The sequence below is a fragment of the Pavona decussata genome, unplaced genomic scaffold (assembly GCF_977016875.1).
Source record: "Pavona decussata unplaced genomic scaffold, jaPavDecu1.1 SCAFFOLD_28, whole genome shotgun sequence".
NCBI classification, from domain to species: Eukaryota; Metazoa; Cnidaria; class Anthozoa; order Scleractinia; family Agariciidae; genus Pavona; species Pavona decussata.
The window spans coordinates 1869275-1980460 of NW_028145451.1; the positions used below are offsets into that span (position 1 = coordinate 1869275).

General features: G+C 39.7%; 6 protein-coding genes and 1 non-coding gene across 12 annotated transcripts in view; 4 read left to right on the plus strand and 3 right to left on the minus strand.

Moving 5' to 3' along the window:
• The window catches only part of LOC146485048 (uncharacterized), a 21709-nt gene extending 7989 nt beyond the window's left edge, over positions 1-13720 (minus strand). The window contains exons 1-8 of the mRNA XM_085104002.1: positions 13620-13720; positions 13069-13368; positions 10272-10838; positions 6204-6449; positions 5449-5862; positions 5037-5210; positions 3949-4270; positions 312-536 (exon numbers count right to left, since the gene is read on the minus strand). Coding sequence (XP_084960128.1) covers positions 312-536; positions 3949-4270; positions 5037-5210; positions 5449-5862; positions 6204-6449; positions 10272-10838; positions 13069-13368; positions 13620-13704 — 2333 coding nt within the window. The 5' untranslated portion in view covers positions 13705-13720. The remainder of the gene's footprint in view (positions 1-311; positions 537-3948; positions 4271-5036; positions 5211-5448; positions 5863-6203; positions 6450-10271; positions 10839-13068; positions 13369-13619) is intronic.
• Positions 3322-3403, plus strand: Trnas-gcu (transfer RNA serine (anticodon GCU)). The gene has a single exon. It is a non-coding gene; the product is annotated as a tRNA-Ser (tRNA).
• A 2706-nt stretch (positions 13721-16426) lies between the features above and the next one.
• On the plus strand, positions 16427-18328 carry LOC146485050 (uncharacterized). Of its 2 annotated transcripts, XR_014863492.1 has the most exons (3): positions 16427-16566; positions 16660-17151; positions 17199-18328. XR_014863492.1 is itself a non-coding variant. In XM_085104019.1 (2 exons), the coding sequence occupies exons 1-2, from the start codon at positions 16506-16508 to the stop codon at positions 16959-16961; spliced, it is 363 nt and encodes a 120-aa protein (XP_084960145.1). In that variant the 5' UTR covers positions 16427-16505; the 3' UTR covers positions 16962-18328. The 2 variants fall into 2 exon arrangements, 1 of the variants encoding a protein (XP_084960145.1); XM_085104019.1 differs by having other exon boundaries at positions 16660-18328.
• A 1021-nt stretch (positions 18329-19349) lies between these two features.
• On the minus strand, positions 19350-83423 carry LOC146485051 (voltage-dependent calcium channel type A subunit alpha-1-like). 4 transcript variants are annotated; one of them, XM_085104010.1, is made up of 45 exons: positions 83241-83423; positions 71801-72037; positions 71142-71247; positions 70705-70844; positions 63222-63337; positions 61591-61743; positions 61125-61336; positions 59748-59860; positions 58765-58880; positions 57676-57723; positions 57185-57293; positions 56085-56257; positions 54866-54978; positions 54456-54565; positions 47137-47268; positions 46156-46228; positions 45389-45512; positions 44776-45043; positions 43998-44031; positions 43739-43853; positions 43005-43134; positions 42369-42498; positions 41515-41574; positions 40903-41009; positions 40100-40205; positions 39617-39724; positions 39141-39193; positions 38533-38593; positions 38090-38190; positions 36951-37152; positions 33707-33871; positions 33247-33354; positions 33012-33092; positions 31797-31922; positions 30590-30655; positions 29595-29692; positions 28880-29024; positions 27882-28009; positions 27091-27187; positions 26029-26233; positions 25783-25886; positions 25361-25509; positions 24490-24634; positions 23384-23506; positions 19350-20819 (listed from the first exon to the last, which is right to left on the minus strand). In XM_085104010.1, the coding sequence occupies exons 2-45, from the start codon at positions 72004-72006 to the stop codon at positions 20412-20414; spliced, it is 5667 nt and encodes a 1888-aa protein (XP_084960136.1). In that variant the 5' UTR covers positions 72007-72037; positions 83241-83423; the 3' UTR covers positions 19350-20411. The 4 variants fall into 4 exon arrangements, with proteins under 4 accessions (XP_084960136.1, XP_084960137.1, XP_084960138.1 ...); XM_085104011.1 differs by having other exon boundaries at positions 83231-83423; XM_085104012.1 differs by lacking the exon at positions 83241-83423 and adding an exon at positions 77341-77492.
• Positions 47539-52407, plus strand: LOC146485052 (uncharacterized). Of its 2 annotated transcripts, none has more exons than XM_085104014.1 (2): positions 47539-47850; positions 50201-52407. In XM_085104014.1, the coding sequence occupies exons 1-2, from the start codon at positions 47653-47655 to the stop codon at positions 52403-52405; spliced, it is 2403 nt and encodes an 800-aa protein (XP_084960140.1). In that variant the 5' UTR covers positions 47539-47652; the 3' UTR covers positions 52406-52407. The 2 variants fall into 2 exon arrangements, with proteins under 2 accessions (XP_084960140.1, XP_084960141.1); XM_085104015.1 differs by having other exon boundaries at positions 47722-47850; positions 49420-52407.
• Positions 83424-86731: 3308 nt separating the features above from the next.
• On the minus strand, positions 86732-109251 carry LOC146485053 (uncharacterized). Its single transcript, XM_085104004.1, has 14 exons — positions 108835-109251; positions 106836-107144; positions 103313-105310; positions 102853-102998; positions 101631-101898; positions 99734-100117; positions 95406-95628; positions 93953-94260; positions 92307-92819; positions 91370-91474; positions 90531-90686; positions 89235-89789; positions 88465-88836; positions 86732-87722 (listed from the first exon to the last, which is right to left on the minus strand). The coding sequence occupies exons 1-14, from the start codon at positions 108890-108892 to the stop codon at positions 87589-87591; spliced, it is 5529 nt and encodes a 1842-aa protein (XP_084960130.1). The 5' UTR covers positions 108893-109251; the 3' UTR covers positions 86732-87588.
• Positions 96654-99264, plus strand: LOC146485054 (high-affinity lysophosphatidic acid receptor-like). Its single transcript, XM_085103758.1, has one exon. It carries the CDS (start codon positions 96767-96769, stop codon positions 97847-97849), a length of 1083 nt encoding a protein of 360 aa, XP_084959884.1. The 5' UTR covers positions 96654-96766; the 3' UTR covers positions 97850-99264.
• Positions 109252-111186: the final 1935 nt, after the last annotated feature.

Sequence of the window (111186 nt, forward strand, 5' to 3'; positions counted from 1 at the left end):
TCCCTCCAGGTAACCTACCTCCACACAAAAAATGAAGGGGGGGGTTAAAATCTTCATTTCCAACTTTGCTTCACTTTCCTGGAGAATTGCTCTTAAACACTAAACTAATGTCGATCGACTCTTGCTCTCTTTTCATCTCGATCCGCGGCTTGATAGCATGCGCTGCAGATGGGCTATAACCCCCGGTAATTATCGGCGGTTATAGTTCGTCGGTGGCACAGGCTACAGCTTAGCCGCGTTAGTAAAATCCTCGGTGTTCGTTTTATTGTTTTGCAAGTTTTCCATTATTGAAGTGGGGGAATGAGTATTACCTGCCGTCAGCTACCCGGAAACCACTCCTCCAAAAACTCAGGCTGTTCACAAGATGATCTTGAAGCCACTCAGGGAGGGAGGACTGGATAGCGTGCTCCTTTGGGGGAGAGGAGACGGGCTTTGGTGGCGCGATATTTGAATGCCAGGAAATAATGTCTTTCAAGTTTGCGATGAGGTTATCACGCACATGATTGGCCACATCCATACTGGAATTAAACAGCTTGCTGAAATGAAACAGGAAAGTTAAGCTGTGAGTTGAGAATCGAATGAGCAGTATGTTAATAAGAATCTGCGTAGCAGGCGGGAAAATAATAATTCACCCAGTGCCGCGAGCCGCGAGCTGGCAAATCTTTGCTCTCACGTAAAAAATTGCGCCTGCAACAATAATATCATCAATAAAAAATGTCCAGGCATGACCCAAACTCGTTTCCAGGGTCTCTCCTCTTCCCCTAACCTGGTTGTTGCCCGACTACCCATATTGGCCAAGCCTCTCTACTGCGCATGTTTCACGTTCCGCGCGCGACTACGCTGTATTCTTCAGGGGCCAAAGTCAGCACTTAGTTTCTTGACAATAGCCTATTGTCAATCAAACAGTAGCTACTGTTAAGAAACAATCTTTAGGATACGTCTTAAGCCGCCGTTACACGTTGAAACTTTTAGCTGAAACTTGGGCGCAACGGCGAACGAGACCAGTTTCACAAAGCGGTGTTACACGGTGAAACTCTTGTTTTTTCACCACTGCGACCGTTGCGAGCCGTTGCAGAAGTAGAAAGCGGTTCTACTTTTCGTGAAACTTGTCTCGCAACGGAAGTTTGAAAAAGTTTCACGAAACCGACCATGTTACACGGTGCAACGCCTGCTGAAACTTGTTTCGCAGCGCCGTTGCACACAAGTTTCAGCTAAAAGTTTCAACGTGTAACGGCGGCTTTAAGATAGGAAGGTTTTGTGATTCTGGTCTCAGGATCGATAATCTAGGGACCCTTAATCAGTCGTCAGAACCAACGGGCCAGACTGGTCGGTTTGTAAATATAGCACGTGCCATTTTGAAAGACTGATCAGGCCAATTCTTCTGTAAATCTGAATGACACGTGAAACAAGTACTTCAATTTACAGATTACAAGGATGACAAGTAGTTCCCCGTTTGAATCATTTCTTTTAGGGCCAGTAAAGTTGATAATTCCGTGCAGGAGAGAAAAAAGTTCTCCTGCGATTAGTTCGCTTTCAGGCTCGCGGCAGGGAATTTTAATTTCGCGCGCTCAAGTGTTTGGGTACTCGAAGCCCATTGCAGTTACTTATGAATTGACTCGTCCAGCCTGGTCAACTTTAAGCGTCTCCGGTTTGCGCGCCTCGTGCTGCGTTTTTTAAATGACTACCGGTCTTTGAAGAATTCCTGTGAACTTCCGAATATAAGATTTCCGAAATACAAGCTAGGTACATTGCCCTTCCCAGAAATTCCCAAAATTAGAAACCTTTTTGTGGCGCTAAGTTAAATTCATCCAACAATAAGCTCCCCCAAAATACGTGCAATAAAAAGATCAATTATATGCTCGGCGGCTTATACTCGAATTTTAAAAATGATCATGCTGGTATTATTAATTGTTCAAATACGTTGTAAGCGTTTTCCCTCCAGCCAATTCTTTACAAAAAATTTCGAATGGGTTAGATGCTTCTTTTATAAATTCCACAAATCGGTTAATTATAAAGCATAACAATGAAGAAACCTTTTTCTAATTTTCTCTTGATCAACGACTGTGTTTTATTCATGTTCTGTTCAAGGTTTTTCTTTTAAAAACAATTTGGTTGAAATTTGCATACATTTGCATTTGCTCTAAAAACTGCACGGTGTAAGGAATCGAACGGAATCGAAAGGAATTTCAACCAAACTCATTCGAACTTAATCCATGGATTGAATTCGATTGAGTATCGGTATAAATTGAACGCAATCGAACTCGCCAAAAAAAAAAAAGTAATAATAATAATGCTTGGTAGGCGAACGCAATCGCAAGTTGTGTCGACGTCACACGCTCAGGAGGTGTTTAATATGAGCGGGGATTTTGTTTTGGGAAGCGGGAACAAAAGTAAAGTAAAGTGAAAACCTTTCTTTAACTTTGATTTGCAGGTAGCAAACAATTATGCTATGATCTTCGAAGATATAAAAGATAAAAGTAAGATTAGACGATTATGTACAAAAATAAGATATTAATAAAAATGTTTAGGCTAAATTACAAAAAGAACAACAATCACGATTAAATTCGATTTGGTTCACTTCTAGTTTAGAAGCATATTACTTCGGATTAGGTTATATAGGGTGCCAGTTTCAAGCGGACTAGAACGAACAATTCAATGTTTTGAAAAAGAAAAATTTAGGTGAGAAAGGGCTATGAATGAGGTCAGTCGGGTCACCTTCAACGTGAACTGGTTGCTACGGGGTTGCTACTTCCTAGTATTAGCGCATATCATATTGTTGAAACTTTTCTTAATTTTTGCATCCTTTTATATCTTATATCTAGTATGTCTGTAATTTTTGAAATTCTCATTGATGATGATCAACAAAAAATAATATTTGTAGCGGAAGAAAGATCGTTTCCGACGGTATTTCTTGAGTTCACACACAACACAACTGGACAGGTCGAACTCATGCCAGGGACTCAGCGGCGCTCGATTCAGTTCGGTTTCCGAACACCATCCGACTGAGTTCACCAGAATGAGTTTGACTGAGTACGATTTCCACGATTGAATTCGATTGCGTTCGACAGGTTCGGTGAGCGTTCGGTCGTTGTTCGGTTGAATCGATTAACGAATTAGTGAACCAGGAAACTAAGGAATTGGTTAAAATCCGATAGTACCGTTCTATTTGATGAGATAGACAGTTGAAATGTAACGAGAAGGGCAAAATTAATAAAGAGTAAGGTTTTCGCCGATTTCTACAAGGTGATAATTCACCATCGCAAACGCCACTTGAAAGTTTATTATAATAATTAATTAAATTTCGCCCTTCTTGTTTCAACTGACGAGGTGGCCGAGTGGTTAAGGCGTTGGACTGCTAATCCAATGTGCTCTGCACGCGTGGGTTCGAATCCCATCCTCGTCGATAGCTTTTTTTTTTTTTCTGGATTCCTTTTCTTCTTTTTTTTCTTCTTCAGGACCTATTTTTTTCAGCGAAATATATCAGTTTAACCTTATTTTTGACATTTCATTTGTAATTATACAACGTTTTAAAAGTATAAACAAAATTTCATTGAATCTCAACACATCGATATTACACAGATTGCCTATAATTAAATTCCGTTCTCTGTACTCCCCAAAAAATGCTTTCTTTTATTTGTTGTTACAGTATTATTCGAAGTGCTCGCTAAACATAAATTTGGGCGATTTTCGCTGCGATACCTTGTGATATGTTTCCGTGTGACACAAGGAAGGAAACCACTTTGAAGTTTTAAGCGGATTATGAATACTGTTTTTATTGTAGATTCTGCTATTTGATTTTGTGACTGACCTAGCGGCCAGCGGGAAAATATCTTTAAATAATCCAGTCGGAAAATTTTAAAATTTATACTGATTTATACGATAACAACGGACTGAATATATACACACTTCGATCATCGCGGCAGAACAGGTTGAATAGAAACACTTTACCTGTAATACTGCCCAACTTTTTCGCCCGCATGATCTCTGTGAGGATAATACCAAGCCAAGATGAGAGTCAAAGTTTCACTAATGCCAGCTGCTAACCTTGCACTGACAGAAATCGTTCCGTGAAAGCCAGAATCTTCGACCCTCTTTCTCAATCTTCCACTTGATTCGAATGCGTCCCACACAGACCGGAAGTCATCCGTGACGGCGAAGGATGGCTTGTTCGAGTTGATTGACATCATGGTAGTACTTCCGCTGTTTGGAAAGTGTCCGGGTCTTTTGCAAGTCAACATTTCTCCGTGTATTTTCCATCTCCCTTTCACGCCTGTGAAATTATTTAGATAAAAATCGATTTATTTTCAAAGTTACAGATCGCGTTCGTAATCGGGGCGCGAGCAACCACAGTAAAATGTGACCGGTTACTCAGATTTTGAAAATTACCAAAAAAAGACAACAGGCATGGCAAAGTAACTATCTTTAGATTGTGGCCGGTTGCTTTTATTGTATTTGTAGAGCCGACTTATGACGTTCCTGATCATAGCATAAAATAAAAATAGTTTGTGTGGATTGCGTTACATCACTTAAAAATCACGCAACACAATTTGCTCAACCAGCTACCGTAAAATCCGGGTTAAAAGCCATGGGTTTCGGGAACTTCTTCAGGGGTTTTGGAAGGGGTTATACCGGGGTTTACATACGGGTGGGGGCTTATAACCGAAATAAACAAAAACAGTCTCGAAACAAGCTGATAACAAAACGTACCTTACTTCGCTACAAGACCAAATTCGAAACTCTAACTTTAGCTGTAACCGGAACATACCAAAACAAGATGAGACTTTATTCTCAGATAGTAAAAGATCATTGCTCTGTGCTTTACTTGTTCTTACTGTCCTGTGAATGTGATTTTATTTGGCAACTTGTCAAAGAAGGGGTGGGGGGCGGGGCTTATGAGTGGGGATACTTCTAAAGGAATACCATACCTTTTTTTAGTGGTGAGGGGTGTTTTCATAAAGATGGGCCTATATGCGGAAGGGAGGGGCTTATGAATACATGGTCCTATAACCGAGGGGGCTTATAAGCGGGCAGCTCACCAGAAGTGACGTCAGCCTGGTAAGCATGACGTGGCATGGCGTCCTTCAGATGACAGGTTTTCTTCTTGTAACTCCACGCCATGCAGTCATCATCCTCATTACACATGGCAGCACATTTGGCTGACGACTCTACATCGTCTACAGTGTCCATATTATGGCCGTTTCTTGACGTGTCTGCGGATTATGAAAGAACAAACATTGCAGACATGGTCCTTTAAGCGCATTTGATGCTTTCCGAGTCCGGTTTTTTGGAACCATAAATTTTTTTTCTATTTTTCTATTTTCCTTCCGGTTCGCGCAAAACAGATGTAGTCTGTGATAAGCAAAAAAGAAGCAAAGATAAAAAAACAACAACAAAAACACAAAACAAAAACACTAACATTAAAACTTGTAGTTTATGTGATGAAAGTACCTGGTTGTTCCCCAAGAGGCATGTTTAACAAGAACGACACGTTCATTGTCTTCCGGGTAGGATTTTTAACGCTTAGAGTAAACGCCACACCAGGAACAAACGATGAATCTGTTTTTCTTGGGTGAAGCATTCCATACGCAAATAAGTCCATTTCCGCTCCAAAGAATCTCTTATCTCTCACACTGAGTCTTGACACCGGAAATAATCCTGAGTACGACAAACCTTCCACACCAGGGTACCCATGGGGAGGGTGTGTTCGCAACAGGGCAGCTTTTGTCCCCAATGATGAAGTGATTCGTACACCGAGGACAGCCTTATCCAATGCACCTGGGCCGAGTTTGACCGAGCCACCTGGGGACTGGTTCTCAAGGGTCCATTCGTGGAATGATCCGTCCGCCCGGAGCTCTAAGGATCCTATAACGGAAAGAAGTGAATATAAGCCTTAAGGGTCCAGTTACCTATCTCGTTGCTAAGTTACACAGTTGCTGCACAAGTGCATTTTGTCTTCCGGTTTTCCGCAACTGACGAGCTCTCTAGGAAAGTTTGAAGTTTTGGTTGCTCATTTGCTGATCTACTCACACCTTTGATTCTTAGTTTATTCTTATTTCTATAGCCGAAACACATTGCTTTGAATTGGATTTGTTTTCGAAATTCCATGCTGAAAGAAAAAGAGTATTAAAGACAAAATCGGAAAAGAAATTTTGTGAAAAATTCGTCCAGTTGAAAACGTCGGTCGGGTGTGCATGTTTTCATACCTGTGCCCATTCCCCCAAGAGGCACGGCCGATCGCATACCAAGTGGCGGAGGAGTTCCATCTGGAGCCTGATACAGATATTTGAACGGCGTATATCGAGGCGTCGCCCAGCCATACCCAATCTTGGTGAAATTTTCCGGCTCTACGTACAGAGCACACTGTCGAAGGAAAATAAACTTCATGTCTGATGTAACGTTGGACTGGCCATTCAAAAACTGGATTGAATCAAGAATGTCGCCGATGTTACCTGAAACAAAAGCAGAAAATTTTCAGTAAAATGTACTCCTGGAGAAGAGAGAGAGATACGTGGGTCGCCAGCGTTTTGATACAGTGAAAGTAATATAAGTGCGGAGAATATTTACTTTATCTGTCAGTGACGCAGGCATAATTGGAGAAAAAAACCGAGTTCTCCCAAAAGGGGTCGAAGCTATGACCTTCGTTTTGCTAGTTCGGATGCTCCACCACTGAGCTGTGGGAGACTTTCGGAGCTAGGCCGTTGAACTAAGGTTAAGATGTATCAGTTATCACTACGGGACACTGACATACCCGGAAAAAATCGCAAATACCATGTGATAATTCATAATGAACTCACAGCCTTCACTGATACCACCGCAGTGTGCTATGTACATTATTCACTCACTGAATCATACATCATTCTCATTCATTCACCAGGCTTAACATATACTATCACGCTTTTTCCACTGCGCATATGCCACACATTGACATTCCAATCCTAGCAGTATGCAGGATGTTTGTCCCATGAACCTAGTTTGATGTCCTTAGCTCCCACGAGTCTCCTGCAGCTCAGTGGTTGAGCGTCCGAATTAGTAATCGGAAGGTCTTATGTTCGACTCCTGATAGGAGCACTCGGATATCCTTTTTCCGAGTATGCCTGTGTCCGGCATGAACTTTTTGACGAATTTGAGGAATAGAAAAAAAATTAAATTATTTCCCAATTTTTGCCTATTTTCGCGAATTTGAGTCCAAAAAGAGTGAACTAGTTGATCGATTATTGGCTATTTTTACGAGTTTGAGACCCAAACGGAATGCAATTATCTCTCGATTCTTGGGTATTTTCTAGAATTTCACTCCAGAAAGGCATTGCTTGATTTTTGGCTGTATTTACGAATTTGAGACCTTAAAGCAATGAACTTCTTGCTCGCCGGATTTTTAACTATTCTCATGGATTTTAGATCAGAAAGGAGTGAACTTTTTGACCGATTCTTGTCTAGTTTCACGAACTTGAGACCAAAAAGGGATGAATTTATGGCTTGATTTTTGGCCATTTTCACGACTTTGAGAACAGAGAGAAATGACCATGTTTCTAGATCTTTTACCATTTTGGCTATTTTCACGAATTTGAAGGCAGAAAGGAGTGAACTTATCGCTCGACTTTTTTCTATTTCCACAAAATTTAGAGCAGAAGGGAATTTACTTGTTCGATTTTTGGCCATTTTCAAGGATTTTAGACCAGAAAGGGATAAAGTTATTTTTCAATTTTTGGCTATTTTTACGAATTTGAGACCAGAGAGGAATGAACGTATCTCTCCATTTTTTCGCAATTTTCACGATTTTGAGACCACAAAGAATAGAACTGTCTTTAGTTTTGTCTATTTTGCCGAATTTGAGATAGAAAGAATTGAACTAATTGCTCCATTTTTAGCTATTTTAACGAATTTGGTCCAATAGAAGGGAACTTTTTTTCCGATCTTTGGCCATTTTCACGAATTTGAGAACAGATTGAAAGGAATCATCTTGATTCTCGATTTTTGCAATTTTAGACCAGAAAGCATGATGATCTTATTGCTCAATTTTAAACCATTTCCACGAATTTGAGAACAGAAACGAATCAACCTTTTTCTCGATTTTTGGCAATTTTCACGCAATTTACATCAGCAAGGAATGAATTTATTTCCCGATTTTAAACTATTTTTAGGAATTTTGAGACAAGAAAGGAATAAACTTATTGCTCGATTTTTTTTGCTATTTTCTTGAATTTGATACCACAAAGGAGTGCATTTATTGCTCGGTTCTGGCCTATTGCCACGAATTTGAGTCCAGAAATTGTCGCGCGCAAGCTAGTAGCAGTACGGTTATACCGTTACAGAAATCATCACCATACGATCCTTTGAGCTTTGCACGGGAATCGAACGGAAAATTTTGTACTTTTGAAGGGATCAACTGAAGCGCAGTTGAGGTTTACTCAACAAAATGACTTTACAGCAAACGAACACAGCTGATTTGCAATTACGTCAACACACCAACGATCCGAGTTCGCCAAGAAACCAAATTACGAAGACTGAAGCAAAGGTTGTCTCAGGTCGATTTATCAGACTCGGAATCCGTGATTGAATACTTGTCTTCCAATAGCTCAATACATTTGAAATATCTTACGCGAATCTCTTTCTATTCTTATCTAGCGGCAGAGTTTACAAAACGCGAATATTTACGACATTATTGCTGGTCTGTCTACATTCTCTTTCTTTGCGTTTAGTCACTTATGTTAATCCATTTTTATCATGTCAAGTTCTTTGCATTAATTATTCTATTGCTTCTTTTCTTTTCCTGTTGGTTAATGCGTCATGACGCCACTCGCCTCTGATTGGTTTGCCATCAAGCTATTGTTATTTGCCTATATAAGTGCGACACCACCCGGATGGTTTGGGCGGAATCAGTAAACCTAACGCACAGTATACAAAATGAACCCTCCTCATTCATAGAACCCATTGATTTCCATGATACACTACAATTCAGTACGCAATACATTATCTTTCCATCCAGTCACCCTTCAATAAAACAAAACTAAACACAAGATAACAGTAGACAAGGACAACACAATAGGACACAAGATAACACTAGACAAAACACAAGATAACACTAGACAAGGACAACACAATAGGACACAATCACAATGAAATGATAAAACATACCTACTGAACACAACACAACAAACACAAAACAAAGAAAACATACCTGCTTAACAAAACACTACACAACAACAGAGAAATACATAAATATGCAACACAGTACAACACAACACAACACAACACAACACGCTACGATACGGTACGATGCGATGCGAAGCCATACTCAATTTTAAAGACGAACACTGCTTTTCGAAATGTTTTGGATATGAAATGTTTCTTGAAAATTTCGAAACAATTTTTGTTTTCTCACAGCAATTTGTTTCCAAAAGAAGTATTTCCTTTTCACGAAGTCGAGACCAGAAAGCAACGAACTTATTGCCCGATTGTTAGCTTTTTTCAGGAATGAAGTTATTGCTCGATTTTTGGCTATTTTCATGAGTTGAAGACCGGAAAGGAATGAATTTGGGATCGAAAAGAATAACTTATTGCTCTACTTATGACTTTTTTCCAGAATTTGAGAATAGAAAAAATAACTTATTGCCCGATTTTTGCCCGTTTTCACGATTCTGAGAGCAGAAAAATAAATGAACCCATTGCATGATTTTTGGCTATTTTCACCAACTTGAGACCAGAAAGGAGCGAACTTATCTCTCGACATTTGACTATTTTCACGAAACAAGACCACAATGGAAATGAACTTATTTCTCGATTTCTGGCTATTTTCATGAATTTGAGACCAAACAGCAGTGAACTTATTGCCCGATTTCTGGCTATTTTCAATTTGAGAGCTAACCGACTCACTGAAAAATGCATAATTCGTATTATTCTTCTGTTGTTTGTTTGTTTCACCCGACACGTTACAAAAAAGCAAAATAAGAGTAACAATCTTAATGAAGAGAACAAGACTTTTAAATTTGAAAGACATGTTTCGGCAACTCCTTTGCCATCGTCAGTTTACGGATGGAATAACATTGATGAAATAAGAGTACAAAAAACATATATTACAGAGAAAGTGGTGAGGAAGCCTTAGGGCTTATAGAATAAGGCTTCCTCGTTACGGAGTTGTTACATATAATGTTTGAAGACTGTGAGACGGTTGATAAAATTATAGTTGAAACGAATAAACGGGAAACGATCAATAAACATTTCAGAAAAAATGGCATGCAAGGTCAAAAATAGAGATAAAGATTAGTAATCATTACCTTCTTTTGGATTGGGAACGTTGGTTTTCTTGTTTCGTTTTTCATGCTCGGCCACTTCAAGTCGCGAGCTCCTATTTTTACAATTTTGCCAGTGATTGTCCACATACGCAACCACGACATCGGAGAATTCCACCTTCCTGGATTCGCAGTCTTTCGCGCTAAAACACCGCCCAGTGTAACAACGACCATTCATGATAACAGCAATATTGCACAGTCGGTCCTGACAACAGAATTCTGCGCATCTTGTAATGTTGTTTGATTTTCCGTGCATTTTAAATTTTCCCGCGTCCATACTCGAGTGTAATGTGACGTTTCTTGCAATTTCCTTGATGTTGCAATCTTTGACTTTGCGCAAGCTTTTCCATGGATTCGATCTTGCCTGTTTAGTTTTACTCCTGACTTCCCGCGACGCTTTATTCTCAAGGAAGTTCTCTTGCTTCCCGTTTTTGTCTTTTTGAATCTTTGCGTTACCGTTAATAATTTGGAAACCGCATGGTTCTTTGACGTGCTTGTTAGATGGCGGTGTTGTAGTTTGCAAACTATCCTCATTGTTTTGGATATTTTTTTCTGCCGGTAAGAAAATTTGAAAACTTTGAAAATTTGAAAGCTTTTCAACTCTCAGACACAAATGACATCCTTGGGAAAATAAGCGCTCCCGGGTCTAAACCTATCGACAGCAAGGGTAAGTTGTTTTAGGCTCTATACAGTCAACCCTCGCCTTGCGGACACCTCACTATTACGGACAACCCGATAATACGGACAGCAGCTAAATCTCCAGCAAAAAGAAATTCCCACTATTACGGACTCTCCCTATTAAGGACACTAACTTGCGGTCCCGAGGTTGCCCGCAATAAAGGGAATGACTGTACTGGGTTAGTCAATTTCAAGCTCTCTATTTTTATTGCATTGTTAGCTTGGACTGACACTGAATTTTACTAGGGAACGGGGTTAGCAGAGCTCACTGCTTGCAAGAGGTATCGCCAGCACTTAGGATCTTGATTAAATCTAAATCGAAATATCATTATGTCGGCAAAATCGTATGGGACATCACCCCAACTCTTGAATAATAATAAATCAAACTACACCAAAATATACAAAATAACAATAAAAGTTAACCTACCGATAAGAATTAAATTAAATTAGTTTACTTTTAAAAATACAGAGAGATTGGCTGGAAACAGTTTCTTCTGGAAGTTTGTTCCATTCAGTTATCATCCTGGGAAAGAAAGAAAATCTAAAAATATCTTTATGTCCTTTCGGTACAATAAATTTAAAATCATGGCTTCCCCGAGTCCTCCTTTCCCTGCTTGTTATCAAATAATCCCCCCAGTCCCCATTTAGAAGGCCGTGGCACATCTTGATTATAGTATCGCCACAACAACAACAACAACAACAACAAGCCGTAGATCACTCCTGGCATTATAAATATATTTCTGCCCGAAGACTAAGTTCTTTCTTTTAATTTAACAATATAATTGCTACTTTATGGGTTCTCATTCCGGAAATTACTTAAAGATGAGATATTGTTTAAGGCCGGTGCGTACTAATACTGAAGTATTTTTGCGCGGCTTATGACTATGCGGGAAAAGCAGATTTTAACGAGGGTTATTGGAATCCAAAAGAAAATTGGGGGTAACCACGCATTTGTCAGAGATAATTAAACAACAATAATTCAAAACAACAATAAACACAAAGCACTGTATGGCGTTTTTTCCATTTTGAAGCTTTACTGTCTCTGAAAAATGTATGGTTACCCCCAATTTTCTGTTTGGTTTCCAATAGCCCTTGCTAAGTTCTGCTTTCTCCGCATAGTTTTAAACCGCGCAAAAATTTCCCTGCTTTAGTAGGCACGACCCATTGGAAACCCGAGTATCTCGAGATGCGCAGAACGTATGCGCAGTAACAAAAGAAGGCACCGTCCTTAAATGAATGTTAACTCACAACGTATGGTGTGAATTATGATACCCAGAACAATAGAGAACACAGTATGTGACTCAGTGAAACTTATAAGTAATAATTTAGTAAGCGTTTGTTAGCGGTAGTTAGCTTTACTGGAGGAGTAGGAAAAGAAGTAGATTTGAAAGCTGTGAAGAACTTACCAGAGCTAGGGTTAATTAATTTTAGCACCAATAAGCGCTGATCTAATATCGTTGTTAGTTTAAAGTTACAGAGTCGACTAGAAGAACAGGTGAAAGGCAGGTGAGAGTTATTCCCCGAGTTAACCAAGATAGTATAACGGGCAAATGAAAAAAAAAAAAAAAAAATGAGAATGAGTCACAAATAATATCCACTGGAATCCGTTTAACAACATATGTTTATGTTAGGGAAATTGACAAGAATTGTTCTGTCACCGAATTGTGGGAAACGATGAGTTTTCGCGCGAAAAATAAAAAGCCTGTGTGCGCTGCTGCAACCTGGAACCACTCGCAGTGCTTTTGTGCGCTACCTCTCTTTCTCTCTCTAGAATCTTTAAATGCCTGAAAGACATCGTTATGACTATACGCGTAAGGATAGCGAGCTTATGCAAGTCCCACAGGTTCAAGTCCCTAACTCGGTATCACATGTGTTGAGTTTGTCGTTCAAGATTCTCGCTTAGGTCTTGATCCGAGGGCCGTGGCTGTGGTGGTGACGCAGCGCGAGAGATCTTCGAATTCCCTGGGATACACCGGTTTCCTTTCAAATCCTCCCTCACACAGCTCTTACAGATTCTAAATTCTCGTAGATAGATGAGACTCAATCTAAAACCTTCCACTTTTTCGGAGCGCCTTAACTTTGCCCTGTGAATATCATGACTTACCTTCAAACACATTATTCAGGAAGACAGCCTTAAACGACCTCTGTCCTTCTACGGCGGGTTGAAAATGGCAGACATTTTCCGTTGAGCAGTACACACCATAACATAAGACGCCGTCAAACAGCACGAGGTCGCAGTTTTCCATGCGACAACAGTCTAACACGCACGAGTCCATGTTCTTGTAACACCCCAGTAAGGATTTTGCCAGTGTATCATTTTGAGAGCTCGAAATCACAGTGTTGCCGAGCGTAGCAACCGGGAGACAACCCTTCGCTGGGAAACGGCGGCTACCAGCAACGAAACCTTTGGTATTTGTACAAGAGATAAATATATTAGTGTCAGGTTGATATTATCGCGAAGACCGATGGGTCCTAACCAGCCGAAATGAAGAGACTTTCTCCTCGACGCCATTTAACCCTTTTTTGCTGGAAGCAAGAGGAAAGTGGGACACTTTCTTGTTCCATTTCAGTTTGGGTTTTCGTATAGGCAGAAAAAAAATTTATCTGGTCTAGTATGCCCTTATCGAAGTAGAGACTGATTCCATGTTTACTTACCTATGTGGAAGAGCAGGTTGACAAGAGCTAATGCGCATTGTATAGTTGAACAAAGACAAACAGATCTGAAGGAATTTCGGAGCATTTTTACAGGAAACGAATGTGCTCCTTACATAGCAGAACCACCGCTGAAACGAGTCAACAAATTTCTTTGAAATTACTAGGGCGTGACAAGAAGAATTCAAAGCTTTGATTTTTGAAGAAAGCACCGTGTCAACACAAACAGGTGCTTTTGTGATGCATGGGGAGTCAATGAATACCAATCAACTGATGAAACTAGCCAAGTGAATCAAGTGTCGTGACTCCATTAGAATACGGACATTCTTCACCTTATTTAGTCTAGGTGGTAAAATACACCCACAGACAAAAAAAAAAACAACGAAACAAAAAAAAAAAAAAAAAAAAAAAACAACGAAACAAATAAATAAAATTCACAAACCTCAACTCCGGCTCTCAAAGTTAATTTTTTCTTTTTTGCTCGAGGTAGGTTGATATTGTTCTTTATTTTATTCAAGATTCGGTCTGCCTGAAGGGTTTACGCTCGAAACATCAGCACTCGATTCTTTTTACGGTAGACAAATTACCTCATCAACTGAATTGATAAAGCCAAATATTCGTCTCCACTCCCCCACCGACACAGCCCCAGTTTCAAAAACAAATTGATTAGGGAAAAGAAGACTTTTTACAAAACCTTTATTTGCATGCAGATCTGAGAAAAAGGAAGAAATTCAGATGCTGCTATTCTTCAATTTTTGCGGATCGGCAGAAAGACCAACTCTGGCCTGGACTACATGGAATGATCCGAATTCTGCCTCGTATTGAAGACGTATATGGTCAATATACAGAGTCATTTATGGAAAATATAATGGAGGTAACAAGGTGTATAAGGAGCCGTATAAGGATCAATATCCGCCAGGATATGCAATTGAAATGTATAATCTCATACTCTTGATCAGGATCCATACACACAAGTATGAGGAATCAGAATGGTCAATACACAGTCCTTATACATCAGCGTCCTTATTGGTCAGTACATATCTCTCACCGCATACGTTGTGTATACACACTCACTATTCCACTTTTTATTGTTCAGCACATCATAACATTGCCCAGATATGGTCATGGTGCAGTGAATATTCATCGTCCGTAGTCAACAGATATCCTGCGATATACGTAATTTTGCGTGTTGGGGGTTTGAAAATGGCAAAATAAAGATCGCCTCCATCTTTTCTTGCGATAAATTAAAACTGTGCTTTCTTATCAATGCATTGAATAATAAAGCAATTATCCTTCTCAATTCTGTGATTTCGCAGGATAATCGTTTAAATATTTGTTATTTCATGTAGTGTGAGGGAAGTTGATGACATACCTCGTATGGAAAGGGAAGCGAAACACAGTCCCAAACATTGAAACCCTCTCGATTACCTCACGGACACTGGTGCAAGCTAAGACTGCACGGGTCGTCCAGACTGTTGCATGGTATTAAATGTCATTAACTACTTATATTTAGTGCTCAGACAAGTGTGATAAGCAAACCGTTTGTCCCCTTTCGCGTATGTCGCACCTTGTAAGAGACCCAATGTCATCTTGTCGGCCTACATGTCATAGGCAAATCGGAAATATAGAAATGTAAAAACAAAAATAAAAAATAATAAATAAATAAATAAACAAACAAATAAATGTCAGCTGTGGATCAGCTGCAGACTTCGTCTGAGTTGTCAAATCCGCTATCTTCACTGAGCTCATATGATTTGTGTGCACCATCACCTCTCCTTCCACCTTCTGGACATACCATATAATTCTCTTACTAACAATTTCCTAAGGTGGCATAAAATTTAACGGTTGTTATTAAATCTCGATTGTGACGACCTTGACCCCCAAATCGGGAAATTAACGATCTCAAGCATAACCTCACTCCTTGCGAAGGACGATACGATTGAGTTCATTTTGCAGTCTGCACTGAAAACTGCAAGTCAAAGACTTTTTGCTCTGAAATTTGTGCCAAAAAATTACCTTATCATGGCTCTTCACGTTTATCCGTTATAATTAAGAAATTTTGACTCATACACGCTACATATTTAAGTTAATTAGGTACAGGGCCTCTCTGAATTCTAGCCATTAAACTGAATGGGACACCCTGCCTTACCATTCAGGCCCCAGTTGTTCAAAGGCCGGATAACTTTATCCAGCGGATAAGTCACAATCCGACAGTTTCAATCTGTGCAAAGATTTCAGTATCTCCTCGTGCAAAAGCGAATATGCACACTCTGACCACAGCTTAATTGGGAGTGTACGAAAACCTTGGACAACATTTAACGTGAAGTATATTTTTGACGCTGAAGAGTGCCTTATCCAGCGGATAAAGTTATCCAGCCTTTGAACAACTGGGGCCAGATAAATACGACAATAGCTATCCGCCGAACGGTATCGACGGTATAACGCTACCAAATTCGAAAGTTACTAGCGTCATTTTTCTCGAAGCTCTACTGTATGTGCATGTCAGTGTATAGCTTCAGTTCCGCGCTGGCTCCAGACACGGCCTGTGCTTGTTGGAACTGTGCGATTTCAACGAAGCATCAATCCATTCTGACCTTTTATCTCAAGTCTTCATGACACCGATTAAGGAGACCAGCGAACTTTTGATTTCGTTTGTTAAGGGGTCAGAGACACGCCAATAGGAAAGCAGCTAAGTGAATATTTGTGCCAAGATGTTTTGTTACCGCAATAAAGTCTGGTACCGGCATTTGAAGAAGGCGACCAATCATATACACTGTTTAAATGATTACAGGTCACAGCGGTTTTACGCACCCGCCCAGGTCAAAAGAATCAGTTCGCTTGAACAGCTCTGGGAGTTTTGTGTCAATGAACTGAGGAGTGTATGAAGAAATGAGAAATGATATGCTAACCTTCGTTAATCTTACCTTGACTTTTGTGGTCTTTTTCCAAGGTAAGTTGAGTTCTTGATCTATTGTTCAGTGCTGTATTCAATGTTTGCGCCCTGACCAATGACTTGTTTAGTTTCAACTTATTTCCCGCGCAGTGATTTTCGTGGTTGACTGCAACTCGGTGCCCGAGCACAAGTGCACACAGCCTACGTCTTCGATAAAACAACCATTGGATGGTACACTCAAGCCCGATCACTTTAAACGGCTTGGCAAAGTCCAGGACATGAAGGAATGTATCGAAAAATGCTGCGATGTTGAACAATGTGATCTGGCGATGATGTCGCACGGAGGACAGAACTGTTATGGTGTGGCATGTTTTAGTGAGAATCTTTGCCAAATGCTTCCGTCTTACCCCACGAGAATAAGCTTTGATGTCGCACATGTGGCCAGGAGATAAAGATCGTAAAGGACTGAACTATAGCCACTTCAGGAATTGTCCGAAAGATTCTTTCATCGTTACAAATAATCGCTTGAAGCGGCATTTTAAGCTTTGGTACACTTAGGGATTTGTGTAGTAAGCGACAGTGACACACTCTTTGATCCTGGAAACCTGAGATAGTGAGAGCAAAGCAAAATAGTAAGCTCTTGTATTTCGCTTTTTTATTTGACCCGGTTTAATATCAGAACATTACAGAAAAAAATCCGTGAATATGCAAAACAAAAGGAGCAACAACAATTTCATAGTTCATTGTTTCTTTATCCGCCTCCTCCACGATAATCGATACCTTTAGATTCTAGTACGACTACAAGCTTTTCCAATAGACAAAGAAGACGCTGAGTGAACCAGTGTCATTTTGGCGGGAAAATAAGAGAGTCATCGTCATTTTACGAAGAGTTTTTGTGAGAACGTCAAAGTGGTGAAAACAAGTCCTCGAAAGTTATGTGATCGCGCCTTTTTGAAATCACAAAAGGGCTAGCTAACATAATTAAAAATAGCTTCGTCAAGTTTGTCGCTCACAAAGAGTAAAATGAAGCTTCCTAGAAGATATCTTTCCTCTTACTGACTTCGCTAAAAAGTGGAATCTCGTATTCGTCTATCTCGAAATTCCTAGCAGAGAACCGGTGCGCGTTCATGGCAACCAATGAAATCACTTTTGATGAAGTTTACTTGATTGACCACGCACAATATAATTACAGACCTAGATCCTTTCATGCACTGTTAATATTTGTCGCGGGGACAAGACGACATCTTCGTTACGCTTCGCGAAACAAGGACAAGTTAACGAAGCGTTAAGATACCACAAATATCAAAGCGATACACTCTTCAGGCGAGAAAGTTGGATTTCATTTTTTGCCACGAGGCAATTCTACGATGTTGAAGGCCATTGGTTTTAAACTTTGTAATCTATTTGCTAGAGCAGTTTGGCTAACTTAAATATAGCCTCGGCATTTATGCGAGGATGGAACTACAAAAGTCTAAGAAATCGTCTGGTAAAGTTGTAAATGTGTTTACATGGCTTCAAGGTAAAACACTTACCTACCACGATTTGGCGGGTAAGGTTTCCGGCGTTTCAGGACCCATAGGCGAAAGCATAAATTAATCAACATCGAAGGTAATCCTTGAAAAATCATAAACATTTTTTCTGAAAAATCATAGAAATCGTAAATAAACCAGTAGCTAGGTGGCAAGACAATTCTGTTCACAAACAGTTTTCTTCACTGCAGTATTCAGTCAGGAATTGATTTTCTTTGCCTCTGTAAACAAAGGAAATACGCCATTTTTAATATTAATAAATTTTCTTTGATATCTTATGACCTATGTAATTTTAAGAGTGCTTCCGGCGTCTTTAACTTATCAATACGGGGTGACGCTCACAAACGTGGATTATTAACGCCTCACTAGTGCGTGAAACAACATCTATTTAATGTTTTACCGACATGTCGAGGTCGTTTTTGCCATGAAATAAATATGGAACATTTCATATGGCGGGTACGCGCGCAAGGTATTTAATTTCGCAAGTATTGGTGAAGTATCAGTAATTGGAAGGGTGAGCACAGCGAAAGAGTGAGATTTTTGATACAAGGCAACGCAGACTGTGTTAATACTGTGCAGAGCACTTTCCATGCAGTATCATGATTATCATTAAAAACTGGATCATTGTATACTGCAATTCCATAGTTTTTGATTGGCTTAACTGTCGTGGTACATTTAACAATTATTCCACGAGCGCGCGTTGGATATGAGATGATAGTGATAGAGATAGTGGATTAGCTGTTTTATTAAAAGCAATCAAGAATTATTGCTAGATCTTGCTGATTCCGCTTTGAAAGAACAAGCAGAAGACAATTTAATGGTCGCCATTTCTCGGGCATGGTACTATGGCTCATATACCATGGTCGCTAAGCCAATCAAAGCTCTGAAATTACATTATACAATGATGGCCAATATACCATGCCCGATAAAAAGCGGCCATTATAAAATCATCTTCTGGTCGTCCTCGCGAAATAAAATAAGCTGCAACTAGGAACATTTCTTGGTTGTTTTTAATAAAACAATTATTCCACTCGTGCTCAGTGTTGGATATGAGATGATTATAGCAAACGCGTCGTTGTGCTCTCGTGTTAAACGTCCACTCGTGATACTGCATGGAAAGTGATTTGTAGAGTATTTATCCTAGGTGGGCTGTATATTAACTAAGTTCTGACTTTAACTTGTTTCAGGAGCTTCGAGTTTGTGTGTTTTAAGTTTAATCCAAGTTTTATCAGACGAAGTTGGTGCTTTACGACATACTCACCTTCGCATTCATGATCCGTCAGTTTTGGGATCAAAATAATTCAGAGACTGTTATTGAATAAAAATGTCCAACTTTATTATCCATGGATTTTACAAAACAACTTCAGTACGATAATATGTACATAGAATAGTGCAAATGTCGCACATTACCAGCATGGGACAATAATTGAAGTAAATTCAATTAAAACGAATTATTTTGCATCATAAAAATTTATACTTTCATTCAATTTGCACCTTTGAATAAGGAGCTTAAGAAAAAGTCAAAGCTAAATTAAGAAAGTGTAAGGCCGTATCTGTTTAAATCCTGAAAGAAGTAAAATTTAAGCAGGAAAGCACAGTCAGAACCTAATTTAAAAAGTTACATAGTGAAGCGAATATCTGCGCATGCATTCATAATGGTAAATACGCTACAAAAATTCCAGTTTTAATGTTTTTGACCTCTTTATCAATTCTTTGTAAACTTTTTCAGCGTGAGTGTTGTGTTTTTTTATTTCTTGCTCATTTAATTTATATTATTAAAAACCAAATTATGAAAAAAACAACCAAATAAAATAAACTTGCTTCCCAAAAATATGTTTTCGACCCTTTTATAAGGATTTCATTTAAGTTTTTATTAAACTAGTTTTTTGTTCAAAGGAAAGATTTACTTCAGCCAGTTCGTGAATAACGTTAAAATTTTCACAAAAAGATGCAAACGGGCACATCCAGGCGACGATTTGGGTCCGTAATACGAGGAGTCCACTGTAAGGGAACCTTATTCAGTAATCCTTCTTCGATGGGGCTACGATTTTTGTCCTTACTGAAAGGGTGTCCGTAATAGCGAGGTTCTCGTAAGGTGCACTAAAGATGCACCCGCTTAAACGTTAATGTGCACCTCCGAGGCGACGATTTGGGGTCCGTAATACGAGGAGTCCATATTAAGGGATCTTATTCAGTAATCCTTCTTCGATGGGGCTACACCTTGAGTCCCTGTTCCCGTTATAGCGAAGTGCCCGTAAGGTAAGACCGTAAGTTGACTGTACCTCCTGGTAGCTGCCCACCTGGGTAGATCATAACTTCCTTTTTTTTGCTCTTCTCGCAGAGAAACGTTTGAGCCCACGCGCTCGTTGAATTTTAGCACCAGGTCTCCTCATCATTGTCCATTATTCCGTAAATAAAATATGGACTTTGTCCTCGGTTTATAGCTTGTGCCACTTCGGCGTTTATCTGATTAATTATCTCTCTAGTTCTCCTCTCGTCTAACGTTCTACCGTGCGCCTCGTAAAACTCGGTCAGCGGTATTAGCGAATGTCGTGGACTGCTCTCCGCTGATTTGATAACATCCGGAAAATCAAGAACCATTAGCGACCTGTCCCTGTCCGCTGCAAATCGTGCAGGGGGCTCCTCTATATGGCCCTGGGCCTCAGATGGCTGCGGTGATGCTACTTCTATTCGCACCATGGGTAGGGAGAGTGGGGAAGACAGTCCCGTTGAGGACCGGGAACGGCTTTCAGAACTGGTTTCCATCTCGTCTTCCAGAGCCTGGAATAAAATAAAGAAGTTAGGTAAGCTACTTTTCAGTCTAAGGAAACAAGACGACAGCAGGCACTAGGCGAAACAACGCCATTGGAAGGGACGTGAATATCGACATTCCTTGGTGTTGAAGGAGAAGTTAGATGTTGATCGCTCTTGGGGTAGCTTCTTAGTCAGAAGTTGCGAAGGTTTGGTTTGCGAAGCCATCAAGAAGAAAACAAAGAACACCAGAGCGGCCTCTGAATTGCAATTGATATTAATTATCGAAACGGAGCTTTTTACAGTTAGCAGTCTTAATGGAAGTGTTAAAATAAAGAATTCCTGGTGCAGCCTAACCACGCACTTCAAGTTCGACAAGACACGTTAAACAACCGAATATTTCAAGACTTCCAGCAGTCTAAAAGATCTTAATCACCAAACATCAAGCATAACCACAAGCTTTATTAAATTTGAAAGTGACCGCTGCTTAAAACCGCTGACTATTTTCAGCTCTGTCCGTGTTATGCAATAAAATTTTTACGTTACATTCTTACTGCCCATTTACATAATTATCCAATTCCATTCCACGCTCAACATAAGCTTATGGCATTTTTAAACTTTTTTGTTAAAAGGTTTTAATGGTACATTGCATGATTTACTGAAGGTTTAATTGTTAAGTCGTTAAGTTAAATCAGTTTAGCGTAAGTTGGACGTCGTACAGCGTTGCGTTAGTAAAACTGAACCTTGACTGTCTTGAAAACGTTCCGGTAAATAACTGGTGATATTTTCACGGGGTGGACCGACAAGATATCGTAGGCTGATGTCCAGATCAAATAAATGCCAGTATTTACTAACTAACCGTTGGGAAGCATGCAGTCCATTTCGATCTTCTGTCTGTTTGGCTGAAACGCACCGGGGCAAATGAAAAAAGAGAAAATTCTTTGTTATTGTTATTCTTTTGGTTTTGTTTATTAATCTACGTCATGGGGAGATTTTTGCAAATTCTTAATTCTTAATTTTTGTTTTGCCCATTAGAATGTTTCAAAAGCAGCCAAAATTGTTCTCTCTTGAGCGCACTGGCTCATAGAGGGTAAATTCTAATGTGGAAATGTTTTTGGTTTGTTTACTGATAACAGGGTTAATAGTTAACTTGCAAATTAGGATAAAAGTTAGAGAAAAATTAAGATAGTACCTCAAACTTCCAATGAAATCCAAATGCATGTTGAGCTTTTGCATTTACTCTTAAGATATAACTGCGGGATGACTATTTTTTATTTTCAGCGTTATAGCCTTCCTCGAGATAGAGAGATTAACCAAGGCAAGTTTTAAAGAAAAGAGTAAGAGCCGTAAAGATAAAAGGACAGGATGGATTTCCCAGCTTGTTCCTGGGATAAAATCTGACAAAAAATTCTCCCTTTGTCTATCCTTTGCGATACTCATTAACATCTCAGTTCTCCTTTCAACAACGACTTAAGGTGAAGTTATCAGGTCAGAAAAATAATCTTAAAAGTATTATTCAATCCTTAGAGAAGTTTTCTCTGGACCGTCCGAAGTAAATACAAGTTTGGTTTCCTTTCGAGTTTCTCTGCTCTGTAATTACTTTGACAAATTAAAGGGCATTTGACATTCTTCTGCGCATGTGCGGCGATTTGATTTCTGATCCGACGGAACAGTTTTCAAAGTAGGCATCTGCGAGGAAAATCTTTTTCCATCCACCTTGTGAGGCTTGTAGAAGTGAAAATAACGATATCGAGGAACTGTTTGGTCGTTTGTGAGGGATTGAAATCGCATATTTTGTATTTTTATTTGAATATCATCGAGAAAATCAATGTCCTCGAGAGGAGGTATTCGAACCGGCTCTGGACGAAAGCTCCTGTCGCCTCGTAGCCGCCTTGTTTCAAAAGAAAAGAAGAAAAAAAAAAAAAAACGAAGAAAAGATGGGAGGACGAGCATGGAAGGACGAGCAAATGTTTTCCCTCACCTGTACCTCTTCATCGTCTACACTGTCTAAAGTACTACTTGCCATTGTAAAACATAAATATCTTACAAATACAAAAGGTTAAAGGGCAAACAAAGAGGTTTTAGAACGCACGTGAAAACTTCAGACTGCCTGCGGTTAGCGCTGCCGCGCAGTGTTGATTATTACGATTTCCTATTGGTTAAAAAAATTGTTGTCAATCAAGATCGCACATGCGCGTTATCGTGACAAAGGCCCTTTAATGCAACGTACTATAACATTTAGGTAAAATATGCCATTTGTTTTAGCCATTTGAGAAACAAGATAAACTTATCAAGACTTGGTCATCGTGTATTCTCTTGCACTTAAAACTTGCTTAATGTTCTTTATGTGAGATTAGTCAGTTTAGAACAGTGTAAGACAATCATTAGAAAACCACTCTAGTATTGATTCTGTAGCACTGCTCCTCAAAAACAAACAAACAAACAAACAAACAAACAAACAAACAAACAAACAAACAAACAAACAAACAAGAAGCAAATCAACCAAACAACCAACAAAGAAAAAGACAAACAAACAGACAACAAAATCCAACAAAAACAACAACAAAAATTAGTGCTCTTGGAAGCCACCTTACCACTGGATTTTTGAAACTCATCTTCCTTTTCAGTTTGTGACACGCGCCGTCTGCATGGTCCTCGTCTTCAGTGTCAGTACTGATAATCGTTGGGTTGATATCTGTCAGGTCCATGGGGGCGTCCTGTGCCACAATGATAACAAAAACCAGTCTGTTATTACCTTGTAGCCTAAAGGGCAGCTGCATGCTATACCCAACCCAGAATAAAAACGGGTGTGTACGGCTACACGAGGGCTAATTTACTGGATCATTTTGGAATCCTAGGCTTTACTTAGATTAATGGGTGTTATTGACTTGAAGTAATAGAGACCTTTGCATTGTAAAAACTGAGTGCGTATGTTTCCCTCTCTACGTACTGGCAAACATCGTACAAATCACACCGCTGAATCTTGTTGGCGTTATTATGAATTGATTGCTGTTTCCAAAACACTGAGAATTGATTTTAAGTTTTTATTTATTTTAGTTATGTTTTAATTTTTAATTTTTAAGGCAATTTTGATTGAAGCGCTGGTGGACTTCTTAGGAATAAGCGCTATAGAAATAAATTATTATTATTATTATTTTTCTTCCGCCGTTTAATATGTTGAAAGTTATTGAAAGGAATAGGGCCTTAGTGGCTTTATTCCGTTCAAAAACTGTCAGCATTTGAATTTTTATTACAACGTTACGAAAAGTATGTTACACGGTTCACCATTGTTTGACAGCAGCTCCCATTAAACATAATTAAGCTCGAGGTTGATTGACCGACTAATTGCTTGACTTGGAAAAAAAAAAACGTTAAATATGATGCGAATGTCATGCATCATTTTAAACCTTTCTCGACTCATACCGGTCAGCAGTTTTTCCCGGCCAAAACATTGTTCTTTTCGACAAATAATTTTGTCCATTTCGTCGGTGGAGCAGTGGTACATATCACTGTGATGAGTTCTTGATGAAACATGAATGAAAATTCTCTGGTTTCAATTTACTCGATTTCAGGAGATGCCGATACGCAGTTCAAATTCGTGTTTAACATTTGTTGCTCAACAGATGTTGAACAATTTTGGACCTGTTCGGCGCCATGATAAATTACAGTCCGATAGCTCAGTGATCATTCGCAGCTTTACCTTAAAATGAACTGACTTGTTAGGTGCTCTCCCATCTTCATCTTCACTGTAGCTGTCTGATCGCCCAAATGGCCGTCTGCTGAAGAACTTCAACGAACGGTGCATGTGTCGCTTGGAGTTTAGCACTTCTTCTTTCTCTTTACTCCTAAAAAATTGAAAAGAAAACGTCATTAACATTCAGATCGGAGGTTTGAGCTGGAACGTAAAAGGTAAAAGATTTTAAAAGTTCGTAGCCCAAATGTACTCTTACCTTATGTGAAGTTCATTGCAAAAATTTTAGAAATAAAATTAGAGTACTGGCTGCCTGGAATAACCATAGGGGATAGGAGAGCCAGACAGCCAGTTGACATCAGCATTAAATGAAAATAACATTAAACCGAGTATCAGTCCTTCCCAAGGGAAGGAGGAAGGGGGAGAGAGAAAGGGAAGCATTGTTTCCCCCCGTTTCGTTCCCCCCGAAAGCCTGATTGTCAGGGTACTCATACATACATAGACTTTATTTAATTACAGCGTTGCCTATTGAATTAATATCATCGATATATCTCATTTATACACCAAATGCAAGTCAATCGGGTTTTTTCAGCGTTTTATAGTCCATTTTGGCATGATATAGAATATCTCGCCAACTGACCTCGAAAGAGCATTAGTTTCTTTGCGGCCGATTTGGCCCAATAAAGATAAAGTAAGTTACAGCGGTTAAGATGGTCTAAAATATAGAAACAGGGGAACAACAATAACAACAACAACAACAACAACAACAACAACACCAACAAAATCACTCGTCTTGTATTGAAATAGGTTTTGATCTCTATCTCAAAAACCGATCTAAACTTCTGAGGGGAAATCCTTAAGGAATTTAGACCCTACTTACATCATTGATGGTAGAGCAGTGAATGTCTTTGATCGTCTCCTTGTCGTTAGGTACTCGGGAGGAGTATCGATGTCCGCTTCTTCGTCGTCGGAGTTCGAGTTACCGCTCCGAAGGGCTCCGACGAGTCGACGAAACAGCGAAGGTCTCCGCTGCAAATCAAAATAGAAGTTAAGGCAACCTTACACCGATGACATCACCTGAAAAACGTGAACTGATTCTGAGTTTTAATAGCGCAACCCTATGGCGGGCACGGAATGCTGGGAAACAATTCAGGATATTGTATAAAAAGTTTGGTAATACATAAGTAAAAATCAACGATAAAATTGAACGACGTTCAGTAAGAAAATTAATAATTCCCTTAAGACCAATAAATTAAGTTTAAAAACGTCAGACTATTTGGTGCCAGCAGCATTAACAGTCACCTTTTTTTTCTTTTCAAGGCGCTTCTTCTTCATGTGTTTGTAGTTCTCATAAATCAGTTTTGCGCAATAGATCTTGCCGATGGTCATTTGTTGGGAACTCAAGACTACAAAGAAAACAAGTGAAATATTACTGACATGTCCTTTTAGAGAGGGAGATTTAACTGTTCAAAATAAGGCTGCCAAAACCGTCCGTAACAATTTATAGAAACCGCAACCAGACGTAAGACTTCCTTTTCGCATTCTAACCTGACTGAAGAGGTATCATTTTGTCCAAGATCTTCTTGGACGTTTTTGGCCAAAGTTTTTTAATCGTTCTTCTAAGTTCACTGTCGGCATATGCTGGGTCCCCTGTGCTAAATATCCCAAGAGCTGTTCTGATGAGCGCGAACAAGGTGGAGGTGAAGAGGACTGTGTTGTCTCCCATGATTGGCATGTTCATCTTAATCAGGCGCTGTAAAAAATAAGTGAATTTTTGAGTATTTTAAATCAAGTATCGAAGATTGTTATTGCTCGTGACAGTCACAACAGACACAATCAACCCGATGAAACAATCAGAGCAAATACTAGTGTTAGACGCAGGAAAACAGGCTTGACTAGAACACTGTTGATTTTGGCTTTAATTTTAATTGGTTAAGCGCGAGTATATTTTTTTTTAACAAATCTCAACACTTATGAATTAAAGCAAAACCAAGGCAAACTTAAATTACGTTCGGCCTTCAATAAATAAACCCCTCAATCCCTCAGGAAACGCAAAGTAATGTCGGAAAAGCCGCGTTTCTACTGCCCCTTTGTTTAAAACAAGGTAAGGAAAATTTTCCACAAGGGTTTTTTTCTTAGGGAAATAGAAAGAGTGTTCGCGCCCGCCTTTCCATAAAATTAACAGAAACAGTGGTCACGTGAGGCGTGTTTGACTGGTTTGGGAGGTCCAAACAGCATCAGAATTTAGAATTTGGTTTTTAGTCCCTTTTATCTTTGTAAAGCCCATTTGATAATGTTCATGTAATCTGCGCTATATAACTTTTAATTACTATTAATTATTATAAACAATCATCATCTGGGCTCAGTTTATTTCCCCAAAAGTGTCTTGTTGTGCCATACTTCTAAACGTTTTCTAGAAACACGGAAGTTTATTATCAACGTCAGAAAATAAATTAATAGAAACAGAAAAATAATTCCGCAGGATCCGCTTCAGCTTCACCTGTCATTTGCACTCATTTAGAGTCGGAGCTCTACAACGTATCATGCTGCTTGGTTTCACATTAATGTAAAAAATGACAAGTCTTGTGTGGACTTAATTTACATATTAACCTTATAAGCGATGAATTTGGGGCACTTCCTTCCAAAACCAACAGGAGGTGACATGTCACACATGAGACGGTAAACCTCTGTGTGCGGGATCCGTCCTCTGAAGAAATCAAGAAAATAGTTTTGTCTTTGTAAATTAGTGCAAATAACTCGGAAGGTTTTCTTGTGTTCATTGAGTGAAACAACAGCTACAAATGACGCCTGATCTCGCAGGTTAATTACTACAGTTGAACCTTCGTCCAAATATACTTGTCCTTTCCGGGGTTCAAATGGAAACTGGGAACGAGTTTTACGTTTTTGTTTAGTCAGAAATTGGATTCCAACATAAGAAAGATCCCATTCAAATTAGTCAGTTTACCAATTTTGAGATTCTGTCGTTAGATTGCAACCAGGTAGAAGGCTTTCACAAATCGGAAAAAATTAGGGACTGTATGGATTTAGGGGACATCATCGTAGAATTAGAGATGTTTGTATGGGACTTGGCGACCTTTGAGAGGTCACGGTCTGGTAACTACGCAATGAAACATAACCAAACTTGGCAAACGTACTAAATGTTGTGTGATCTTTCTGGCGATGGGTTTCATTACTTCAGACGACGCAATTTGAAAAATGTGTTAGCTAGGGCCCAGTGCCTTTATAAACTTCGGAACGGGCAATCCAGGTGAAAAACTCAAGTTCAATGTAAAATGACGCACTTGCCTCGTTTGTTTGTCAAACCATTCATAACTGTAATGACAGCTATTGTTAACATAACAGGCAACTTTTAAAAATGAAGTAAAACCCTTTTTTCTTACGTTGCACCCGGATCGTACTCGCTCCAGACCCTCACAAACTCATCCAAGTGGTGTGGACCGAGGATGGACTCGTCACGAGTCAGGTATTCAAAATTGTCCATAATGACAGCAACAAACAGGTTTAACATCTAAAATGAACAAAATGCGGAAGTTACTTGACCGAGGGGCTGTTTACATGGAGGGAGGAAGAACCTAGCACTAGGAAAATCATAGAACGCGGATCATCATAACACCATGTACTAAAATACCCTCGCTCGGGAGATCCTAGTACGAGGGACAAGAAAAGCAAACATGGCGGCGGACGGGTGGGGCGTTCTGCTGCTAAAGCCGACAACTTCGTCTTACTTTCCTTTTCTACTTGATAAATACTCCGACCGAAATTTTTACGAAAAGTTGTTTCGCCTTCTAGGATCTTCCTTCCATGAAGCGAACAATCTGTTTTGACGGAGATGAAAAATCGTCCACATCTCAGACGGTATCTTCATCATACCACAAAGTGATTTGACTTAATACTATTTCCTTACATGATACTGGTCCAGATCTAATATCAATGCGAGTCATACAAGTGCAAGGTTACTCGATAGCTGCACCAGATCAAGATTCTGAGGTTTGTTTCAAACGGCGTCCTAATCTGGCTCGACTTCAGCACGAATTTTGCGCGACTTCATTTCAGATTTCGAGTTTACTTCTTCGAAAAAAAGAAAAAAGAAAAAAGAAAACTGACAAGCGGTTGTACGAATAAATGAGAGATGGCCAAGTTACTGACCAAATTTTATAATATAGTTGCATGGTATTCATAATATATGATTTGAGTTCGGCACGGCAGTAACACAACGTTTGAAATCAAGTCATGCTATTGGCATGTAGCGCGACAGAGCTTGCTTTGCTACACGGCATGGCCGCATTACTTAGCTCAAATGTCGTGCTACTCAAGGGTGGTGCGGGGAAACAAGTTGTTGTATTGAAAATTCAAAAACAGCGTGTTTTTATATACTTACCAAGAATGTACAGAAAAAGTAGAAGGTACAGAAGTAAATGATTGAAGCAACAGTATTGCCACAAGTCTTATCCTCGTCGCCATCGCATTTCGCATCGTCAAAACAGTGGAGCATTATCTTATGCCAGTTCTCGCCTGTGGATGCTCTGCATTAGGAAAGGAACGGACTCAGTTAGGTCCAGACAATGGTCCTATCCTTTTCATTGCGCTTCTATTAGAGACAGATCTAACGGCCTTTCAGTTTCAGCATCAGTTTATCAGTGCCTAAATTAGCTAGCCTTATCCGGGGACGGCTGCTGATCCGCTTTTTGAAGGTGACAAAACTGGTGGAACAACCTCGAAATGAGCTAAAGTCTCATCTAAGGGTTTTATTAATCCTTCTTTTCTGAACTAAAAGTTGAAGTAAAGTTGAAGTTTTGCTTGATTTGAGCAATTCAGATGTTATCGGCCGCGGGGACACTGGGGCATAATAGTTTCCAGGGGCTTATGTGCTAATGAGGCTGACCATGTAAACAAAGATCCTCCTATTGATAATTTGCATCTGACGTCATGGCAGCCATGTTGGTGGTTAGGAACAATAAGATTTTTACCTCTGGGGGTTAACTTCTATATTTATGCAAACTATTTGAGCACATTTTCTTTTGTTTTGTACACCAACATGGCGGCAATGCAAACCACCTATTGGCTTCTGATAAAACCTCAAACAATTCATGTACCTGAATAGGACTTGAAGTGCCATGAAGAAATTTCTGAAATTGTTATGGTGGTTTATCTCCTTGCTCCAGTTCTCACTGAGATGAATCCTGCCGAACAACTAGAAAATTCATGGATTCATTACAATGAGATATTCATGAAGATGAAATGAAATGATTATGGTGATAATGACGATGATACGAACGATGATGACGTTGATAATATTAATGATGTAAAAAGGGTAAGGTTGCACTTCGAGTCTAAGTATATTGCTGCTACGCCCTGGATTGTCCATCGCAGGGTTACCCCCAGCAGTATGTCGCTGGATCCCATTTGTACTCCTTGATAAAGAGAGACAATGTCGGATAAAGTTTATAACGGCAACAAGAACATTTTTTGTCTAAGGATACAACAAACCAAGTTATGCAGATATTAACTTAGCCTCCAACCATCGCCCATCCGATCTTCGGGACCGAAGGTCCGACGTGTTGACCACTACAGTACCACCCCTCAACTTGACAATGATAATAACGATGATGATGATAATGACGAAAATAATGATGATAATGGTGGTGGTAATGATGAGAATAATGATGATGATGATTCTGGTGGTGATTTCAGCCCGGGGGACTCTCATAAGAAAGGTGCGGGGATGCTTGTCGTCTCGCTTAGGGGTCTAAATTTCGGATTTTGGTCACACTTAGGGTGTTCTGGGAAAAACGCCATTATATTTGATTTAGCCGTGAAGGTTTCGTTTAGGGTTGCACGCGAAAAGTCACTGTATTTTTTATTTGTCTGTGTTTTAAAATGGTCTCCTAGTCTTTTAGTGGTCGAAAAAAAGCTTGGGCCACGCCGAGATTGGCCTACTTTAGGGGTTTAATTCAAAACTTCCGACGAACATTCCCCTACACTTCCATATGAGGGTCCCCCACCGGGGATTTCAGTAAAAGTGACCTGTCTATTTCTTGAAATAAGGCACACTGCCGCCACTAACACTAGGTCGAGCATGGACTCTTACCTGCATCCCGATGACGGCGTATACGAAGAACAACATGCCAATTAGGATCACAACATATGGCAGAGCCTACAAACAAGAAATTAGAACTGAGGTCAGGGGCAAGATTCACGAAGCCTCAAATATAGACTATTATTGGACTAACAACAGGCTATTTGAAGAAACAATTAACAATTATTCACCACCGAAGTGGGGGTGAATAGTGATGGATATTTACCGAGCCGCGAAGAGGCGAGGTAAATATCCATCACTTTCACCGACACTGAGGTGAATAATTGTTTTAGTATATACCACACAAGCTGAATAACTAGTGGACCAAAAAATTATTTTATTTCTGACAATATACCGACAAATGGTATGAAATTTTAAAATCTCGCGCGCCTCGCGGTAAGCGATTTCTTATTGTAGAAAGTTCCGTCTCGCTTTCTTGCAGACAAATAAAACTTTTGGAGACACTTGTATAGTTCCTTAAGTGTCATTTCTTCAATTTTCTGTGAAATTCGTCTTGCTGTTGAAACCATGCTGAAAAATATTAGATGTTTCATTGTTTTCATTGTAATTTAAGTGCTTGGCAGTTTTCGTAAACAAAGGATTGTATTTTCACTTTTCGCCTTAGAATACGAGGTTGAAAAGATTAAATAACTTACCATTTAATGCTGTCAAACCAAAGTTTGTTGCCATTTACGTATTTTTTTTTTAACAGCCGTCTCGTTTATCGAAATAATTTCCTCTTAAGTAAGCGTGGCGAAACGGGAAGCCATCTTGTTTCTCTTCGGCTGCTCGGAGGTGAATAGTACTTGGCTAATCACCACCGAGCTAGCCAAGTAGCGCGCGCGAAAAGTACTATTCACTTGTGTGGTGTATACTAATACATAGAATACATTTTACATTGGAAAGACTTTGTGAATCCGGCTCTGGTCAGGGAATTGATCATAGCCTTAAGATTTTTTTTAGCCAAAAGGAAAGTCACGAATTTATTAACTTCATAATAGTTTTCATGGTAATGTTATGCAAACGTGACCCCAACTAATTAGAAATGCTATTCATGGGTATAGTCTAGTCCGTAATTTATTAGTGACCTATAGATTGGAGTTTAGGGTACGAAGTCTTAAACCAGTGACGTTTCCAGGGTCCTCGCTCGTAGGTTAGAAAGGAAGTCTGGCTTCTGTTTTTTTATCTTTTATTTACACACTTCCCTGTTAACACTTACCTTGAAAGACTGGAGGAAAGTCCAAAGTAAGATACGTATTGTGTAGCCTTGCCTCAGGAGTTTCACCAGCCGCGCAGCACGAAAGAGTCGGAAGAAACTTGGAGCTATTTGAAGGGCGTCGCTTTTCTAAAGAGGAAACCACAGATGAAACTCTAGTCAGATAAATTAAGTTAAATTATGTTTTTTAATATATTTAGAAATAGATTTTCGACTAAATGAAACAGACGGTTTTGCAAAAACAAAGACTTCCCAGTTACTGTTCAACTATAGATGTTTTTAATAAGTATATCCAATACCGTGGCGAAACCAAGTCGATGAAGCACTATTGTTATTGAAGCCTGATTTGGTTATTTCCAGATTCGCTTTACAACGGACGGCGGCAGTACATTTTACCACAATACCTTGCGAACTTAACACAGCCAATATTTTTCTTCACAGCCATTTTTTATTTTTTTGCAAAATTCGTCCTATACAATAATAATAATAATAATAATAATAATAATAATAATAATAATAATAATAATAATAATAATAATAATAATAATAATAAGTATCTTTATTGTGCTTTTTTCAGTGTACATAGTTGATCTTTACAATCTTGTAGAGGTAATACATAGAATTTGATTAATTATTAGTTAAAATGATGTGCAAGCAAGGAAGCTAAATGAACCATTTGGTTATCTTGTTAGCTCCCTGGCTAATTTAGGTTCTTCTATTTACTTTATTATTTATTATTTATCTGTGCGTTTTATGAACGCTTTTTGGGATTTCGCACGCTTAGAATTATGGGTATTTTCGATAGGGTGGATTGTGCGTTGCTTTGTAAATAATGTGGCTATGAATTGAATGGGTCCACCAAGAATCAGGTTGCACACATTCTTAACCCTTTAACCCCTAATATCAAAGAACAAATTCTCCTATCTTGTCCCCATACTTTTCTTATAAAAGTACTGTGGAAATGTTATTAAAATATCAAGAAAATTCACATTGGGTGATCATATCCTTAATTCTCATGACCTAAGAGATTGAATAAGCGTTGTTATTACAAGGAGAAATTTGATGCTGGTCACTGTTAGGGCTTTGAGGGTTAAGCAAACGCAAACCAAGGCCTTAGTAAACTGATAGGGACAGCCGAAATCATGGTAAAACATCTAGGTTACGAAATAATCGGCGAGGCACTTAACGTCACATAAGTAAATCACGAGAATCTCTTACATTTAATTCTAGGATAACACCGACCAACGTGGTGATCACAATGATGAAGTCAAACACATTCCAGAAATCACGGAAGTAATTCTGCAAAAAAAAAAAAGAAAAAAAAAAAGACGAAGAAATAGAAAATTCATTATTAAGACGTAGTACCAAAGAATCGTTGTCAAGTGCGGGCATTCATCTGTAGCAATTATGATCTTTTCTCAATCCGTTTTCTAAAAATAAATAGTCAGCTTACCTGTCTAAATGCGATCAGCTTTAAAATGGCTTCTGATAGGAATACGAAGGTGAAAGCGGTGTTTAGATTACTCAGGATTTTGTTATATTCGGGGGTAGCACCATCGTACTGCAGCAGGAAAAAAGTGAAGGAAAAGATTAATCATTTGCAGTTTCCAAGGGTCCAGAGGATTAGAATATAATTTATTTCGTAGATACTGACACCTAAAAAATGCGTCTTTATCAGTTCCAAAAATTGCCTGTGGATATCATTGAATGCTTCATATGAGAAGGTTATTATGTTATTTTCAATTGTAGATTAAATAAACCGATGAACCTTTTTTTTTAAGTCAAGAAAAGTGAAGGATATTCACTTCATCAACGACAAAGTTTAGTGGAACCAACCATTGTACAGAGCGGCTGGTGAAGGGGGTGATTTGCACACTTCAGAATTACATTACATTCTTACTAAGAATTCTTACCGAGACCATGAGAACTATCGCGTTGAGGACAATTGTGGTCATGATGAAGATTTCGAATGGCTTGGAATCCACGATCCTCCAGACTTTATAAAAGCATGTGTTTTTGTTCTCAGGCATGTAGCGCTGTCTTGGTTTGGCTGTCATCGCGAATTGAATACAGTCTCGCTGGAACAAGTAATGAAGACATCAGGCTGTGTACAATTGATTTGCACGTACACTCTAAATAAAGCAAGTAATCTAGTCGTACAAGCGTATATTGAAAGCTCCTCTCTTGGGTTTTAGCAATCACTTAAACCTTTCGGTTTTCTCATTATTTAAGAATCCCCCAAAACCTTGTGACACCCAATGATCGTACTCTCGCTAGCCTTTTAATATTTGTCAGTAGCAAACTTACTTGAATCTAGCATCGCGTAGAATGGCTATTGTTCTTGTGACATTTACTTCCAGTTATATAGGTCTGCCATGACGCTTGTTATTATTCATAGAGGCCCAAAAGGAGCTTATTCATTGGTTGTTATGAACGCGCGGTAATGCTCATTTGTCTGATGGAGGCAGCGAACAAAACAATGCAACCAGTGCACTATTGTTACCCTTTGTTTCGATTACCACAAACCGCTTTGAATAAACTCAGCCCACTTTTGTTTTCTAATTTGTTCCGCGACTGATTCGCACACCGATGTATAATTATAAGTTTTCCCTTTCGTTACGTCGAAAGTGAACTTAAGACCCCAACACTAGGAACAAAGCGTATTTTATGGTGCTGTAAATAAATTCGTTATTTTGCTGTATGCAGTTTGCGCGCGCGGAAGCGACCAAGAAGTATAAAGAACTCTTTCGATTCTGTTTTCGGATCTTTGTGACTTTCGTGTTACCAAAACAGCGGGTAATTTAACGACAGTTGCCATATGCACGAACGCACAATCGCTGGGAACATTATAATTTGTCAGCTAACGTAGCGATCGTTATCCTGATAGTCGATTTGATCTCGGCGAATCCAATCGAATTGTTTAGTAATCGAACCCAAGCAAACACCAATCTTTCCGGTACCGAACGGTCTATTATCAAGCTCAACGTTGGAGTTAATCTCTTAAACTGTGTTTTATACACCCAATTTTAATATTTTGTTCAATCTAACTTCAACCACTCATAAAATAAAGTAGTCACTTCTGTCTCATTCACCAACCAGTGTTCCCGCCAAAACAACTTGAGCCAGCCAGCACCAAATTAGACTATGATCATGCGCATTTTTGCTAAACAAGATGGCGAAGCATTGAAGACCATATTTACTGTAATGTTCGTTCGCTTTTCTTTTAAAAGTAGTGGATACGTGTTTGCAATCGATCGAGTTATGAAAATGTCTGAAAAGAGCTCCCGATCACTGACGTTTTCCATGTGTGTATTTATTGCGCGATCTGATCGGCTGTTTGAATGAACAAGCTGGTAAACTCGGTTTTAAAATGCGCGGCAATTGTAAATGATTTTCCGACTGAATGGTTTTATGAATAAGTAATTATTTAGTCTTGGCAACCATTGTTATTCAGTCGAAGGCTTAAAACAATAGCTCACTCGCTCAAGACGCGCCATTTTCAAACGAGAATCCAACCAGCAGTTTTCAAACTTAAAAGGACAGTGGTTCCCGATGACCAATTTGTAAACTTTTAACAGATTCTTGTCAAGAGAAGATCAATTTTCCATAAACCGTGCGTAGGTTTTCTAAAATCAGTATACTTTTTTAGAAATTTGCTTTTGAAAACGGCCTCCATACAAAAGAAGGCCAATTTTCCCTTATTTTCAAGTGCAAAAGGACAGCCCTTCCACTTAATCAATCTTCTTTATTTTAGTCTTAAAATATAGTTACAACATTCCTCTTCAAAATGCCGCGCGTAGGTTTTTAGGTTAATCGTTTTAGAAAGCATGAAAGCGAGTTTTATCAACGCTACCAGGCCAATTTTCGCTCTTTCTTCTCATATTCGGGGCTTTTCAGAGCGCGTATTTCCGCTTCGATGATCATGAATAGTTAATGAATGTCACAGCATTCTGCCCTATGGTATTGAAATCCTGCAGCAAAATTATTTTTCTGGATCAAGAAGAGTTTACTCATAGCAAGGAACCGTCACCATCATCATCATCAACATCATCATCATCATCATCATCATCGTCGTCATCACTGTCATTTCCATTGCACGTTGCCATGGCGAATTGCTTACCATTACCACCAACGCTGCCATTGTCATTGGCGTTATTATTGCAACTAGCATTGCTATTACTACTGTAAATTTGCCCTTTTCCATTGCATTACTATTTCCTACCATCATTGCCACCACTATTACTGTTATCATTGCCACTGTCATTGTTACGGTCATTGCCATTATTATTACCACCATCGTACCCGTCAGGGAACTTAAGCACAGACGTTTTTGGGCCACGGACGGCAACCGGAGATTGCATTTTTCCCTTTTTTGATCGTTTTTACGCCATCGCGTTGGCACCGTCAAGCCACAGTCATCAACAAGAGCTTTTCCTGTCCGTGGTAAGAAGCAAAACCACGTCATAAAACGAAACATTCGACTTCCGGTTGCCGTCCGTGGCCACCATGATCATTAGAGAACTTAAGCACAGACGTTTTTGAGCCACGGACGGCAACCGGTGCGTTTTCGTGCCATCTCGGTGGTAACGTCAAGCCACATTGCAGTCATCAACAAGAGCTTTTCCTGTCTGGGTAAGGAGCAAAACCACGCGAACCTCACGAACGTCTGTGCTTAAACTCCCACCGCCATCGTCATTGCCCAGCCATGACTATCACCATCACTATTTTGTTATTCATGAAAAGTTTCCCTCCCAAACATGAATTTCCCATATTCGAAGGTGGTAACTTTAAAATTATGCTGTCGGAATTCGACTTAAATAAAATACATTAAGGACGGTGCCTACTACTACCGAAGTATTTTGTGCGGTTTATGACTATGCAACAATATCTCTAAAAAAGCGCTAAAATATATATCAATGTATGGGATTTTTTCCTAAATTGAACTTTAATTATCTCTGAAAAATGTATGGTTACCCCCAATTTTCTTTTGAGATACCAAGAGCATTTGGTAAGTTCTGCTTTCTCCGCATAGATTTAAACCGCGCAAAAATATCCCTGTATTAGTAGGCACCACCCATAGGAAACCCGAGTATCTCGAGATGCGCAGAACGTATGCGCAGTAACAATAGTAGGCACCGTCCTTAAACTCCTGATTACCTGGTTTCTATCGAGTTCACATCCGTCCATCTCTTTTTCTCCTTGTTCTTGAAACGTGACAATGATGAGAGCCACAAACATATTCAGGAAGAAGAAAGAAAACACTACAACGAAACAGACGTAGTAAAGAGACATCTGTATCTGGTTGTCCCTAATAGGTCCCATGTCCTCTTGAGTCGCGTCAACCGTGTGATGCATACCTCTAAAATGGAAAAAAGAGAGGGAGAAAAACAAACATGCCTGCTATGAGCGTCAACTCAATGAAACAAGCCCTTTGCTCAAATTGAAAACATTTACCAATCATGATCCAAAATTAATTATTTTGCAACGAACAAGCTTTCGATTCTTGTCACGGAATCTTTATCAATTAATAGGGGTTGTTTTGTCACGTGACTTTAAGCGGTAAGAGGCACGTGACAAAATGTAAAGGTAGATCTCAGGAAGTTCCCACCTAAATCGAGAAAACGAAATCATACTTCCAGCGATCTACCGTGACACGTTTGTCATATGGCTCCCACAACCTCACCTGAGTCACGCGACAAAACAAAACACATCACTCCGTGAGGGTACCGAAAGCTTGTACGTTGCAAAAATCCGTTCTGGATCCCTATTGGGTAACAGGGAGTGTTTTGAATTCGATCAACATCATGACAGTATCAAATAGCAACATTTTTGATAATGAGCCCTCTATTCCATTCAATCTGGATTTTTCTTTTTAATGTTAAGTCACTCCGCCGTTCGTCTATCCAGTTCCACGTTAAAGTTAATTGACCCTAATTCAGATCTGAAGACTTGGATACGTCACATCTGATTATGGCATTTTGTAAACAAAATAATCGGAAATTGTGCCTTTTTCATTTGTTTCACCAGCTTTCAACTCCAGTAGACTTGCACGTTTCAAAAGCCCTATTTTTACTGGACGATAACCTGCAGCTGCATTTTTTTTAATGGTTGGAGACATTGTTCTGTTGTTCGTTCTTTTGTTCTCTGGACCAACCATGTAAGACGTTGCAAACGGTGCATGTCGCCCTTCAAGTCCCCCAACCTAATGCAACAACGTAACGCGCAGTGAAGAGACACAAAATAGAACTTACGGATTAATTTACAGTAAATTTGAGCGGAATAACTGTTTGACTTACTGTGGCCACCCTTCTCCAGTAGAGGAAGAAAATAAAGCCAAAAAAGCGTTAGGCACATTATCAAAGTTAAACTTGTGTTTGTCCCACTTTCGAGGCATAACCTACGGACATAAAAAAAAAAATAGAAATTGACGAATCTAATAACTAAGAAGAAGAAAGACAAAAGGAAATCAGTAACAACATACAAAACAATATCAAGGAATTGAAAGAGAAATGAGCTCGTGTATTGTTGTTTCATAAACGAATATGATTAATTTATAGAAGTTTGGTGATTTATTCTCTAACGGGGAATAGAGCAATTAAAAGATACTTCAATGAAATTAGTTTTTAACAATAGATAGTTCATAGATTCATGAAAGGAATTCTCCTTAATAATAAATCCGCCACTTCCTTATCTATTTTTATTGTAACATTTCTAATTTTCTTGAATCATTAATGTTTACCTTAAAGTTATCCAAACTTATTTTACTGTTGATGCCAACATTGTACTTGAAATACTCTCCCCTGTGTTGGAAAAAACGAGAATAATTCGTTTATTGGTTATTATCTCTTGCGATGTATGAAAGATGTTATTTTTTCTGTATAAGGCATAAAGAGTTGAGTTGACGTCAAGTATCTCTTATATGCTAGTAAAGAGAAAGATGTTTGCTGCGGAGCTCTGTTATGTCTTAAATAGCATCTCAAGTTAATGTTTATTGTATTTGATGTTTCACAGTTCTGTAGTAGGGTAAACGAAATAGAAATTGGTGGGCTGATGGTCCCTTCATCTTAAATCAAGTAACGAAAGGGGCATGGTCTCTGGCTTGCATTAGTACTAATGATGTATGCAATAGATCATTCGAAAGACTAACAATAAAAATAGCGAAAGATAAACCCTAAAAACATACAACAAACAAGAGCATTGCGTGGACAAGAGGACTGCATGGTGTTAGGTGTGTGTTGTCGATTTCTTCCGCCCCTTTGTCGATTTGCGCACCTCTTTTCCGAGAAATGTTACGTACATGATAAGTTGTTACACGGGTGTTGACTTAATAGATTCTAAACTACTTACTGGCAGGTTTCAATTGTCATCTTTGATTGATCAGTGCAGAACCAAAATTTCCCCTACAAGTAACAACAAAATTGATAAATTATTCAGTGACACAGGAAAGCGCTCTTTCGATCGAGTCCGGATGTTGCAGCAGAAATGATTGGAAAACTCTTAACACAACTGAGTTAATCCGTGTATGATTTTCCCAGAGTGGATCGCCCATTACTCTGTTTAATCGAGATGCACTTTTTAAAAACCGTTAATCTCTAACAGTGATCAGCATCAAATTCATTCTCCTTGCAATACAAAGGCAATGGTTATTCAACCCCTGAGGTCATGAGAATTAAGGATATGATCACCCAAGGTAAATTTTCTTGATATTTGTCATGATACTTTTATAAGAAAAGTATGGCACAAGATAGGAGAATTTGTTGTTTTATATTAGGGATTAAAGGGTTCAAAAAGAGACATAAATTGAGTGTCAGTGAAAATCTTACCTTAAAAAGTTGTACCCCAACTACGGCGAAGATAAAGTAGAACAACAACGTGATGAGCAGAATGTTGCGGACATTCTTTAGTGAGTATAACATGCACTCGAACACAGCCTGAAATTTAAATTTAAAAAAATTATTTAGCATTATCCTGGTAACCACCACCCAAATAAATAGTTATGCATGTTGGACAAAGAGAAAGAGAAACTGGGTATGCAGGCAGAAAGAGAGAGAGAGAGGGCTGTCAGACTAAAAAAATAGGTAAACAAAGAAACCACTCTGATAAGCAAAGGTTTAAAGCAAAAAGAAGGAAAATGACGAGAAAAAGATCAATCAATCAATCAATCAATCAATCAATCAATCAATCAATCAATCAATCAATCAATCAATCAATCAATCAATCAATCAATCAATCAATCAATCAATCAATCAATCAATTCAAACGTACTACAGGCTCACCAAGACATCAAAATGCTACTCGACACTAACCTTGAGTTTCTTCGACTTATTGATGGCCTTCAAAGGTCTGAGTACCCTTAAAACACGAAAAGATTTGATGGCATCCTTCCCTAAGGAGTGGTTGCTGTCGCCTATGCTGAGAATAACACAACAAAAACGCATCAAAATTGAATGTGCTTCATAAATTAAAGAAAATGGCGGCGTTGATGTCCACACTGCAATGATGAATCAGATGAATTAGTATTACAGAGACAACAACGAGAGCGTACACACACAAAACAAAATTTTAATGAGCAAAGCAATGGTTCTGCAAGTGGGATAATTATACATCATGTTCAATTCTAATAAGACGTCTGCTAAACAGAAACTAGAAATGACAATGTTTCATGTTTTATTGAGAACGTGAACACACCACACGGTGAATTGATTATTACTATTATTATTATTATTATTATTATTATTTATTTAATTTTTTTCTGTCTGAATCTGAACGCCATCACTTTGGGTTCAGTTCACCATGTTACATCAACCAAACAAGTTGGAATAATCAAAAGGTAATTTGCACAACGCGAATTAATTTTTTAAGTATGTAGATTAACTCTGATGAAGTTGCCTTGTTGTGAAAGAAATGTGATGCTATGTTTTAAGCCTCGTGAATAAAGAATAGAGGTATTATTTTGAGTCCAGTCAGCGACACAGGCATACTCGAAAAAATACCTCTATCATTTGTTTTGCTGTGCTGTAAACTGTGGTGAAATTGTGTATTGTGCCGATAAGAGGGCTGCAGGAAATAAAATCGAAGTCGTTTAATATGTAGATCGCGTAACACTTACTCTAAAAGCAATGCAGCGATATTGCAGCTCACGACAAAGGCGTCGATGATATTCCATCCGCTTCTTAAATATGATCCCTTGTGAAGGATAACACCTAGATCAATCATCTTTTCGGGAAAAGAAAGAAAGGAAAAAAGAAGAACTTTTGAGTGCTGTTCTATACGTAAAACTTCGAAACCTAAACACGACCTATTTTTATTCGTATAGTTTGAGGAAGATAGACTCAGCCGATATGTGGCGCCTTGTATGATGTACTTCAAGTACTTTTAAGGAGGAATCTGTATAGGCAGCCAAGTGAAGTTAAAGAAAACTAAAAATGAAACAATGCTTCAAAAATTAAAAGTACTTAAGTAAATTGAGGCAGTAATTGTTCAATTTTGAACCTACAACATAGTTTTGTTTTGTCGTTTTGTTCTGTAGCTAGTTCTGAGTTTACGTTTGTTCCTACGGCAGTAATATTCCATTGTGCAAATTAGCCGTGGCTTCCATTAGAATTATTTGAACATGTACTACTAGCTGAGGAGGTCGATCTGAAGTCGAAGGCATGGTCAGTAAACGTTGGAGAGCCTTAATATAAGGTTTATTACAAGGGTAAAGGTGTATACCACTAACCTTCACTAAAACCTCTAAGGCAAAGATGCCTGTGATTCCATAGTCAAAATAACGGATAACCTGCAAAAATATAAAAAAAAGGAATAGAATAAGAATGACGTAAAATAACTTTATTAAATATGGAAGCTATGACAATGAAACTTAGAGAGTAAATAGTACGTCCAAAATATTTTTTCTTTGAGGTCAACAACATTAGTTTATGACTTCACATGATTTGGGACTGATTACGTCATGATTTCCAAAAGGCGGCCATCTTGAATACTACTAAGTTCTTGGTTTTCTTGATCTTTCATGATCAAGAACTACCTAAGGCCACTAGTATTGACCACAAAGTGATAAAAGCCAATACGAGAATACCAAGATGATACAGAAATCGTAAAGTTGCTGCAATAAAGTTATCTTAAAGCAAACTTCAAATTTTGAGGTACACGCCTAAATGTTACACCAAATTGTTCTTTGGTTAAAAATGTCAGAAGCATTCTTGCGGGCAGATTCCTCCCTCCACCAAGCATCCTCGGAGACCCAGGGGTAGTAAGTCGGGTAGAAAGAATTTCCAGAAAATTTTTTTTCTGGCCAATCAAAAGCGGGGAATTCAAATGCTTCTGGAACTGGTTGGGTAAGAGTAATTGCCCAGGGGCCCTTCCGTTCTTACAATAAACTTTCGCCCACGAAAATCTCTTCCACCCGAATAACTGCCTCTGGGTCTCCGAGGATGTCCTCCAAGGTGATCAAGACAGGGTTCAAATAGTCTTGGAAATGACAAAAAGTGCAGATGGACCTGATAAAAAACGATCAAATTTGAAACGCTTTGTTTCTTGAATGAAGTCTTTTTGAGTAAGGTCACCTTGGCATACCTTGTTTCTCGGAGCGTCTGGATCGACTGGATCCTCTACTGCTAACAATACACTACTGATTAAAATGACAGCCAAGATGAAGTCATCAAAATACCGAAGATTTACAACCCAGTGACAAGCTTGGCGTATACTGCATAAAAGAAAACAGAGAAAAAAATGATGAAAGAACTAATCTTACTAAAGTAGACCCACGGTGAAATAGTCCCTTATATACAGGGCTCCTTCGTCATCGCTCTCACTAATAATAACAACTTTAATTTAAGTGTCGAAGTGTTTAGCCCTGCAGTGTTAAATGGGGAAACTATAAATTTGTGAAACAAATATACAAACTGAACATCACATTGGCTAAAAACCCCAGCTGGTGGGAGGCAAACCAGTTGGCTATTTACAAAGCCTGGCCTTGGATTTGAAAACGGGGCCACCGTGAAACAAATACAAGTGGTTTGAGCGGGACTTGAACCCGGGACATCTGGATTACAAGACCGGCGCCCTAACCACTAGGCCACCCCGCCTCCCTAAAGTCGCCTACCATAAAGAAACGGAACAGGATATGCAACCGACAGCGAGCACTCAGAACTTTCTATACACTAGTAACTTAAAAATATGTCTGTATGGCGCTTTGTAGGATGTACTTACGGATTGTCAGATCCGAATATGAACATGGAACTCTTTCTTATGATTGGCACATTCCTATGTATGTTTCGCCTGCGTATGATCCGTCCCGCATCACGCAAACTGAGCAGAGTTCTACGAGGAACTGTGGTCTCTGCAAAGGTCACAGAAACATAAAATTCGGAATGTTTGGTTAAAGTCGTGTTATGCCGCAAGCCCTAGCCTTGAGATGCGACAACCTTTATTCTTTAAGAGACAGCGTTCTTTGGGCGAGGAGGGGGATGTTGCTACTGACCGATATTTCCAGGCCGAACGGGGAATTCTAGTTTAATCTAACATTGCCTGTCAATGTTATTTTCCATACGTTCGATCGTCAACGATTACCTGATCGCTAAAAAGGGAAAAAAATTGAAGCGATGATATGAAGACTCTGCAGACATTAGTACATAACATCCTCGGCTTCAATATTATCGCTAACGCATGTTCAGTTTTGGTTAAAACAACTATTACAGCATAACTGTTGATTGGTCATCATAATAATATGGGAACAGCTCAGTTAACATCTGGAGAGCAGTGCGACTGTTGGCACTGATTCAAAACTGAGCAAGAGAAGATAAAGGAGTCTGTGGATTTTATATAGCCTCTGGATGATTTGTAAAGCATTTTATCATCGATTGGGACAGACACGGGAAGAAACGTTCCTTTACTTTATTTGACGTGTTTTGAACTCACCCCTCCATGGTGAGGGTTTTGCTTACCCGTATCCTCGCCTTCCTCTTCCCTATCGGGATTTCCACTTGCTTGTGATTTCCCGTTGGAAATTTTTCCATTTGTTGTTGACTGGCGAGAATTTTCATCTTGAGAAATTTTCACCTGTAAGCAACCAAACACAGAGACACAAAAATATTTAAGTAATTAAATAATTAAATAGACAAATATTTAAGTAGGTAAAGGGATAAAAAGATTAATAAATAAATAGAATACTAGTCAAACGTGAATATAAAGTAAACAACTTACCCTTAATGCCGACTTCTTGCTCCATCTTGCTCCCCTGAAACAAAGTCGGAGAGGGATAACGTAGGTTACTCTTTTGAAAATCAGAAGTCGCAACTGAGGCAACTAAGAATATTTCTACTCCTTACCCTTAGCATGCGCAGTATATCATCGTTACCGGTACCCGCTTATACACGTGGAAATGGATGGAGAGATGGAATGTGGATAACTACTGTCTTGAGAATGATGTATTATTCTAGAAAGTGACACAGGCATACTCAGAAAAAAGAAATCCGAGTGCTCCTATCAGGAGTCGAACCTAAGACCTTCCGATTACTAGTTAGGATGCTCTACCACTGAGCTACAGGTGACTCGTTGGAACTAAGGCCATTGAACTAGGTTCATGGGACAAACATCCTGCATACTGCTATGAACCTAGTTTAATGGCCTTAGCTCCTACTAGTCTCCTGTAGCTCAGTGGTAGAGCATCCGAACTAGTAATCGGAAGGTCTTAGGTTCAACTCCTGATAGGAGCACTCGGATTTCTTTTTTCTGAGTATGCCTGTGTCACTTTCTAGAAGAATACATCATTTTCATTCATTCACCAGGCTAGAAATATACCATCACATTTATTTCATTCAACAACTTTCTTGTCTAACGAAACAAAATGACAAAATGATCACTCCAACCTTCCTACAGAAAGCTAGAGTGACCGAACGTGCGACGAGTTTTTATCACTACATATACACCCCTGCATTTCCATACATGTTTGGACCCGTCATATACACGACACGAAACGTACCTCGGAGACACGTGGTCCACGGAAGGGTAAACCGGCTTCATGTTGCGAAATGGATTTTCATGGTCATTTTTATTATGATTAATATTTTTTATTGCCATGATAACAGGAATCTGGCGAACTTTGGCCCAGCCAGGAGACGTTCTTTTTTCCATTCTTTTCCTCCTCATTGCTTCTATTATTCTCTGTTCTTCCTTTTCGTCTTGTGTCACTGCTTGAGCGTTTGCTAAGTTGTCAACTGCGATGGCTAAAAATACGTTCAGCAGCGTGTCTGAGTGAGCGATCGTTAAGGAATGTTTTACAATCTCTGTTAAAATTGCCGCGCGCTGATTGGCTCGTAGATATTGTCTGTAAGAGTACAGACCATAAAAATGACGTCAGATGTAAAGCGCGCGCTTTCTCGACAGCAATTAGAGCCAATTCAAGCTAATTCCTGCCTTATTTTTTAATGTCATTGGCAGTGAAACTTGAGGTTTGAACATTTTATGACGTCCTGCTATGGTTTATCAGAGTGTAGACCATAGAAAACTGGTTGCCAAAATCTGTTGCCAGAATGATATATGGTCAAAACATTATTATTAAACATTAAGTTTATCACTAATTGTCTCAAGGATACAGTTTCCTAAAATCACAAGAGAAACGAAATACAGGGAGGACAATATTCCTGTTATCGTGTGTGGTCCTCCAGACGCAACGATCCCATCATACATTACGGCATTCCAATCCTCTCCCGTCATAATCTGAAAAACAAAAGAACAACAGGTAAGCAATAAAAAATTATAACAGTCATAAATTTATTTGATGGTACAGTAATGTGTTTAAGCTCAAGGTAACTGTCACAATATTTTTAAGTCTAGCCTTACACCGCCAAAACCGGTACCCCTGACATTCAACTATCTTAGCCTTTAACTTTAGAAACGTTCGAGCCTTATTTGCAAGATCGTCTTACCCATCATGGCAATTTTGATCAGCGCCTTTCATTTTCCTACCGTTTCCCTCCTTTGTCCCTCCCTTCCTCAACTACGCCTTCGCCTGGCTAATTTTTGGAGAGGGGCAGCTATCAAATTTGCATGAAATCGGCATGTTTAACTTAGTTATGCATGGCATAAAAGCCCAGTCAGCGAAGTCAAGTTGTTGGAGACGGTGTACTTGGAATCTGGAAGTCCTGGGGCTAGGTTCTGCTTTTTGATCACTTAGTGGATTACATCGAAGCCCCCAATCCTCCTTTATATAAAGCCGGCTAATTCAGCCTCCTGCCCGAGAAAAGTGTTTGCAAACATACTGTGCGGCTATGTGCACATCCGCTATAAACAGCCTATTTAACTTAAATATGACTGGGAACAGAGAGGAAGACAGCAGCGAGAGAAATTAAACTTTCCTCACCTGAAAAACTGCTAACATTGCTTTGAGAAAATTATCAAAGTTTGTTTGAGGAGCGTCATGGCGTTCACTGAACCTGTCAATCATAAATTGATAAATAAGCCATCGGTATAAGTTATGGTTAATGCAATTATAAGTAAATTCCCCTCATTTTGAATTAGATACATTTTATCACTCCAATAACACAAAGGTTTGAGATGGGATTATTAATAGCCTAAGAGGTTCTCTCACGTTTTAAAATATAACTCAAAGCCTAGTAAATATATTTTTTGCTTAACTAGAACCAGAATCAGCTTCTCCACCCTCAATACTTAATTTTATAAAACCATGTTTCATACTTTCATTTAGACGAAGAAAGGTGTTGTCCTGACTGTTCGAGGTTTTAAGATTCAATTGATAGTAAGTAAATAACAAGCATGTCATGGAGAACAGTTTTTATTTTCCTTGTCCGCTGAAACGTGTAGATAAAACGAATCGTGCAATCTGATTGGTTCCAGGAGCGGTCTTACTAACCAAGCTTGTTTGGTCCTGAATGTATAGAACGATATTTACAACAGCCTTGACTTCCTGTTGGTTTGGGCCAAATGTGAACAATAAAAATAATATTTCGCGATAATCTTTAATGCACCACAGCGCTGGGAAAACGTTTTACGCCACGTTTTGTTGCAGAAACGTTTTGCAAATTTTTGGACACTGATGCAACGGGATGCGGCAACTAATTGCTTTATTGAAAATTGTCTGCGCACTATGTTGCTTTTATCCTTGTTACATCATTTTTAGTCATTGGAAACAGTCACAGTTTTAATTTTAGTAATGTTGAATAGGCCATTTAAGACTTGCTTTGAACCTCATTGTAAAAGCGAGGATAAGTGCAAAGCTTTTTTTATGAAAATTGCAAACATATGAAGGGATCTGCACTTAGCCTCGCTTTCATGATGAGGTTCACAGCCGAAATCGAAGATGGCCTATTGTCCCCGTACTCACTTTCCTCCAAAGAGCTGCATTCCAAGGAGAGCAAAGATAAAGATGAAAAGGAGAAGAAGGAAAATCAGGCTGAGGATGGAACGCATGCTGTTTAGTAGTGACGTCACAAAATTACGCAGCGACGCCCAAAACCTACAAACGGGGAAAAAATGAATAGAAAAGTTAAGTGACACTTGCGTTCTAGGCAGCCCATGTAATCGGAACTGAACTTCGGTTTCTTTAGCGTGAAGCATGTTGAAGTATTACTACTCCCCCCACAGCGGTATGTCTCCCCTCTGGAGGGAAAGCTATTTCATCACCAGGAAACCCTGCATGTGTCTAAGAATATTACTAGTCTCTCTTGGCTGGAATGCCACCCCATCACAGGATACCCATCCTGGGGTGATTAGGAGTATTACTGTCCCGAGTCATGCGCACTGTAAAAGATATTATCTTACCTCGAGATATCGTCTTTTACTCAACACACCGTGCTCGCCGGACGTGTTCCTTCGCGCTCTGCAAATTACCGCCATTAGCATGAGTCAGACTCCTCAAGCACCAGGAGCGAGCGTCGCCACCATTTTGGCCGCAAACCCTACACCCCCTCCTGGGTCAGCCACCACCACCACAACGCCTGCAGCGTCGACAACTGCAACAGTGTCGGCCCAACAAACTGATCAAGGAGCCGCGGGCCCTTCAGCTCCGTCGGTGAGCCCTTCAAAAGCCTCTTATCAGGTTAGCCTGCCTTCTTTTACAGCACGCACAGTAGTTAGTGGTTTTGCAATTATAATGGCCTTTCGGTCCATTTATATGTTTTTCCGCCCCGAATCACTAGGGCAGGTCTCTTTACTGTGCCACCCTTTCTCTGTGGGATACAATTTGGGTGTTAATTCAGTCAGCTACTGTGTGGTTTCGTTTCTCGCCCTACTATGTCCCATTGCACAGTTTTCCCTTGGTTACACCCATTATCTCATTGTGCCGCGTTCGGTTTTTTAGTTGCGTGCAGCCATGCCTTGCTGCCCTAGCTTAGTTTCTTATCAGTACGTGCTTATCATGCCTGGATATCTATACCCCAGTCCATATGGTTTACTAAGCATCTATTGACAAGTTCGTGTCTTATTTTTTCTATGTCGACCGGCATCATCTAATATGATATTCCCAGTCTTTTGGCCTCTGCAGTTTAGTAGGGTTGTACACAAATTCATGTTATCATTTTCTGAGAGCTGTCAATTTGGGTTTTGTTGTTTATCACCCGCCTTATTTTTTTACGCGGGTTGGACGGCACGCTAGCGTGTGATGATAGCTGCTATACAATCGTGCAAACAACGCCGAACTGTCATGTGATAACGGAGAAAGAGGCAGTTCAGTATCGTGTGACTAGATAGACCATCGCGTGCGATAACGGGTCAAGATAGTATTGCTATTGTGCGACCAACACAGAAAACTGGCGTGGGGTCAACATGTTTTTTGATAGCTGAGCTATTCCGTGACTCGGATTGTGCGACCATCACAGAAAATTGGCATGTGATGTATTGTGCGACCAACACAGAAAACTGGCGTGTTATACGTGCAGTGATACAGTCAATATCGTGTGACTAAGATAGACCACCGCGTGTGGTAACGTGTCGTAATAGTATCGCTATTGTGTGACCAACACAGAACACTGGCGTGGGGTCCACATGTTTTTGATATCTAAGCTATTCCGTGACTCGGATTGTGCGACCATCACAGAAAACTGGCGTGTGATGTATTGTGCCACCAACACAGAAAACTGGCGTGTGACGTATTGTGCGACCAACACAGAAAACTGGCGTGTTATAAAACGTGCATGTGATACAGTTAGTGTCGTGTGACTAAGATAGACCACCGCGTGTGGTAACGTGTCATGATTGTGTCCCCTATCGTGCGACCAATGCAAACTGGCGTGGATCGCTGCACAGTTTAATACAGTGCTCAAAATGTAGCTACCACACAGAGAGCCGCCATGCATCGTGCTATAAAGGTTACACTATTGTGCGACCGAGATAGCGAAGTCTGGTTTGCACCTACCCCACTGACAGGGACATTGCCGAGGCGGATTTATTGAAACCGTTTGTTTCTCGCAAGCTATTTTGCGGGTATTCCCTTGCTTACCTGGAAAAATCGAGCACATCAATTCGTGAAGCGTGATATCGCTAGATTTAAGAGCACCTCCGATAGGAAGGAATTTCCTGTTAGCGTGTTCCGTGCGATAAAGTGATGTCTTACACATCTGTTTGATTTGTTATCTGTTTTCTTATTTCCTGTCATTCCCTTTGCACTCAGGAACTTGTCGGCCTGGTAAAAGAGCTGAAAGGGGAGATTAGTTCTCTGAAAGGGACCGACCACACAAGGAGGTTCAGCCGTATGCGTGACGAACTTAAAGTCTATTGTCACGCCATCGATTTCAACGAGACAGTTGCCCTAAACAAACTAAGGGCCACTTTAGACGAGGCACGCTTGTCAAAGGCGGACGACACAGCCCAACTGTCAGCTCTATGGGACAGACTCGCCTTTGCTAAACAAGCTGGGCGCCAGGTCGACCTACGTGCCACCATCTTTGCCTGTTTGGCATCGGAAGCTGAGCGAGAAGCCGACAAACTTGTCCGTCGATACGAACAGCGATCCACCTCCAGGCAACCAGCGCAGTTTCGTGGGGAACGCTATCGAAGCTCCCAAGGTTTCAGACGCGACCTGACTGACCGCCGCAGGGGTGCATCTAGCGACAAATGTTTTGCTTGTGGCGAAGCTGGCCACTTCGCCCGTGATTGCCGTAAACGGCGCGAGCAACCACCCCCCAAAAAGCCGCGCACAGATTGAATAAAAAAGCTTGGTTATGTATTCAGTTAATTACCTGTGTACTTCTCTCTACGTTGTCCTAGTTTCCATGACACACGCTGTCTTACATTATCTTTCGTCTGTTCAAGTTCAGTTGACCGATTCATCCGGGGTTAGATCTACTGTCTGGTAATCAAACCTTCAGCTGCTTGTATTCAAGTGGCGGGATGAGTCGGTCCTCCCTTTCCTAGGAGCTTTTTGTCACGCGTTCTTTGTCCTTTTTCTTTAGAACCCGGCCATCCCCAAATGGGAACTGGATTGCGATTTTCGTCCCTTAGAGGCTGAACGACGTTTTCAGCAGCGCGAACTACGTTTTACGAAATGGCCCTTTGGGAAGGGAGGACCGAGCTACTCATCCGCCGAGCCATCGATTGATGCGGTAGTAAGCGGCGCCATAAATGCCTCCGCTGCAGATGTCTGGGTACGGGACCCTGAAGTGTTTATGGCAGGGGAACCCCATCGTCACCTTGCCATTTGGGATCGGTTAACCCAGGATCATCCCCAGAGGGACTTGATCCTTGGATGGTTAAAAAATGGTATCTCAGTTAAACAGTTCATTATCCCCTTCAAAGGGAATTACCGTCAAGAACAATTCAATCACTGTTTCCCCCCCAACAAGTACTATTCGAACAATAAAAAGTGCAAATTTTATCGCGATATAATCTCGAGAGAGATTGAACAAAAGATAGCCATGGGGGCTATAAAAGTGTGGGGCAGAGTAGGAGAGAGCCCTCCGCCAGCTGTTGTCATGCCTCTCAGTATTGAGCCTTCCAAGCCTCGTTTAGTTCATGATCAACAGTATCTTAATTGTTTTATGCGTCATTGCCCTTTCTCCCTGGACCAAGTGGTTAATTTACCACGCTATTTGTCTCGTGACTCCTATCACACCAAACTAGACGACAAATCGGGCTTCGACCATTTTCTCCTATCCCCGGATAGCTTGCCCTACATGGGTGCCGAGTGGGGAGGCTGGTGGCTCGTGTGGCGAACGCTTCCCCAGGGATGGAAAGAAAGTCCCTATATTTACCAAACATTGGGTCAGGTGGCAACGCATGCGTTGAGAAATTATGGCATCCCATGCTCTCAGTACATCGACGATCGTCACCTTGGCGAGTTATGGGGGTCAAAGTGTAGGCGAGCTTCAAGTTTCGAGGCAGCGAACTGTGCCTTCTTCGTGGCTGCAACCCTTTTAACCCAGCTAGGATACTTCTTACACATCTCCAAATGTGTTCATATCCCTACGCAGCGGTTAATATTCCTGGGGCACCTAGTTGACACTATACGTCAAACGTTCTCTATTCCAGAGGATAAAAAGGAGAAGTTCATCGCCCTGCGGGAAGAAATCTTGTCCCTTGAGCGGGTCGCTCTAAACATGTTGCAACGTTTTCAGGGAAAATGCATATCTCTTACCCTCATGGTTCCCGCAGCACAGCTGTATACTCGGGTGGTCGCCCGCGCGATTTCACGTTGTCAAAGGCTAGGGGTGCCAATAAAACTCGAGGGAGATTTACGCGCAGAAATTCTTCACTGGCGTTTTCTGGACTCATGGACGGGATGTGTCCCTTGGCGCGCCGAAGAACACAAAGTTGTAAAACTCCTAGCGTCCGACGCCTCACAGTCTCGCTGGGGTGCAACTTTATCTCTTCCTGGAGGGGTAGAGACTACTGGCGACTATTTCAGTGAAGATCTAGGACACAAAGATATTGCTGTTAAAGAAGCCTTCGCCTTGCTCAGTGCCCTTCAAGCCTTTTCCTCGAACTTAGAGAACGCACGGGTGGACGTGTTGGTTGACAATAAAGTACTCTATCATGCATGGCTCCGAGAGGGCTGTAGAAACCAAGGCGTAAACTCCGTTCTAAAGCAAATCTTTGAGACCACCCTCCGCCTTAACATAGCTCTTCACCTAGAGTGGGTACCGAGTGCCTTAAACCCCGCAGATCAACCCTCGAGGGAGTGGTCAGACGCTGACGTCATGCTGGCTCCAAATTTCTGGGAACGCGTGGAAGCTCTCGCTGGCCCCCACTCTATTGACCTCATGGCCCTGGACTCTAACAGTCAGTGTCTTCGCCACTACACCCCTCACCCCACCCCTTTGTCCACCGGGGTAAATTTCTTTGCACACAACCCACGCCTTGATGAGCAGGGAAGGGAGGAAAACGGTTACTTATTCCCTCCTATATATCTTATTGGCTCTGCAATTCAACACCTGTTATCCTCAAAGGCGAAGGCAACCATTCTCGTCTCAGATATCATTCCCAGACCATATTGGTGGCCCGTACTCTATCGGTGCGCGAACGAGCGGCACTTATTAGGCAAAAAGGGGAACCACGAGGTTCTGCTCTGGCCATCTAAGCAACACGGGTTTCATCAACCACGCCAACTCCCGTTGCCATGGGATTTGTGGCTTTTTCTTATAAGAGGAGATATCCAATAACCAATTTGGCCTTTCTTTCCTTCAGCCTGAACTCCAGACATACATGCTCTGGAAACCTGTTATCCAAACGGAATGTTCTCGCTGCTTTACGCCAAACGACCTACATTACCTCTTCTGTCAACAATGTGGCACACCACGACAGCCAGTTACCCCTCCCAACAAGGACAACCAGATGTCTGTTATTGACCAGTGTCCCCTTGCGGCACGCTGGGAGACCTTAGAACACAACCTTGCATCCTCTAAGTATAGACGGAAGCGCAGTGCCCTGGAGATTGAATTTACCTCTTTCCTTAGGAGGTCATCTCCGCCAAAATCCCTCGACAGCATATCTCCAAGAGACATTATATATTTTTTGATTTGGAAGGACAAGGATTCAAAGACTAAAGTTCACCGGGAGAGTTGCCCCTTTCAAGGGAGGGCCTCAAAAACCACGTCTTCCTGCAGCTGCCCTCGTCGTCTTGCTTTTAAAACGGTTGACTCCTACATAGGTCAGTTGCGGGCCATCCTACGTGATCATCTGGAGACCACCGGCACCACCATTTCAGATACCATCACGCCTAACCCCGCAGCACACCCCGCGGTGAAACGCTACCTCAAAGCGGTGACGGAAGAACAATTACGTGCGCGGGCCACCCCGAAACAAGCCGAACCACTTTTTATTGGTGACTTAGTAGCCCTTTGCAAAGTGATCAACGGAAAACTGCATACAGCCAGTACTGACCCTATCCACCTCTACATTCTTGCAAGAGACTTAGCCTATTTCAAGCTACATTTCTTTTCTGGTGACCGCCCTTCAGATCTCGCCAACATCAAGGCAGCCGAAATTTTACGATTCCCCAACGACAAGGGGATACTGTTTAATCATGTTTTCGGGAAAACTCTCCGGTCCGGCGATTCCAGGGTTTTTGCCGTGGCGAGGCATCCAAACCCTGCCATTTGCCCTGTTAAGGCGTTGGACGACTACATTTCTATATGTACGGCGATTAAGGTCTCTGTTCATAGCGGCCCTCTGTTCCGTGCCACGCGTGGCAACGCCGTTCTCATCGACCCTTTCTCTACGGATGCTGCTGAAGCCCGTTTAAAGAGCTACCTAGAAGCAGCGGGTCTCTCCAACAAGACCCTCTATAGTTTTCGCTGCGGGGGGGGCATTACCATGGCTCTTACGGGGTGTGCCTTGGACGACATCGTAGAGCATGTGGGATGGAAATCTCACCGCATGGCTAAATATTACCTGCAGCTTCACAAGTCGCTCCAAACCGACTCAGTTGCGGCACGGATGTCCCTGGCTACCCCAGACACATCCTCACGTTATGACGAGCTCAATCAGCTTCACGGTTTCGAACCTGCCTTCCCCCCTCATCTGTCCAGCGCGGCCTCTCCGCCACTACGCAAGTCACCCAGAAAGCGGAACATTGAGCATGTAATCTGAGTAACCTCATTAAACACAATTGTTACATCTACTCCCACCTCGTGGTTATTTCCCGGGATCTTCGAGGGTTGGGAATGGGATTGGGTTTGGCATAGGACCTAGTTAGGAGGGAGTGCGAATCCAGTAGTACCTGCTTACGGGTTTTCGCCCTATCTTTTACTGTAAGCATGGGTTGGGATATAGTACTGTCCCGAGTCATGCGCACTGTAAAAGATATTATCTTACCTCGAGATATCGTCTTTTACTCAACACATTGGTAGCAGCCGAAGGTGTACTTGAGCTTTCGAAGCTTCGCTGGGCTATGGGGCATAACCTGGGCTTACGAACCCCACCCGCCCATCCCTATGTCACGACCTTTGTCTTACTCACCTTTTGCCCTTCTACGGGTTTTCGCCCTATCTTTTACTGTAAGCATGGGTTGGGATATAGTACTATTCCTGCTGCAAAAATAATCCATCACAGGGTACCCGACATAAAGTGACTAGAAGCATTGCTACTCCCGCTGGATGGGATGCTAGTTCATCGCGGGATCCCCCCTCCCCCAGGTATATTATTAGGTCTCTCCTGACGATTTGATGATACCCGACGTGGAAAGACATCACTGGTTTAATTTAAACTTACCTTGTAAATTTAAAAACCCTTAGAAGACGAAGACTTCGAAGAACACTTATACCAAAGCTATATTCTGTATAATATTGTACAACTATCTCAATAACTCCTCCAAGGACAACCTGGGAAGCAAAAATTAAAAAAAAAAAAGAATTAAAAAGGAAGACCGACACCTAGCATCTGACTGCAAACCTGCGGCGCCATTGGCAAAACAAAAGTCCGTAAGGTGTGCAGAATCATATTACTGTCTTCTACTAGATAGGCCCACAAGGCGTGCAGAATCATTGATCTCATTTTCTTGTTCCTAGTATTTCTCTTATGTTATACTGGAAAACGTTTATGGTGCAGCAACACTTACAAAACGAACCTTCATCGCTTTAAACCTTTTAATAATCGCATTCTTATTACAAGTGTAGGCTTACCGCACAATCAAATCTGTTGAACGCCGACTTGAAGTATACTTTTGGGCCCAGCCCATACATTTTTAACAACATCTCGGCTATAAATATGCTTAGAAAAACGTACTCGGAAATTTCTGCAAAAGAAATGAAAAATGAAAACATAAAATAACAATACTAATGCATTGCTAAACAAAGCTAACGAGGCCAAAGAATACAGAAACTCAGAAATAATGGGGCCACATTATCTTGACACCTGCTAACAATTTTAAGAATTTAAAAACTGCTTCTAAACGAAATTAATTTCATTACTGGATAGGAGTTATGGATAGGAGACATAGTATACGACTCCGTTTAACATTCACATTTCAGTTCCCTTTATGGTGACATTATTGGGACTTTCGAATTTACAGCTCCTGTTGGTATACACTACCAGCATTAACATTACTCCAATTAGACGATTGACCTTTGATAACCTCGCGCTGCTCATGGTAAGCGCTTTTAACATACCATAAGTCCCAGTGCAACGACCCTGTTACTTTCGGATTTAGCAGGCTTTTACTAAAGTTGCATTCGGAGTGGAGGGGGTGGTGTAGTTGCTACTCAATTTGGACAGTTTAAACGTGCTTGCAGAAAGCCTGGTCACCATAAGTCGTTACTTTCCAAAAGTCATTTGTCATTCCGTTTGGACGCCGCTTTCGCAATTTGCTAACAACCGTATAATTTTATCACTGCTTTTGGGAGGTCATGTCTTTTGAAACTTTATTATGTCTATTTAACAATTAGATTATGAGCTCGAGATTTCTATCGCGTGATAGCTGATGAGGGCGCAGCCCGAATCAGCTATCACGCGATAGAAATCGAGAGTGAATAATCTAATTGTTTTAGTATAAATCTACCAGTCGGTCAAAACTAAACAAGTAAATTATCTATTTCCCCATCGCAGACACTTCGAAAACGCGACAAAAGCGGCCGCCATTTTGTTGTAAACCGGTACTCACTATCTATCACAGAATCGATAGCGAATATCGTAGCCAATCAGAGAACGGCATTCGCGATAGAACACTAGTCAACGACCCAGCTCGCCTCGAGTCAGGCTCGCTCTAGCTCAGTCCTCAGCTATTAGCCCTTAGCTAGAGTATCTGAAAGCCGTGCGGAAGATCATTTAAAGTATCCATGCGCGTTACATACTGAACACAGTTGATTCACTAGGATTGAAAAGTTCTTATTAGTATGGACTAACCTTGAAACTTTTCTAGCCATTTCGGTTGGCCATAATGTTCAACTGACATCAGAACAGTGTTCAGAAAAACACAGACTATAACGGACCAATAGAAAACTTGACATTTAACCATTTGACGAACATGGATGCGGAAGATCTTCTCTTTTTTCTTGAGCTTTCGCATTACGCTTGAGCTGTAAAGAAAACCCAAAATGGATTGATAGAAATGAGGCGACCTGCACAGTTTGCAATGTCTTACATGGTTGGTCGAGAGAACAAAAGAACGAACAACAGAACAATGCTCCCTGCCCTAAAAAACAATGCAGCTGCAGTTTATAACGGTCCAGTGAATTTACAGCTTTCGCAAGGTCTACTGATAAAAATAGCTTCGTTAAAACAAATATTTTGGAGTCAAATTGACAGAGATATGAGATACAGCTTTATTTTTGTTCAAAAAGTGTCTCAAATAATGTCATAAGTCAACACATATTCCCATTTAAGCTGAAAGTAGAAATGTTTTCAGGGTGATCATGTCTTGATAGGTATTTGTTTGGAGAATTTTCTATCGCAGTTAATTTTGAATTTTGACTTGATTCAACTCCAAAACTGATCCAATATGGTGGATCCAAGATGGTGGATTTCGAAAATCGTTCGTAATTTAACGCTATATGATGCTAAAATTGACAACGTGTACCTTTGAATTAAAGGTTTATTAATATCATTTTGGCCTACGTTAAGGTGTCTTTACACGAAGCAGTGAAGTGCAATCGCTATCAAACAAAGTTTATTCACTTAAAGTAGGCAGTTTTCAGTTGAGTGTCGAAAGCAATTCGTGTTTGCTTTGATATTGCTCTACTATGCTCTGATTGGTTTACAAAACTCGCGCGACTTTCCCAATCAATGTCATCAATGGGAAACAAAATTAAAACCAATCGTGACTTACTGGCACGCGTTTTCACCGTTTGACGCCGGTTACATGTATTTTGCTTGGAGTTCTGATTGGTTTATTGTACTGTTTACGTCTTCTCTGATTGGTCAAAGTAATAAGGTCGATTTTTCTTGCACGACACTCAATTGAAAAGCAGTCTAATAAGCGAGTAAATACTGCTCCTGTAATATACCTTTCTGACTTATTTCTAAGAGTTTTAAAATGTTCTCCATGTTCCTCTATCAGATGCATTATTGAGTCAGATAGGCTGTAGCGTTTCTTCAATGGATCACGTGGACCACCTTTAAAAAAAAAAAAACCAGTGATCATCATCCTAGTTTTTCTCAGAATGTCAGTAACGCATAACACCGGTAAAATAGGAAGAATAAAAGAAAACTTGACATTATATGTATATCAACAACGAGTGCGATGGTTTTATCAGAGGTTCCAAACACTGAGAATTTCATGTTGTGTATAGGAAAACAGCAAACGTTGGGCACTTTAAACGACTTCCGAACAACTGGAACTGTTTATCCCTCAATGATTTACTGATTTTCATAGCAAAGAAATGCCGTTGATGCAATTGTTTCTCATCAAGGTGGAAAATCCTTTCCTCCAAATCAGCAAATATTAGTCAGATGGGGAATACATCCAACAGCAAGTTTTAGTTAGAACACGCCATACCTTCACCGACTCCATGCCTCTCTCTCTCCTCCCTTAATAAGATGTCCTCTGAAAATAAAAAAAGAAGCAATATCAGGAACTGTCCAAAATATTTGTCAAAGTATTCTTTAAAGCGTATCACCAGATCATCAACATGTAACTTTTAGGGATTCCTCTCAAAACTATGTACGAGATGCGCCACCCCCAGTCAAGTAAGTCCCTTCCCACTGCGGTCAGTTTAATACATAAAAATCAACTAAGGGTTGTGTTGTTTTCATCGAGACAAGTTTGAATTAAGTTGAAGTTATCGATACTCAGCTTGTTGAGGATGCAAATATTGTTGTCATTATTCAAAAGGAGGCGTTACGTCGCCTTTTCACGGGAAGTTACGGCTGTTAGACTACCTTGCGAGACCAATGAATGGGCCTATTGACTGACACAAGCCTGTCAGTCTAACGACTTTGATACCACAAACACGCTCAATTCGATGATGATGATGATGATGATGATGATGATGATGATGATGATGATGATAATAATAATAATAATAATAACAAGAAGAAGAAGAAGACGAAGAAGAAGAAGAAGAAGAAGAAGAAGAAGAAGAAGAAGAAGAAGAAGAAGAAGAAGAAGAAGAAGAAGAAGAAGAAGAAGGATGTAGAAGGCTACCATCTCGAGTTCTCTCAACATAGTGAGAATTTCCAAAGCTACCGTCACTTGACTTTCTCTGAGGGAATAGCATAGGAGCTCAGTATAGTTCTAGTATCAGAGAGCTTTAGATTGTCTATTAGATTTTATCTTTTATCGCCAATTTTTTTTTAACTCAGCAGTTTTCTTTTTATTGTTCCTTCAGATCGCACCGGTTACGCTGCGCGCCCTATGTGGTTCTATTTTAGTATCCATACGTTTATCAACTACACATAATAATAATAATAACAATAATAACAATAATAATGATGATGATGATGATGATGATGATGATAATAATTCTAAAACGAATGTTCCGTTTACAAACCGTCCCAGATAAAACACAATGAAGAGTCTCTCATTACGACAGAATGAGATACACATGGCCTTCCGGTCACATGATAATTAATGAATGATTCTTACCCGCTCTTCCTATCCAGTTGGAATAGGCAGTCACTTGTCTTTCTATCTTCTCTCGACTACGAAACTTGAAAAATGTTCGTCGATTTTCAGCTCGCTCTCTCTCTTTCGCAAACTCACTGGAAATATAGATAAGTAAATAAATAAATGAATGATTGAATGAAAGAATGAAAGAAAGAATGAATACATTCAGGATTGCGGAATGTGTCGCTTGCGAGAGAGCATTTTCCAAACATTTTTGGGAAGAGTTGTGGTACAACTGATGTTTATAAGGTAAAACGAGAATTATTTGAGAAAACGTCGAAGTGAAACCTTTTTGCAAGTAAATGGAAGAAAGTAAGTTATATTTATTTGATTTACTTAGCTGTCGAGATTGTGGCGAGAAAACTCCACTAGGTGGGCCCTCTCGCAGGCTAGGATTAAAATGAATAGGATACTAATATCCTTAAAGCAGAATTGGTCCCATGCCAACCATTTCTCCGAGTAATTATATCTAAGCCACAACAGTCTGTTTCTATTGAGAAATATTGAATGATGCTTTAATGCTCTTAAAACAATGTTGTTCGAGGGCTTGGATCTCAGTTTAAAGACCATCAAATTTCCAAGGGGCAACAAGCAGTTCCAAGACATAAACACGTTATATTACTGAATGGATTTTTCAACAATAAGTATCCTTCCAAGAAAAGCCACTGACACTGACATTTTGACAGTTGAGATATAAAAAAAACGAATAATGTAAAGGACTTCAATCACAATGAAAGTAAGCTGTTTGTTATTGAGTTGGAAAAATAAATGCGAGGCGGACGGGTACTATTCATCCGGACATTTTCGACCTGATGGACCCTATAAATCGCTATGTGTTACGTCACGTACCCAATATTAGCCAATTGGACTAGGAGGAGAAAATTTGGTGGTGAACAATAATTTGTAACTGTCCCATAAAAGAGCGCTATCCATGATAATGCATGTAGCTTGGTAAGACTTACCCGCTTAAAACACCAAGTACGAGATTGAGCATAAAGAACGAGCCAATGATAATTAACGATATGTACACGATAGATGTAACCACACGGATGTGATAATCCCGAGCATCGTAACTCTGCACAGAGAGAAATTGACGGTTAGTTTAAATTGGAATCGGCTTTAGAGTGTATAGCGCTATTTATATCATGTCGACAGGTTACATGACGCTGAAGCGCTAAAATATACAACAAAACAAAAAACGATACAGTGTAACACAACACAACACGATACGATACAATACAATGCAATGTAATGCATGTATTACAACGCAATGCAATGCAACGCAATGCACGACGATGCAATGCAATGCAATACAACTGAATGCAAAGGGATACAATACAGTGCAATGCAATACAATACAATGCAATTCAATGCAATGCATTGTAATGCAATATATTACAGTGCAATACAAACCATAACAATCTATGCAGTGAATACAGTGCACTCCAGTGCAATAGAAACAACAACAACAACAACACAAAGAAACACAAAAAAAGACAAACTAAACAACCACCACTCACAGAAAAACATAAACAAACAAAAAATCCCCGAAATTTTAATTTTGAAAACTTATAGCTAGAAACATAGCTGATTCTTCCTTGGTCGTCTTTTTCGGGAGAGGTGCGTAGGACTCATGTCCGGACAAACGACTGAGGATGAGTCAGTAAATAAAGCAGCCTTCGCTTATTAGTTATTACAGCATAACAATTAACAATTAGATTATGAGCTCGAGATTGCTATCGCGTGATAGTTGATGAGGGCGAAGCCCGAATCAACTATCACGCGTAGAAATCGAGAGCGAATAATCTAATTGTTTTAGTGTAAATCTACGAGTCGTTCAAAACTAAACAAGTAAATTATCTATTTCCTCATCGCAGACACTTCGAAAACGCGAAGAAGCGGGCGCCATTTTGTTGAAAATTGCTACTCACTATCTATCACAGAATAGATAGCGAGTAGCGTAGCCAGTCAGAGAACGGCATTCGTGATAGAACACTAGTAGATTTATACTAATAAGCAATAGAAGAGGGCTAATACCTTTTTAAACTATGTCAATATTTATTTTATATTGGCAAATGAAAGGCTCGTTAAAAGTAGCACACGTTTTGATCTCGCTCTGTGCGATATATAGCTATGTCCAGAAATGCACGCTAGTGAGATGCATGAACTGTATGATAAACATTACATAACAAAGTGTCCCCTACCCTAAATTCCTACTAAAACATGAATAATTCTGTCATACATGAAGTCATATGAAATGACAAAAACGTCCTTCCTATACAAAGTACCCAAATTCAGGGTTAGGTGCATTTCTGAACATAAGTGATGTATTTACTTACATGATACATAATGTCGGTCCATCCTTCCATTGTAATGCATTGAAATACTGTTAACATCGCCAGAAAAATATTATCAAACGTGGTGATGCCCTTATTTGGTCCACGCCAAACCGAGGAGTTGCTAGCACAGTTGAGGCCTGGGTCACAGGGTCGACCTCCCACACCCGGCTCGCTGCAGACTCGTGGGTTTATAAACTTAGGGTCTAATTTACCTGAAATACAAAACAAAAAAAAAAGTAGTCGCAAGCTTTAACGTGAATTATTGTCTTTAGTTTCATAGCATTCTTTAACGTTTTGAATACGTGATTTATATACTTTGGCATCAAAATTGTCCTCCATGGCATTCAAAACACAATTATTAAGTTACAGTGGTTTCAGGTAGAACAGAACAAGAATTTCACTCGAAACTAGAATGTACTGCAGTGCTTAAAGAAATAAAAGAAAAAAAGAGGTTTTTTGTTCTTACCCGTTGTTGAATTATAACATGTGCTGTGAAATTTTCCTCGAAGTAGTTCTAATCCTATTATGGCGTAGATTACAATGACAAATAAAATTAAAAACAAAATTTGAAGAAGAGGGATCATGGCCCTCGCTATTGACTTCATGACAACTTGAAGACCTGGAAGAAAAATAGGTACGCGATGAGTACATTGATTAACTCACAATACTCAGGGATGTGGTGGAGCCCGGAGCCACTCCCTCGTACAAGATATATACGTATGTGCAGCCCGAATGGGCATGGTTTTTGAACTGTTTTTGTCTGAAACTAGGTATCAATGAATGTGAAGCCCAGGGGTTCAGTACTCGAAACGGCCGATAATTTCCCGAGCCTAAAAATCTTTTTTCGGATACAATATGCTGATAAAAGGCCCAGTTGTTATTTATCAGTTAGCAAAAAATTTCATATCTTTCCAACCTTATGAAAGCTAAGATTTTACTAATGATTACCACCAATCAATAGAAAAGGGAATTAAAAAATGTTTTTCAGGTTGTCTATACTTTCGAGAAACGGCGCCGCGTCTGGAAACGAGGATCCGTTTAGGTGTCAGATCTGAACGTTTTGAGAAAGAATCATATATTTGGGTGTGAATTTCAAGAGGTCGGCTGCATACCCCCAACAAAAACTGTGAGGAGGAGAATCCCCTCACCCCTCCCAGGAGGTAGAGTTTATATGTAAAGCCCACTGTGCTAAAAGTGGCACATGCAGTAAGTGCAAGCACAAACATCTTTAAAACCCTCAGAAACGGCACACAGTCATTAAAAAACTAAGTGTTTTGAGCCATGTTAACTTCTGCTTATGTCAGCAGTGAAAGCCAAGCCGGATAGAGATGTGGGCCCGGTCTAATAAAGCATATTAAAATTTGTGGGAGTGTCTGCGGTGGTAACCAGTCTTCCGAAGGACTATCGTGCCCTCTCTTTGTGTCCCCTATCCTCCGTAGCCCACCACCAGCTGAGTGACCTAATATGGCGCTCGAGACACTTCCGAACGCAGAGAATGCTTGCAGAAAACTCCCATTTTTCTTAAGACGTTCTATGTAACCGGGCCGTGCTCTATATATCTGTTTCTGCGAGTAGAATTGTTACCTTGCAAGTCTACTACACAAAGCGTAACTCGCACAAATGTTTTGTCACCCGGCCCATTGTTTCGTTTTGTTCTATAATTCTTGTTGTCTCTGTTTTCCTTTCTTTCTGTTCTTCATTTGTTGCAATAATGTTATGATTGTTTTACTTTCATTACACTGTAAAAAGCACTAAGCACTAAATGGTATATATTTTCATTATAAATATCATTCTTACTAACCATTTTGTACTTGCACCAGTGATTTTTATCCACGTTTTTTGTAATTTTTTAATATTTTTAAAACGTCCAGTTAGGGGACCTTTTATAGGGATAACCTCGCGTTCCTCCTTTTCAAATATGTATCGTGTATCTCGTGTATCATGTTTATGAGCATATATGTATTTGAATAAAGTATTATTATCATTATTATTATTATTATTATTATTATTATTATTATTATTATTATTATTAACTGCATTCACTATGATTGTAACTGTATTCAATAAAGGGAACAAGGGGAAAAGGTAAAAACTCACTTGGTATCCCAGAAACTATTTTAAGTGGTCGTAAGACCCGCACAGCCCGCAGCACTTTGAGTGACTCGGATTCCTTGATGCTGTTGCTCTCAATACCAGAAATCATGCTAACCAACCTAAAATTTAATACATTGTGTTAATTTCGCCCGTTTAGAGAAGTAAACTGAATATGGCATAAAGAAAAAGTAAAAATTAATTTCATTGGTTGCCACTAGAAATACAAACTCAGCCTACCGATTATGTGAACTGAACTTTAAAACTGGAGACAAAATTTGTCGGTCCAAAGTAATTCCTTTAAGGGAGTATTTCAACTCGTTATTTTTTTTTACCATATTTGGACTCATAAATTGCCATGCTTATGTCATAACTGATAAACTATAATACAGAGGACGTCATTATTCTTACGCAATAAGCAGGCGATGAGGCCAAACGGGTATTAAATTAACCCTTGGTATTAAGTTGCCAAGTATATGTAAGTACTCTTGCGTCCTCAATGCATGATGACGCTGAGCGGGATGTAATTGCTATGGTTACATGAGTATTTAAATAACATAATGACGTTAGATGGGTAATAATTGCCATGGTTACATTAGTACTCTTACGACATTAGCACACGGTTACCTTAGATTGGGTTTAAATTGGTACGTTTACAAGTTTGTGATAGGCCAGTTTTGTAGTAGGTTAATCTGGGCGAGAACATTCTTCGAAAAGCTTATGCCGTTATTTAAACACTGAGTATTCCCATTTTCCTCAACTCAAACTGTCTGTTTTTTTTTTCAAGTTTGGGACCGATAAAAGAAAACACGTTTAAAAATGTTTAATCTTTTCAAAAAGAGATTTGGTCGCAAAGAAAGCAAGTGTTGGCGCCGGGGTATGTTCACCATTCCTTGTCCTGACGAAGTGATTATGACCCCGGAAATTTCCAGTGGATTGGGCCGAAGGGTTGCTTGCCCCAACACCGACCAATGCGTGGTCGTCGTGAGGAAAAACAAATCTGCCATGGCTGATGCCGCCGATGAACATGAAGATATCGCATCGAATAAAGAAACTCACAGTAAGCAAGCTGTGGAACAGGGGGATCGACAATGGGGCAGACAGAAGGTGACTCTAGAAGAACTCAAAAGAACTTCGCCACCCGGATACAAACGGTTCGAAGCTGCTATTGGACCCCAAGACCTGGACGAAGAAACTGCGTTGATGTTGTGGGAGGACATTTTCAAACCTTTATGCAGTTTTGAATTGTTGAAAATTGGCATCAAAAACAAAGAAGTTTAGTTTACCTTTTTGGTGTAAAAACCGTCAAATTTTGTTATGAAAGGATAATCAGTGTAAACCGCCGATCGTGTTTAGAGATCTACGCGGTGTTTTACGTTATGCTATAGAAAAAGAATTACATTTTTTTAAGGTGTCATGAATTTTGTATGTATATAGTCAGCGGGTACAGAAGTACAATTATTATTATTTTTGTTTCATGTTCATAATTTAAAAATCGAGAAAGGTTTTACTGTCAATAAACAAAGGAGCAGAAAGCTTAGCGCATCCTAGTTGTTTTGGACTTGTGTCAAAAACAGACGATGACGTAACAGAGGTATTAAGTTGTCATGGTTTTCTTAATATGCATTTGCGTCAAATCCACGTTATTATTTATGAGTATCTGTGCAAACAAGTTTTGCTGGTGTTGCGGTTCACTCCTGGGCATACGATGACATGAGATTATTAACGCGTTGCCAAGGTTACGTTGGAGTTCAATCACAGGGAGCATTCCCTTGGGACTATTCCGTTCATTCCTTTGCTGGTTTGGGAATGAGTAAATAGGCTGAACAAGGTTTTCCAAAAGAACACGTTCTGAAAACGGATGGTGACTAGAAAACCAGTCCAGAGATCACTTTCGCTACCCCATGCTGTTTTTACAAAGAAGTATGACATTTCTACATTTGAATCTGAGGGTCAGTCCTCACGGTCCGTGAGGAATACACGTAACAGACGGTTATTATGCTCTTTTCGGACCTATTTTGTTTTCGGCATGAACAGAAAAGTATTCCGTTCATTCTGATGTCAGGTGAGGAATGAACCGAATACTTTAAATTTCTGTTCATGCCGAAAACAGAACAGGTCCGAACAGACCATAATAAGCGTCTGTTACGGGTATTCCTCACGGACCGTGAGGACTGATCCTCAGATTCAAATTCCCCCCCCCCCCACGTGATATTAGGCTGATTTAGCAACAGAACGGGAACGTCAGTTGACAACGGTGCGCGCATCAAGAATGCCCATATATAGTCGAAATAAACTCGCGTCCAGACTATTCCGCGCGCTCTCGCGTCCTCAAATGACGTTCCCATTCTGTTGCTAAATCAGCCTAATAACTTCCCCGCCCCCCTTAAACACGGTTTTAAGCTGTTTCAGGCTGCTCACTTAGTATTTCAAGCTGTTTTCGGGTGTTTTTGAAGTTAAATGTCTAGGCCTATTCACTATGAAAACGATTAATGCTTCTTTCTCCCTACGAGAACACGGCTCACCGGAAAAATATACCTCTAAAAAGTCATTTTAATGACTACACGCCTACGGCGTATATTCGAAATTTTGCCATAATTTGGAAACAATTAACTTAAAGTAAAAGATCAGAAGTGCTGTGGCCGCGTTTTGATTGGATCATATTTTAGCCGGGTGTCCACGTATAGACAAACGCGGCAAGGAGTCTTCGATAGCTTTTTCATGCAGGTCATAAAACAACCCTAGGAGCTTATTTTCACGCAATAAATTATGTATTTGTCATTATATGTTTTATAAGCAAAAGGTTTGGTAACACATAAGCAAATACAAATCTAATATAATCATTTTGAACTTGAAAATGGTGTCTCGACGACTCCGAAACGTCGTTCGATTTCATTGTTGATTTTTACTTCCTTATGCATTGTACTTTTTTGCTTGAAAACTTAATGATTTCGTCTGCAGTGCAAAAATGTTAACATATGGCCCACGATTTTTGTGGGATACATTATAACGCACATAAATTAAGCTTATGTCTGAATAGCATCGCGTGGGCGAAATAAAAGACATGTTAAATAAGATGTAATTATAGAAAATATCAAATTATCTGGATGAAGGAAAAACCAAGTTTATCACAGGAAGTTCTTATTTAGAGCCGCAAGCACTGAGTATTATCACGTGATGTTCACCTGATGTTCTCCATACGAAACACTACTAGAAACTATTCGATCACGTGTCTTATTGTGTAAAGTCTCTCTTTATAGCAACGGATGTCAATATGTCATAGAAAAACAGGTAAAACGAAGTTTTTTCCCAAAATAAAAGTCAAAGCGACAAATTTCTGTCGGAAGGTGAAGCTTCCGATGAGTCGAAGAGGAAGAACAAACAAAGAAGTCTAAATCTTAATATCAGTATGTACACAAAACATTAAAGCATTAAAGTGTAAGGAAAAAACGGATGGAAGAAACAACAAATTAAATTGTGTCTATGTAAGATGTTTTTTACTTAACAGGCAGGTTGCTCATTAATTATGTGGCTTTATTGGGAAAAACAAAGCTCCTATAGACTGTCAACGGCCAACTCGGTCGCGGCTGTCGAAATTGGGGTTTTCAGGCTTTACTCACGTTGAAAATCATCTTCTTTATCCACGGCGCATGCACGATTCAACAGCTGTACATTTGTTCCTTTTTTGGGACTATTTATTCCACTTCGACCAGGCCGAAACATTAATTTTGCCATTTTTTTGTTTGCCTCGGTTTTTCAATAAACGTTTGAAAACTTTCAAGGAAACGAAAGTTCACTGAAACGAAATCGAAATCGTTTTAAACTTGCGAGGCCTTTGAAATCCTGATCAAATCGGATTTCTGGATTATTCGTCAACAAACTATTGACGTCAACGTCCTTGTCGCCTGAGCATATTAAGTTAGTCAAAGAAGGCTATGGAAGTCATAAGGCAAATATAGCTTCGTCTTAGATGAGCTGGGTTGTAGCCATGGTGACCAGCTTTCAAAGTGCGTCATTGCCGGAAAAAAACTGTACCGGCAATATCACAAACAAACACATATGCCCATGACTGTACTTAATAAAATACGCTTGACCGATGAAGGTAAACTGAAAATCATGGTTCTAAACTGTTTTGCGATTAAAACTGAGCAAATCATCATTGGAATCATACATAACCAGTAAAAAAGAGGCCAAAAGAAAACGAACTTTCTGAAGCATGTAATCGCACATTCAGTATTACTGCTTGTTATCACGAACATGTCAAAAGCCTTTCGACAGAATACGGCAGCTGTAACGATTGCTCTCACATTTAAAGGCTATTTATATCTACTCACACTTCCTTAGTTTGGATTTAAGCGCGCTCTAGCAATTGCCTAATGGAACTGACGCCAATACATCCGCCTGTCACTAACATGGCATCAAAGTACCCAACTGGAATATTAAAGAAAAAATTCAAGTGCATTTTCTTTTCCAAGATTGTTTTTGGCATTTAAAAGGAATATTTGTGTGCGCTAACAAGTTTGATCAATTCGGATCCTTTGGCTAGACTTTTAAGATGCTTTTAATATTAGGGCCAGATCCCTTAGCCCCGAATTTGCGACTGGCTCCAGTTGTCTTTTCGAAAATCTGGTGAGTCCGAGTTGCCCCCCCCCCCCCCTAGGATTTTTTGTCCCGGGATTTCCCGTGTTACTAACGTTTAATGAGACAAAACACCAAAGAAAAAAACTAGTCTTTCGATTCTTAACAATTCAATTTGAATTGGTGAGATGATATTTACCTTCTGAACAGAAATTCAGTGATATGAACCGTTGGGTGCACCAGCAACAGAAGCTTGAAGCATCCGGAAAACAACATAAAATGTTTTAAATTTCAAGTTATTACGTATCGTGAAAGAAAACAACGCCAAAACAAAGTTTTCGCTCTAAACAACGATTGGTGAAGAGAAGAAAACATTCCACGATTAACTTTTGACGTACGTCATTGTAACACACAAACAAAAGAACGACTATGAGGAGTCAGTTGAAAGAGATAAAGTTCCGATGCGACTTTTATTCGACTGCAAATACCTAACTGTACATGTTCATCAATGAAATGGCTCAACCCAGGTCACGATATTCTACATCGTTACCATATAATGACAGCCTTCAATGGTTCAAACAGTTTAAATCAAATTGACAGCTTGACAATTAAAACTGAAACGAAATCTGAATGTTATGGTCAATTTTCATTAAAGGATATCAAGGATGAAAAGTGTTGACCTCATTGAAAATAAACAAAACAAACAAACAAACAAACAAACCGTAAATTTGACTTTGGTTTTGGAGAGCATTTGAATTGAAACTCCTCTCACCCCAACCGCCACAAACCCCCGCCCCCGCCCGGATCAGAAGAGGAACTCGACTTGTCAGCAGAAAATTTTCAGTGCAATTGTAGCCATTACATAACCATTTTCAAACACAGGAAAGATGGTACTTGAATGCTGTGCATCCGTTGACTCTCTGTTTTGACGAACCTTGTTTATTTGAAATACTACCAGTGTGTATTTAATTCCCGCGGCCTGAAGTGATTAAAAAGGTCGCCGGGAGACCAAATTTACAAGCCATTTCAAAGCTGCATGAAAGTTTAATATTCAAAAAGAAGTAGTCTATTATTGACATACAAATATTTAGCGTGAACTAGCTGCATGTATCCCAGTTTTTCATAGTATTAGAACATACGAAGCAAACGGTTTACTATACACATTACAAGATCTTTTGTTTTTAGTCGCTTCATATCTTTATAAAGAGACATAGATTATTGACAGTTCTCGAGTAAGGTATGGTATTTTTACATTATAAATTTTTTAAAAGGCTTGACCTTTCGTCTCGATCGACAGAAAAAATGGAATTGTGAATCTTAACCTTTTACTTTTAGCACTCAAATAAAATTTAAGGCATTGCGTCACATTAAGGATTTCTCCCCAAAATTTTGGTTTTTGTACGTTTTCTATTTATAATTTTAAAATTGGACTAAAAAAAAAAAGAATAAAATAAAGTTAAAAATAGAAGAAAAAAAGTAAAGGAAAAGTTCCACTCAAGGAAATAATACACGTAACAACAAGGAAACCGGAAGATTCTTATGGCAAGTGCACGTGTAATATGTTTTCTTTCCGATATCTTTTGTCAACCCCTGAGCTTTCGATAGGATTTTTACTCAAATAGTTTAAGCTTTTAGATTTGATTCGTGCTGGATCAACTTGGGATCCTTCATGTTATCAAATCTACTGAACAGTAATCTTATGTAGTGCCGTTCAATGCTTTTACAGAATAGAATTGAACGCTTACTCCACTCCAATCTATCATTGTTTCTCGATATTTTAACTTTCTAGTCGCACTATTTGAGTTGATGGCCGGATCGACTGGTCCTCTTTAGTTTTGTGAATTTAAAATTTGTTTCCATCTGGCAGTGGAAAAAGAGTTCTTTCGAGAAACGTTTTATGACGTAGAGAAGCCTTTCAAAGCAGCCAAGTTGTTGCCTTGGTATTTACAATCGTTGTTAGCTTTTTCCTTAAGAAATTGACAATTTCTTGGCAAAATTTTAAAAATGTTAGTGAGAACAGCCTTTCTGGCTGCTAATTTGAACTAATTTTTATCGGAGCAATGCCAGTGCTCGTCATACCACAAATAATACTCAGCAGTTAAAACATCAGTTTTTTTTTAAAAGACGGTTCATTCTGAACGGCGGAAAATATCGGAAAGCAGTGTTTTTCAGAAAACAAGAATGAAATTAGAGCTTTCCCTAATTTAAGGCTCCTTTGACCATAAATAAGAGTACCACACTCTTGTTGGTAAAAAAAATTAGCTGCAAGGCGATTTTAGTTGTTGTTGTTTTGTATGTGTAATAACTTGATTACTTGGCTTGGTGTCGCTTTAATGCTAACTTTCGCACTTCGTTGTTCGGCAAAAATTAGAATAATAGAATAAAACAACTTAATAAAAGACAGAGCGTTTGGTAATTTTCATCGGTGTGTTTAATATTTCAATCCTTGACGAAATATATTTTCATGCAATAAATCCGATAAGAGAGTCCACAAGTTAAGGGTTTTATCCTTTCTCGACATCGGCAAATGTTGGATTGTTTACGATATTTAATTTGGAAAGACTTTTTGGCAGCAAATGAATAAGAGGTAAAAATTTCAATAATTCTTCTGACACCTCTAGATGATTCTAAAGCCTGCCCAGTTGGCTACTTCATAATATTTTATTGTTTTTTCTACACCGATGGTCGGCTCAGCTGGCTACTCGGCTTAAAACACCATGAATTTACTTGTTATTTTTCCAGTTTTTGTAGTGGCATATGCAAAGCTCCTTGTACAGTCTAAAAAATTAGACTCATTCATCTCCAAATGAAATATCCGGCGCAAACACAAATGACATTCACGACAGCTGTACAGAACTGAATGTTAATGTAAGCAAACTCCTCTGTCACTAGGATAAATAAGAAGGCTTACCCGACTACTACCACCACAAAATCCAAAATGTTCCAGCCATTTCGCAGATACGCATCCTTGTGAAGAACGAATCCGTTCGCTATAATTTTCGTCGCAGCTTCGATGCAGTAAATGATCACAAAATACATTTCAGACTTCTCCTGAAATATTAAATCAAAATCGATTAAAAAGGAAATAGTAACTAAGAGAAAAAAATCGCAAATAAATTTGTCAATATTCCGTGCGACCGTAGCTACACTGTGGCACTCATGTCGTTGCTACGATTTTTGCGGCACGCTTTTTTTTAAAAAAAGGTTTCCCGTAGGCGCATTGAAAAGTATTCCCAAAACACTGAGTTGGCTTTTCTTGCCGCACGCATTAAAATAGCGTCTTTACTAAAAAAGCATGAATTGGAGGATTAGCTTCAACTTATTTATTGCTCAAAATCTCGTTCTTACCAGCTTTTTGTTTCGTTCGGTTGTGTCCCCATTTGGCAGCGGCTCTTCTAACATAAGAACAACACAGTTTGCTGCGATAGTGAGTAAGATGAAATATTCAAATTTTCTAGATGAGGAGTTAAGGAAAACAGCACCTCAAAAAACAATTTTCGCGTATTTTCATCAAAACAAACGCGCGCAGAAAACAAAGTGCGTATAGACGAACTTCACGATCCACTTACATTATCTCTGGAAAACTGAAAAACGCACCAGAAAATATCCTGAAAAAATAATTTGGAGAATTCCCGAAATACATCATTTAATAGATGGAGTAATCATGTTCTTCATCAACTTAGGGCTTTATCAAAGCTTAACTGCTCGCGGAGAAATCCTAAAGTATCGTGTCAACATTTTCTAATAACACCGCCAAGTTGGAAGTCGTCGACCAAATCTTGACAAAACAGCATGCGTGGATATGACGGCAGGCAGCAGACAGACAACCTTAAAGCACCTTGAAAATTACATCAGCCAAGCCGTAAGGTATCATCTAGCCACAACGTAATATAGTTAAATATAAAACAATGAATAAAGGGGACTAACTTGTGAAAATTTTCTTAGTAGAGAAAATCTAAAGATTAAAATTGCTTCCTTGTTTTTTCTGTCCTAATTTTAAAGGATACTTCGATTCGACGATTTTTTTGCAGTAGAATCTCACAGGGTTGTCCTCTGGCAGGCAAAATAGCGCCTTGTTGGAGCGGTTCGCGTCGTCGATAACTTGCTCTCCATAAGTGGACATAGAGCGATATTTGCGTTGTAAAACTGCGGCCGCTCGCAGCTTATTCTCAGTGTTTGACTTGTTGGAAGGATCCTTCGCTTCGTCCGCCATCGAAACATTTGGACCTGAATTTTCCGCTCACCTGTGGCCAGAAAAGAGCACGTCACACACAAGGAAAATGAGCAAGGAATATTCATTCATCAAAATTCATGTTCAAATCACCAACACAGGTCGCATTAATTCTAAAATTTCGAAAGGCTAAACTTATGGTTATGTAATTTGCATATGGTGTCCACCAATCAGCGCGATGGCTTTTATTGCTCAATGAGGTCAGCCATCAGCCGTTGTAATTGATGTATATATAAGGATTGTGGAAACATGGAACTCTTTGCGCCATAAACACAGCTGTCTCGTGCTATCGTATTAACGGGTATTCTTTGACCATTACTGTCGCTCCATTCAATAAGCTTTTCATCGGAGCTGAAGAACTTTCAAACCATGTCCGGGAGTTTTAGAGCAACTCGTTAAATATTCAAGCAAAAAATACAAATACGGTGGTTTTCGGATCGTTGACGAAAATGGTTTAGCCTCGGGGATATTGAAATTCGCACCCAAATAAATCCATTTGAAGATTCACGAAATATACTTATTTTCCGCGATGACCTTGCGCTTGAAGAAATTATTTACCTGAAGATATTAACATTTTTATTATTCGCATTAGATTGCATTGGGCGCCTTATCGCTAAAACTCATAACGTAAGTATCATATTCGTCGCAATTTTCAAGAGATTTTAAATTAAAATTACAGAACGAAAACCCTTTTAAATAGACTTACGAGAAAGACAATAAACAGTTTCCAAAATTAGAATACAGAATATTCATTCTTAATGTGGTAAGTGACTTATTGTCATTGAGCTTTTAACGAAAACTATATTGACGCGAAAATTCCTCAGTTTAACTTTTAAACGGCCTCAATTTACCTATGAATCCTCCAAAATCAGCTTCTTCATTCATTCACCGTTAAAATTTCACGCTCTAATACAAAAACATTGGTAATTCACAACAAGAAATTCATATTTACAAATTCAAATTAAATTCGAATTAATTTCTCATGATTTCTTGGAGTGTACTAGTACCAGCCTGGACGATTCAATCTGTATTATTGATTGAAAGCAAGCAGTCGTATTTTGTTATCTCGTCCGGTAGGTTCCATCCTACGTTCTGACTCTGTGAATTGTCCAACCTCGGGCTATTTGCAGCAAACGGAAGGTCAGGGGCCCTCGTAATTGTCCTTCTACTCACGGTGTTTGTACGGCTCTTACGAGGTTAAAAAAAAAATCTAAAGCGACAGACCAGTTAACGTCTTAACTTCGCAGAATGTGTGGCTCACGCGCGATTATAATGGAAACTTAACTTTATGACCGGCCGAAAAGATATCCGTGCCATAGATCAAGAGCTGGTTATTCCATTATTCTAATTATCAAGCTCAGAATTTAACTTTCAATTTGATTCTCGAAGGCTTCTCTCCACCTTTTTTCGAATGAGCCTACTCTTTTTTTTTAAAAAAGAGTTCATTAAAAGATGCTAAACGTATGCCTAATTTATACTTATGTGTCATTTCAGTACGTTGCAGGTCAGAATCGTATATACACTATGTTCATCGTTTAAGTTTGTACAAGCGACTCCGCTGCTACAGTTGGTCTGAATCATACCGCGGGGTTTCCAGTTTTTTTTTATTCTGGGAGTTGAAAGACACTGGATACAACTGAAGTGCACAGTATTAGCTGCATCTGTCCTAGAAATGTATAATATTGCTTGAGGTATACCTCAAGGAAAAATCACTCATTAAAACCCCTGCAAATTAGGCTATTTCAATTCCTCTTCCCGTGGGAATACGGGATTCCGACTATCGCAGGATGACAGAATGTGGCATCTCACCCGGAGCTGGATTGAAATAATTTACTAATTTGGATTATCTTCAATGGGGTTTTCGTCGTTTTCTCCTTGAGGTATCCTACTGCTTTTTGGCACCAAATAATCTGTCTCCCCTACTTTTGTTACTGCGCATACGTTCTGCACATCGCGAGATACTCAGGCCGGCGTTCCTGTAGCTGGTGCCTACTAATACAGGAATTTTTTTGCGCGGTTTAAAACTATGCAGAGAAAGAGGAACTTAGCAAGTGCTCTTGGTAGCTTCATACAAAAATTGTCAAATACTTGTGAAATGTTCGTGGCTAGTCTGTCGTCTCGGCCAAGAGACTCTTCAGAGACTTTCAGAATTTATAGGCAAACTCCTTCTGCGATAGAGGGCCAGACTGCTAGCATCTTGAATTTGCGAACGGGACTTTGGGCGTGATGCTCAACAAGTTTGCCTATAAATTCTGAAGGTCTCTGAAGAGTTTCTTGGCTGTGGCGTAACGCCGCGTCAGACTAGCCACGAACATATCAAAGTATTTGACAATAAAGCTTCAATATGAAAAAACAAAAAAAAAAAAAAACAAAACGCCATACATTTCCTTATATTTTACAGCTTTTTTTGATTATTGTTGCTTAATTATGTCTGAAAAATGCGCGGTTGCCCCCAATTTTCTTTTTGGATTCCCATAGCCCTTGCTATAATTTGATTTTCTCGCAGTCATAAATCGCGCAAAAATTCTTCGATTTAAGTAGGCACTGTCCTTTATTTAGTTTATTAAGCTCGAAACTCCGGATTCTCTATTATCAGTATCCCATATTCCTTTACTCCTGAACTGATGTGAAGCAGCCTTACTCAGAGTTACATGCATAAGGGACGTTCAACAGGTTCATTAGCTTTTGATCAACCTTCAAAAGTTTGAGTGACATTGATTTGTGTCATCTTTCAGATCTTTGGTTTAGTCAGGATATTTCGAACACTAGCTATAGAATGAACTAAGGCTAAAAAACAAAATAGCACGGAAAAAATAAAACATCAAATACGACGTCAACAGAATTAACTGGAGGGTTTTCATAATATATTGATATGAATTTTTAGAACTTATCTACAACTCTTCGGCTTCGTTCGCATGTTAGGAGAGAAATAATTCAAAAAACTACCGGCAGCCGTTATGTTTATACTCGATTGCTTCTCCTTCAGACTATACACAATTACAGCTTTTCGGTAATTTTACGGTTTCGAAGAGATGCTTGGTATTTCAGTTGACTACAGTCTATCTTTATGCTTGCGGCCTTCAAGAATAATAACAAATCCTCTCTACTGCCGAATAATTATTGTCGTTAAAAAAAGTCGACTGTCAGCTGAAAAGCTAGTCTGTTTGAACTGTGATGTTGAATTATTGTTTGGAAGATGATACGCTAGCTGCAGGGACAAGATTTGGCAGGTGTAAAAAGTTTTTATTTTCATCGAAGTGAATTATTACTGAACTGAATGTCCATCCATTGAATGGATGATCAGTTTTGATATTTCTGAGTGGGCGCACGCAAGCAAAGGTTCCGAGTTCGTTGTTGTCGCGTGGTCGGGAGCTGTAAGTTGATCGTGCTTCCAGTTGGTAGAGGGACGAATATTTAAATTAAGTTTGCCTTTTGGCTTAAACTCAGGCTAATCTTAGCGTGTAGAAGAGTTAAGAAAAAAAATTGATGTTATTGTTTTGAACAATAGAGGAAGCAGCTGGCATTCAGTAAAGACTCGCAAAAGCAAACATGAAACATTATGGTCTGACATAACGTACAGCAAGGCGAGGAAAGCGAGTTCACGCGATAAATTCGTTGTACTTTGCTGTACCAGGTACAGTGAGTATCATTGACTAGCCAATAAGATTCGAGGTCGGCGTTAAGACTAAGAGTGATTATAATTAGGTATTGCCATGATTTTCGTCCAAGGATTTATTGTCTTAATTTTGTTATCTTGGTAAACCTAGTTGCTTATAGCTGATTTTGTGCCCTATGAATGTACAAGGGCTTATAACTTAATATTGCTGTTTGTAAATTTTACTAGTATGTTCAATTAAAACCTGCCACAACAGTAGCCAGAATTATTTCAGACCTTTGCTTTCACTGACGATTTCTCGATAATTACCCCAGAATGCCCACAATTGGCCTGTTTTTGATCGATATTAACATTCATTGCACATGGCATTGATGTTAAGTAGAAAATTAGTTTTTTGTTGAACCACTGATGAACATACATTATAAACCTTGCCGTTAGCGAGCGTTTTCATGATCGCTGTGTTCGAGTATTGCTTTTATTCCAATAACGAGCTAACAGCACATTTTCATATTAACGATTATTTTGAAAAAAAAAAATAGTATAAGCGAACTGTAGATGAAAGATTAAATATAGATGACAGGCCTTCATAGTTATGAAAGACGCAACTTAAGCGATTAAAAACAAAAACAAAAACAAAAAACCCTGGCAAAAAATTAGGCTTGAACTGGATTCAAACTCTTGACAGTCATAAAGGTTAATAATTGTAAAGCCAATTTAAAGCTTGTCATTGCCTTGTGAATTCGTAAACGCCCGTTTAGACGATTCAACATTTGCCCAACATTCGTTCAACAAAAGTTGAACAAATGTTGGGAAAATGTTGCAAGTGAAAACAATGTTGTGTGGAGATCGTTCAAATGGTTTCAATATTAATTCTAGAGCCTGGCAGCGTGCGTCTACGTTTATGAGAGAAATGTTGAACGAAGTGTTCAAACGGCTTTAACACCATCCAACATTTTCGAGAACAAAGGAAATGTTGAAGCGATCAGTTGAATGAAAGTTTAAACCAATTTACATGTAAATTTGTTTGGAAACGCTTTCAGCAAGCTTTCAACAATTTGTTTTAACTCTCTTGACAATGTTGAACGACGTGTTTAAACATTCACAACATTTAATTCAACAAAATGTTAAACGGATGTTGAAGGAAATGTTGAAACCGTTTTAATATATAAAAAGGCCCGCTTAAACAATATATAGCTGTGCATCCAATCGCACAGCAATTTTGATTGTGTATGGCAAAATTTATCATCAATAATGGAGCAGGTGTATAAACTGACTGACCTCGGTTTATTTTCAACTGAAATGTTTGTCCAAAGTCGCTTGCTTAATGACTAAAAACGATTGTGAGTTGATTTTCTCGAAAAATGCATCTGCAACGCGTCTTCTGCATGTAAACTTGATATTTCACAGAAAAAAAAATATCGTGACTACTGATTTCGTTTCCTCATTTTATCGTCGACAGGTTAATTAACGTTTGCCGAGCTGAGATCCTGGGAAAACTTTGACTATTTTAAGAGGAAGGTTATTATCGATGAGACGACGGACGAATAAAAAACTTACATCAATCAATTAGTTTTTTAAGAAGCGAAAACGCAGTTTCAAACACGAGTATACCTGGAGTAATCAAAAGCTCATATACTAAAATTCAACTTGAAGTAGAATAACTCAGTAATATATCGGAAAATAAGAAGTTCGAAACTAACCTCTATTCCAGTTGGCAATTTTCTAAAAGCAATCTACTGGAGCATCGTCACAATTTCCAAGTCAACTCCAACGCAAATGCTCACCCGTCCGCTCCAGGACCATATTTTGGTTTCTCTTGCTTTATCCTAAGTATTTTCGACCATTTCCAAATTCAAGAATTCTACTTACAATAGTTTGAGGTCTTATCCCATCAAAAATTTAGCGCTACAATTAAACGTGTAGCAAATCTCTCGGCGTTGGCATTTTAGTTCTCACACTAGTTATCCGCGACAGACTGTACCGTGTATTCTTCCTAACGATAAAAATTAGCCAATGAGCGCGCGAACAATCAAACGTAACTTATTGACCGAAAAAGATAAAATCCGTTATGGAGGCGTTCTTCGAGAAAATCGACTCAAAACCTTTCCTTTGTCATGCATCAGATTAATGATCCATTTTGTTTAAACATTCTAGTAATTTTTTTCAGTATAATGTTCAAACACAAGGTACGCATGCATCCACCCACTTCCAAACAACAAACACAAATTGTCGTTAAGCTATTAGGGGACCGTTAAACAGCAAGGACATGGCGCCACCGAAAACGTAGTCTAAAAATTGAATTCGCTTTCTCTGAACTAACTTGCAGACTTAGCCAGGAACTGAATTCGTAAGGGGGGTTTGAAGTTCAGATTGAGCCGAGAGAAAGCAAACTCTATCCTCGTGCGTTGACGAGGGTAAAACCTTGAATTTGGTTATTTCACGTTGTTGTTTTGCAGAGAACGGCAGAGAAACGTACCAAGGTCTATAACGCACGTGTAGGATCAGTGTTCTGCTAATTAAAAATATTGTTTTCTGAAGTTCTCTCTGGCGTCGTCTCTGCTTTGTTAAGGTTGAGGCGTTCCTATTGAATTTAGAAAGCAGTCACTAGGTTTTCACGATGCAAATGTCACCTTTCTATTTTTCTTGTGAAACGCTGCGAGTAGAGTGCAGCAAGGTAGTTATTTACCATTCTTTTGGAATTAAAAATACCTCACTACTTACTCGCAGCTGAACTTTGTAATTACATTGATTAACCAAGCAACAACCACACAGTGTCTTTAAACCCGTGTTGGTAGCGTGCCGTGTATTAACCATAAGAGTGTTTCCTCATGAAAGGTTACAATTTGATAACTCCCTAACTAATAGATATTACGGTAATTTTTAATGCTGAAAAGGGGTGATGATAAAAAAAAGAACGACTTACGATTGCGCATATTTGCGCACACGTAAAACGCATGGCCTCACTTCATATTAATTAAACAAAATAGCTTTATATTTTAACATGATTTGCTTCAGTTAACCCTCAGGGTACATGTACTTATCTAGTTGTTGTCTTAGCTGGGGGATTCGATGGAGCCGTCCATCATAGCCGTTGGCCGTTTAGAGTAAATACTCACACACCTGACGTATTTAAAGTAACGTTGATATGTTGGAGATAAATTGAATGGTTTGTCTTTTATCGATGTGGTCAAAACTAGTATACTCGAACAGGACCCACCAAACCACAAAATAGATGGTGACTCTGCCTGCAACCCTCTTCCTCAACCTCAAAAGCTAAGATGGTGCCTTTATTGCATAGCCACCCCTCTATCCAGCAGTAAAAAATGGCAATGAGATTCAAACCTCAGTACTCTTGTTCATCATGATAGCAATGCTTACCCTTGTTGGCTAAATATTTCTGTGTCAACCCAAATTTCAAATCCAATAAAATTTTGTCGGTAAAGGCTCGTTTAAACGGTTTCAACATTCGCCTAACTTTCGTTCAACTTGGATGTTGGACAAATGTTGGATGAATGGAACAAAGAACAAAGAACAAAGGAAATGTTAAATCGATGTGAAATGAAAGTCTAAGCTAATTTAAATTTGATTCAACACACTTTCAACATGCTTTCATCATTTTTACGCTTTCAACAATGTTGAACGACCTGTTCAAACGCCCCCGACATTTGGTTCAACAACTGTGTTGAACGCATTTTGAACAAATGTTGAAACCGTTTAAATTGGCCTTAACGTTCACGAGATCAGAGGTGTCTTCGATTCGATAACCCCCTTATCTCAGACAAGGTGGGTCCCCTTCGAATAAACTTGTTATGACCATTTCCCTTAACACTTAAAACTTCTTATCCAATATTGACCAGCATCGAATTCCTTCTCACGGTATCACTACTTGCATGATTAAACATACAAGTCATGAGATTTAATGAAATGATCACCAACGATACATTGTCTTGATTTCAATCAAATTCTCTCAACTTTACCATAAGAAATATATGGGCAGTAGCTGAGGAGAATATGCAAGTTGATACAATGGGATATGGCTGAAATCATGGGCTTGAGTCGGGTGTTGCATTGGGTGAACGTTAACCTTAAGTTTATCTTAATAAATACTTTTAAAAATACTTACTTTAAAAAAACTTTATATAAATACTTTATAAATGCCTTTTTAAAAAAGTATTTATCATTAATTATCTTTCCTATCCCATTTAAATGGTTTCAGCCTTTGGGTGAGGAATTTCTAATCGCACAGTTTTGAGTATGGCAAAGTCAGAGAAGGGAGTTTTTGTTAGTCAGTTTTAAAAATACCACCAGGATGATTAAATCGTCTTCTTAATCCTTTATCAACGCTCGATCATGAAAAGTCCATTGTACCAACGTTTATATAGTGTTTGCGACCCATATTTGTCAATTAAAAGATATACCATTTGGTGGTATTAACAAGCTGGTGTTACATTATATTTTAATCTCGTACCCAGATTTTCCACGGTCACAATTCTAAAACTGCAGAGTAAGATCTGGGTACGAGATTAATACTTTTAAAATAGCTTTTAAAAGGCGCGAAGGTGACAAAACAGCGGCCAAACAAGGCAGCACAAACTGAATAATAAGAATGCGTATTAACTTAAGAAAACGAGTGCGAAATACTATTAAAAAATAATTTGACTTTTTCGTTGTCAAGTTTTTTTACTATGACTTATTTATCCCCTTAATTAATCCCCAGTTTCAAAATTCATACTCTCCTAACAAATCTTTATTTATTTCTCTTGGTGCTAAGTGGGAGAATTTAATTATCTTTTCCTTTTTTAGGCCCGTTTAAACGGTTTCAACATTTGCCCAACATTCTTTCAACAAAGTTGAACGGATGTTGCGCCAACGTTGGATGAGCGAAATGTTCAAACGGTTTTAACGCCATTCAACGTTTTCAAGAAAAAGAAATGTTAAGGCAATATTAATTGAAAAGTTTTAAAGCAATTTAAATTTGATTCAACACACTTTTAAAGAGCTTTCAACAGTTTTTTTTTGAAATTTCGACAATGTTGAACGACCTGTTCAAACGCCCCCGACATTTGGGTCAACAAAGTGTTGCACGCATGTTGAAGCAAATGTTGAAACCGTTTAATCGGGTCTTTGCCGTGAACTGTATGAAGGACCAAGTAGAACTACTGAGTGGTGAAATTATGACTGGTCAGGACTAGGTATGGTCGTTGGTTGTATCAACGAGGCGTTGGGATTGACGAGGTCGTCAGGCAAGAATACTCGGAGAAAACTGACCGCGTGTTGTAATGGTCGTAATAAAGAACTGAATTCGAAGAAATAAAGAAGTTACAAAGATTTCTGATGTGAGGCCGGTGTTTGCGGATCACCGCTTCCGCAATATTTGAATTCGCTCACTTTGCATTTAAGGACGGTGCCTACTAATAAAGAAGTATTTTTGGTTTATGACTATGCGAGGAAAGCAGATCTCAGCAAGGGCTATAGAAATCCAAAAAGAAAATTGGGGGTAACCACGCATTTTTTTAGAGATAATTAAGCATCGATTATTCTAAAAAACAGTGAAATACAAAGCAATGTATAGCGTTTTTTTCCAAATTGAAGAAGCTTTATTATCTCTGAAAAATAGATGGTTACCCCAAAATTTCTTTTTGGATATTAAGAGCACTTGCTCAGTTTTGCTTTCTCTGCAGAGTTTAAACCGCGCAAAAATATCCCTTTATTAATAGGCACCACCCATAGGAAACCAAAGTATCTTGAGATGCGCAGAACTTATGCACACTAACAAAACTAGGCACCGTCCTTAAAGTTAGTCTGATGAGGGCAAAGATTTTGCCGCAATATAACATCTTTCTCGTTTCTCGTTTTCGGTGTTTTGTAGTTTGTCTACATTGGAGACCATGCAAATACTTGGTATCATCATCTTTTACGTACTGATTTATCAGCGGCAAATGGGTTCAGTGGAAGAACATCCGAAATTACTGTTCAGCTTGTACAATTCAAGCTACAGTGGAACCTCGATTTAACGAACCTCTGTATAACGAAGACTTCGGTATAATGATATTCTCCAGCCGGGCCTTTTAAAATGTATGGAACAGAACCTTGATATAATGAACCAATTTCCCTCACCCCGTAGTACGTACTTTGTTAAACCGATGTTCCACTGTACTGAAGTTTTGGTCATTTATCTCCCAAAGTAAACTGTATGACCTGTTGTTTGTATGGTTATTTTAACTTGATGAATTTTTTTGCTAGTTTTCAGTATAATCAACGCTACAGAGTGAGTGCGACGTATGTCAAATAGCCAGGGCCCGAAGTCACACATATTTACAGAGTGGTCTGCAGTTGTTTGGCTTGTCACTGCATGTCTGCAAATGGCCTCTTATCGGAGAAGAGTTCCAACCAGGCAATTTTAGTAAACAACACGTGCACTGAATTTTGACCCATTAATCCAAGTCCATTGCGGCGCTGATAAATTTCATACTCATGTGTTTTCTGACTGTTGTCGCAGACATTTAATAGCGCAAGCCGACTGTGCTTAAACACCGCGCATGCGCTTTAGTTAGCACTTGCATTTATGTTGCAATTATTGCAAGCTAGGGAAAACGTTGCTTTAAAAATATGGTTGGATTTATTGCCATTAGAGAATTTCCTTTTAATAATTTCGTTTCATTTCTTTGTCAAAATAAGATCTACATCCGAGACCCTTGATTTTAGTCCGCCCCGTTCACTGGGATACAAACGGGGGTGGGGAATTAACTTATAAATTTAGATCTTGCAGAGACACGCTGTCGCGGTCGGTTCGCTTTCAATTCCCACACAATAGGAAAAATCGTGGGCCATTGCGACTCTTGCAAATTGTGCTCAAGGTATTGGACCTTTCCTAGAATTGTTATGTGTATTTTCCTCTTGATGTTAACTTTTTCCTCTTATCAGTGAAATCCTCTTTTTGGCGTATCATTGATTTTCTTATTACGAATTTATCAGATTAATATTCAAATGATCAGTGTGATCCTTCTCAAAGACGGTTTCACATGGACCAGATTCCTATTAAAAATGCTGTATTTTGCACCATACTGACACCCCTTTCAAAGTTGTCTGAAAAGCTTCGAAACGAATTAACTAATGAACGTGAAAATTTGAAGTCTATTTTTAGACAACGTTGAAACAGCAATTTAGCAAGTCCTATTTCAGCAATTGTATAATCATTTGCGTTTACGGAAAAGCGAACATGAGATTTCTAGCAAACAATTTGCATTATTAGCAAATGGCTTATCTAAAGCGGTGGAACAAAGAGCGAAATAACGTCTTCTGTTTTTAAACCCTTTTGCAAAACTAAATAACCACGATCGATTTTTATTTTAATTTTATAACATAGGGGTGTGATCAGGTTTTTGCAATGCAAGTAACATTAAAGGTTACAAGACTTTATCGATTTTAGAGAGGTAGTCAGATTGTTGTCGCTGGAAATTTTTGTCGTTTTGTGCTCTTTGAATTGTGCTAGCAAGGTTAGTTCATAACCAAAAGATCCGATCTTATGAGCTATTATTGGCACTAAAACAAAATAATCATTATGAATACAAAAGAGCTCACAAAACTCACCTGGACTTACCTGCCTCCTTATTTTTCTCCTAAATCAGCTTTCACACGCGTTGTACCAATGGTCATATGATTGGATTTGAATCAAGGCTGTTATACCATATCATCACCGTGGGCGGATATGTTTGTTGGCTGTAAAATCTACAAGCTCCCAAACATGACGCGAGTCAACTTGAAAATCAAGCACGTATATACACGTACGAATGCTTAAAAAGGCTATTTCTTTACAAATAAAGTTGTTTTTTGTATGAGTAAGGTGGAGTTGCTGGGTTACCGTGAAAACCATGACGATAAACCTGACCGGAAAACTTGCAAGTGACATTTTCGTTCGCGAATCAACACTCAAAGGACACATTTGACAAGGACTGTATAGAGTTAAATCGGGGCCAACAGGGACATAGACGTTGAATAAGAAGAGTTTACCGTCGACCGCTTGTCACTTGTTAATAGAACTCAACTTCTTTGTGTAACCAAGCTTGGACAATCACAAACTTCATTTGGTAAATACTCAAGAAACGAAACAGCACAACACGAACGTGCTGCTCAGTAGCTTTTGTTTGAATTAATGGCGCCACATTTTCGATTAAAGCCAATGAATTAAAAGCTAGATCCGGCCACCTTGTACAGCAAAATCAACATTACCACAAGAAAAAGAAAAACTAAAAAAGTTCAATGCTAGCATCAATTAAATGACCACAGCTAACTAAAGGATTTTTCCTACTGCAGACTGGCTTTCTAAGCACTTTTGAATCGGCTGCCTACATTTATGTCGGCAGCCGGCATAAATGTAGGAATTGTAAATGTAAGTATATCACATCGAAAGCCTTTTGGTCGATAACACAAATATTTATGTTGGAATAACTGTACAAAAAATTGCGGTGCAGTGAGGAAGGGATTGAGGTTTGGAGCACTTTAAAAGTGGAACATTTCAATGCAAATTAATAACGTTAACGGTGAACCTAGATTTCATATCAATTTCCGTTAAATTACTATATTTTAATTTGATGACCCATTCTCACCATGTCGCTATTTGAACACAACCTCTGTCTGGGACACCAAACTAGAATATTTAACCAAAATAGTTCAAATGTTTTAAAGTTGTTTTCTGATTTCCAACTTAGAAAGGGATCGGTTGTGTACGTTAGCGGACCAAGCACAGCCGGGTGACAGTTTGACAAAAAGCTGAATTTTTGAGTAGTACAAAATTTGGGGAACAGACTCCTATACCCCGAACTTACGAGCCGCTGAAGGCTTTTCGAAAATCTTAACTGGCCTTATTTTGCTCTGTTTTCCCTTTCGAGAAGAGAAGACATTCATTTTACCATGTTACTTACGTTTTAGGCGACAAAACAATAAAGAAAAGGGCAGGTTTGTTCACGATTTAATCCAAATTTCCGAGGCGATTTAGGCCGGCTGCCGAGACGCACGGCTTAACTGGGTCGCAATTAACGATAAGACTCAATTAATAAAATGCACTCATTTGCAGTTTTTTGACCATTTTTGGCGGGCAGCGTGATCCCGTCAGTGGTTAGCGCGCCGGACTTGTGATCCGAAAGTCCTGGGTTCAAGTCTCGCTGGAGTCGTTTCCAGACCCGAGCTCACCTCCTCGGCCACGTTTCTATAAATAGCCAGTTTGTTCGCCTCCTGTCAATTGGGCTCCTTAATCTGTTTTGTTTAATTTGGAATGCCTGTTTCTCATTATGGATTTTAATGCCTGTAAACTACAAGCAATTACAAAAAGAGTTGGGACATTCTCTGTTATTGGGTACTTTTTAGGCACTCATGCATCATTATATGACTTGTTTCACCCCTCCCCCCTTCTCAATGTTGAACGAAATTCGCAATGACATTCAACCAAGCAAACGCCAACATTAAAAGGGGGAGGAGGGGTAGGGGAGGTTGAAATTTATTACATTATTCATTGGTCTTTTAAAGTAAGTTATTGCAGGAAAAAGGAAAATGCTGAGTGTCTCAACCTTTTTGCAACTGCTTGTAGCCTGGATGGCTAAGCGTACTTCCACTGTAAAAAAAGTATTTCCTTTTTGATCTTATCATTCCATTCTGTTTCTTGCAAGTATATTTGTTAGTGGGTATACCTTGGTTCGGAGGATTTGATTATGATTTAAGAAAGCCTCCTATCTATCGCTTGCCTTCATTTGTAAAGAGGAAAGATATCATAATGTAAGGACCTGTAAGCGCTCATGTTAGTTATCTTGAAATTTTTTCGTCGACCGTTGGGAAGTGCGGCCGGTCGAACGTGCGTATAAATCTTTTCAGCGAGAGTCAAACCCGAGTCTGAGTCTTAACGCACACTCCTAACTTTTTATTCTGTCGTTATTGAACAGACGTTTTCTGTTTCTGTAACATTATGCCTTCTCCAGGTTGCTTTTCTGAACTTTTGAGTCCGATTCTGTAACGATACGGTACTTTAAAAATTCAAGTGGTACTCTTGATTTGCCAGCTTCTAATTGAGTACAGTTTGAGAGAAAGTTTTTTCAGATAAGTGTTAAAACACACTCTTTACAAAGACGTCTATTCAACTGGCTGTGTGTCGGACCTATTAAAGTAGCTGCATGCTGACCCAAGTCGGTGTAAAGGCTTTGTACCCGAGCTGTGTGCTGATTAGACTTTCTCAAAGTCGCTCGCTTCTCTCCACTGAATGGACGAGCTCTCTCTCCCTCGCGCTCCGCGCTCGCTCGCTCGAGCTCTAACGATCGCGCTTCGCGCTCTCTGAGCTCGACTTGTAAGCAAGTCTATCTGCTGATCCAAGTGTAAAGGTTGTGTGCCCGAGCTGTGTACTAATTAGTCTGTGTTACAAGAATCTGTGTGAGCTGTGAAGACTTCTAGTGTTGGTGAATAAATCTGCTTGTTGTTGTTACCGACAATCCTGAGTTCAGTCTTCAAAGAACCCGCTTCTTCAACGAATCTCGTAACACAATTATTTTTAAACCTTGTCATAAAAAAATCTTTTTATTGAACATTTAATTAGATGTCAAACTGAATTTTAACTAAAAATTAAAGTTATTTTAACCTAAGGGTCTTTGGACGACTACACTGCACTTGACACTAAGTGATTTTAAGAAAACGTCGAGTCAACGATTATTTTTAGACAACTGTATTATCCAGTCACAAACAGACATGTGAATACAGGTATATATTTCGTGAGATTGTCATGTACTGTTTCATGTATTCTGTTTAACGGTATAGTTTGGAAATTAAACTTACTTTGAATACACGAGAGTACCATATGTAATTCATTAGACCGCAAGCTCACAACGTATTGAAATTGTGGTGCACATATGAACAAGTCCTCTTTTTTAAAAACATTTCCAATTGCGATCATGCATGCAACTATCACAATTCCGTTCCCAAAGTGCCATCAAGTGCTAAGTGCTAATTTAGTCCGCTTGGATGTCTGGAATCATTTAAATGTACAACAAGATGGTTTTTACAATAACTGTCCAAATTCCCGCGCGCTGATTGGCTCGTAGCTATTGTCTATAAGAGTACAGACAATAAAAATGACGTCAGATGTAACGTGCGCGCTTTCTCAACGAAAAAAAGAGCCAATTCCGCTCGTACTTTTTCCATGTTATTGTAAAAAACAAATCGACGGCAGTTTTCTATGGTCTATACTCTTATAGACCATAAAATGACGCCATAAAATGTCCAAAACTTGGCAGTGAAACCACTCGCCTGCGGCTCGTGGTTCCACTTGAGTTTTGAACATTTTTTGACGTCATTTTATGGTCTATAAGAGTATAGACCATAGAAAACTGCCGTCGATTTGTTAAGCCTATAAACACAAAATCCCGAAGCCATCTAATTAGAATCCTTCTCTATTTAGCCTCCTTTCTAGTAAGCCTCTCTAACTCTAATTGTTATTATTAGCTCTTATTAGCCGATTCCTTCCACAATGTCCAAAGAAAAGGGAGTTTAAACGGCCGAACTACGACGACGGCAACGAGAATGCCACAAAACAATAGGGTTTTACGAGAAAAAAAAAAAAGACCTGCATGCGCGTTACAAATTTTGGTACATTTCTTCGCCATCTTCGGCAAAACAACAACGTGAAATGACCAAATTCAAGGTTTTGTGGAGAACGTGACGTACTACTGATGAACTCTTTTGTTAGCGCCAAAAACTTTAAACTAAAAAATAAATTTATTCTTTTGTAGTTATTATAAACTATACTAACTAATAACCTGAACTGTAAAGGTACAGAAATATGGGTTAATAAGCCACGAGAAGCCTCTGATTGCTATAGCCAATGATACGACGGCTTTGTGTCCTCGCCACTTTGATCTTTCCTGCCTCTATTCGAACGATCCCAGAAGCCCTCGCAGGCGGCGTTCTCGACATCACAGCTGCTGCAGAATGTTTTTAACGTCTTGCTTTGGGCGAGACCATGTCACGGATTCTCCTTTCTTGAGCGTTATTTTACCTTTTCCATACTCGCTTCCTAGAATAGCCAACTTCTTGAGGTTCAGCTCGCCTAGAAAAAGGCAACACGTTTATTTGTAAAGGCGCTGTTACTCTAGGTAATTTTTCTTGCAATTTGTCTCGCAATTTTGTTGCGACACAAGATGCACGAATCGTTGCCTAGTGTAACATAACCTGAAATGAGCACGTCTCGCAATTTTTTTTGTTGTCACATCAGTTGCGAAAAGTAGAGGTGGGTTCGAGTTCGTGCAGGAATGATTGCAGCAAAAACATCGCGAGAGCTGAGAAGTTCATTTCAGGGTATGTTACACTATAAAACGTTTCGTACAACTTGTGTTGCAACAGTGAAACGAAACTGCGAGACAAGTTGCAAGACAAATTGCCTAGTATAACAGGGCCTTGATGGTTTAATAGTTTTTCTTTCACTGCAAAGTACGCCGGAGACTACCGGAAATGTACGTGCAGTGGCAAAGTTTCTGAGGTAAAGCTGCGACGAAGAGAATCGGGGAGTGGCTCTAAACCAAATGTTTGGATCAATTAATTACAAAAAGGAAGCCTTTCAAACAATATTTTGGGTGTCGCACGGTTTTTGCGGTGTTATGTCGGTGAGCACCAACAAGTGTAGAGATTGTAAGTAGATTTAAATCCTTCTCTGTTAAGTGCATAGGCATTGAAATTTAAGCCGTGAAGAGATATCTGAAAATTGCCTTTTACAATCTTTAATGCACTGTTGAAGCGTGTGAATAAAAATCGTATGGAAGCATTTCCTATAAAGTAACTTTGTATATTCTCACCAGAGTCAACAGTGAACGTAAACATTTCTTCTTCTTCCTCAAAATCCTCTTCCCTATCGCTGCTCCTCGTGTATGCTCCTTCGATCGTCCCTATAGCTTTGGGTGTAAAAAACGGTAGGTTGAACGGAATTGGAAACTTGGGCCAGAATGTCAACGACGCGTTGCGAGCGAAGTACATTTGACCTGACAACGCAAGAGGAATGTGCCAGAGAACGAGGTGGAAGGAGTAATGTGATGTGGCCCATGGAAGTCCGTCCAGACCGTACCCACTGGAAGCGATGAGGCCATGAATATTCCATTGGTCATTTAACGTGGACCTCCAGTGGTCAAGTGACCTCTTCGCTCGGTTTAGAGCCATTACTGGATCCGCATCTGTGAAGTGAATTTAAAACGCGAAAACTGAAATATTCTTAGGTCTGGTTCCAACGCCTGACTAATAAAGTTAAATTCGACTTTGGCGCAAAAATAAGCTGATCCAGAGAGCCTACTTTATAACAAGTTAAATTCGTCAGTCCAAAGCTGTAATGCATTTAATGTATTTAACTGTGAATAATTACGCATGCAATTTTCATACTTAACGGGTACGCCACCAAGTCTGAATTTACTTCACTTAAGGGAATGATATGAAAAAATGGAAGCCTTGAACGGATACAAAAGTATAAGCTACGCAAATCCCAAGATAAAAAAACTGTACGCTCTATTCGATTTTCGCGCGCGGAACGAGGTAAATCCTCATTGCAAGGTAGATTTACGTGCGACCAATTTCTTACCTAAATGCAACATGAGCGAGGTCCAATCAGCGTCCGCCCCCATCCAAACAGAATTATGCTTCGTGATGTTTTCCAGCGATTTACATCCGGGAGTGTGCCGGCTTAGAATGATTGACGTGTCCTCTAGAGCGATTTCCGGCTCGCCTGTGTGCAAAACCTTCAGTCCAAAAGGCGAATCATTCCGTTCAACCTCGCTCAACAAATGCGCTTTCAGTTTGCCTTTAGGTACCAGATCTCCCAGACCGAGGCTGTACGCCCATACCTGACCATATAAGGAATCAGACATGATCCAATCAGGAGAGCCATACTCCATGTCCCACCAAGCGTGATAAAACTGCTTGGTGTTGTCCCATAGTTCTTGGTCGACTCTTTTCTGCGCATGATCAAGTGACTGCCGCAAGTTTGACACAAACTTAGTATCGTTCGCTATTGTTCCCAGTTCCTGCCCAGCACGAAGGGACAAAAGGTAGATGAAGGTGTTGTAGGCGTCGTGATCGTATTTGTCGAGTGCGACGATATCGTAACTACTGACTTTTCTGAAGGGAAGGCCGGTGCCTGAAGTAAAGTTACAGCAAAGTCAATGAAACGCTTTTAAAATGCAACACATCGCATGTGGCTCATTAGGGCCGCATAACCTCTTCTTATACCAATTATACAGATGCTCATTTTCACTTATGTCCAGAAATGGACCTAGCCCCGAATTTGGGTACTTCATATAAATCAGACCTTTTGGTCGTTTTCATATGACTTCATGTTTGACAGAATTATTTGTGTTTTAGTTAAGGTTAGGGGACACTTTGTGATGTCTATCATGCATTTTATGAATCTCATTAGCGAGTATTTCTGGGACATACCTCATTTTTGCTGAGCCAAAACTCTTCATAAAAAGTGTCGGTTTCATAGAAAAAAAGTGATCGATTTCTTTGTTCGGCTAACTCGTATAATGGAAAATCAATGCCGGTGAAAAATAATCGGTTGTATCTTCAGCCAAACACAGTTTATCCTAATCAAAATATATGTTTCAGTACACTACTTGTCGAATTACTGAAGAGGACAATCAGGTAGGAAATATTCTGTTAAAATTGTTTTGGTGACATTAATTCCTCAACACTTCTGTTTTCAACCAATTCTTTATGTTCTGTATGAATTTCCGAAGAGTATTTCCTCAAATGTCCACTCTGTGGCGTGCCACTGAAATTCCCATTCATTTATTACAAGTACCGACGTTTTAGTGGCAGTATCAGATATTTTCACCTGCTCCTTAAGAATAAGTTAAAATTTTAAGAAGAACGGCACCTTTTGTGGAATCCACCATGACCCAAGCCATCGCTCTTTTTGCAGCCGGCCAAAGTCTATCGAGTGTAGCCTGGTCCCCAGTCCATTGGTAATAGTGGTAGAGTCCTACAACAAACATGGCGGTGGTATCTGCCATCACTCGGCCACCCGCGTAATCTGAGGACAAAGAAAAATGAACAACGTTAATCCTTCAAGGACGTTTGTTACGGTACGTCATTATCCACGTGGCGTAATGTTTCCCCTTTATTTAAGTGTCAAATATATTTAGCGCAGAGTACCAATTGAGGACACTACCCAGATCGAATTGGAATTTAGAAATTATGGTAAGTTTTTGAGGAGAGGGAAAACCGTAGTACCCGGAGAAACACCTCTCGGAGCAAGGACGAGAACCAACAACAATCTCAACCCACATATGACGCCGAGTCCGGGAATCGAACCCGGGCCACATTGGTGGGAGGCGAGTGCTCTCATCACTGCGCCATCCCTGCTTATAAAACCTTGGCTGGCATGCTGTTGTTGCTGTTGTTTCTTTTTTTTTTTCCTTTTTTTTTTTTTTTTTTAATTTCCATTGAATATCATTCTAGCGCCTCATTTAGAGTTTTTATGTGACGTATTCTTCTCATTTTACGGTCTTCAAAGAAGACAGGTTTGTACGTACTCTCCGGGTTTCAGCGTCAGCTATTGGTCTCCCCGCGGGAGCTTTCCTCGAGTTATTTAAACAAGGTAACTGTATTATTTTAGCTTCTAGTATACTTAATTCAGGATAGAAGACGGTCACCTATTCATTTCCGTGAAAACGTTCCACTATATATGATAATGAATAATAATAAAATAAATACCCAGCTTTCCTGTCGGCCCAAGACAGCCAGATGTGAGCGCTTCTTGCAGCATACCGCTGGAATACTGATTGTCGGCCCAAGATAGCAGAAGGTCCCGTACGAGATCTAGTAAAGCGTAAAGGTTATCGTACAGTTTAAGGCATGTAAAAGACTATAGGGAGCTTAAGCATAGACGTTCGTGAGCCACGGAGGGCAACCAGAACTCCAATGTTTCCTTTTTTGGTGCGTTTTTGCTCCTCACAACGGACGGGAAAAGCCCTTGTTGGACGTCTGCGGCTTGACGTTACAAACGCGATTGCGTCAAAACGCTCCTTAAAGGGAACAAATTCCACTTCTGGTTGCCGTCCGTGGCTCACGAACGTCTACGCTTAAGTTCCCTATATTATTTACAGAAGCGGACTGAGGTTGGCGATGCCGTCCAGGGGAGGGTACAATTTCAAACGCTAATCCGTCGCTCGTAAAGGTAGTTTAAGCTGATAAAGGTTCCGTGGCCTTTTCGTCCTGGCTGATAGATTGGCAAGAATTATATTGAATATACAATGCTGTATTTTGTGAATTTTGGTAAGGTTTTAAATGAATTATCATCAAAACTTGCCATTAAAACGAATTTTTAAAGTAGTCATAAAAACACTGAGAAAATGTAAGTGCAATGTTCAGATATTTTCTATCTTTGTGTCTGTGATTGCACTTGCGCTTCCTTCGTTCATGAAAACAAGTTCAATTAGTTGTAAATACATCAAATGTTGTGTGAAACAACAAAGTCATGTTACAGTTCAATGCACAGATAATCGATAAAATGGGGAAAGTTATGAACCCAAGAGAATAGGTGCGAACGGGACACGAAGGCCCATACGAAGCACTACCCTGTTAAGTTAAAACTGTTATAATAAAATAATAATTCGATCTGTCAGGCACAAGCAACTGTCACACCACTTACCAGGAAAGAACACAGTGTAAGGAATAATCCGCTGCATGTCGTTTTGAATGGTGTCAATATCGTTACAGTCAAGAGCCTCCCACTGTCGCCATCTGCCATCCTCGGTCCAGAACCCAGACCTCCAAAAACTCATACTGTTGACAAGCAGATCCTTCAACCAATCAGGGAGCTCGTTGACCTTGCCCTCTTTTGAGGCGCCTGGGATATCCTTCACCATTTCGTTGATTGGCTTCTTTTTTACGGGCTGAGAGCCAACGATCGGTCGCTGCCACGAAAGAATATCGATTACCGATTGGAGAAGGTCTTTGCGCATGTGCCGTGCGACATCCTGGCTGGATTTGAAAAGAGTTGAGTACAAGTTGCCCACGTGAACTTTCGCTAAATCGCGGTGGGGGTAATACCACGAGAGGATTATTGTCAGAGATTTAGTCTCCCCTGGTTGGAGAGTTCTCTTTATGGACGCAGCGCCATGGATGCCAGTTTTGTTAAGTGACTTTGAGACGCCAATTTCTCCTAAAAAACAAAAAACAAAAACGAACACATGAATCGTAAATTAGTCAAAAATTTGAGAATAATGAGGGTGTGTTTGTGGAGTGGTAATGCACTACAAGGAACTGGTAAAATATTTAAGGTCAAAATATATCGTTCTTTTGTTTTGAAGAGAAAAGGTATGCCCGGACATACTATTTTCTACTTTTCAAGCTTTCAGTGTGACATTTTGCTCAAAATAGGAAAACCGTGGTGAAATCTGTGTGGAGAAGCTTAATTCAAGGTCTTATCGATATACATATTTTCAAATGTTATGTTACCCTAAAACGGTGCTTGGGCACGGCACCAATCTCAACGCAGTAGACCTTTGTTACTTGGCGGCCATGTTGAGTCTCAGGAGAATACAAAGCTTTGTTTTTGCACCGCAAGCCTTGCACTGAATTCGTGTCTGGGCGTGGCTTGCCACCAAATCCAAAATGATGACGCACGAAAAATTTAAAAGCAAAAAAGAATCGATAATGACCAATAATACAACGTCAATTAGTTGTAAGAGTGGCGAATGGACTATAGCTACAATAAGAGGGTTAGTTTGAGCACAGGGAGCAGAGGAGTTCAGTTAGAGCGAGACAATAAAAACGTCTTACCTCTTAAAGTGCAATCATGAGTATAGTTTCCCACCAAAAGACCTCGTCTGCGATGAATTTATGTAAATTTGTGACGGTTCATTGCTTTTAAACCCGATGCGATAGTTCTGTTTTCGATCGTTTCGTTGCGAGCGCCATTATTTTGAAATGTAGCGACCACTGATTAATGCGACCGTAGTCTCCAAAGTAGCTTAAGGTGAGCGACGGTCTCGTTCGGAAAGCTTCCTTTTCCGAAGACAACCCGTTGGCCAAAGGCCAACGGAATAACACATTTGCATTCGTCAGCGGTTGCTACAGTTCAAAATAATGGCGCTCGCAACGAAACGATTGAAAACAGAACTATCGCATCGGGTTTAAAAGCAATAAACCGTCACAAATTTACATAAATTCATCGCAGACGAGGTCTTTTGGTGGGAAACTATACTCATAATTGCACTTTAAGAGGTAAGACGTTTTTATTGTCTCGCTCTAACTGAACTCCTCTGCTCCCTGTGTTGTGAGCCGTGCACTTACCAGTATTGGAGAAGTTCTTCCAGATATCACCAAAATCGTCCGCAACAGCAAACGAGCCAATGCTATCTTCGTCGTCCACGGCATACAAGGTGGTGCTTCCACTCTGAGGGAAAAACCCGGGCCTGTGACAGGTCAACATGGAGTCCTCAACTGTCCAGTCTCCCTTGAGACCGGACACAATGCCGGTGGCCCAGGCATGTAGCGGCATTTTGTCCTTCAAAAGACACGAGGTGGGACCATTAGTTGTCCACGCCATGCACTTTGGCATCTTTGAACAAGCATGGGCGCAGTCCGAAGGTTTTATCATTCTGGAAGAGAAGAAAAAAGTAAGTAATGTTTCTTTGTTTTCTTTAGACAATCTTTGTCTCCGTGTTTAAAGAAATGAACTGAAAAACACTTCTCTAAGGCTACAAGGGTGTGAAATTCAAAGAATAAACAATCTTTATATTTAGGGAATAGAGGTTCAAATTCCATTAATGTCTTCCATTGCTACGAAATGTGAGCTGTAGTGTCATAGAATGCGGTTTATTGAAGAAAGAGTTGTATTGAATGTATCACAATTAAAGATAAATAAATAAAATAAAATTAATAATGCGTCCTTTTCCGGATTTACCTGAACAAGGAACGAGGCACTTATTAAATTTTTGACTAGTTGATGGAGTGCTTGTTCGAGGGCGGCGTTTGTTAGGGGGAGTAGGGGGGACTTACTAAAACATTTTGAAATAATGACTACTCTTTTCATTAAAAAAGAACAATAACAGTTGTAATAACAGCAAACTTAGTCTAAAATTCAATATTACTTTCTTCTATGCAGTTGGTTTAAAACGAACAGTGCATTTTTACTTAGAGCTCAAGTCCAGCTTCGATTAAACAACGCGCAGAGCTTATTTAGGCGGCCTTTATCAATACGGTTTGCTCTTGCACGGCTTATTTTCGAGGCCGGCGACGTTTAATCCGGATTAAACGCTGAATTCACATTCAGGTGAATGAGTATCGAACGTCTAGAAAAATCAAGCATGAAATTTCTTGAAAACTCACGAAGGGCTAGTTTCGCTCACTTACGTCGACTTGTACGCCTATCGTACCCTACCATACCATATTCTAAAATTATGATATTACCGCTATCTATCTACGTCTATCTATGTAGGCTGCGATCTGAGATCTGCGATCTTTGCTAGGAGAAAAGAGTATCAAACCAGTAAACAAAATTAACGACAACGAAAATAACAAAAAAACTGAACAACAAACAAATTTAACAAGCGACAACAGCAACTGAACAACAAACACTTGGATGTTGTGAATGAGTATCGTGGCATACCTGCAAACTAGCTGGTGGCAGGTTGTACTGAACCATAGCTAAGCGTATGTTCCCAGGTTAAATAAAGTGTCTTATCTTATCTTGTATTCCTTGCACTGGAGAGCTTACGCGAACTGCGCCATTTGCAATACATACCTGGTGAACACAACTTCACCGTAGTTGTCTCCTACTCTGATGGTGTCCTCTTGTTGTCCAAGCGGTACGTTGAACATAAACGACACATCCAGCGGTTTATCTGCCTTATTGCGCAAGCTCAAGGTAAAGGCAACGGCGGGAACTGCAGACTTATGTGGTTCTCTTACGTGGAATGATGGGAAGGCATACAGACTCATGTCGATATTTTCTGTGATGGAACCACCTGAGGATGAAAAGAAGTAGTAAAAACAATGTTGCTGGGGTTAAAGCAAAAATGGAGAGGACTACATGACAGCAGAAATAACAAGTAATAATTACAAAGCCGTTAAGCGGACTAAAACGTCAATCACGGTCCCTGGCCGCCTCCTTTTTACTTCATGAATTACGTAATCCATGAGTTTTTGTTGTGAGGTACAATTCACTCGGTCGATGGGCTGTTAACTTCGCGATCATCCGCTGACCATAGCATTGCAGGCTGCATTGACTCCAAATCAGGGGTTTCTTGGAAACAATCAATTTGAACATCGTTCGTAAAAAGTTAATCGCTCCATAGACTACGAGAGTTCGCGTGAGGGATTAAAATGTCCTGGCTAATTATACATGCTAAAAGCACTATGTATGATAAGGAGTGCTACATGTATTTTATATAACTTGATATTGCCGTTTACTTATAGCTGACATTATACCAGGAGCACCAATTGAAACCAGAATTACATTTAAAAAAAGTACTTAAAAATAATGTCTCCTGTGTTCTTAGCACGTCCTCTTCTCCTTCAAAGGCATATTTGTGCAAGCTAATATCGATCTGTTCGAATTCTTTCGCTGAAAATTTAAGTCACAAAAAGTAGTTTAGGCAACGGAATTTCATTCCCCGAATTTTGCTAGCTTTTGTTGGTTTTTTGAAATGCTAGCTGACCTTTTTCGATCGCATTTTTAATGACATATTTGCTCAGTTCGAAAACGAAAGAAATAAGTTTTCCAGGGCTGTGAAATTTTTGAGCTGACATTTTGACAAAAAAAAAATGAAAATTTTCCTAAAGGCGATACGAAGAGATATCCACCGAAATGAATCGTTGGATGTTCCTAATTATTTGCGGAAAATGTTTCTTTATATTGCAATTGCAATTAAACTTGAAGCGCCTCTTGATTTGCTCAAGATAAGAAAGCACAACATGAACGGGATTCAAATTAACTGAGACCTTTTAAAACATCAATCCGAGTGACATTTTGTCAATTCTACTGACTTATTCTACCGAACGGATATACTATTTAATCAATCAATGACGGAAAGAGGAAAACAAGAAGGAAAATGAAAATTTCCTATGCACAACACTTTCTAAGAGGGAGACTTCCATTAGTGTATGGTACCACTGAGATTTCCACGTACAAAATTGTTCAGTACAACAACAGTTATTCAATTTAGAATAACTACTCATCTAGGGCCGGTCGATATTTCCATATCGAATGAAAACGGCGATATGTTGAACAATACGACTTCTCTTCTTTCTCAATTCAGTCTTAACTCTTCTCACTACGCAGAAGATGCGGAAAACAGCACCTTCACTTCATTTTACTTCTGGAACGCAATTATCGTCGCCATTTTGTCGCCGATCGCAATGGCGGGAAATTCGCTGGTTTTGGCGGCAATTTGGAGGAAGCCGTCTCTCAGATCACCCTCGTACATTCTGCTCGCTGGATTGGCCTTCACTGACCTTTGTACTGGACTTATCAGCCAGCCATTTTACGTTGCAGTTATTTACCTCCCGAGGGCATTTGGAATGGACATAAACATACTCGACATGAATACATGGCCCACGCTTTATTTGGCAACAAGAATCGTAGCCGATAGTTGTATTAATTACTTTTCTCTCCTTACGGTCCTGATAATAACCGCCCTGTCCATCGAACGATGGCTGCAAATGTCTCGTCGATCTTTAGTCACGACGTGCCGCGCCTGGGTTGCCGTTGCAGTTCTACTGCCTCTTCCGTTACCTTTAGTTGTGTATCGTGTGCTTCATCTGTACGACGTTTCAGTAATTATCGCAACTATTTCAATGACGCTATTGTGCCTTTTGTTCACCTCAGTTGCTTACTTCAAAGTTCTTCGAATAATTCGACACCACCAGCAACAAACCAAGGCGAGGGAATTGCCCCGCCCAAACAACGCCCAAACAGCGATCAACTTCGCCAATTACAAGAAATTCGTCAAATCGATCCTTTATATTCTTGCTGTTTTTTACAGTTGCTACTTGCCTTTTACCGTCGCCGTCGGGTTAATGATAGTTTTAAAATATAATCAATGGGCCTTTTTACTGTTCAACGCCTCAGTAGCACTTGTATTCTTGTCTTCTTCATTGAACCCTCTTCTCTACTTGTGGAGAATGAGGGATATTCGAAATGAAGTTGCACGATTAGTCAAACGTGTATTCTGTAAAAGCAACTAGGTAATGGGCAGGGCCCCTAACGGTTCATTTCGGTGGATATCCGTTTGGATGGCCTTAAACGCCTCAGAAATTCAGAAATTTGGATTTCCCTGCAAAGAAAATCTACAGTTTTCTTTGGCAGTTGAAAATTGCGTCACACTGAAAGACTAATTCCTTTCGTTCTCGAAGTGGCAAATATGTCGTTAAAAATGTAATAAAAGGGCAGCTAGCATTTGCGTAAAGCCAACAACAGCTTGTAAATTCGGAGAATAATATTCCGTTTCCTAAAACGTTCAAATTCTGCTAGTTAAATTTTCAGCTAAAACATTTGAACAGATTAATCTGTAGTACCTTTCACGAATATGTCCTTAACAGGGCAGAAACCGATATGGGAACACAGGATATATCATTGTGAGTATTTTGTTTTGATATTCTCGTTGGGTGATCCTGTTCACTGCAGCACGATTTCAGATCAACATAGTCTCACTCACGTCCTCCAAATTCTTACACGAGACGGATTTCATCGTCTTCCTTGGCAAAAATTACGGTGATGGGAGCAATAAAATACATTAAAAAGACAAAAAGAAAGAAAGGAAGAAAGAAAGAAATAAAGAAACAAACAAACAAACAAACAAAAACTGATTCCTTTGTGTTTGTTTTTGCTAGAAGCTCATTTTTTACAACAATGGAAATGATGGATACGTTTGAGGCGTAAAATCGAATATACTAAATGAAAGGACACTGAAAAAAGAGCCAAAATTGAATGAACGAAAAAAAAAAACATTCACTTGTTTTATGTAAGATGCATGAGTAAGGTTTTTCACGGTTACGTTTTCAAAGTAAAAAAAAAAAATCTGTATAAAACAAATTTTTCTGACAGGCAGATTCAAGAAATATATTTTCAAACATTGTTGATTTACACTTTTAATCTAAAAAAAGTGAGTAAGTTTTCATATGTTTTTGTTTTATCTGGCTATTTGCTTATCCAAGTAACCACCTTGCACAAAGGCAATAAAATGTTTTATCTAATAGTATTTGGATAGCTAAGTAAACATCTGGCACCGCGGCACGTACGCGTTTTTTGGAGAAAAATTAATTAATGCGTTTCTTGGAAAACTGACCTGCGCAGTTGTGCTGTTAGCCGGTGAAAAAGAAATGGGCTGAATAATCAAAGAGAACTTTAGTGACAGTTCTTTATCTTACATTTATTCCAAGAACAGTACAGTATGGCTGGCCTATTTTTCTAGCCCGCTGTGATTATTTTGCGGCAGCCAATACTCGTCTTTATTTCATAACTATACGTGATTCAAATTCTAATGTAGTGACTGTTAAGTACAAATAAAGTTGACAATTCTGTTGTTATTGTCAATCCTTGCAATAAGCCATTTCCGAGTTGCTTTGAACCCCATTATCAAAGCGAGGCTTCGCGCATAGTTTTCATTGAAAATTAGTTTTAATTCGTATGCAAACAAAACTAATTTTCACATGAAAAGCTTTGTACTTAGCCTCGCTTTCGATTAAAATACAATGTACATAAAAATGGATCAGTATATATGAGAAGTTTACTTGATCTACGCAATCAAAAGATTCGACTTGAATTATAAAAAAAAATTGACTTCTTAATTGACGGTTGAAATATAGTCTTATCAATCTAAGATCATAACAACAATTTCCGCTCGTTTTCAAGTCATGAAAAGTACGCTTCATGACTATTCGTAGAATAAATCAACATACAGCTGTCATTCATGGCAATGGGTTTAAGCTCAGTGTTCCTTTCATTCAGAACCTTTCACGATTGGCGTCTCAACAGAGCTTAACGGAATTTCACCTCAGTCGGATTTTCGGGACCGTGAAAACTTTTAATGCCGGCGCGCATGATTCATGAGCATCGATATCGTCACTTACCAGGAGTCAATTTGCTCACAGGATACGACCCTGAGTATGACAAACTATCCACACCAGGGTACCCATGGGGTGCATGGATCCTCAACAGGGCAGCCTTGCTCTTGTCCCCCTCTGCCACCCTTACACCAAACACCGCCATGTTCAGTGCCCCCTTATTGAGCTTCGCTGAACTTCCGGGGGACTGGTTCTCAATCGTCCACTCGTGAATCGTCCCATCGGCGCGAAGTTCGAATGAGCCAGTACCCAGTCCCCCGAGGGGCACCGCCGATCGCATTCCAGAAGGCGGGTGTCTCGTGCTTTCGCGGTGTACTATCCCGGATGTGCAATGGTCTGCGTCCTGGATGGGCGTTGGAATGGCGCTCTTAAGCCAGCAGCAATACGTTCCTATAATGGTTAAAGGAATGGAATCACTTCATAAGAAAACTGAAAAACTACGACAATACAGGGAAGTAATGAGTTTGAGTTCGAGTTCCAATTTCAGTTTACAATTCAAGGAGAAGTAGTGTTGAATAGGCAGGTATGGTCACTCTACGGCGTAGGTGGCCCACACGGCTGTATTTAAATCCGTGTTCTGTAGCACGAAGCAACCAGGAGTATTACTACTCCCCCCTGGATCGGATGCTAGTTCCGTCGTAGGGTTCGGCTCCCGGTAGCCATTTATACACCAGGGTGAAGAGAGAGAATGTGGAGCAAAATTTCTTGTCTAAGGAAACAAAAAGACAACGCAAAGACCAACTCATTCTCGAACCAGACATCCTTTGATCTCCGGACCGACCCACCGAAAGTCCGACGCACTAATCACTACCACTACCGCACCTCAACTCTCTCTCTCCTCCCTAGAGGCTTCTTCATAAAAAAGGAACGAAAAGTCGGAAATGGGAAGAAGAACGGAATAGTGGAAAAGTGGTGCAGGGAACGACAGGAAGACTGAGAATAGGAGAGCTTCCTTTCTCTCTTTTCCACCTCCCATCATCCCCCGCGCATCTTATTATTTCACTCGCTACAGTCCCTTTTTTGTCTCCGCTCGATCCCGGCGCTGGGAAAGAGGCTTCCGAGGAGGAGAGAGATCTCAACTATTGAAAAATACAATTAGTACTCAGGATTTCACATTTACTTAGTATGTGCACGTGGCCGAGATTTTACCATTTAATGAATATCATTATACAGTTTTCGTCTGACTGATACGATTTGGATAAAGTTGAAAGCAATCGGTCGAGTCATGTTATATGTCTGGCCAAAAGTGCTAGGTACACGTTTAAACAATTAGTATAATATTCTACTGCCATTACAAGAGGTGCAAAATGACAGCGGGGGGAGGGAGGAGGGGAAGAACTCCCCGATATAAGTTATATAGGTATGTAAGGCGCCAAAGGGTATCAAATGCTTTTTGAGCCATTTTGTCTGAAAAAGGGTTAAGATTTTAACCTTTTTGGTCTGAAAGTCTGAAAACGGGTATGGATTTTACAGAAATAGATATGGAGTCTGAAATGGGTGCGAATTTTAGAGGTCAGGGGCCCGTTTCTCGAAAGTCCCGGTAACTTACCGGGCCCGATGAGTATATTTTTCGCCGATTACACAGTGATTACAAACATGGCACTTGGCCAATGTTTTCATAGAATTATAAGATTTTAAAATTTAGTATTCAAAGCTAACAAAAATTGACTTTTGTTAAGAAATATTTATCACCAAAGACACTTATCGGGCCCGGTAAGTTACCGGGACTTTCGAGAGACGGGCCCCAGGTCTGAAAAAGGATACCATAAATTGATATATTTTGGCTTGAGATGGGGTCAGGGTTTACCCCGGGTAAAAACTCTTCACTGAAAGATTTCCCGAATGACCTCGCCAGCCTCATTTCACTCATCGCTTTTTTTTTAAAAATAGTAGCAGCGCTTACCTTTTGCACAGTTAGCCGTGTCTGCCTTCTGTAATCTCAGAGTCCATGACTGGCAGCGGGGCTCTTGGCAACAGTACTTCTCACAGATGTTAGCGTTGTTGATCATAGTACTTCCCTTTATGGACATGACACGGAAACTTAAGAACACATCTCCTCGAAGGTCAGTGTGGTTCATCCAAAGAGACGAGTTACAAGTATGATAGTTCTTCGGCATCTCGTACAGATACGAGTAGGGAGAGAATAAATCGTTGTTCCACGAAGCTCGAGTCTGAAAGAAAATTAAAGCATAACTTGAATGCCTTAAAGACGGTGGCTCCAAATACAGAGGTGTTTTTGTACAGTTTATGGCTATGCGGGAAAAGCAGATCTTAGTAAGGGCTATTGGAATTCAGAAAGAAAATTGGGGAAAACCACGCATTTTTTCAGAGATAATAAAGCAACAATAATTCTAAAAAGCTTCAAAATACAAAATGTATGGCATTTTTTCCCAATTTGAAGCTTAATTATCTCTTAAAGATACTTGGTTACCCCTAATTTTCTCAAAAGGATTCCAATAACCAATTGTCAAGATCTGCTTTTCCCGCGTATAGTTGTAACATAACATAACATAACATAACATAACATAACATAACATAACATAACATAACATAACATAACATAACATAACATAACATAACATAACATAACATAACATAACATAACATAACATAACATAACATAACATAACATAACATAACATAACATAACATAACATAACATAACATAACATTTATTCAAGATGAGGAAAATAAAATTATAAAACAACATTTTGAAAACGAAACCTAGAGGCTAGCCCTATGACGTTTCCTTAACTAAAAGGATTAAAAAGTTATAAGCTATATACATAAAATCGTAAAATATTTAGGAACACTGATGTACAACAACAACAATAAACGGGTAGAAGGAATCGAAGGAATCGCTTTAGCGCATTCTTAAAACGGTCTAGGCTCCAGGCCTCAACAATAGACCCTGGTAGACTATTCCAGTCCTGCACAATTCGAATAGGAAAATAATTATTCTATGGATTGCACTTTATTCGCTTAACATGTAACTTATCATCAGTACCGACATCACAAGAATTTTCAGTTATAGCTAAGCCCTGTATTGGAATGTCGGACGCGCTAAGCCCCAAAGGGCCGCCTCAAAGGCTTTACAATTGCGTATGCTCTGCGAATTCTCTCACCTTGGAAACGTTGTATTCCTCCACGTACAGCCCACACTGTTTCAGGTACACAAATCTACTTTTGTTGTAAACAGTAGAAGGACCGTTTAGGAACTTAATCTTCTCCAGTTCTGTTACCAGTTTATCTTCTTTGGGTTGCGGTTCAACTGAAACAGTAAACATTATAAAGAAACACTTCGTCTGTTATCCGGATTATACTAAGTTGAAAAACTATCAAAAGTAGTCATGAGTGTTTGCATAACTGAACAGCTACATTAGTCGTCCATCGACACAAAGCTATACTTTTAGAAATCGAGCTGCTTACTTATCGCCAAAATCTTGATAAAAATCGCACTTCAGCGAGCCTAACATCAGAGATGGCTTTATCTGTGGTGATGGTCTCATCTAGTTCGAAGTCTACTGGACTCTCAGAAGACGCGAGAGCCCATCAGTCGCAGGCATAGTACACTTTAATACTTACCTTTTGGAACTTCTTTCTCCATGTCCGCTTCTTCTGCCTCTTCTTTGCTATCTTTCAAATGCTCCTTTTTACCTTTAACTTTCTTGCCAAGTCTCTTCGTCTCAAGTTCTGCCATTCTGTTTAAAATCATCTCCTCTATCTTCCTTCCGACTTCAAGCTGCGTTTTATCAAAAGGTTTCTGTCTGTCAAGTACAACCCTTTGTTCTTCCGATTTATTTCTATTTCTGTTCATTTCGCGTTGCGGTTCAGTTTGTTGCTTGGGCGGCTCCTTCTCTGAAATCTCTTTAGTCCCATCTTTACCATTTTTTTCATTGCTGGCTTCCTTATCCTTCGTCTTACTTTCCTTTTCACCATTTGGCGCTAATTCCTTCATCTCTTCTCCAAGAAGAGCAAGTTTATCTTCTTTACTGCTACTTGGCTTGCCTTTTCCTCCAACCTGCTTTACATATTTCCCCTCAGTCTTGCGCCTCGAGCTATGCTTTCCCATCCCCATCCCCCAGGGTTTCAGACGTTTCAGATTCTTGTTGTACCTGTTTTTTCTGGCTTTTAGAAACCTGTATAATTTTGCTTCGGTGGAGTTGTGGGTCACCTTGACTATTTTTACCTTGCTTTTACGACTTTTATGAACATGCTTATGCGGCTTTTGTGCCTGGTCGCTATCGTCAAGAGATTTCTCTTTCTTTCGCAGTTCGAAATCAATAAACGCCGAGCCAGTTTCGTGTTCTCTTACAATGTTATAAATCTTTTTCAGCTTCTGTTCTTCTTCTTTTCCTTTCGGACCTTTGGCCACCATATCTAAGTCCTTTTTAGGCGCTGCATACCTCCACACGCTGTGGAGATTGTGCTCAACTTCCTTCATGAGGTTCTTGTTTACAACCCCTGAACCACTGGCGCTTTCATAAGAAACATCCAAATCATCGGTCTGTCCACTACTTTCTCCAGAAAGACCGTCCTTCAACAATTTTTGGCTTTCATCCTTTCCGCTTTTCACTCCGATACCAGATACCGTCTCATATTTTTCACCTGAGTCTTTAGCAGATCCGAGTTCATGTTTTTTATTCGACTCATCTCCGCTATCACCCGAGCCATCAGAATGTTCATCACTGAACCCACTCGCTTCACCAGACATCCCCTCCTTTGGCGCCCTCTTTCCATCATGTAACGAAGAACTTGCTTTCGATTCATGCTTTATTACTAAATTATAAATCTCTTGCAAATTTCGCTCCTCTTCCTTGCCTTTTGGTCCTTTCGACACCATGTCAAGGTTTCTGCCGGGCGAGGCATAGCGCCATACTTTATGTAAGTTGCGCTGTACCTCGCGCATAATAGTCTTGTTAAAAAGTCCAGATCCACTTCCTGAACTTTGATATTCAATATCATCAGCTAATAACGTCTCTCCGTCGCTAGTTCCAGAAGCACTTGAAAGTCCCATCGTGTTTTCCTCTCCTTGATCAGATTCTCCTAGGCTCAGTTCTGATGTTCGTTTATTGCCCACAAGGTCCTGCTGTAAACCTCTGGCAATTCCGTCGATAGATTCACCGTCAAATTTCTCTATTCCGCGAGGATCAACCGCCGTGGCCATCTCCGTTTTCTTCACCGCGGTCACCCCGTGCGGTTGACTTTGAATGATGTCATCCGTTACGTCATCATCTTGCTCGTCACCTGATTCGCCAATCGGTCCTCCTTCCCAATCCCCCTCGCCTGAGGGCTCTTCCAATCTAAAGTTCATGCTTTCCGAATTGCGTTCGTAATAATCACCGCTGAACATGACAATCCCGCTCATGTCACTTGCAGCGGCACCTTTCATCAGCCCAGAGCTGTCTTCATCTTCTATTTCCTCAAGCGAACGAATTACTCTTTTGACATGAGCAGAGGATTTCAAGCCAACAGGCTCGTGAGTCCTACTGTAGGAAGCTAAAAACTTTGTAATGTTCAGAGACCTTGCATCACTGGGCATCAAGTGAAGTATGTCGTTGACTTCTCTCCGGTTGGGATCAACTGAAGACAGAAGTATATGGAAAAATCAGTACATGTACTCTTCAACAGCTCGTACCTAACAAAGAATGAGTATTTTAAACCGAGTAAAGGCTAACATTTGAAGCCTTCACGGAGTGGTGTTGGAAACGGAGACGGCGGTGCATATGAAGCACTACATGCTCTGCTGAAAAAGGCGTATTAGGTGTGTAAGAGAGCTGTAGGTAAAGTAGACAAGAAGTGCACGAGAGATACAACTGAAGGAATCTACGAGATGTCCGAGAAACCCGAAGGTCTCCGAGAGGACTACGACAGGTTTCGAAGTGGTGTACAATAAGCAGGCGCACCTCACGAGAACATTTAAACAAAATACTTTACTCTTGTTATCAGTGTTCCCAGATCATTTTGTGCACTTTTAAAGGCGTTTGTGTGTAAGCTGATACATTTTGATCTGTTTGGATGCTTAAGGACGGTTTATGACTATGCGGGAAAAGCAGATCTTAACAAGGGCTATGGAAATCCAAAAAGAAAATTTGGGGGAACCACGCTTTTTTTAGGGATAATTAAGCAACAATTATTCTAAAAAACAGTAAATTACAAAGCAATGTATGGCGTTTTTTTTTTTTCAAATTGAAGCTTTATTATCTCTAAGAAATGCATGGTTACCGTGCCCCAATTTTCTTTTTGGATACCAAAAGCACTTGCTAAGTTCTGCTTTCTCCGCATAGTTTAAAATCGCGCAAAAATATCCCTGTATTAGAACCACCACCCGAAGAAAACCCGAGTATCACGAGATGCGCAGAACGTATGCGCATTAACAATTGAAGCTACCGTCCTTTAGCTCAAATTTCACTGAGATGTAGAAAGCTTTAGGGAACGGAATCTTACTACCAGAATTTACGAGCTGTTATTGGCTTAACGAAAATGTTAGTTGACCTTATTTCACACTTTTAACGATATTTGGTACCCCGTAAACGAAAGGAATTAGTTTTCCAGTGTTTCGAAATTTTGAGGTGACATTTTTTTAAGAAGAGTGTCAAACGTTTTCAAGCGGTATACCAGAGATTTATGGCTAAGTGTACGAGAGTTTTTCGAAAGATCTTCAACACGTATACGAGTGGTGTGCGAGAAGTGCGCTTGGTCTCAAACAGGCATAGGAGAAGAAATAAAAATAAAGAATTTGAAATAAATCCATTTAAGTGTTAATGATTTTTAGCACGGAGCAGAGTACCCAGGGAGAACCCTAGGAAAACCCAATTGTCCCACCCATGGGATTTGTCTATAGCTATTTCAATTAACGTTGTCGGATCAAAGTATAAAGCTATAAGACAAGACCTCAAGATTCTTTGTTTTTTTATGTATAAGTTCATCAAAATCAGCTATGCCTCTTTTGTCCAGTGAAGATATACGATGGCGAGCCATTTGGATGAGAGAAATGTTAGGATATCAAATGGATGAGGTGGCAGCCTCTTTGAAGATGTCTTTAAGCTTTAAGCTTTGACCCGACAACGTTAATTGAAATAGCTGTATACACAGACGCATTTCACACCTTCGTCTTCAGTATCTTCCCTTGAAGCAATGTACATCAGCCTCATGCCTCTGTTATAGCTTGGTAACCTGACAGGTTTGCACAGTTCACGGTTCACACAGGACACTGAGTAACAATGGTCACCAATCCACGCCACAAGGTCACATAACCTCTGATCGCAGCACCGCTGGACGCATAGCTCGGTGTCATCTGGCGGGCCCAGTCTCTCAAAGTGACCGGCTTGCAGACCTCCTTGCAGGCGCGCGTTTGTAAATGTGAAGCTTTTCGGGCAGTTAAAACGTTGAAGTGAGAATGAGTCGCTGAAATTAGCTGAAAGAAAGATTGAAATTAAAAGCACAGATTAGGATAAAGTGAATATGCAGAGGAAACGACCAAAGAGAAAATTCCTTTTCTAAGGGGCTGTTTACATGAAGGGAGAAAGATCCTAGCACTAGGAAGATCCTAGAAGGCGAAACGACTTTTCATTTGGTTTACATGCAGAAATTTCGGTCGAAGTGGTTACCAAGAGGAGAAAGAAAAGAAGAAAAATTGTCGGCCTTTAGAAGCTAAACGCTTGGCTGCCGCCATTTTGTTCTTTTTTGTTCCTAGTACTAGGATCTTCCGAGCGAAGGTAGTTTACATGGAGCTAGGATCTTCCTAGTACTAGGATCTTCCTATCTCTCAGCTAGGAAGATCCTAGCACTAGGGCCAAGTACAACTTTTTGCATGTAAAGTGAACACAGAAAACATATAGCGCTAGGATGATCCGCCTTCTAGGATCTTCCTCCCTCCATGCAAACACCCCCTAAGATAAAACCAGGTAAGAACAAATTGAATACAATACTGATTTTAGTACGAGTCAGACTGCCTTTAACTATGCTTTGTACTATCACCTGCTTCCTAGGAAATACATCTAATGTAGTAACGACAAGCTGAGTGCTTTTCAAAAGAGAATCCAAAGAAATTTGTATTAACTTTGGTCTTGCTAAATTCATTCAGGTAACTTGCGCACCAAATTTTTCCCGCGTTTTGCGATGTCTGCACGTGTTTGCTTCGAACGCTGATTGGTTGCCATTGTCGTTTGCGTGTGTTATAATTGGTTAGCGTTACTACAGAACTTAAGGGAGTTTTAGTTTTATTCTCAATTGAAAACCGCTTTAACAAATTAAGCTACACACGTTGGTATAAAGTAGATAGGAGGCCACACAACCTAAAAAACACAGAACGGTGCAATGTTCTATTTGCCGTGGGACAATATTAAAGCGTCTTTTTACCGGGCAGGTTTTTAAGAACTCAAGCTGAGAAGGGCCAAGAACACCGCAGCCACATGAAAAGAGAAACTTTAACAGTACAGTAATTCTTTGGCGTTGCCTCTCCCGGATCTAGAGTGGGTCAACATCTTGGACGCAGTCACACACAAAATTTACAGTAAAGAGCTGCTTCTTTTGCGTTTACACCAGAAAATGCGCACTCATAAGGACTAATCTTAGCGGTGTGAACAAACTTGATTAAGGACCGTTCTTACTCAGCGAAGTTCAACGATCTTTGACGAAAGAAATAAATGCGTGGGTTCATGAATTCTGGATATGTTGAAATTCAAGATCATCTGTTTACACTCAGCTCTTAAAATCATATTCTTACTCTACGAAAAACATAACTTGAAAAGTTTACATTCGTGTAGGTTTTCCCCATTTTACATGGTACCATGTTCTTTCTAAAATTCTCTATTCTCGTGATAAAGAGACGTAAGACCTGACAACCCTATCGATCAAACGAAATTTGACCTTTTATTGTCTCTGAACCAAATTATTATGGTTAAAAGGATGGAGCGAAGGAATGCTTATTCATCGTGAACTTGTTTGGACTAGAGGAAAATGTGAACAACAGGTTGCCATGAGAAGAAAAGAAAGTATTCTGATCTAGACTTAAAAGAAAACACCATTAAGGCGCTCATAAATTAGGGTGAAACCAATTCAATGGATTCAACAGCGTATAAGAATGAAAAGACAAGTCAACTCACCGGGTGAAACTGCTAACTGTAACATAACCAGCAAAAGGGCAGTGAGATGTCTCCACATTTCGAATCTCTGATCTTCGAAAAACACACTAAAACCTTCAAGTTCTTTTTTCTATAAGGACAATCCGTAAAATAACGAAGAACGTTCAAATCAACAACTCAGTCCCTGAAAGCTCAATAGTCCCACGTGACTCCTTTGTTTCTTTGAAATCAGCGTTTTCGGTTTAAGCAGAACGGAGGGAAATCCTTGTTACATAGCCAACTCAAAACAGCCAGTTAACTGAGCGTTTTATCTCGCGAGGGAACATCCGTCATATTTTCCAACAAAAAATTATTTTTTTCATTTCAATGCGAGACAAATTAACCTTCGCGTCAACGGGAAACGAAGCGAGGGAAAATGGTTCAAAAATTCATGTCTTTATTCAGCGCGGGTGGCAACGGGTTTTCACTCTTTTGTACGCTTGAAAATCAAAGGGCCTGTATGAATCTACTGCGCATGAGCAAGTTAAGACAAATCAATAGATACCGGTATGTTGTTTTTTAAGGAACCGGAATTGAATTCGCACCGGAACTGAAATGGTATAAAAATTGCTGTTAAACGTTTCGCGATATTCACACATAAAACCGACAAAAAAACGAATCTTTTAGTCCTCGTTTTATTGTGAATATAGCATATTCCACTAAAACAATACAACACCCTTCATATGGCAAGCACTGTTGCCTTTACTTTTGTTTTTGTTGTTTAACTTTATCGATAGTACTATGCGAAAACGAAAGGAATCAGTTTTTGAAGAGTAAATTGTATTTAGTTTGTCACTATATACAATACACCGATCAGTTGTAAACTTCAGCATCCTTCCCTCGGGCAAACCTTTAAACCATTGACTTGTTTAAATCCCTCCCCTCCCTCTGAGCCAAAACGTTTTTCAAATGCCTTTACCCCTCCTTACCCTTTAGTACTCAAATGCCGGCCTTCGCTTGACAACAAATTTTCAGCTTCAATCGTTGCCTTTTCATGCTTTGTAGTCAGAGGTATATTAATGACACCTTCACAAACACTTTCTAAGCCTCTTTTGAGGGAGCCATTCGTGCTCAAGGGTGAAATATTATCTAGAAAAACTCCTTAACTCCGCAAACAAGGAAAACACCCACGCTCGTATTCTACCGGACAAAAAGGAGAACCTAGTTCAAATTCCCCACCACACCCAGGCGAAGATCAAATTCCACACACTATGGGCACAGTTTGTGGTCAAATGCAGGGGAGAATATGTACTGATGAGTGCAAGATCCATGGGGAAATTATACTAAAAGCCTCGTTTTGTCCTCCTATGTGTTTTTTTTTTGCCTCTATAGGTGTAACTAGGGTCAAAACATGAAATCGAAACTAATCAAAATACTGGTTATTGTTCTGATGTCCTTTACAATAGGTTTTTTACTGACCGAGATTATCAGTCGTCATAGATATTAAACTTACAGGGACATATTTAGGTCGCTTTCCATTATTTTGTCAGAACTTAGGCTGGCCATACTGGTCAGTTCATAAATGGAATGTACCAATCAGGCTCCAGTTGTTCAAAGAGTGGATAACTTTATCCTTTGTCAAGTTTTCCACACAATCCCATACTTAAATTTGACATATGCTCTACTCTATTCACAAATTATAGGGCTACTGGGAAAATCTTGCAAACATTTCATTTGCCGGATAGCGACCTATCCAGTGGATAAAACTATCCGCTCTTTGAAGAACTGAGGCCTGAAGGATAAGTTTTATCCCAGTCCTTAGAATTACTTCAAAATAGCACATACCATTTTTGGAGTGATTATGTTTCATGAGAAATAAATTTCCAGCCCCATCCCTTCAAAATGATGCATTTGATTTAGAGACTGGCAGGTCTGGCTGGCCAGTTCTCACAAATGGAAAGCGTGCTTAGTTTCAGATGGGAGGGGGGGGGTGGGGTAACATCTATTTGTTTTCTTTGCTTGATCACCTGTTCCATATAAGCCCCTGGCTTTGACATCCCATCATAATCTCTAGTCTGTGCTATGTTAAAGAGTTATTATTAAAACATTATTACAGTAGCCTAAAGTGGGATTAAAATATTCAATTTGCAATCATGAGATTTGTAGACTGTTCATAGTACCCCTATTTTTCCGTGGGATTCTTGAGACTGGTACGCTTCGATGGAGTTGTGGCCATCTTGGTTTGTAAAAGCGAGTGCGATATGGGGAGAGTGTCTAAACTACCGAAGGGAGTCGGAGTGGGGGTTAGTTGAGTCACCTTCCCACTCTGCTCCCCTCGGTAGTTTAGACACTCTCCCCAGATCGCACTCACGCAAGATGGCAGCAGTTCCATCG

Excerpts from the sequence above, each read along its gene's own strand:
- LOC146485050 (XM_085104019.1), top strand. The coding sequence starts at position 16,506 with ATGAGAAATGATATGCTAACCTTCGTTAATCTTACCTTGACTTTTGTG. Across the intron at positions 16,567-16,659 it reads TTTTGTGGTCTTTTTCCAAG|TGATTTTCGTGGTTGACTGC; the intron begins GTAAGTTGAGTT and ends TTTCCCGCGCAG.
- LOC146485052 (XM_085104014.1), top strand. The coding sequence starts at position 47,653 with ATGAGTCAGACTCCTCAAGCACCAGGAGCGAGCGTCGCCACCATTTTG. Across the intron at positions 47,851-50,200 it reads CTTCAAAAGCCTCTTATCAG|AACCCGGCCATCCCCAAATG; the intron begins GTTAGCCTGCCT and ends CTTTTTCTTTAG.
- LOC146485051 (XM_085104010.1), bottom strand. The coding sequence starts at position 72,006 with ATGGCGGACGAAGCGAAGGATCCTTCCAACAAGTCAAACACTGAGAAT. Across the intron at positions 46,229-47,136 it reads ATGCAGCTCTTTGGAGGAAA|GTTCAGTGAACGCCATGACG; the intron begins GTGAGTACGGGG and ends TATGATTGACAG. Across the intron at positions 45,044-45,388 it reads TCTTGTGATTTTAGGAAACT|ACACGCTGCTGAACGTATTT; the intron begins GTATCCTTGAGA and ends TCGCTCACTCAG.
- LOC146485054 (XM_085103758.1), top strand. The coding sequence starts at position 96,767 with ATGGTACCACTGAGATTTCCACGTACAAAATTGTTCAGTACAACAACA.
- LOC146485053 (XM_085104004.1), bottom strand. The coding sequence starts at position 108,892 with ATGTGGAGACATCTCACTGCCCTTTTGCTGGTTATGTTACAGTTAGCA. Across the intron at positions 107,145-108,834 it reads ACAGTTAGCAGTTTCACCCG|CTAATTTCAGCGACTCATTC; the intron begins GTGAGTTGACTT and ends TCTTTCTTTCAG. Across the intron at positions 88,837-89,234 it reads CTCGCTCATGTTGCATTTAG|ATGCGGATCCAGTAATGGCT; the intron begins GTAAGAAATTGG and ends TTCACTTCACAG.